The 144,179-nt window shown below is 37.5% G+C and overlaps 2 protein-coding genes across 10 annotated transcripts; one reads left to right on the top strand and one right to left on the bottom strand.

The window, feature by feature from the left end:
* The first annotated feature begins 4,164 nt into the window (after nucleotides 1–4,164).
* On the top strand, nucleotides 4,165–26,798 carry LOC310720896 (protein CutA homolog). 2 transcript variants are annotated; one of them, XR_014531841.1, is made up of 7 exons: nucleotides 4,165–4,548; nucleotides 8,303–8,451; nucleotides 17,433–17,492; nucleotides 23,551–23,596; nucleotides 23,713–23,762; nucleotides 23,841–24,332; nucleotides 24,393–26,798. XR_014531841.1 is itself a non-coding variant. In XM_083532045.1 (6 exons), exons 1-6 carry the CDS (start codon nucleotides 4,471–4,473, stop codon nucleotides 23,941–23,943), a joined length of 486 nt encoding a protein of 161 aa, XP_083388171.1. In that variant the 5' UTR covers nucleotides 4,179–4,470; the 3' UTR covers nucleotides 23,944–26,798. The 2 variants fall into 2 exon arrangements, 1 of the variants encoding a protein (XP_083388171.1); XM_083532045.1 differs by having other exon boundaries at nucleotides 4,179–4,548; nucleotides 23,841–26,798.
* Nucleotides 26,799–29,096: 2,298 nt separating this feature from the next.
* On the bottom strand, nucleotides 29,097–117,927 carry garnl3 (GTPase activating Rap/RanGAP domain like 3). Of its 8 annotated transcripts, none has more exons than XM_083531774.1 (31): nucleotides 117,478–117,927; nucleotides 83,222–83,291; nucleotides 65,705–65,779; nucleotides 59,925–60,024; nucleotides 58,875–58,993; nucleotides 58,420–58,484; nucleotides 55,539–55,602; nucleotides 55,400–55,426; nucleotides 54,718–54,793; nucleotides 54,486–54,584; nucleotides 54,252–54,355; nucleotides 46,833–46,941; nucleotides 46,649–46,694; nucleotides 45,741–45,847; nucleotides 45,337–45,452; nucleotides 44,322–44,426; nucleotides 44,068–44,142; nucleotides 43,160–43,274; nucleotides 42,850–42,876; nucleotides 42,493–42,597; nucleotides 41,362–41,478; nucleotides 40,876–41,051; nucleotides 39,264–39,422; nucleotides 39,106–39,172; nucleotides 38,319–38,426; nucleotides 37,767–37,885; nucleotides 37,307–37,442; nucleotides 37,003–37,062; nucleotides 33,294–33,512; nucleotides 32,996–33,113; nucleotides 29,097–31,710 (listed from the first exon to the last, which is right to left on the bottom strand). In XM_083531774.1, exons 1-31 carry the CDS (start codon nucleotides 117,576–117,578, stop codon nucleotides 31,560–31,562), a joined length of 3,135 nt encoding a protein of 1,044 aa, XP_083387900.1. In that variant the 5' UTR covers nucleotides 117,579–117,927; the 3' UTR covers nucleotides 29,097–31,559. The 8 variants fall into 8 exon arrangements, with proteins under 8 accessions (XP_083387900.1, XP_083387899.1, XP_083387902.1 ...); XM_083531773.1 differs by having other exon boundaries at nucleotides 44,322–44,444; nucleotides 117,478–117,884; XM_083531776.1 differs by lacking the exon at nucleotides 117,478–117,927 and adding an exon at nucleotides 94,478–95,045.
* Between the last annotated feature and the right edge of the window lie 26,252 nt (nucleotides 117,928–144,179).

A 144,179-nucleotide genomic window follows, 5' to 3' on the forward strand; every position in this document is an offset into this window, starting at 1 on the left:
ATAAATCAATAAATTCTGATATATCTCGAAATTTTTTAATTAATAAATTGATAAAGACATAATAAGATGTGGCAGCATAATAAAGTCAGCACTCACACAGTGAAAGCACAGCCAGATTCTCTTTTTGACTTTCAGGCATTAATTATCATCAAGATTTGGACTCAACCTCTGGATGATAAGGTCTTACCTTTTAAAATATTATCTAGAAAAATGGAGTAATGAGGTGATGTGGACAGGATACAAAAGTAACACAAGTAGCTTATATACAGTATATATATATATATATATATATATATATATATATATATATATATATATATATATATATATATATATATATATATATATATATATATATATATATATATATATATTACAAATAGATGTGGCAGCAGGTAAAGAGATTGTGGCGAAAGCCAAGGCAAAGGCATACGAGGAGCTGTATAAGAAGTTGAACACTAAGGAAGGAGAAAAGGATTTGTCAGAGGCAGAGGGACCGAGCTGGGAAGGATGTGCTGTAAGTAAGAGCAATAAAGGATGGAGATGGAAATGTGACTAGTGAGGAGAGTGTGTTGAGAAGATGGAGGGAGTATTTTTAGCAGCTGATGAACGAGCAAAATGAGAGAGAGAGGGTTGGATGGTGTGGAGTTGGTGAAGCAGGAAGGGATAGGATAAGTAAGGAGGAAGTGAGAGCAGCGATTAAGAGGATGGAGAATGGAAAGTCAGTTGGACCAGATGACATACCGGTAGAAGCATGGAGATGTTTAGGAGAGATGGCAGTGGAGTTTTTAACCAGATTGTTTAACAGGATTTTGGAAGGTCAGAGGATGCCTGAGGAATGGAGAAGGAGTTTACTGGTACAGATCTTTAAGAGCTTTGAGAATGTTGATGGAGAAGTATAGAGAAGGTCAGAAGGAGTTGCATTGTGTGTTTGTGGATTTAGAGAAGCTGGTATGCCAAGAGAGGAGTTGTGGTACTGTAAGAGGAAGTTAGATGTGTCAGAGAAGTATGTGCGTGTGGTGCAGGACATGTATGAGGACAGTGTGACAGCAGTGAAGTGTGCATTAGGAACGACAGACTAGTTCAAGGTGGAGGTTGGACTGCATCAAGGATCCGCTCTGAGCCCTTTCCTGTTTGCAGTGGTGATGGACAGGTTGACAGATGAGGTCAGACAGGAGTCTCTATGGACGATGATGTTTGCAGATGATATTGTTATTTGTGGTAAGAGTAGGGAGCAGGTGGAGAAGAGCCTGGAGAGGTGGAGGTGTGTGCTGGAGAGAAGGGGAATGAAAGTCAGTAGGAGTAAGACAGAGGAGTTCAGGTACCTTGGGTCAAAAATGCAAAGTAATGGAGAGTGTGTTAGAGAAGTGAAGAAAAGAGTGCAGGCAGGGTGGAGTGGGTGGAGAAGAGTGACAGGAGTGATTTGTGATAGTAGAGTATCTGCTAGAGTGAAAGGGAAAGTTTATAGGACTGTGTTGAGACCTGCGATGTTGTATGGATTAGAGACAGTGGCATTGAGTAAAAGACAGGAGGTGGAGTTGGAGGTTGAAGAGCTGAAGATGTTAAGGTTTTTGTTGGGAGTGACGACGAAAGACAGGGTTAGAAATGAGTTTATTATAGGGACAGCGCATGTAGGACATTTTGGAGACAAGGTGATGGAGGTGTAATTGAGATGGTTTGGAAATGTGGTTTATGGATGTGGCGAGGGAAGACATGCAGGTAGTTGGGTTAAAAAAAAAAAAAAAAAATATATATATATATATATATATATATTTTTTTTTTTTTTTTTTTTTTTTCCCATCATTAAATGTTTAGAGACTCACTTCCCAGCTAGCTATTGGATGTCCCCAGGCCTCCAATCTCCCCAGGACAACCAGCTTTAATAGGCATTGCCTATTCATACTGTTTTTTGACAACCCAGTAAAGGGTCTGGGGCATCATGGCCTGAAGGCATGATATGGCTGGAATATGGATGATTTGTGAGTACAGTTCAGACCACATTAAAGAACATAGCAACCAAGAGCATTAAGCAGGTTTGTGCCCTGATCTCCATTGAATACACCAACCTCATCACCATGGGACTGGCTGTAAATGCACAAGGGAACAGTCTGCCTCTACTGTTTGTTTTCCTCCACAAATAATTGATACAGCCAATGAAGAACCTTCTGGGTGCATGTGATAAAGTAAGTACTTTTAAATTAATACTGGGTTTCATCTGAATGAATCCCAGTAATAATCCAGTGAAAGGTTGCTGTCACTGCTCTGCTCCACTGACAGACTGGGGAAGTTGTTCCTTTCCCATGCCGTACAGCAAATTTTTCTCTTCAGGGGGGGACCTTCCTTACTGTTTTCAACTTCCTTAGCTGTTCTGAACTGGACTACACCCTGTACACTATGCACATTAACACTCCAGTTTGAACATAACTCTTCAAAACGCTTCGGGTCACACAGGACTCAAAAAAACACTGACTCTTTGCAAAGACACTTAACTTGCACAGATTCAACAAACACTCAGTGTTTATTTAATTTTTTTGCACAGACTCTTTTCTATAACGTTCCTTTACGGTTTTTTGTATCTGCTGGAAGCTGTACATTTCCTATTGGGATGAATAAAGTATCTATCTACATCTACTATCATCTACTGAATGCCAAATATGGTAAGCATATTTACTAATTTTCTTTTTATCAAATAAGGTACACAGAAAACTACAAACCTTTCACTAAAAATGACCATATTACCATGTGTAATATCATTAAACAATGTATGCTCTGTCTATATTATTTCTGCTCCTAGTATAACAGACCAGTATGGAAGCAGCACCAAGCAAGACAGGCAAGTTTCCATAAGGGTGAGAGTTTAGGTGAGTGTATCATACTCATTGATCTCCCTAAACTACAGTACAGTATATCCACAGCAAGCAGTGCTGGACCAAGGCCAAGAAGATAGTGAAAAGGACCTTAGCCATCTAAACAATGGACTCTTCTCTGTTGCAGTCAGGGAAGCACTTCTACTCCCTAAATGCCAACAAAGAAGGAATAAGGAGCAGCTTCTTCCTACAGTGTATTCAGAAACCCTTAAACAGAAGATCACTAGTCCTAGTGATTTTATAATGTGTCTTTAAAAGATCTCAGTTAATGAGGAAAAAAAAAGAAACAAATAGATAAATAACTTACTATGAGATCACTCAACACATGTTGAATGATTTGAACTTTGAATATGGTTCATATGTTCAACAAACAGTTCACTTAAACAAAAGTAAAGGAGTGTGTGTGTGTGTGTGTGTGTGTGTGTGTGTGTGTGTGTGTGTGTGTGTGATGTGTGTGTGTGTGTGTGTGTGTGTGTGTGTGTGATGTGTGTGTGTGTGTGTGTGTGTATGTATATATGTATATATATATATATATATATATATATATATATATATATATATATATATATATATATATATATATATATATATATTATAATAAACTACAGCGAAATCTTAAATCAAGCACCAAAATCTGCCACAGCGCTCAGGACCTCAGTCTGGGCTGAAGGTCCACGTTCCTACAACAACCCTATTCAGTCAGACACGGAGTGGCTTAGGGACAACTGTGTAAATGTCCTATAGCCCTGACTTAAATCCACATCTCTGGAGAGACCCAAAAGTGGCTGTCCAAGGACGGTCCCCATCCAACCTGACCAAGCTTGAGAGGAAATCCACCAATACATGTGTGCAAAGCTTGTTGCATCATACTCAAAAAGACTTGAGATAAAGGTGCTTCAAATAAGTAAGTAGTAAGTACTGAGTAAAGGCTCTGAATACTTATGTACATGTGATATTTCAGTTTTTGTCATTAAAAAAGGACATTTGTTCTTTTAATGTAAGATCATTTAATATGCATGAGACATATCTTTTTCACATGCTTGTCACACACACACACACACACACACACACACACACACACACACACACACACACACACACACACACACACCTCAAGGTCAAAGTCACAAAGATCAGATTACTCTGTCATTGTGATGAGAATAATAGATTAAACCCTTGAGGTTTATCTTCATGACTTTATATAAGGCTACACGTGTTCTTAATAGAGTCGCACTCCAACAAATCCGTCAGACACGACTGACACTAGAACCTCTGTCCGAATGTTGATCGCTTGATTTGACACACTAAAGTGGCTCAGACACGTGTGTTTGGTCTGCAGAAATTAAGGTTATAGTCAGGGAGTAAACCACTCGGCTGAGCTTTTGTGATTTGAAAAGTGCTGCGCTTTAACTTCCGGCTTTTGCCCGCGATCCAATCAGCTTCGACTCGCCTCTGGTCCACCTGGGAGTCAGTGCGGGACTGTCAACTCCTGAACGTGTCTCTGTTTCAGTAGTGAACATCTGGTGCCAGACTGTTTATATAAAGTTTAATCCGCAGTTGGAGGGTTAACAGGTTCCTCGGACGTGTCGCTAAAGAGCTCGGAATGGACTGGTTTCATTCGCGGTGTCACCCAGATCATGTTTCACGCGGCATGAACAGACATCGATTTGTCATATTCTGGGTAAGTGACTTTCAGAAACATTCATCATGCAGGATTGAATAGAGTCTGAGAGACTGTTAGGTCCTGTGCAGTTCTGTTCAGAGATGATGATGAAGATGATGATTATGATGATGATCATGGTTGTTATTAATATATAGAGAGATTTATTATTATTAATATTATTATTATTATTATTGTATCATGTCATATATAAACAATATATTTGAGTAAACAATGTAATTGTTAGTATCTGCTCTCAAGAATGTATGACATTATAATTATGTTATTATGATTATAAAAAAAAAAGGAAGGGAAACCGTTCAAGGTCAACTGATGCCATTATGATTAAAAAGTCAAAAGTCAGGCTTGATAAAAGATAACGATGGCGAGTGATTAAAAAATGTGTTAATAAAAAAAGAAAAATAAACTAGGCCTATGGAGACCAAGGCATGTCTTGAAAATGTAACCGAATTATAACAGCATATAGCGATGTAAATACACTGTATGGCCAAGCGTTTGTGAACACCTCATTGTCATGTTGAATATTCTCTTTAAGATTCAGCCCCCATTTTGCTGTTTAATATTATTTTGTGAGATGAAAATATATACTGTAATCCCCTGCTTTACTGCGGGTCGAATTTTGCGGAATTGCATTTTCCACTCATTTGTTTCGCTGATTTTCATTTAATTTCATTTTCATTTCCCTAATTTCTTTCGCTCTCGCGGATAGCACGATAGACCAAAAAACATATAGTAAATTGTTTTTATGGATTTTTATGTTGAAATAATTATATTTATTATTTTAAATATAACCATTAATTACAGTATTGTATACATAAAATAGCATTTTGGGGTGGTGTCTGTTTATCGTGGGAGGTTTTGAAACATAGTCAAAGACCTGTTAGTCTGCCTTTAAAATGTCAACCTCCACTACATTTATTATCCTAAATTAGATGCACCTGTTTGAGGTTGTTAGCTGCATAAAGACACCTGTCCACCCCATACAATCAGTAAGAATCCAACTACTAACATGGCCAAGACCAAAGAGCTGTCCAAAGACACTAGAGACAAAATTGTAAACCTCCACAAGGCTGGAAAGGGCTACGGGGAAATTGCCAAGCAGCTTGGTGAAAAAAGGTCCACTGTTGGAGCAATCATTAGAAAATGGAAGAAGCCAAACATGACTGTCAATCTCCCTCAGACTGGGGCTCCATGCAAGATCTCACCTCTTGGGGTCTCAATGATCCTAAGGAAGGTGAGAAATCATCCCAGAACTACACAGGAGGAGCTGGTCAAGGACCTGAAAAGAGCATCGAAGATGGGTCGAGGCTGGGTCTTCCAACATGACAATGACCCAAAGCACACAGCCAGGATAACCAAGGAGTGGCTCTGTAAGAAGCATATCAAGGTTCTGGTGTGGCCTAGCCAGTCTCCAGACCTAAACCCAATAGAGAGTCTTTGGAGGGAGCTCAAACTCCGTGTTTCTCAGCAACAGGCCAGAAACCTGACTGATCTAGAGAAGATCTGTGTGGAGGAGTGGGCCAAAATCCCTCCTGCAGTGTGTGCAAACCTGGTGAAAAACTACAGGAAACGTTTGACCTCTGTAATTGCAAACAAAGGCTACTGTACAAAATATTAACATTGACTTTCTCAGGTGTTCAAATACTTATTTGCAGCTGTATCATACAAATAAATAGTTTAAAAATCATATATTGTGATTTCTGGATTTTTTTATATGATAGCAGGGTGTTCAAATACTTATTTTCCTCACTGTATATATATATATATATCATTCTTCTTCCTGTACTATATATATAGTACTATATATATATGTACTATTTCCTGTACTATATATATATAGTACAGACCAAAAGTTTGGACACACCTTCTCATTCAAAGACTTTTCCTTATTTTCATGACTATGAAAATTGTAGATTCACACTGAAGGCATCAAAACTATGAATTAACACATGTGGAATTATATATGGAATTATATACATAACAAAAAAGTGTGAAACAACTGAAAAATGTCATATTGTAGGTTGTAGCTAGAGGCTATGCATGATGGCACTAAGTCATTTGTGCATTCATGAGTAGATTTTTATGAAGTTTAATTCTTTGGGTGGTCTGCACCACTTCCTCTTACAAGTGTCATGTTTTGTGGTGAGCTTGCCAGTTCTCTTGTTAAAGTTTACTGCAACCTTTCCAAATGCAGCCATGAGTTCCATACATTCTTGTTTTTTTTTTTGTTTTTTTTTTTGTCAAAGGCATTAAAGTCTTAAGTATGAACAAATTTGGAAGACATATGGCTAAGAAAGATTTTAATTTCTCATACCTCAGCATACCTGATAGCACCTTAACCTAGAACATAGAAACCTTGTGACTGTATTTGTCTTAAGTCGCATTTTTTACCCATATGCAAACATTTGACTGAAGTGGTCCTTTTAATCATTTCATTTCAATACAATCCCTATTACCTATGATTTAATTAACAGTCTGGTGTAAGTCTGAAAGTATGATCAGGTGTGAGAACCTTTTTTTTGTGACTATAATGATCAGCTGATCACCTTGTGGCTTGAGAAAGAGGACCAGCTTGATTGAAAATTTTTATAGAGATTAGTGAGATTCTTTATCATGGGTACTTTTAATGATTTTAATGAAATTATGCATATTTATTTAAGCCATAATTGGTTACCTAATAGAATTAGTACATCTTGAATCTTTTTTGTACACTTTTCTGGCCACAACTTACAGAATATATATATATATATATATATATATATATATATATATATATATATATATATATATATATATATATATATATATATATATATTATAATATAATATTATATTATATTATATTATAATATAATATAATAATATTATATTATAATCATATTATATTATTATATTATATTATATTATTATATTACAATTATATAAATTATATCAATTTGCCCGCACATGAAATCAGTTTTCCATATTGAAAATACTTAAAATGGCATTAATCCGTTCCAACCCCTTAAAATGCCACCCCATTTTTATGTTTCATGTTATTAAATCAGAAAAAAAGATTTCTAAATAACAAATCTTGTATAAAATCATAATAGAAAGAGTAGGTAAAAATATAACAAGGTTTTACGCAGTGTATTTTACCTTGGAGATGAGACGATAAGCGGAGGCGGAGGGAAAACTAGTTTTTTACTATCACTCCTGTACACTACGTATCCCTAAACTTTTTTTTTTTACTTTTTTGTCTTTGCTTATTTAAATTTTTATCACAATCTTTGCTTTCTTGCTTCGCTTCGCCATCTAGCAGCGGCGTCTCGAGCTCGTAACTCAAATTTTTGCTCGACGAACAAAGCAAAAAATCGACAGAGTGACCATTCGTACCTCGGAAAACTCGTACATTAATGCACTCATGGGTCAAGGTACCACTGTACTTTCTAATAATAATATTAAGAAGGAGAAAGATTATCATTATTACTATTCTTTTACTTATTTTTACTGTAAGAATTAATACTTTACTGTGTGGACAATTTATGTTTGTTTGTTATTTGCCATTCATAAAGTATCTACAGTAAACATATAATCCCCCCGTATACACATAATAGCAGGAAACACAAGAGATATTACCCCTATGTTTTTATAATAAACAAAAGCCCTCAACAACCGCAAAAACCGGTCACTGAAATTATTGTAAGATGTTTTGATAAATTACTAACCTGCTAACCTAAGTTACTTGATAACCTTTGGGTGTAATTTGTTTTAGAGTGTGATCCTGAGCATGTTGCTGTACCCAGTGATATCGATGTTGGTGGTTCAGCTGTACACAGAGCTGAGTGGCAGTTATGCTGCTGGACATCATTCTGTATTGCTCATTAACTGTCCCACTGAGCAGACTGCTAGAGATGTTGCCAGGTACACACACACACACACACACACACACACACACACACACACACACACACACACACACACACACACACACACACACACACACACACACACACCATATGTCACCCATATGAGGATGGGTTCCCCTTTGAGTCTGGTTCCTCTCAAGGTTTCTTCCTCATATCATCTAAGGGAGTTTTTCCTTGCCACTGTCGCCACGGCTTGCTCATCAGGGACAAACGCACACCATTCACCTTCACTGTTGTTTTCTGTAAAGCTGCTTTGAGACAATGTCTGTTGTGAAAAGCGCTATACAAATAAACTTGACTTGACACACACACACACACACACACACACAGATACACACACTCATCTTCACATGTATATGACCTTTACCAAATACTGACACACTTTATATACAGTGTCATGTTAACTTTATTAACTTTATTCATAAACAAAAATCAAACATTTTCTGTACTTATCAAAACTGCTTGTTCAGCCTCCACATCCTGTAGTCACTTCAGTGCACATCATGAGCGCATTTTTTGTTGCTTTCAACAAATCACCAAATGCTTTGGTACATTCATTTAATTGATTGTGTACAATTGTCTGCTGTTTCCCACCTCATCAATTGTTTGTCATGTTGACCAAAATAGATTATGCAGGTTCTCACCTGATCAGTCTTAACCCCCCAAAACATCTAGGTATTACTTTATTGCATAAGTCATTGAATGCAAAATGTTAAACCAGTTGTCATAATGTGTGAAGATAGATATATATATATATATATATATATATATATATATATATATATATATATATATATATATATATATATATATATTTTTTTTTTCTTCTTCTTCTTTTTCCGGCTTCTCTCACTACGGGTCGCCACAGCGGATCATCCGTCTCCATACTTCTCTGTCCTCTACATCTGCCTCTTTCACACCAACTACCTGCATGTCTTCACCACATCCATAAACCTTCTCCTTGGCCTTCCTCTATACCTCCTTCCTGGTAGCTCCATCCTCAGCATTCTCTTACCGATATACCCCATGTCGCTCCTCTGCACATGTCCAAACCATCTCAATCACACCTCCCACTGTCCTATAAACTTTCCCTTTCACTCTCGCAGATACTCTCCTATCACAAATCACTCCTGTAACTCTTCTCCACCCACTCCATCCTGCCTGCACTCTTTTCTTATCTTTTCTAACACTGTCTCCATTACTTAACATTCTTAATAAATTACATGATTATATAAAAACAAAGTGGTGGATGGAGGTTTGCAAGTTTCTAATGCTCCTTTGTATGAAACTAAGGAGCAAGGTATCACCTTGTCTCCGTCTCCTGCTGTGTTATTGACCATTTACCTATGATTTAAGCGATGATGTTAGTGAATGCCAAATCTAAGGTGGGAACCTTTCGGTATTTTTATGATAATTATCTAGTCTGAGAAAGAAATAGTTATCAGAGTCGAAACAGCTGCTTCCCTTGAATGTTTTGTTTAAATTTTTTTTTACCTCAGTGCTTTGTTCTCCTTCGGAGGGACTGCCCCCTCCAAATTGTGTATAAAACCACAATGCTAAGTTCACTCTGACGCGCAATCTCATCTGCAATAAAGACTACTGCTGTAAGATACCCGAGTCTCCTGGAAAAAAAGTTTACAACAAGACAAACACTAGTACAGTGCAATAGAAGTGTAAATTTCAAACCGTCGTTTACATCAGGAAATACTGAAACTGTGCACCGTCATATTGACCACATTGCTAAACACTTTGACTGTTTTGTTTGTTAACAATGACAAAAAGCACTTGAAATGAAAGTACAGGCTTTTGCAAGCAATCCATTGTGTTTAGCTGTTTGTACTACTGTAATTTCCGGACTATTAAGCGCACCCAAATATAAGCCGCACCCACTGAAATTTGACAAAGATTTTTATTTTGAACATAAATAAGCCGCACCTGTCTATAAGCCTGTCTACATTGAAACTAATGAACTTTACACAGGTTTTACACAGTGTCTGTTACACGGCTTGTATCTAAACAGTAGCCTACCAAGAAAGTCATTGTTCACTGTCTTCCTCCTTCCTTTCACAACAATTTCTCTCTCGTTTTTCTTTTGGCATCGTTGTGCGTTTAAAATCACCATCGGTGAAGCTTTTCTCCCGATGCCGTGCAGCTCAGAACACAGGTGAAGTGCGGTTTTTCATGCCCGGTTGTTTTCAGCGTGACGAATGATTCGCATTTCCTGTAGACAGTCCGAGTGAGCGGCAGGTCAAACGTCAGAGGAACCTCATCCATATTTATGATGTGGTGCGGGACGATTCAGTGGGAGCGCATCTGATTTAATATAAAGAGTTTCATTTGTTTACCTGAACCCGTTCCGCAATTTTATTGGTCTAATGTTATGGGGCTCAGTTTTTTGGCATGGAGTTTGTAAAACCGGAAAAAAACCCGGAAAAATCCATTAATTAGCCGCTTCGTGGCTTGCACATCAGGGATAAATACACATCGTTCACCTTAACTCTTAAATTCTATAAAGCTGCTTTGAGGCAATGTCTATTGTGAAAAACGCTATAGAATTAACAAACTGACTTTTATTTCCACTGAAGCATGACAAGGTCAGATTAACTTTGTTGTATTTTTGCCATTGTCATTTATAAAATTGAGATTTTATGCTACAAGAACAAAATAACTTTCAGAACATTAAATTTTAGAACAGTAAAAAATTAAAATTGAGATTCTATTACCTACTTTTTTTTTTCTTTTTTTTTTACTATTTCTAGATAGTGATGATCTCATTTTGGTGCAGCTTGATTATTTTTTTTACTATTCACCAATGGTAAAAAGATTCACAATTCACAATTATCACACAAACTGCTACAATACAATATTTGCAACTGTAACTACAGTAAATGCCAAGGGCATTCAAGGGCAAATGAGCAGGAAAAATATCTTACTTCAGTGAAATTTGAGGATAAAATATAAACTGATACTGTGTATGCAGATACATGCAAATTGCGGATTTTGAATTGGTACTTTGCTAGCTTTAGTCACTGCTAAATTTAAATACAGTCCTGACTAAAACACCAAACAACACAAATTCAACAAATCTTGATCAGGTATATGCATCCAAATGTATTTAGGTTGTGTAAATGAGTAACCAAAAAAAACCCAGTTCTTTTATATATTTTTAGTCGTTTTCAGATATTTTTATTTGATGCCACCGTAATTTTTCACTTTCACTTAACTGATCACCATTTTGATGCCATGCAAGCATTATCTTTTGACTTTCTCTTCACTGGGCTTCCTTTCTTTCTTCCTTCCTTCCTTCTTTTGCCCTAGATAACTGCATAATAGCAGTGCAAGAGCAGCTCAGTTGTTTATTTAAACATTCCTTTTGCCATTTGTAACTAACACACATTTTTTTTTTATAATGCTATGATTTAACTATAATATAAAAAAATACACATCGTTCAGAATGTTATAATACGGTATAAATATAATACAGTATAACCAAGTGTATAAAATGTAATGGTGTAAATTTTACACACATTTTACATAATTCTGTAATATACCTATAATATACCTAAACTCATATGTCATAATGCTGTAATATTACTATAATTAAACTACACATCTTCATAAAGTTATAATTGAACTATAATATAACTAACACACCATGCATAATGTCATAATAACTTATGAATTACTAATTTATGTTATTGCTATTATCTAACTAACACATCCTTGTGTATGTAAAGTACATACTGACTTCAAGCAACCCACATTTTTTCAGACTGAAAACCACAGGAATAGAAATGAAATTTTACACGAGAACACAATCCGGCATTGTTTTGGTAAAAAAAATTCTCATTAGTGCAGTGTGTCGTGTGCAAAGGTGCATAGGAATGTACACATCATGATTCTAATGATATGTGACTGCAGTTTTTTCTCATTATTGGTGGTTTGGGTTAATCTAATAAATTCTTTTATTATTTGAGTGAGGCTAGACAATGATATATGGTTTAGAATGTTGTTGGTAGAGGTTTATTTGAATATAATTTAATTTTTAGATAGCACAGCTGTATTCGAAGGAGGGTGTGAGTAAGTGTGATAGGAATGTGTGAGAGAGAGAGAGAGAGAGAGAGAGAGAGAGAGAGAGAGAGAGAGAGAGAGAGAGAGAGAGAGAGAGAGAGAGAACACTGATGTCTTTGAGTAGATATGCAGTTGTATGCCAATACTCAGAATTTTTGAAATGGCTCAACTCAGCACTACAAGTGATTACAGGGTTTTACTAAATACTGTCTGAATATTTTATTCTGATTGGATAGAGGGTGTGTGTTCAAACAGGCTCTGGCCAGTTAAATCACCATTTTGGATGAATGTGCTGCCTTACAAATAGCTTTAACCATAGTAACATACAGTCATACACTCCCTCTCTTTCTTTCTCTCTCTCTCTCTCTCTCTCTCTCTCTCTCTCTCTCTCTCTCTCTCTCTCTCTCTCTCTCTCTCTCTCTCTCGCAGGCGCGCTCTCTTTCTTGCTTTATTAACTCTATATTATAATTCAATTATTGCACTGCTTTATTTCTGTACATGAAATTTGATTTAGAGAAGCAGAATTCCAGCTCTAATGACAAATGTACAAAATAATTATTGAGAATGAGCCCATTTTTATCCCCCATTCAGTCAGTTTTGCAAACTCTAAAGCACTCCGCTTTGCCTCGTCTATTCACTTCCTCATAGTGGTTAAAAAAAATCCTGTAACACACACACCAATCCGTGGATTATTCCCCCAGTATAAACCAGTTTATAACAACATGAGTGTTACACCTCGTTTTACTTGCAAATGTGTGAAATGGTCAATCAAAACATGGTCAGTTCAGAAGTGAGGTTCCTGCAGTGGACATTTTTCTAAATGTAGGGTAAACGCATCAATTCGGTGCACTTACGGACAAAATGAAGAGACTGAATTTGTGTAGCATTTATAAAGAATGTTGTGCTCAAGTAGTAATTTTATCATCAAGACAATACGAGCAAATGCAGGAAACAAAATGAAATTGACTTGAGCATACATTTGAGCCATGAAAGTAATTAAGCATAAGTGGTTACGTTTGATTAAGTGGTTTATTTATGGGTTTTTTTTTATGAAAAATGATTTACAGTCAGACCCCGATGTATAACATATGGACTTGCGAATTTTCGGAGATACGACAGTCACGGCAAAAAAAAAAAAAAAAATGGAAGAACATCAAAATTCAGCCAAGAAAAACGTTTAAATCTGCACGCGATCAGTAGATTAACACGGTAAACAGTGGGGAAGAAAGGGTGTCTGGCAGTCATGCGTTCGTGGACCCGCAAAGCTTTGTCGCTAGCGTGTCGTCCTCTGGTTAAGGAGTGTTCAGTGTTCTCATGCGTTCTCGTGTTTCTCGTTGTAAATTTTACTGTTCGCTACTATCTTACCATGGCTGAAAAACGCCAGAGTAGCACTTCTTCTCTGTCGTAAGTAGAGGCCCACCTGTATAATATTGGAGGAGCAGGATATGATGTTTAACAACTTTTAATGCATATCTATTGGTGAACATGGCACTTTAAAGTTAAACTTAATTGTTTTGGAGAAAAAAGCATTTCCAATGCTCCTTTCAGCCTTTTATGACAGTCTAATTTTACTTGGAATAAAAAAAAAAAGTACAAATATCCACATGAATGAATATAATATAATATAATATAATATATGTTTGATGCACACTGTTCAGGCTTTCCTCTTAGCTAAGAAGAATCCAGAGGTATACAAGTGCAGACTCCTAAATGACTAGATTTAAGAACATAGATTAGTGACATAGATAAGTTAACGGACTAACTAATTAGTTAGCGGACCGTCAGGGCCCAGCAAAGAGTTCTCTGCTTCTCTAATAATCAGAATCTCTGACTTACATTTTAATATATTTTAATTAATAAATATGTATAAAATGATTCCCAATAGTCTGTATACGAGTTTCTATCCAGTCAGAGTTCATCTGTCAAATTATGTGTTGCCGTAAAAAAGCCAGCACCGTGAGCACCTGCAGTCTTTTTCTTTTTTTTACCATAAAATCTATGTTGCCTGAAGCTGTTGCTTTAATTAATCTGATTGCGATCCCATTTTCACGTTTTATTTTTACATTCCACAATTTTGATTATAATTGATTTGGCCACAGATACATGTTTATAAGACCAAAACAGTTAAAACAGTTGTTTAATATTTTCATAAAATGTATTTGTGTTTTCTTTCCTGTAGAATAAGCACAAAAACACACAATTTAAAAAAAATGCACAGAAAACCCAGAGTCATATTATGAGGTTAATGTTGAAGGTTCTGATAGAGATGATGTATGCGGGCAGTGCAGTTGTGGCTGCAGTGAAAGGAGACTTGTTGTATTGTGTTCATTGAGATTCTTGCTTTGGTAATGGCATTTATTCTCACCGTATGAGATTCCTGTCTGTGATATAACACTCTGTTATACTGCGTTTCTCTATAATATTGATGGTTTTTATAGCTGTGGTGTCATATTGATGATATTAAGAGGTGGATTGGCTCAGGTAGGACCACAGACATTGTAATATGCACGGCCATGCAGGTTAAATGACATCTGCATCTCAGCAACTTCAGTACAACTGCCTTCTGTTTTCTGGATTAACCTTCTCTGTTTGCTTTCTGATAATGAAGAAATTGTGTCCAATCTAATGGATTAAATAGGGGATACTGTAACACATCTGCTTTTCATGACATTCACAAAATCACATTGGTAGTGCTCATGAGTCCTTCTGACGACACAGATAACCAAAATCTGTTAAGCTGACTTACTGAAATGCAGTTTAATTTTTAGGATTCAAAATTACGCAGACTTTGAACATATAATGAGGCAGAAGTACCGCAATTTCCGGACTATAAAGCGCAACCATATATAAGCCGCACCCACTGAATTTTACAAATATTTTTATTTTTAACATAAATAAGCCGCACCTGTCTATAAGCCGCAGGTGTCTACACTAATGTACTTTACACAGGCTTTAACGAAAGACACGTTACACACGGTGTAACGGGTGAAATATGTTGCGCTTCCTTTAGAAGCATAGTGGTATTTTGGGAATAACATGCCAGAAGCGAGCTATCACTTCACCCAGACTCAACACGTTACAATGGCTTGTATTTAAACAGTAGCCGACCAAGAAAGTCATTGTTTACCGTTTTCCTCCTTCCTTTCACAACTACTGTATTTCTCTCTGGAGTTTATCTTTTGGCATCGTCGTGCGTTTAAAAATCACCCGATGGAAGTTTTTTCTCCCGATGCCGTGCAGCTCAGAACACAGGTGAGGTGCGTTTTTTCTGTTTCCGTTCGGAAATTTCATTGGTCTAATGTTATGGGGTTCAGTTTTTTGGCTTGAAGTTTGTGAAACCGGGAAAAAACCCAGGAAAAATTCATAAATTAGCCGCTTCATTGTTTAAGCCGCGGGGTTCAAAACGTGGGAAAAAAGTAGCGGCTTATAGTCCGAAAAATACGGTATTTTGTGTGTGCCTTCTATAGGTCACCCAGGCACCTGCTTAGCATATCTCATATACTATAAACACCCTTTATTCTTTTACAATAAAGTGCATGGCCCAAGAAATTATTTTTCCCCAAATCTCATGAGACATGGAAATATATTGGTGTAATCATAAATTCTTTTGCCTTCCTGGACAAAGAGAGAATTTGAAAGCTTATATGGGTTTATTCATCATGAGGAAGGGGAGGTGGGAATTATGAACACATTGCGAAATATGATTGATCTGGAGCAGTCGTTTGTCTTTGTGTCATAGACGTTATGCTAAAGAAATGTGGCGTGAACATGTGGGAATTTATCAATATTCCTCAAAATATTCCTCAAAGTGTTTGGATAATCAAAAGCCTTAATGGATCTTGTGTGTCATTTTTTTCACTTCCAAATAATTACGTATGATTTTGCATGTTTGATGTGAATTCTTGGCTGAAATAGAGCAATTACTGTCACTGTAAAAGTTTCTATCACATAAATAAGTCAATTATTAAAGCTTGAGGCTCAGACTGACTTGGAGTGAGACAGTGAGAGAGGCTTTGCTAACATAATGGCACAAATCAGAGATCTTTCGTTATCATGAGAAATATGTTTTATCTGTTATAATACCATAATAGGACAAATTATACTGTGTATTCATTTGAAACACTGACCTGAATGCTTCATGATGGGACAGGGTGACAACATTAAACACGGTTAATTTATTAACCTACAAGAGGTGAGGGTCCAAACTAGAAAATGTGTAACTCTTAAATCAGTCACTGCAGAAACAAGGCTTAGAAACACATTAGATCCGACTTGGCAATAAAACAATGAAGCAGCCTTCTTTATATACACAGTATATTTACATTTACATTTATGGCATTTGCCAGATGCTGTTATCCAGAGCATCTTACAACTGAGCAAATGAAGGTAAAGGGTCTAGCAGTGGCAGCTTGGTGGTGCTGGGATTTGAACTTGTGCAGTTGAGTCCAGTGACTTAACACTGGGATAACACAGTATGCACAAACAAGTAATCACTGAGCAGAAACATAGCAACTGAATACAAAAGAGAAACGAAACAATAAACAGGGCATAGATGGTTTGGACATGTGCAGAGGAGGGACATGGGGTATATCGGTAGGAGAATGCTGTGGATGGAGCCACCAGGAAGGAGGAAAAGAGAAAGACCATTGATGGTTTTTGGATGTGGTGAAGGAAGACATGCAGGAAGTTGAGTTGAAAGAGGCAGATGTAGAGGACAGGGGGATATGGAGACGGATGATCCGCTGTGGCAACCCCTAATGGGAGAGGCCAAAAGAAGAAGGAGAAGGTGATGAAGACAGGACCAAAACACATGGCAGCCCCCACTGAGCTGAACAAGACTTGTCAGGGATCAGGGTTAGAATGGTTGAGTTGAGGAAATAAATAATAAAAATGTTTCTCTTTCAGATACATCATGGAGAAAAGGATGGCAGCATGTGTGAATATTCTTCCCCGTACATCCACCATGTAAGAACACACTGACTTTATTTTCTACAATCCTACAGAATACAATACATTTACTTTTCAACAATCTTCGCAAAGCCTTTTCGTACATTTTCTTTTTCATACTTTTTCTATTATAAAGTCAAGTCAAATAATCTTCATTGTCATTTCACCCATATACAGCGGGAATGAGCAACTTTCAAAGTGATGCGTATGCTAGATTATTTTGCTTTTAACCTGTAACAGGTTTAGAACAGACTTAAAACCAAATTGTTTCAAATTTTGTATTAGGGGAGTTGGTTGTGTTTGCTGAGAGAATTTCAAGTTGTGAACTCAGCTATTGATTTTTTTTTTTTTTTTTACATCTGTGCATGAGCAATATTTTTGCCGAGCGTAATTATTCCATTGGAAATCAAGCTTGTCACTGCATGCAATAATGGAAAGACGTTGCACCTTTTATCTGGCATAATTACACGTGGAATTTTTTATATATATGTTTTTCTTTTTTACATATAATAGAAGGAAGGAGATTACAAGTAGGAACAGTTAGTCAGCAGGAAGAGTTATTCAGCAGAAACATTCTGAAGTTTCCTGTTTGGCACTGCTCGTACTGGGTGTAAAATAATTTTACAATTGTTTTCCAGCAAGCTGTTTGTTTTATTTGCAGGATTTATTGAGCATAGCGTGTTTTATGCAACAACAAAGAAATTCAAACACATTTAATGCAGACTGAGTTATAAGGTATAATGCTTTAGAATGAGGTTCTCCAGTAATACGACATGAATAGGTTGAATAATCCCTTCCCCTCGTCTACAATATATATATATATATATATATATTATAATTTTATCATCTACTTTAAATGATTTCCTGTTACGCAATTTGGATTATTTAGATGTATGAAGGTTTTTTGGAGAAGCTAAACAGATAACTAAGCTGTTATTGTTTAATGAACGTACAAGTTACACAAAAATTGAGTTTGAACAAATTTTATGTTTGTGGATTTTTTTGTTTACTTTTGTTTATTTATACTAAAAAGGTGTTCAGGTTTTTGGTCTTTAGGGGAAGCATCGCATGAGGTCAGTGCACAAGTAAATGTGAAGTGTGTGTGTGTGTGTGTGTGTGTGTGTGTGTGTGTGTGTGTGTGTGTGTGTGTGTGTGTGCGTGCGTGCATGCGTAAAAGAGATCCGCTATAGAAAGAGAAAGATAGAGAGACACACAGAAAGTAAGAGAGAGAGAAATGTATTCTCCTCTAGAAAGAGTGTGAAAATTTGAGAATTTTTATCACATCTCACTTATTACAATATGATTATTACAATATTACAATCATCATACATTTTACTTACTATAATTATATAATTTATATATTATAGTATACATTGTGTGTGTGTGTGTGTGTGTGTGTGTGTGTGTGTGTGTGTGTGTGTGTGTGTGTGTGTGTGTGTGTAAAGTATATGTATATATACTATGAAAGTGTTAAATGATATTGCACATGATATATATATTCTCTCTCTCTCTCTCTCTCTCTCTCTCTCTATATATATATATATATATATATATATATATATATATACACAGTATATACAGTGAGAAAAATAAGTATTTGAACACCCTGCTATTTTGCAAGTTCTCCCACTTAGAAATCATGGAGGGGTCTGAAATTGTCATCGTAGGTGCACGTCCACTGTGAGAGGCATAATCTAAAAAAAAAAAATCGAGAAATCACAATATATGATATTTAAACTATTTATTTGTATGATACAGCTGCAAATAAGTATTTGAACACCTGTCTATCAGCTAGAATCCTGATCCTTAAAGACCTGTTAGTCTGCCTTTAAAATGTCCACCTCCACTACATTTATTATCCTAAATTAGATGCACCTGTTTGAGGTTGTTAGCTGCATAAAGACACCTGTCCACCCCATACAATCAGTAAGAATCCAACTACTAACATGGCCAAGACCAAAGAGCTGTCCAAAGACACCAGGGACAAAATTTTACACCTCCACAAGGCTGGAAAGGGCTACGGGGAAATTGCCAAGCAGCTTGGTGAAAAAAGGTCCACTGTTGGAGCAATCATTAGAAAATAGAAGAAGCTAAACATGACTATCAATCTCCCTCGGACTGGGGCTCCATGCAAGATCTCACCTCGTGCGGTCTCAATGATCCTAAGGAAGGTGAGAAAAGAGCTGGGACCACCGTTTCCAAGGTTACTGTTGGTAATACACTAAGACTTCATGGTTTGAAATCATGCATGGCACGGAAGGTTCCCCTGCTTAAACCAGCACATGTCCAGGCACGTCTTAAGTTTGCCAATGACCATTTGGATGATCCAGATGAGTCATGGGAGAAAGTCATGTGGTCAGATGAGACCAAAATACAACTTTTGGGTCATAATTCCACTAAACGTGTTTGGAGGAAGAAGAATGATGAGTACCATCCCAAGAACACCATCCCTACTGTGAAGCATGGGGGTGGTAGCATCATGCTTTGGGGGTGTTTTTCTGCACATGGGACAGGGCAACTGCACTGTATTAGGGAGAGGATGACCGGGGCCATGTATTGCAAGATTTTGGGGAACAACCTTCTTCCCTCAGTTAGAGCATTGAAGATGGGTCGAGGCTGGGTCTTCCAACATGACAATGACCTGAAGCACACAGCCAGGATAACCAAGGAGTGGCTCTGTAAGAAGCATATCAAGGTTCTGGCGTGGCCCAGCCAGTCTCCAGACCTAAACCCAATAGAATCTTTGGAGGGAGCTCAAACTCTGTGTTTCTCAGCGACAGGCCAGAAACCTGACTGATCTAGAGAAGATCTGTGTGGATGAGTGGGCCAAAATCCCACCTGCAGTGTGTGCAAACCTGGTGAAAAACTACAGGAAACTTTCTTTCGGCTTCTTCCATCAGGGGTTGCCACAGCGGACCATCCGCATGTTTGATTTGGCACATGTTTTTACGCTGGATGCTCTTCCTAACGCAACCCTCCCCATTTATCCCTGACCAGGGATCGGACCCGGGCCGCAGCGGTGAGAGTGCCGCATCCTAACCACTAGACCACTAGGGGACCTAATTTATATATATTTCTTCTTCTTCTGCCTGCTCTTGATTTAGATATGCGCACATAATACTGTATGTGCACGTAGTCAAAATTGCAAGAAATAATTTTTTTTTTCCTTACATTTGCGTTCATATCTCGCTATTCTCGCAAGTTCACATGCACTCACCAATGTGTTAACCATCTCTTCATTTCTTAAAATTGCAAAATCGCTGACTCACTCATTCTGCCTAAAGTACAAGATGGCAGCTGTGCCTTGATGACGTCAGGTTTAATTTAATATATTCAGAATCCATTCAATATATTTAGACTTTTTATTCAATATACACAGAATCCATTCAATATATTAAGTCTTTTCAATTTCCACCTCACTGTCCTCCCAGCTGCTTTTTAAAAGCATCGCTGGGCTTAAAGACAGTGAGGGGCCGCCACTCCAATTGGGCTCCGGCTGTGTCTTGTAAGGACGCCACGCCTCCTCATTTGCTGCGATGGTCACGCTTGCCCCTTTTGGTACCTGAGGTGGAGGCGTGTCATCACAATACATACTTAATTACTTAATTACTTACTTACTGATTATTAATTACGTGTAATTATTTTAACCCTTACTTTTGACACTTTGCAGTTTTAGCACTGTTCTTATTCTGTCTTATTATTTTTTATTTGTGTGTACAGTATTTGGATTTATTATTATTATTATTATTACTATTATTATTTTGGCAATATTTAATAAAAAATTTAAAGTTCTTTGGGGGTGGGGAAGAAAGAGAAAGACTTGTCTCTTTTTTTTTTTTTTACTTTTTGTTAGTTCTATGTCTTTGACTTATCAGTGGTCATCAAAAATGTAGAGCCAACAGAAAAGTTTGGCACTTTAAGGACAATGGTCTGAGGTCGTTTTTCAGGGTTTGAACTAGACACATTAGTTTCAGTTAAGGGTAATTTTATGCTTCTAACATTGTGGCAAAACTTTAAATTGTAGCACTTCACGTTCATGAAACAGGATGTTAAACATAAACGATAGGTGAAGCCATATCCTTGGCCTCATGGTGTATATTCAATAAACTGCATTTCCTGTAGGTTCTTCATTACACAAATACAGTATTCATTTAATGCTCATATCAGACATCCGATTTAGAAACATTTATGGCATTTAACAAAAGCTCTTAACTTTCAGGATATTTCGGCTTTGTGGCGCAATCTTCTGGGTTCGCACCCTCCCGCTACAGGCTACACTCAGTAGATGGCCATCTTCTAATTTTTCACATATGCAGCAAGATATTTATATGAATAAATCCATCCGGTGTCAGATTATCTTTCTCGTCGATTCTGGCCTTGCCCCTGCCCTTCCCCTGACTGTTCTCTGACAGTATAGTCTGGCTCTGCCCTCTACTGACTGAAAAATCTGGCCAGTCATCGACCGAGTGGACCTGCAATCTAGCCTAACCTATTTAGGTCAGCTGCTGCCTCTTGCTAGCAACAGCTCTTGCTCATGCAGCGAAAATGATTGTCATTAGTAAAGCAAGAGACCCAATGAAAACAATTCGACAAGTCATCATTGATTGTAGCCACAACTGCACCACCTGCATACATCGTCTCTAGTAGAAGCATCAATATAGATCTCATGAAATGACCCCTGGTTTTTCCGTGTATTTTTGTGCATTTATTTTGTGCATTATGGTTTTCTTAGGGATTTGAAATTAAGGCAAATTGTGTGTTTTTGTGCAAATTCTACAGGAAAGAAAACGCTGTGTTTGGTTCATGGGAAACCTAAACTGTTTTAAATTTTCCTCTGTTGTCTTTGCACTGTTTGCACACGATGCACTTTATGTGGCGAGGACACTTACTAGTCCTTAGCCTTGTGTTTTCTGTGATTCTTGTTGTATGTAGCACCAGGGTTCAGGAGGAATGTTGTTTCATTTCACTGTGTAATGCGTCAGCTATATATGGTTGAACTGATAATAAAAGCTTCTTGACTTGACTTGACTTGACTTTATGATGTCCACCTTTTTCATAAAAAACAGCTAATAAATTCATACAAATATATTTGAGCTTGTGCTGTTTGCTACAGACGAGGCTTGCGAGCTCAGACTAGTGCGTCCTCCCACCATCTGATACAGTTTAGGCCAGCAGAGAAGGCCTTACTGGCCCTGATGGCCCACTACTGGTTTACACAGAATGTTAGAAAATTGAAAAACCTTCAGTATTTCAGTAGTTGGAAATGCAGGTGATGAGAGAGATCATGAACAAAGACGAGGCTAGGTGGAGCTAAGATTTAGGCTATGGTAAAGAAAATAACCAAATAGCCACTGCTAATCAGTGGATGTCTTAGATTATTTTACTCCAGTCTCTCCTTTAGAGCTTGTTGTATGTGAAAATCTCAGAAGGAGATTGGGACATTTTGTCTATATCTTTTTTGCGGTCCAAATATACGTAACCTTTAGAACCTAATATAACCGGTTTGCAGTTTTAAACCAGTAGTGGAGCTCAAACGTTTTTTTTTCCAAATACAAAAGAGGAGCTTCAAAAAAATAAAACCAGAAACACTGAAAATACTGAAAAACTCAATGCCTCACTGTTAGCACAGAGGGTTAATTAGGCTCCAATAGATTTTCTCAGCCTCAGCTACAGTATATTACTCATGTTCATAATTATAACCTTCAAAGATACAGACATAAAGTATGTGGTCGAACTTTGTTGTTTTTTCAGGTGGTAACTGACTAAATGTTTGGGATTTTTAAGTTGTTACCATTAAGTTTAAGACGTTTGCACTTTTTAAACACATTTATGAAAGAAAAATATTCTTGAAATATTTTCATGGTTTTTTTTACTTTGTTTGATTGGGAATCCTGCAAGTATCTGTGTTTTCACTTTTATTTCATCATTTCATTTTCTTCCGCTTATCCGTAATTCGGGTCGCGGGGGCAGCAGTCTAAGCAGATTCCCCAGACAATTCTCCGTGTCCAGTATAAGTCTGTATACTGATTGACTGGGACTGTGTTATATATTATATTGACATATATTTGTTTATAAGATATTACTGGAAAGGTGAGATTCAAGATTCTTCCGAAATCCTGCTGGTGTGTAAAAATTTTTTTTTTAAGTTCTACTACTTTAATGATGTAAAGCAAAATAGTTTACAATTATTTCAAAATTGAAAAAATCTAACAAACATATCTACATTTACATTTTTTAGCTGGTGAGGACTAGAACTTCTATGATTCATCGACTCACTGATTTAATAAAGTAAGTGATATTCCTTTATTTAAAACACATAAGTAATGTAATTTCGATTTTCTAATGCCAGTCTGTGTGTTTCTCTAGAACCGTACATCCATACCAAACTCCAGAAATCCTCAGTTTACCCATTCAAGATGGAAGTCTCTCCTACATGAAATGGATAGATGATGCAGTTCCTAATGTATGACCCTTATCATCGCCCTGTTTTCAAATAAGAGCGCGTTCCTATTGGCTACAGAACATTTATATTTTTATTTGTTATAGATGGTGCTATATCATGGAATATTTGTCAAGGGGACATGGACTGGTTGTATTTCATTGATGAATAAAAACTAGGGCTGTCAAAAAACTTTAATGCTAATTAATTTAAACAGAAATTATTGACCATTTTTCTTCAAAATATTAATAAATAAGTCAAAAAGAGGCAAAATTAAAACCGTCAACACAACACACATTTATTCCTGACATCCTTTCTTTACTCAGATATTAAAAAAAAGCATAAAAATCCGCCATGATCTTCTTTTATTCTTCTTTATTGGCTGTTCACATTCTTAGTAGAGCATTGCTATTGACTATGTTAATGGATCATAGACTTATATTCCTATTCCCCAAACCAAAATCCGGCATGATGCACAGGTCCGGCATTTAAAACAATCCGTGTGAAAAACAACCCAAATTCCCGATTTCTCTCCTGATGATTTACTTATTTTAAAACATCATATTTACAAGAATATTTTGTCTTCATGCTCTGTGTTGCGTCTGGTTTCACTAATAATAAACATACATTTGCATAAAGCATCCATATTTCTGTATGCCCATGTTGATTAGAGTAATAAAAACTTAAGAAGTATTAATTTAACGTACGTTTGAAACAGTTTAAAAAATAGTGAGATTAAGTGGCGATTCGTCACGAGTCAACTTATGACGATCATGCGATTAATCACAATTTAATATTTGTATCTATTGACAGCCCTAATTAAAACATCACCAAATGGATGCAGATTAGTGCTGATATTTGTAAGATCACAGGTTTAAATGTTCGCATTTTCAGCTGCCCAGTGGCTTGGCATGAACAGCCATTTGAAAGGACATGTCTTAAAGGAAGACAGGTCAGGACATTGTTGGATTTCTGTATGTAGAGTATCATGAACTTTGTTTAGCTGTTGGTCAGGTGGGGTTTAAGAAAAAAAAGAGTTAAATGGCACAGGATCTTAATGAGACGGTTTTTTGCTTCAATTACCTAAGTTTATATAGACAAAATACACCTGCCTTTGCTCAAAGTGACCTTTTAACAATAAGAGATAAGTGTGTGATCAGTCATTTTTTTTTACACTGAATTAACAAAATCTATACTGGGAAACACTTATAATGTAACTAACTTCCCACTTTATTCAGCTATAGTTATCTTGACAAGAGTTTTTATAGAGAACAAATAAATGTCTTACCTGTCCAGCAAGAATAGCGATAAAACTTCCTTATTTTAGTCCTTATATGAACTTTATCTCTGATTTTCAGAGACTACAAAACAGCTTGTGACTATGGTCAGAGATACAAGGGTAGGCCAACACTTTTATAGACTAATAGCTGTGTGGCAATGTTCTTGCTATTATGCTGTGTAAAAAAAAGGCTACTTATGAACAGATCCATGAAGTTAGAGAGAACTTACTGAAAGCACCATGAACCATGTCTCCTACAATAACATAGGACTACAGTCCCCATGAAATGTTATTGCATCCATGCATTAATCAGTGAACAGTGTTTCAGCGTTTCATGCATATTCTTGCAACTACAGGGTTGCAGTTCAAAAGGTTCAGCTTGTGCCCCCAGCCAGGAACCTTGTGAAATAACCACATCTCTTGCACACTTTGAAACCTCATGGTGAACAGAAAGAGAAGTTCCTGAGACAGGTTGCACAGTAAAAATGCTACCATGAAACCAACTATAGGAGTATAGGAATTCTGATGAGTAAATCGCAGTGATGTCAACTTTTTTAGGCATTTCAGTCTTCAGCTCTGCTGAAGGTACAATGATTAGAGCAGTGGATTCTGCTGAACATGATTCCGGAAAGACAGTGGTCTTTTTAAGCCTTTTCTTTGTTATTAAATCATATTAGGGGTCAATGCAATGTGCCTGTTTATGGACTCTTCACTCAGGAACATCACTGCTTTTGAGGACTGATATTCCAAACTATTGTCTTTGCTTGGGCAGAGGGTTTAGACAAACATCTATGGCCATACTTCTGATCAGAGGAGACAATAGGATGCACCACAGGGTAGCTCGATTCAATGGGGCTAAATGTCACCCTGCAGATATTATAGTGCCTTAACAGCTAAGAAGTCTGCTATGGGTGGCTCCAGTTGCTTTTTATAAAGCATGGGATTTATAAATGTTCATATTTATTTGTGAATAATTGTTAATCATTGTACCAATCTGATTTACCTTTCTGTTTTCTTTATTTTCTGTCGTTGTTTTTTTTTCTGTTGTATTGGTACTACAAGTTCCTAATGGCAAGATATTGCACACACGTTAATCCTCGGACTGTAGCAAAACATCTTTTATGTAATACAAATCTGCATACTTTGTATTTAAACATACCCAAGTTTCTGGCTTGTATAACACAATACAAAAATACATCAGATTTACATTTAGATTTACATTTGTGGCATTTAGCAGACGCCTTTGTCCAGAGCGACGTACAAAAGTGCTTTGAGTCTCTAGTAATGAATAAATCTACACTGGTATGCCAGATTATACATTTAAGATAAATCAGACTACAACAAACTTGGAAAGTGGTAATTTAAGTGTTTTAGGAAGAGGTAGGAAGAGGTCTTCAACTGTCAGATATAGAACACAGTTGAAATGACCATGAGCTTTAAAAGCAATATACTGTACAGGCTGGAAACTGGTATGTTTAACCATATTGTCAATTACAGGAAAATATGGGTTGAATATAATGTGTAATATGTAAACACAACTGCATACAAATGCCGTTCATCCTGTGTCTTTTTGTTAACGTTATTATAACTATTCTGTTCTGTTGGTCTCTTCTGAATTTCTTGCATCATCAGGTCACCTGACATTTGGGTGTTGTGGTCTAGCAGTCTTTGGGAAACCTTTGGGAAGCCACTAGTGCAGCTCGGCCTCACGGCATTTCGAGATTATAGTCACAACATGTTCTCTATTGATTCGTGCTCATAGACACGAATTTCTCTCGCTTTCTGTTTTCGGCGTCTACGCCAAAGTTTTCTTTTTGCCCCTGGATACCACAGATGCAGTATTGTTTTTGTTTTCCATTTTTTATAGATTTTTTTTTATAAACTTCATGCACCATTACTCAACATTTAAGCAGGAGATTTTATCCTTGTTTTTATTGCTTTATATTCAGTAAGCTCCAGTCAAAATACAGTAAATAGATTCTCCTGGTTGATTAAGGAGACTGTGCTAAATAGAGACACACAGTTATTACAGTACAACCCTTAACCTAACCCTAACTGTATATTTTCTGACTTATTCTCTGATAAAAATAGAGGGGAAAAGATTACCTTGCATTTCTGTAAGCATTTACCTAGAAGTCTTTGGCGTCGCTTCGGAGACGGAGCCAGAAGAAGGCGGCCGTGCTGAGTGACACGAAAAAGAAGAGGGAACTACGTGTCCATGGAGACGAATCAATAGATTGAAGTTCAGCACTATATCACGAAAAACCGGGAGACTCTGTTGGCTAGTGGGTGCCTGCAACTAAATATCTCCAGAAAAGATATAGTGCAGTTGTTGCTAATTATTCTGTCTCCTATGTTTCTTTATCTGTTGGCTTTAGAATTTGTTGCCACTTTTCCTACATTTAAACAATAAATATACACACCTAGCTCCACAATTACTAGTAATGAAGAAAATACAGTAGATGTAATAGATGTAAATTTTGGTAGACGTTCCAAAGTTCTAACCATGACCTAAGTTTGAGCTTGTTGGCAGAGAGAGAGATAGAGTTAAATCTCCTGATACTCCATGCTATTTATTCTAACAATGTGACAATTCTTATTAAATAAAAAAAGAAAATACACGCCCACATTACAGATTCTCAACCCAAACATAAAATTTTTTCTGTATATCCATCCTTCATTTTACTGCCAACGACTTCAGTACTGAGCTCTACTTATTTACATATTTGCTCACAGAAGTTCCAGTAGCATTTAACAGTTGCTTATAGTTTAATAGGGAAAAAAAATGCTTTCAACCCTGCATGCCTTCATAGAGGTGGCATCTAATTGTAGTTACAACATTGGAAGCTCAGAGAGAAGGATTAAAGATCCATCTGTACTTCTGTTTAGTTCACTTGCATGGAAAGGGCATCAACCAATGGTTGGATTATGGCAGCAATTTTTGGCTAACGATCTCTAAATCGAAATTAGATTTAGAGATGGTTAATCAAAAATTGCTGCCATAATCCAACCATTGGTTGTAAAATACTTTCATCTTCTACCAGCCAGGTTCATTACAGCTCCGTTGGTGGTTCTTACATATTGCCTTTCAGATTTGGAGCTATTTGTTTTTATTCTCATTCATAAATTCACTCATAATCGATATAAACGCAGACCTGATGATGGGTATAATAGGGAAAGATTTAAAAACAGTTAAACAAATAAACATTTCATTACAATTCTTTCTAACAACCTTTTGGTCAAAATTATTGTTTATTTGTTTGTTTTTGTTTTCATGTACAGTACAGACCAAAAGTTTGGACACACCTTCTCATTCAAAGAGTTTTCTTTATTTTCATGACTATGAAAATTGTAGTCACACTGAAGGCATTAAAACTATGAATTAACACGTGGAATTATATATGGAATTATATACATAACAAAAAAGTGAACTGAAAATATGTCATATTGTAGGTTCTTCAAATTAGGCATCAAGAGAATGCCAAGAGTGTGCAAAGCAGTAATCAAAGCAAAAGGTGGCTACTTTGAAGAACCTACAATATGACATTTTTCAGTTGTTTCACACATTTTTGTTATGTATATAATTCCATATATAATTCCACGTGTTAATTCATAGTTTTGATGCCTTCAGTGTGACTACAATTTTCATAGTCATGAAAATAAAGAAAAATCTTTGAATGAGAAGGTGTGTCCAATCTTTTGGTGTGTACTGTGTATATATATATATATATATATATATATATATATATATATATATATATATATATATATATATATATATATATATAACACACACACACAGACACACATAAAAGCAGGTAAACGTTAACCAAACCTGATACTACATGCAATTATACATTATGCCGGTTCAGTGGGATAAAACCTAAAAAATTATTCTGACCAGTGAAATTTCATAAATATTTATTTAATATCAATGAACAATACGAACTACAGCAGTGATCTACAGCACTTGCTCAAATGATCATAATAATATTAATAATAATAATAATAATAATAGATTTGTTTGAGGCCACATCTTAAACACAACCATTTACAAGTAGTACTTGGCATTAAAAACAATGGCAATACAATTTTTAAGACACTTGGTGTTTTTTTTCTTTGTTTTTGTTTTTTTTCTTAGTTTTTTTTTGTTGGTGTTTTTTTTTCAATTTCAATATTAGCAACAGTTTCAGCGACAGTCTAAACAGTTAATATTGATTCGAATACAAAAATCCACTGCGGAATACAACGAGGAACGAGCCGACAGAGGGACGGGAGGCAAACAAGAACAAAAATGTAAAATTGGAAACATCGTCTGTCAGTCGCCACACCGTCCACTCCGTTCCACGGGGAGCATTAAAACTGCAGTGCAAATATAATACACTGAAGATCAAAATTTGCAAAAAAAAATTTCCAATTTTGCTTTTCAGTCACGCTGCTACTAGTGTTGGATAATGGTTGTTGAAGCATATACAGAATTAGAAAGAAAGAATTGGTTCGAGGGCATGCATTTTGCGTAAGATGATGCCAGTCTCCCCCTATCTTACATGCCCATGTTTCCATCTCCCTTCTCATTGTGTGAGATAGGACATAAACATGTAGATTATTATTTCATGATTACTTTAATCCTTCTTTGGCCTATTTAAGTAGAACGTAATCTGCAGTGTGAATTCAAACCTTTGTCTGACATTATTCCCTTTTTTTAATGTAAACTGTCTTGTGAAGATATCAAATCCTAATTCTAGTGTTTCAGTGTACAAAATCCCTTTTTTAGTTTTTAATATGATTCAAGGGAGGCATGCAGGTGTTCAGGAGCCCTTTTAATCCTTTTTTTTTTAAAGAGTGCACTTACATAGTATTATATTAGAGCCGGCAACAAGAGCCGAGGAGCGTGTGCTAATGAAACAAAGCTTGTGTCCACTTAATAAAACAGCCATAGGTAGTTGTTTTTTTTTATAAGTGTTTCTAACTACTTGCCTCATGGGAATTATGATCCATGTCCTGTCTGATTTAATGCAGTTTGCAGGGAGTTGCAAAAAAATGGCACTTGTGGGAGACTTCTGCCCTGTTTGCCAAGATTGTTAGATTGAGTGTTTCATAACATTAAATATACCTATATACTTTATTTTCAAGTTTCATCATTAAATATGTTTACACACACCGATCAGGCATAACATTATGACCACCTGCCTAATATTGTGTTGGTCCCCCTTTTGCTGCCAGAACAGTCCTGTGCATCAACAGCATTAACTTCTTCAGCAGTCTGAGCTACAGGAGCTCGTATGTTGGATCGGACCAGCCTTCACTCTGCACGTGCATCAATGAGCCTCGGCTGCTTATGACCCTGTCGCCAGTTTACCACTGTCCCTTCTTTGGACCACTTAAGATTGATACTGACCACTACAAAACTGCAGTTTTGGAGAAGTTCTGACCCAGACGTCTAGCCGTCACAATTTGTCAAACTCGCTTAAATCCTTACGCTCGCCCATTTTTCCTGCTTCTAACATTTCAACTTTAAGGACAAAATGTTTACTTGCTGCCCAATAAATAAATCCACCCACTAACAGGTGCCATGACGAGAGATAATCAGTGTTATTCACTTTACCAGTCATAATGTTATAATGTCATAATGTTATGCCTGATCGGTGTATATACAGTATATATAATATAATGTGTTTATCTTCATGTGTGCAGATGTATAGATACTTTATTTTTGTTTAACTCTTTAAAATAATTACAGTGTGCAATTGACAGATAAATCACAACATGATTTACATTTTAATCGATAATCTGACTTAGATGCTTAAGATTTACATTCAGGCTTGGTTGCGATGCGATGCGATACTATGCTATGCTATGCTTTGGATCATATCTTTTGACCTGGAAATTTGTTATGACCCCAAGTCTTCCATGGCTACATTATCATTAAGTGTATCTGACAAGTTCTGTGTCATCAAAACCTGATTGAGGCCCTGCGATTTACTTCATACAGGAGGAAGCCCTCTTTTTTTCTCTCGCATTTTTATCCCACAGCTCATTTACTTTTTCTTTTCCTTACAGCATATTTGATATTATTATGACTGTTGCCAAGTTCAGCTTGAGTCTCAATGAAAAGACAGAAACACACATACACACGCACGCGCACACAAACAAGCGCACACAAACAAGTGCATTTTAACCTTCATATCACACTGGTTATTGTAAACTCACTCAGGTGCAAAGCTTTGTGAAGCTCCATTTCTACATCACCTAGTGTAGATGTGGACGGATACAAAAGTAAAAAAAATCCAAAAGAAAAAAGAACTAAACACATAGAGCGCATGTAGCATTGAGGAGGGGTGGCAAGAGACACATTACGGGATTGTCATCACTTCAGGTCCAGGATGTCCTCATCGAAGGATGTAGAGAGTGTTAAAGTGCTGGTCAGGGGTGGGCTGCCCTCAGGAGGCTCCGCCTCTGAACCGGAGGAACAATGTCGTTGAATGTCAATATCCCCATCAATACACTCCAACCCGACTCTGGAGGATTAAACATATATTGTTAAGAACAATTCGAATATGTAGACAGCTGCATGCTTCTACTCCCATTACATGCTCCTCGTTTTATACACAGAGTCTTCTATACATCACACACACTAAAAGTAGCAGCACATAACATGCTTGCACTGATTTGCAGAAGGTCTCCCCAACTTCTTCATCTTTCACAGCGGATCATCCGTCTCCACACCCCCTGTCCTCTACATCTGTCTCTTTCAAACCAACTACCTGCATGTCTTCCTTCACCACATCCAAAAACCTCCTGCTTGGTCTTCCACTTTTCCTCCTTCCTGATGGCTCTATCCTCAGCATTCTTCTATCGATATGCCCCATGTCCCTCCTCTGCACATGTCCAAACCATCTCAATCTCGCCTCCCTCATTTTGTCCTCAAAACCTCCCACAAGCGCCGTCCCTCAGAATGTCTCCGCAACTAATATATTAAAAAGACATATGACTGTTTTTTTTTTATATTATTGATAAGAGCATTTAGAGAAGATGTTTTATAAAACATCCAGGAAGAGATTTAAATAAAGGGGACACTTGATTCACACACAGGCGGATTCCAACTTCTCAGGCCAAATCCATTTGCAAGACGCTTTTGTTTAGGACAGGAAAATAAGTTTACCTCCTCAGACAACTGTTGCGTTTACAGCGTGGGAAGAAAGCATCAGATCTACGGGTCTTTGATGCGCATGCGTTATTATTGTCCCAAATAAACACTGAGCTGCGTCCAAACTATGTCTCTGCTTGTCCACATTAGTACATAGCTTTTGGTTACAGTCATGTGAAAAAGAAAGTACAACCCTTTAAATTCCATGGGTTTAACAATGACAATCAAAATCAGCTGGTCCTTGTTAGGTCTTAAAATTTGGGTAAACGCAACCTCGGATGAACACCACCACATATTACACTGTCATTATTTGTTTTTACAAAAATCAAGCCAAATGATCATCTGCATATGTGACCACCTCTATAAGTTTTAGCAGTTTGCTGGTCTGAAGTGTTGTGTTTTCAAACTATTTAAAACGCATCATTCTATATCCACAAGTTAAAAAACATTTAAACAACTGCCGCTTTTCCCAGGAGAGGACGTCCCAGCTAATTTACCACAAGGTCAGACCATGCAATGCTCAATTTTGTGTGCATGGGGTCGATTGGGGCGGCTCACTGACAAAAAAAAAAAAAGATTGAACTCCATCCTTTTAACCATTGGAGACAAATCATATGTAATGGATTCATCAATGATCAAGGGATCAAGTAACTTACTGCTCAGTGCTTGCGATCACTGCTGGTCGCCTTTTCTCCTCCTCCTTTGTTTTTCTGCTTGTCTTCCTCTGTTTCATGGAGCCACTGTCTGACTTGCTACTGGGTTCTTCAGCTAAACCTGGAACAAGAAGCCCAAAACAATCTGAGTACCCAGTCAGAACCACATGCAGCATGTATTGATCATGTATTCTCCCAACTCAAGCATTTCATTGCTTATTTATAAGATCAAATGCATAATTGGCTGTCTGTTAAAAAAAAAAATTCTGGCTGTTAAACACACACATGCACACGCATTTACCCAGCAGTTCTTTCCTTGTTCGGCTGGCGATCTCTTTGATCTCCATGCGAGACAGTGAGAGAGAGGGAGTGGTGGAGATCATGGAGGTGGGACCTATCACACCAGGCGCTGCACCCATGAGCATCTTACTGACTAATGGCGATTTAAGTGGCCTCTCTATGCTTCGCCCTACTAGGTTACAGAGTGGGATCTTATAGATGTGTTTGAAGGGAGCTTCGCCTGGAATAAAACGAGAGCAACACAGTTAAACTTTCATTCGAGGAGACAAAAAATCAGATATTGCATTTTCCTTTTATTGGTACTTCAACAAAAAACATTGAAACAAAAAGTTTAACTGTAGGAAGTGAACTGCATTCCCTTCAAGGTGCCTTTTTTAGGGTTTCTGCACATTTTTAATTAAAAAATTTTAGCCTCAAATATCGTATAAGATTTTTAAGACCATATTTAACTATAATATACTATAATAATACTATAATGATAATAATATATAATAAACTATAATATACGTTACGTTACAATCAGTCAGAATCAGACTGTCAGGGATCCCCCCTGCCACGCCCCCCTCGGTAGCTGTCAGGGATTCACTCTGCCACGCCCCCCTCGATAGCAGTCACGCTGCTTTCCTTGATTACTGACAGCTGTGGCTCATTAAAGATCAGACTACTTAAACTCACGTTCTTGAGTCACAGGCTGTCGGTCCTTATATTGTCATGCCGGTGAATCGCGTGGCTGCTCATCCGCCGGCATTCACCGCTGGCTCTCTTGCCGAACTCCGTTTCCGTATTAGGATTACTCTTCGCTTTTGCCGCTTTTATTTAAGTTTAAGACTCTGAGTTTCATGGGTGGATTACTCGTCTCGAGCGGATATCCTTATTTGTTTTCTATCCTCGGCCTATGAGTGTTTTTTGGTTTTGAACTATCTTAATAAAGACAATGATAGGATTATATCTGCTTCCGCGTCATCAGCCTGACACAAAACATGTTTAGTCGCACAGTTGGGGGCGCTGTACTGTTAAGTGCAACTGTTGCCTCACAACGTAACAACCAATCACGTTTGAAAACACATATTTTACGTTTAATACGATCATAAACACATATTTTTCTCTCCAGTTTGGCCTTCCGTCCACACCAAGACGGCGTTTTCAGTCAACAAAAACAGCTTTTCGAAAACGCTCTCCAAAGTAAATCAATTTAAAACGAACGTTTTGTGAGCGTTTTCAGACTGTGGATGAGCGTCAGTGCTTCAGTGTGGAATGAACTTTTAGGAAACGATTGGAAGCGAAAGTGTTTAGACAAAAATGCCATTTTCAAATGTATCTGGATTAGTGTAGAAGTAGCCTTTGTGTAATAAAATAATATTGAATACTACTTAATTTTATATTTTAGAAAACTGAATAGAGCAATAGTATGGAAACAAATATTTTTTCCATAATAATCCGGACCTGGAAATCACTCAAATCAAATCCCATACTTTTTCATACTTTTCCAAAATGCATAGGAACCCTGTTTCTTCTGCAAGCCTTTATCCAGGTCTTTCTCTATAAGGTCTTTACCCAGCACATAATTCGCCATCAGTCTGCTACATTAACACTGCATAAACACTACACCCCAAATAAAAAATTTTTTTATCCTGTTGTACAAAAGATCAGAATAAAATGACACTGTTTACCACTAGAGGTCACTACTACTATGTCGTTTTAGGAAGTTAAATAAATATTTAGCTACTAACTTTGTAACTGAACCCCAAGTATAAAAACCTAAAAAAAAACCAAAAATGAATCAATGTATACCACATTAGCAGAAAAGGTAAAACAGCTTGACCTGCAGTACTGTAACAGTGTTGTCATATAGTGACATCATTTTGCAAGTTAAAAGAAATATAAGCATGCAAAGGTGCATGTGTTTATGGAACCACCACACACAAAAAGAAAAAAACAACAACACACATATATAAAGGGCTTCATCCTAAAGTGGTGGGGGAAAAAATGGTCAGGAAAAGATCATGACCTTGAACATTTCTCCAGAATCATTAGCTCCAGAACTTCTTTTGAAAAAAACCTTTGAGCAGTAAAGAATGATTTTTGGTTCGACTGGGGTATGTATAGTATATGAGGTGGCACAAAGCCAAAGTTTTGTTAATCATTTATCATAATGGGGAGAATTAGGGAATATACACATGAAAATAGACTAAAGTTAACTAAAGGTTAAACTGACCTTAGAAAATGCCCATACTCACTGTTAAACAATAATTAAAACGTTTAAAATAGCCAGAGCCGAACCTGCCTGAAAAAGTGTATTTTATTATCTCCTAGTAAAGAGAATAGACCAATATTTCTCCAAGGCTCATGGATAGTACTTTATGGTACTTTCCATGGCTCATGGAAGTATTTAATGCCACAATACTCTGAATGCTACCCCAGTCTACCAGCAGAGGTCGCCATCACCTCAGTACTAGTTTAGTTGCCTCAAAAAAAACTTTACATTTGTTCCTGATTCTGATTCATGAGTGCATTCATGCATTTTATTTAGTAGTTGCAAATATAAGGACATTTTACAAAGGTGCCACTGATTCTGGAGTTGACTGTAGGTTCTAGATGACTTATTGAGCATCGACGTTTCAAGATCTGTGCATTTCTGGACAAATATTCTTTTAAACTATGAAAGGAACATTTGAGGTGCTGAATTCTTCAATATTCCATTTAGAACCTGAGAATATCAAGGTCATGTGGCAATGTCTGTTTTCACAACGCATGCACAGGCGAAGAAAAATCCCTCCTAAGGTAAAACATTAGGGACCTCCAAAAATATCACACATATCAGGACAGGGTTGATACGAAATACAAACCATAACATGTTAGGACAGGGCCAATACTAAAAAAGTTTTTATTTTAAACATTTTTAACCAGTCAATCAATTAATCAATCGAATTTGGCCAGAGAGACATATTTATCCTACCATTTAATAAATTGTGGTTTGTTACATGTATATATAGTGAATATATAGAAAATGTTTTCAGTTTATTGACCCAATTCCTATCGGAAGACATATGTTGTAGATAATATACTATATATACAACATATTCCTCTTGTATTTCTGCATCATGAACCAGGAAAAATGTATTTTATAATGCTGTATAAGTAAAATGTGAACAGCAAATGCTATACAATTTTGTCCCATGATGCAGAGATGTCAGCTGCATGTGGCTGATAAAAGTGCCAGGATGTACTTTTGTTACAGCCCCCAAATATGTCTCGAATACTGAGACAGTTAGAGACAGAGGTTTAGAGAGAGAGAAAAAGAGAGAGAGAGAGAGAGAGAGAGAGAGAGAGAGAGAGAGAGAGAGAGAGAGAGAGAGAGAGAGGCGTTGACAAAAGTATCCATGGTAACAAAACAATCTGTTAGTCATGCAGTGGCAAATGTAGCCTTCTTTTATCCAGAGGTGACCCTTCCCTGCCACCAAACACCTTAATATTTCTCTCTCTCTTTCTCTCTCTCTCTCTCTCTCTCTCTCTCTCTCTCTCTCTCTCTCTCTCTCTCTTCCAAAAGAAGGGATGGCCACATTGTGTTTACTGAAGAGCTGCTTAAAGCCCAGTCAGCATGTGTCTGTGAATAATGAGAGCAGTACAACGGCACACTTCCACGGAAGTGTGTGTGGGTGTTAGTGAGGCATTATGGGTATGGCAGGCAAAAGCAGGAGTCCCTTCAGTACCTTCAGAATCTTTAGACATGTAGAGGGAAAGCTTGGTGCCGTAGGGGATCCGAATACAATCTGGACCAGGGGACGGAAAGAAAACGTTACACCAACCCATCCCACACAGATTAAAAACTCAGAAAGAACACACCATTTTAATACACGCAAACACACACTGGTCACCACAAAGCAGACATGGGTACATAAAGAACATACTGTCCAATTAATCAAAACATAAGAACATGAAAATTCATGTATAAAAAAATAAAAAAAAGTTCCTGTGATTTAGTGAACAGAAGGAAAAAATTCAAATGAGACATACCATCACCGAGGGGTGAGGGGAAAATAGGCATCTCATAGCCTGTCGGAGTTTGAGGTGAACTCTGGGAACTGGTGTCTCTGGAGCTACAGTTGGAGGCAGAGTTGACTGGAGCTGATGATATGAAGTAAATGTCAGACTAAAGGAGCAAAACAAGAAAAGGAAACGGCATCAATAAAGCAGCATTTGAAAATGTTGGCATTAGCAACTAACCTCATCACCTCTCTAAATAAACCATTTATTTCACCAAAGGTAATGCAAACCAAACATTTTAACAAATCTATTTATTTAAATATCTAGAATATAGTCAAAATGTATGTACTTTTTTTGTTTTTAGAAAATTGCAGAAAACCAAATATACGATCATAAAACCTATTTTAAGACATTTCGATTTTCTCAGGTTTTTTTTTTTTTTCATTTTCAATAAATCACATATTTTAACTTACATTAACATGATACTCACCCTAGATGCAACCAGATAAAGCTCTGGGACCACAGCAGTGTAAACCAGGTTTCCGTTTACCACCAGTCGGATCTCTATAGAGTCGGTGGTGAAGGCCAGAATGTAGGGGAATGCGCACACTGTAACACAGGAAGTGACGTAACAAAGAGATCACCAAATAATTATGATTAATGCGTCCTGAAGGAAGTAAGGCGACTTTGCACTGATTAAGAAAGTATCATCATTGTATCGCATGACACAAAGCACAAAAGTATAATCTGTATTACACAGAATTTAACACGCAACACAAATCTTACTTAAAGCACTAGTACACTCGGTCTTATTAAAGTGCATGTTAAATAAACTTAGGATAAAGAAATCCCAAAACTATATGGACACACTATATACTGAATATAAAAGCTTACCAGGTACAAGTACAAACACACAGGCTTGCCAAGCCTCACTACACATTTACATAATAAATCTACACAAATACTAAAGAACAACATACAGCGGGGAAAAAAGCACGGACCTGGTATAATTGTACAATTCTAATAAAACCCAGTCACTTACCAATACCATTAGGCATTTGATTCCAGCTGAAGTGAAAATCAGAAGAGTTTGGCTGAATCATGGGTGTGGCCCCATTAAACGGACACACCTTCTTGTAGGCGCAGAGATCTACAAGCAAACAATTTGCAGGTATCTTAAAGGACATTAAAACCTCAAAATGAATTTACTGAGTCACTTACAGGTCCAGGTGATGTAAGTTCAAATGTTTTGTCGATATCGATACAGTAATTTGTACGTTTTTTTTATTGGGTTACAGATTTAAAAATAATCAAGTGATCTTTTTTTTTTTCAAATGTTCATTACTTAAATAATATTTTAATGAATTGTCCTCCAAACGGGTCTGAATACATAGAATGAAGAATTTTAGTTTTGGATTTGTAATACATTTGTAAATGTTTTGGGATAATAATCAGCTTGAAGACAAAATTAAATACAATTTCATTACAAATCAAAAAAATATATGTGTGCAAAAAAGTTCTGAATACCTCAAGAGTAATTACGTCAATTTTACACGTTACATGGCTGTAGTTTACACGTTTTTTTCTTGACTGATAGTGTCCACCCTTAATAACTATCAGCTTTAAAAACGTATTATAATGCAACATAAAATTTTAATCCAATTCAAAAATGTAAATACTATGACTGATATAATGATAAATGAATAAAGAAGACGGCAAAAATTAAGTGCCAAATGTCAGATTTATTTGGATATTACTGCATTTTTTATTATTAATTATTATTGTTGTTGTTATTGTTATTATTTTGATACATTTTTACAGACACTTACTGTTATAGCAGAGCAGTAACCCGGCCTCGCCATCTTCATACACGTCTATAGCCGCTACAAAATTGACCTGCAAAAACAAACCCACGAATACCGACAATCAGCTGGTTGCGAATCGACGTGCTAGACATAATCTATGAGTATCTACGTGTGCTGCTGACCCGGTTGGAGTCCACATGGTGCAGTCGGTAGGCGTCCCCTGTGCTCTCATTGATCAGGTCAAACTGGTGTTTGTATGCCACGCAGATCATGTGATCATTCTCTCCTGTCGGCCCATCGACCAATGCCATGACAACTGGAGAATCACACAGGCAGATCTCCTGTGTGGCGTATACAGACAGGGATCAAGGACAATGGTTCCCTGCGATTCCTGCACAGCCTGTCGTATTGTGTTCAGCTTCGCCAAATGTAAGGATTTGCTCTAACAAAAGTCGATGTTTGCTTTACACTTCATGAAAGCAGCAGAGACAGAAATACAGCACACAAGCAGAATCTTGCTACCTGAGTCAATATCATGTGCAAGTTGTTAGAAGATGATAACAGTCAATAGTGACTTTTGACTTGCAGACAATTTTTTTTAATATGTATTCATCCCTTAGTGGCTAAGCCAGTAAGTGACTTTAAGTGGGATTGTGTAGTGCTCCCTAGCCATAACCGCATAACGCTTTCACTAGCGAGTCTGCTATGTTAGCTGTACTCCACTAACATGTGATATTGGTGCCATAATTGAACTTTCCTCTCAGACCTTTGCCTACATAGAGCTTGAGTTAAATAATGCTTCATTGTAAGACACTGTTTGCAGTTTATTCTGTGAAACCAGCTGAATAATACATAGCTAGGCCTGGAACACCTGTATTAGGACACCTGACTTTCCCATCCATATGTGTTTCTTTCCCAAACTTTAAAGGCACACAATTGTACAGGACATCTTTGGATGCAGTAGCTTAAAATTTTCCCTTTGCTTGAACTGGAAGATCCAAACCTGTTCCAGCATGACAATGCCCCTAGATATGCTTTACACAAGTTGGAGTGAAAGATCTCCTGCTATAGAGCTCTGACCTCAATCCTATTAAACACCTTTGTGATGAAATGGAACGCTGACTGCACCCCAGGCTGCTGCACCTCACCTACATCAGTATCTGACTTTACTAACACCCTTTAGTCTGAATAAGCACAAGGCCACTCCAAAATCTATTGGAACATCTTCCCAGAAGGGAATTATTAGAGCAAATTGGGACTAAATGTGGAAATCGCTGCTCAAAAAGCACATACCATACTTGTGACCAGGTGTCCGCAAAAAACCTGTTGAAGTGTCCTATGATGTCAAAAATGAGGCTGAGTTAAAGATACACGTCAACGCATTCTTTACTTTTATTGGCTGAATCTGGTGACGTATTTCTTTTACTCCGCCTTTTTTATGTCAGAGGACACATCAACCAATAAACAAGCTACTGTAATGCTATTGATTTCTTATAGTATGTGCTTTGCTGTACTGTATTTACATTTGACTTCCTTTTATAATTAATAATTATATTTTTAGCAATGAATTTCAATATTTTAACATAAAACTCCATAAAAAGAATTCCATAAAAGTGTTTTGGTCTATGGTGCTATCCGAGAGAGACCGGGGAAAATCAGCCAAACAAATTAGTTATGTGTCAAATGCAATTACGCGATAAACCGGGGGCGTGAGATTCGAACCGTGCTAAATCGGTGATTACTGCAATTCAGTATAAGCAAATCTTATCAGTATACTTTCTCATCCTCTCCTACCCGGATGTACTGGAACTCCTCAACAGGGGAGTCACTCGCACCGATGCTTGTGCTGACACAGCTGAGGCAGTCGAGACGCGGGTGTTTCCTTGTTATAAGGAGGAGCTTGTTCCTGATCGCCGCCACAATGCGAAGCTCCACACCATGGTGTGTGTTTATGGAATACAAATGGCAGCCTAAATTGACAACATAAACCAAATAAAAAATGATGTATTGTTTTACCCCTTTGCCCCAACCCCAATTTTTTTTGGTATCAATTGTATGGCCAATAAAATATTAAAAATATCCTCCTCTCTTGCCATCCTACAGTATAAACACATGGGTATTGGTCATACAATTACAAACATGGGTATGACAAATAAAAATGTTCTTAATAATAAATACTATATTTGTAGCCATTGCAGTGATTATTTGGCATAATATGAAATAAATTGCAGAATAAGTCCAAGTTTACATATCAGTGTGTACAGTTAAAATCTTTTATACCTTTGGTTTTCTCCAGTTTGTTCTCTCTGCTGTCACATTTGGTGCGCACCAGCTGCCTCTCCTCGATCCCGCGCTTAAGAGCGCTCAGTTTATACACGTACAGTCGGGCGTCTTTCCCTGAAATACAAGCGAAAACACATATGTGACACTGATATGAGAAATAGAAGGCAGATTATAATATTTTATCTTGCATCAATTTCGCAACATGCTGTTTTTGTGTTAATTTGATGTTGATTGTAGGAAAGACACTGCTGTCATGTTATGAGTCCAACACAGCCAGGCGATAAATCAAGCACAGCAGTTCCTCATTACAGAAAGCCGAATTGATTTTCTTCTATTTGTCAAGCAGGCCTGTTGATTATGAGTTAATAACATGCCAAAACAATTATTCAACCCTTTTCACTGCTATTTTTGCTTTCTTGATGTGTTCGCTTCTTAAGTAAACGTATAGCACTTATACACACTAAAGGAAGTCCAACAGACTTCTTATACTATAAGACTTCTTATATTTCCTATTTGCTGGCTATTAAATTGCCGTAACTATACAGAGATCGTCTAGAACTAGAACCAGAAACTCTGAAAGACAGTGTTTTGTATAGGTGTCTGCTATTTCCACTCGTGTCTCTCTAATGAGCTTTGAATATAGATAACAGTAAAACCTAAGACTCACACTAACTCTGTATGTGTGTCTGTGAGTGTTTATAGGAAAGTGCTGTTTCCACAGGTGTTACAGAGCTCATTAGGACCCAAGATACTGTTTTGCACACATTCTTTGCATTCTGTCGTCCTTATTACTTTCATTATTTCGTCTGGTCTGTTTATTTTGGTTGTCAGGTCTATGCTAATAAGGATAAAAAAAAGCAACGTACAGCAAATCCTTGGAAAAACTGAGATTCGTATAGAAACTCACTAAATAAGACAGTAACCTCGGCTCACCGAGTTAGTTTCACTAGTGTGATTTCACTCAGTTGTATTGCAAAAAGGGATCAGAAACATGCTCACAGTAATTAATACAAGTAAAGCTTTCCCCGAATAGATAAACACTTTGACCGGAATTTCTACTTTCTTTGTACTAATCATTTCTAAGCGAAAAGCAGACGTTCAAACGAACACTTTCTCACAAACACAAACCTTTATCAGCCCTCATAATAAGAAGATCCTGAGGTTCAAGTACATGCATCTGTTTAACTGCCAAAGTCTTGTCGATCACTTGAACCGGAGGCAGAGATGGAGAGTCTGATAAGGAATGAAAAATAACAGTAAACAGTTATTTAGCAAATAAATAGATAAATATACATATAAAAAAATTATATATGTAACATAAACCTGTAACTACTTTGTATTAGAAGTTGTCTCGGCTTTATTATCATCATGTGCAGTGTATATTTTTAGAGTATGACATAATCTGTTATTTACTACTACAGGTACTACAATTAATTAGAAATTAAATATGTAGCATTTGATCCACCTGTACTGATTATATCTTACCTGCACTAGAAAGCAAGGGATCCGAGGCTACAAAAACAAAGCAAGAACAGATTTGATCCAATAATATATGAATTATTTTTATTGCAATGTATGTCTTCCTATATACATTTTTGAGACGGGCTTCAAAATTTGACAATGTACAGAAATTCACATATTTATGTATGAAAAACTATATTTGAAGAAATACTATATTTGAAGTTACAGTTATAGCTTTAACAGAGCTTGTGAAAAAAAAAGAAAAAGAAAAAAAAGTGTTACATGTTATTTTCAGCATGTGAACCGCTGGTGGTTGATAATGTGATATTCTTACCCTCTAACAACACGACCCCAGCTGAGTCTGTGGCTACCAATAACGATTGCCCCCAGGAATCTCCACAGACGATTTCATGTGCAAAGCTACTGTAAAAAGACTGCGACTCCCATGGCTGCAAAATTAGATATAAAGCTAGCAACAATTCTTTGCAGTTTTTTTAAATGGGTGCTGAAATGCAATAATACACCATTAGACAATAATACTACAAATGCTGTTTCATATTATTTTGTGTGCACATGCACACTTTCTAGAAGTATGCCCTTTTTTAAATTGCTAATCATGAATAAACATAACATAATTAATATCTATTTAAATTAAGGACTGTATATGATGTTTATCATATACGATGCATAACACTTAAATCAACTGTATGCCTAAAGTCTGTAGTGTACATACTGTATATGGTTTACACAATACTTTACTACATATATCTACTGTATATCATGTTAATTCCAGAGTAGTTTTAACAGTATGATCAACACAATATAAAATAAACTCAATTTTGGCAGGACACTACTGTATATGCAGTAGTACATGCTTTGCCAAAGAAGTTAAACATCTCATAGCATTCAGAAGAGTCTCAAATATACAGAAAATAGAGATTATAAGTGTGGTAATAATATATCCTTAAAAATATGACATTTTTTGTATTCCTAAAAATCTATTAATATGGTTTTGGTAGGTAGTTGGTGCAGGAGCAGATATATTGCTTGTGCAACAAAAATAGTCATGTTCATTATTCATCCTTAATAACTGCTTTATTAGCATCACCGGGTATGAAATTACCAATGTAATTGCAGTTTGGGAAAGGAATCTAACCAAGTTTGTTAAATCAATATCGTCTATCACAAACTAGTGAACAGGACATAAATGTTCCTCGCAAGTTCTCTAAAAGTTATTCTCACCTCTTTCCTGCAAAGACCAGTGTTGACTAGACTAGTAGGTGCATCCCCTCTAACTATGGTCTTCAATTTCAATGCCTGGGACAACAAACACATAAGTACATTCCATGAAAGTCTGCTACAAGGGTACCCCCTTTTTAAATGGTTTCTGTGTTGGATTAAACGATGCATATTTCAAAACATTTATTTGGGAAAATGCAGGATAAAGCCCTGTGATGCACATATTGTTTTTAGTGTGTGTACAGAGTGTCCAATACCTGCCCTATCCGGACAAACTCTGCCTGGCGTGCCTCCTCCTTCTTGCGGGCTGACTTGGGTGATTCAGGCAGCACGTCACTAAAGGACCGACGGTTTAACATGTTCTGTGGAGAAAAGGGAACCTACAGGAGCAGTAACACAAAAAAACACACACACACAAAAACATACACGGGTCTTAGAGAAGGACCCAGGGGGGGAAAAAATGCAGAAATCCAGAACAGGGAAATAGAAGGTAGCCAAAAGGCATCAGAGCAGGCACTGGGTAAGAACTTGTTGTTAAGAAACAGTATTAGAAGCTTAGCAATAATAAAACTCATAAATCTAGGGCAAGGGAGGTTGAGGCTAAAACCTTGGGGTGCAGTGCTAAAGGTTTTGATCATTTCAGCTAGAATCAGCCATAATAATATGAAAACTAGGCATCTGATATAGATCTATATAAAAATACAAGGAATGTGATTTGGAAACAAGAATATGTAAAAAAATATATATGAAAAATATAAAGAAATTAATAAGAAAAGAAGAAAAGTGTTATGGTATGTAGGTAGGGTAGTAACTACGGACATGTAGTTAAAAAACGAATAAAAAACTATAGTTGTATATATTACTACTACTACTATTAATAATATTAATAATAATAATAACAATAATAATAATAATAATAATAATAATAATAATAATAATGATAATAATAATAATGACTAAACCTTTTGATTCTCTTTTCCCCCACAAATGACTTTATTTATTGATACAAACAAAAATCTAACCAATTCCTAATTTCTACTAAGAATTTAGTGTGTTAGCCATTGACACAGTCGGAATTGTAAAATTAGAAGGAGTGAGAGCATGATTACACACTGAAAGGTGACAGAGAAAGGGTGAGAGAAAGGCGAGTTTCTTCAGACTAAGAGGCAAGATAATGAGGGGGTATAAACACCGAAATGAGGCTGCTGTGCCATAAGAACAGGATGCAGGCAATGAGAAAAGTGTTAATTAGTTGATAATTAGTGTAGGTACCTTGTGCAGGTCTGGCATGAGGTCCTGAAACAGAGTTCTGATCAGCATATCAAGAGTCCGCTGACGTTTCTGAGCAAACGTGGGGGTCTCAAGAGTGGCTTTCTCTCCATTTATTACTGCGAGATGGAGAGTAAGCCAAGAGAGAGAGAGAGAGAGAGAGAGAGAGAGAGAGAGAGAGAGAGAGAGAGAAAGAGAGAGAGAGAGAGAAATACCAAGAGACAGATGTGACAGACATTAATGAGGAACATTCACACTGAAATAACTAAATATGAAGAAAAGTTTGTCAGGTGCTTAATGATTCTAGTGTTAACACGATTTGCTGCACATTCTTTAATAGCTAGTGACAATAATTAAGATTTCAAAAAAATTATATTTAATTACAAAAAAAAAAAGAGCAGACTAACATTTGACTAGTAAAAAGTCCCTGAACTCCTGGTGGTCTGTAAATACTGGTGGTGAAGGAAGGGGTGGTCCGAACAACGGTACACTCTCTTCTGAGAAAATCTTCAACCTGAAACAAAGTTTTACATTATATCATATTCATTATCACCATGGCTTTACAACCTTTCAACACTATGTGGGATCGTCTATGCTACAACTTTCATATATAGCTCTAAGCAGACAGTCTTTATCCTTAGATACTACTGGAATATTTTTTTTTTTCCAAACTTGCCTAAATGTTATGAATTTAGAACGTTTTCATTACTTTGCCGCACCTCTTTTAAAGCTGATCACATCCATTACGTCCCCATATACTGTACATGCATATGTGTGATTTCACATCAAATGATTCATAACAGTGCAGTAAACTGTACTAAAACAAGCAGCCATGTATGATCTTGACCTTCTTGACATATAAGTTATTTGTGATGTGTTGTTTGAACTATATATTTTAATAAAAAAGTAAAAATCTGCTCTATCAATATTTGATATCAATAATTGCAAACATAACACAGATTAATTATGTAAAAGAAATGTGATAAATACATGTGTGGTACAATAATCACAACACTTGAATTCAATAGTTTTTACTGTACAATACTGTGCAATCTGAGTATATTCTTGTTGATACTTTTTATTTTCTGCATGTTTTAGTGACTAGGAACAGGAAACTCTTCATTTGTGTAAGTGTGTGTGTGTGTGTGTGTGTGTGTGTGTGTGTGTGTGTGTGTGTGTGTGTGTGTGTGTGTGTGTGTGTGTGTGTGTGTGTTTTTAAAACAAAAATCAAGAATAATAAAAAAATGGCAATAAACAAAACAAAACTCACAAACTAATGATATAAAAATATAACATCATATATATAGAAACATACCTATAGCTGTCATTCTGACTGTTGTATCTAACTAAGGCAAAAATATCTGAAAAGTCAGTTAAGGATACATATATTAATATTATAAGGATTCATTTTATATAATATAATAATTAATATAAAGGAACATAACATAACGATTCAGCTCTAAATTAGTCTTCAGTGTTTAAACTGTGTAAAAAGATACGTGTGAAATGAGATCGAATCATGGAGGGCTTGAAAGACGGGGAGGCATCGTCTCCTTCCTGGAATACGATGGTGACAATGTCATTCCCGATATGTCTCTTTCTCTCCACCTAAATGGCCAGAAAGTACAGACGTTAATATAATAATATTTCATTTATTCGATCTTATCGATTTAATTAAAACAAACACAAAAATATGTTTCGATTTTAATCCAATATGTTTTACTATTTTCAGTCTTGAGTGCTGCTTGTGAAATCTGCCCAGTGACATAAAGCGCAATTACTGATATAGTAAGAGAAATTGGATTCTAAAGACCTGCCCAAGCCTTCTTAAAGTCATTATGTAATAATAAATTACAAAATAAATTAAAACTTTTACATTTGATTATATCTGCAAACACTTCATTCAGACATGGTCCACTTTTTGAAAACTCTACAGTATGACAGTCATGTGATTTCTACAAATGCGAGAAAAATTTCAGTGTAAAATCAGTTTTCTGTAATTTGACTGTAATATTTAAATGGCTTCACTTGTAAGTGATGTATTAAATGACCGAAATGATATCAATATCATTTGTCAAACACCAACTACACATATTCAGAATATTTTTTCTTTTTTGTGCACAATCCCATAATTTACAGTGGAACCTCTATACTTGACTCTATACACGACACTTGCGACCTCGATAGTTCGTGACTTTTCATTTGGAAACGGACAAAGTTTGAAGTAACATCACAAAACTGAGTTTGTACTAATAAATTAAATATTATGAAATGTTTGAAAAACTATTTTATTATTGTATTATTTATTTCAAGTAATTCACAATTTTTGTTGAGTTTAGAGTACCGTACATGTACAATTCCCCTTGAAAAAGAACGCATCAAAAGGAGAGTCAAAACCCAGCGATTTTTTGTTACTTGAACGTAACCCCTACGAGTATCGAGGTTGCACTGTATTACATTTTGTGTGGGAAGCAAGTATTTGGGAAACAGGCAGACAGAAAATGCTAGTATGATCAAAACATAAAAACAGTAAAAACTTAAAACTGCATTTGATCATATGAAACATTTTTTTTTCACTAAAATAAGGATGATATAAATAAAATGTAAGGCAGTGAAAAACGTAATCTAGAAATATTCCTAGTTAATATCATAGGTGCCTCCGATATACTATGCTGCAATCATGTTTGATAATTATCGCGTCTGTGGTGTGTGTGTGTGTGTGTGTGTGTGTGTGTGTGTGTGTGTGTGTGTGTGTGTGTGTGTGTGTGTGTGTGTGTGTGCGTGTGCGTGTGTGTGTGCGTGCGTGAGGGAGAGAGTGATAGAGAGAGAAAATGAAGTATGTGCTCTTTTCACAGGCATCATTGGTAAATGCAGACTGACAGTAAGAGTTCAAGTGGTGCTCAGTAAAGGGGAAGTAAGGCCTTGAGCAAGTGCAGGTGTTTTCAAAAGCTTTCTGTTGGGAACTATGAAAGCTCTGAAAGCTCTGAATAGCTTAAGAGCTGTACTCACACTCAACCTCATGTCTGATAAACACAAAAAAGAATCATGCATAAACTAAAAGCTGGAACTGATAACCAGTTGATATTATCAACAGTAGAAAAAAAAAACTGAATAAAAGTGTTCAGATGTGTAAAAGTGAGATGAATCATCCCTGTGTCACAATCATCATCCTAAATAGGCCATGTTGTGTGTTTTATTTTATTTTTTTAGGTTTTTACTTGTAAAAACCCGAAAGTGTCTGTACACCGTCAATCCCCATCCAACCTGAACCAGCTTGAGAGGATTAGCAATAAAGAATGGAAGAAAATCCCCCAATCCAGGTGTGCTGGTTTCAAACACTCAAGACTGTAAAAGTTGCCAGAGGTGCTTAAACTAAGTAATCTGTAAATTTAGAAAGATTTACAGATGTCTACAATTCTGTTTCCACTTTGTGTATATATACATAAACCTCCTCCTTGGTCTTACTCTTTTACTTCTTCCTGGTGGCTTTATCCTTAGCATTCTCCTACCGATATACCCCATGTCCCTCCTCTGCACATGTCCATCTCAACCATCTCAATCTCGCCTCCTTAATCTTGTCTCCAAAACGTCCCACATGTGCTGTCCCTCTAATAAACTCATTTCTAATCCTGTCCTTTACTCAATGCCACTGTCTCTAAACTATACAACATCTCAGGTCTCACCACAGTCCTATAAACTTTCCCTGTCACTCTCACAGATACTCTTCTATCACAAATCACTCCTGCTATCACTCTTCTCCACCCACTCCACCCTGCCTGCACTCTTTTCTTCACTTCTCTAACACACTCTCTATTACTTTGCACTGTTGAACCCAGGTACCTGAACTCCTCCACCTTCTCCACCTCTTCTCCCTGCAACCGCACCACTCCACTGCCCTCCCTCTCATTCACACACATGTTCTCTGTCTTACTCCTACTGACTTTCATTCCCCTTCTCTCCAGCGCATACCTCCACCTCTCCAGGCTCTTCTCCACCTGCTTACTACTCTCACCACAAATCACAATATCATCAGCAAACATCGTAGTCCACGAAGTGTCCTGTCTGACCTCATCAGTCAACCTGTCTATCACCACTGGAAGAAGGAAAAGGCTCAGAGCCAATCCTTGATGCAGTCCAACCTCCAGATTGAACCAGTCTGTCGTTCCTACTGCACACTTCACTGCTGTCACACTGTCCTCATACATGTCCTGCAGCACCCTCACATACTTCTCTGACACACTTGACTTCCTTATACAATACCACAACTTCTCTCTCCACCCTGTCATACACTTTTTTAAATCCACAAACACACAATGCAACTCCTTCTGACCTTCTGTTTACTTCTCCATCAACATTCTCAAAGTGAATTATGCATCTGTGGCGCTCTTGCTCAGCATGAAACCATACTGTTGCTCACAGATGGTCACCTCTTCTCTCAGCCTGGCTTCCACTACTCTTTCCCATAACTTCATGGTGTGACTGATCAACTTTATTCCCCTGCAGTTACTGCAGGTCTGCACATCTCCCTTATTCTTAAAGATCGGTACCAGCACACTCCTTCTTTATTTCTCAGGCATCCTCTTGCCTTCCAAAATTTTGTTGAACAACCTGGTTAAATATTCCAATGCCATCTCTCCTAAACATCTCCACGCTTCTACCGGTATGTCATCTGGTCCACCCAACTTTCCACTACTCATCCTCTTAATCGCTGCTCTCACTTCCTCCTTACTAATCCTATCCACTTCCTGCTCCACCAACTCCACATCATCCAACCTTCTCTCTCTATCATTTTCCTCATTCATCAGCTGCTCAAAATACTCCCTCCATCTTCTCAACACACTCTCCTCATAGTCAAGACATTTCCCTCTCCATCCCTTATTGCTCTAACTTGCAGTGCATCCTTCCCAGCTCGGTCTCTCTGCCTGGCCAATTGGTACAAATCCTTTTCTCCTTCCTTAGTGTCCAACTTCTCATACAGCTCCTCATATGCCTTTTCCTTGGCTTTCGTCACATCCCTCTTCCCCTGCTGCCGCATCTCCTTGTACTCCTGCCTTCTTTTCTCATCACTCTGTCGATCCCAATTCTGTTTTGCCAACCTCTTTCTCCTTATGCTCTCCTGCACTTCCTCATTCCACCACTACGTCTCTTGTCTTCCTTTATCCAGAATTTACTCTAAGTACCTTTCTAGCCGTCTCCCTTATCATGCATTAGTTGCCCAATCATCCAGCACCTCTTCACCACCACCGAGCCCCTGTCTGACCTCTTCCCTGAATCTCACACTACAGTCTTTCCCCTTCAGTTTGCACCATCTTATTCTTCCTTTAGTCCTTACTCTCCTTCTCTTCTTCTTCACCTCCAAAACAATCCTACAGACCACCATCCGATGCTGTCTAGCTACACTGTCCCCTGCCAACACCTTACAGTCTCCAATCTCCTTCAAGTTGCATCTCCTACATAGAACATAGTCCACCTATGTGCACCTTCCTCCGCTCTTATACGTCACCCGTCTTCTTAAAATACCCATTCACCACTGCTATTTCCATCCTCTTAGCAAATATATATATATATATATATATATATATATATATATATATATATATATATATATATATATATATATATATATATATATATATGTGTGTCTACATACACTTAAATTTTTATGTATATCAGAGATGATCAATTGTAGCTGCCTCATGTGACCATCTATACTGTATACAAAGACTTAGTTTGTAATGTGATTTCCAGTCACTAGAAAGAGATCATTTTGTGAGTATAGCCCTATTCTCCCCAAGCATTAGAAAAAAATGGTACACAAAATTAGTATGTTAAATTAGAAGCAATATAAACAAAGGAAATCTATCAAGTTCACTTTGACTTTTACTGATTTCTTTAAAACTTCATATCTGACTTCCTACAGCTGGAAAACTAGGGTCAGTGTAAATATTTTTCATTATATTATCTTTCCATCAGTAATGTGCATTTTTCTGCCAAAGGATTTAAGCAGGACCTGGTAGATGTCGAAGCATTGTTGAGGTTGTTAAGAAACAAATTTATTTAAAATGATAAAAAAAATAAATAGGAAAAGGGAGTGCTCGCAAAAATTCCTTGTGGTTCAGAAATCATAAAATATACTGTTGTATTAAACCAAGCACAATTACAAATAATGTTCACTAAATGCATTGAAACTGATGACAAACTTTCAATTCTGTCTCAACACAAAATCTCAAGCAAACATTTCCATACCAAAAGCAACCATGCACACACACACTGACATCATCAACCTTTCTGATTAATGATCAGACCTCATACGCTAATGGATTCCGGGAACAGGCTGTGCAAATTATTCTCCTTCTTTTCGCCAGTCCAGTAAAATATTTAATATGACAGTAGATCCTGTGCATTGGCTACATCTGTGAACTTCCTTAGTGATTAGTCTAGACAATGTCGAATACTTACAAATGAAACAGGTGCTGCGGCATCACCAACCGTTAACTTGCTGTTAACTCATAAGTCTGATCTTTGTAAATACCACAAATCTATTGTTGCTGTCATTTCATGTCAAGTTGATAAGGTGCTTCGGTGATTGTGTGTGACTCACTCTGCCATAGACGGCAGAGAGACGTGATGTCCCCACTTTAAGTTATGTACAAAGTGTACAGGATTATTAAGGAGGAGGGAGACACGAAGTTGAAACTGTGAGAGCACTGATTTTGCAATGTCTAACAGAAAATACAAAATGTCCCTAAAGAATGCACAAAAACACAGGCGGAAAAAGTCAGAACAACGGTAGTGATCGTTGTAATGATCACAGCCTCGGCCTTATAACCCATTTAATCTACTCGCTTACGGACTGGCTCATCTTTTGCCGCAAAACCCCCCAATCCCTTTTAAAATGCCCCACCAGTCGCACTGTAGTCATTTATGGAGTACGGGCAGAGTACGTGACCTGTTGATCTAATGTACCTTTTCTGGCACAAACAAGACAAGCACGTGTCCTATTGGATTGGCCAAAATCATGTTTCCACTTTCAGTAAACACCATGGTTTAAGTACTGTAATGTAATCACTAACCTCTAACAAAAGTAGCAATATCCTATTGACAACTAATAATTAAAAAATTTAAATACAAAACTTTAGTAAATTTAGATGGTTTGATTTTGATTTCTATAACAGTAGTTCCTTATACACAAATTAGGCATTAGTTAACATTATGACCAGCTGCCTAATATTGTGTTGGCCCCCCCTTTTGCTGCAAAAACAGTTCTGGCCCTTCGAGCATCAACAGCATTAACTTCTTAAGCAGTTTGAGCTTCAGGAGCTCATCTGTTGGATCGGACCACACGGAGCAGCCTTCGCTCCCCACGTGCATCAATTAGCTTCGGCCGCCCACGACCCTGTCGCTGGTTCACCACTGTTCCTTCCTTGGAGCCCTTTTGATCGATACTGACTACTATAGTCTTGGAACATCCCACAAGAGCTGGAGTTTTGGAGATGCTCCGCCCCAGTCGTCTAGCCGTCACAGATTAGCTTGTCAAACTCGCTCATTGCCCATTTTTTTCTGCAGCTCACACGTCAACTTTGAGGATAAAAGTTTGCTGCTTATATTTCCCACCCACTAACAGGTGCCATGATGAAGAGATAATCAGCATTATTCACTCACTGGTCATAATGTTATAATGTCATTATTTGGGCTACTGTTATCGATTTTAGTAATCGAGTATTCTAATGATTATTCCATTGATTATTCAGGTAAGAAGTACTTTTTCTTTAGAGCGATACTAAAGAGCGATACTAAATTTACAAGAGAAAATAAGACACGTCTCTTAAAATGAACTAATTTGTTCCCTTTTTAGAAAAATAAAAATGTTTATTGCTGAAACTGCACACAAGAATATCTGTGAAAACTAAACCCATTTAATGCATTTAACTGCCATATTACATCAAAACATAAATACAAATATATAAAATAATAATCATAAATGAAAATATAAACAACTATTTTAAATTACTCTAAAAACTGTATGGTGTTTTCTTTATGTTTTAGTTTGAAATGATCTTAAACTATTGAAACTTTCTGTCGTTTTCATTGGCCTGAATCTTCTCCTCTACCCTCGCTGTTTTCTCCCTGTTTCCCCATTTTTCATTCTGCAGCGTATTCTGTGTTTACCTGTGGAAGCCTGTTTTCGCCACATTCAAAAAAGTATGCCTAATTTGTTATGCCTGATCAGTGTATAACCCACATACTGACATTAATTGTGCTTATCATTTCTGTAGTAACAACTTATCCACAGTATGGCAATTCTATCGGTAATCTAAAACAGGGGTCCCCAACATTTTTTGCATCATGGAGCAGTTTCATGCAAGATCATTTTTCCACGGACCAGGGAGGAGGGTGTCACGTGCAATAACGTGCATATTATATCACCATTATACATATTACATACTTTAATTGTTATAGTATTTATTTAATTAATATAGTGAAAATGTTACCTAACTCACCAAAATATGGCTTAATTGACTAAAACATGCGACTGAAACGTGGGAAAAATAGATCTTTTCCTTTATAAAACACTGTGCAAACCACAAAAGTAAAAAAAGCTCATTCTTATTTTCTATTAAAACTATCTGATCAACAAATGTTGAGAATTGTTGAAAGTGAGTATTACAGGATAAATACGTTTTATCTATAAATGGATAAACCGTTCAATATAAAATACATTGTGGAAGTGCTGTTGTAAAAAAAACAATTAACTTTGAAGTAATAACTGTAACTCCTCTGTATCAGCCTGCATCGCACCACCCTACGAATTAAAATCTTCTTATAGCAGGGTGCCCTAAATTGTCTTATTTTTCACATAGAAAATAGAATAGTTTTGTAGAATACTGTATGTAGTTGTAATTTTAAAAAGGTCTCACCTGTTGCTTATTCTCTTTAGAGTAAGGTAACATGGTAGATACGTGAAACATAAGCTCATGACCCTGATATACTGTATATATGGAGTGTATTCCTGTAGTGTCATCTAGGGGGGAAAAAGAAAGCATAATTAATTGTGTAACAACCAGAAAAACATTTGTGTTGGGGAACGTGTGTGAAAATTGATATATGTAAATGGACATGCATTTTGTAAACGTGTTGAGTTCTGAGATTACTTTTAGTGTCCAGTCCTCCTCTATAACCTGCCCAGCCTTGCAGGCAAATTGTGTCACCAAGCAAATTCAAAAACTTGTCAAAGTTCTCACTTCCGGTTTCTAGAAAGATGTAAATGAAATGTATTAGTGACATTCTGAAGACAGACTAAACAGGCATTTATGTCTTACTTTTGCAAAAAACAGATATATACCAAATTATATTAAAGTATCAGGGCTGCAATGCAGCATTTACCATTACTAAACATTTCATCATCTGTCAACTGGCCATCTTTGGCATAGAGGACTCCAAATTTAAAGTTTACGCTGCCCTACAAGAACATACAAACATGATACAAGTTAATATATAGTCAGTGTCATCATTTTCATTATTCTGTTTCTGAAGTATATACAAGGAGGTATCAAAAACGTTCGAGACTAGTTTTGTAACACGCCAACAGATGGCAGCACAAGGCTGCACACACAGTCACAGGGAGCACCGACCTTCATTAATCAGTGTGCCAAAAGACATCATCCTGTGTACATCTGAAGCTGTGCAACTGCTGCCATTCTGACCACGTGTGCATCCTGTCAACAAACTCTCCTCGCCCGGAAACAACACGATCTCAATTCCGCACACACCCTACTCGTCAGGTTTTGTACCTGCGGACTTCACCCTCTGTCCTAAAGATGAAGATGCGGCTCAAAGGTCGCTGGAGATCCAGCGCGAATAGCAGAAGGTGATTCGAAAAGAAGACTTTCAGGACACATTCCAGAAGTGGCAGGAAAATTTGGGAGCGCTGCATTGCTATGCGAGGAGACTATTTTAGAGTTGATAGTGTGTAAACGTGGATAAATGAAGTACTTTCTTGTAAACAGGGCTACTCTCGAAAAGTTTTGATACCACCTCGTAAATATATACTAAAATCCAAATTCACCTCTTGCTCTTCCAGTACCAGAAGATCCTGTGAAAATTAAAAACAGTAACTGAAATGAATTATATGGAAATATCAGTGCAGTGCAACATAAAAATGTAGTCAGACAGAATGAAATGGTTTTGACCGGTGTGGCTCGCACCTTTTGGATCTCTGGATTGAGGATCTCTCTAGGACCCTTCTCAAAGCGCTCCATGTTCATAGCACTGCAGAGACAGAGGGAAAAGTCAAAAACATGTTAGCACTGTGAAATGATGAGCGTCGTTATATAAACAGGCTTCATATCACTCATAAGATTGCATAACAGGGGTAACCTACTTTTCCAAAGAACAAACACAGAAACACCATCTATAAAAAAAATGGAGCTTTGAGCAGACCATAAGCTGTAATACTGCTCATGTCATATCAATCTCACAGCTCTAGGGTCTCCTGAGCTTGGTTTAGTGTCTGCGCAGCGCTTCACGTTTTTCCCAAGGTCACCAGCATTAAGCATCGTCCCCTCTCAACCCCTAACATGGACTTCACTCCCTCCTACGGTCTGGCAGATTGTACTAGAGAATCCATGCTGTGCCAGAATCCAAATACCAGACTCTAAAACAACGTCTTCCCTGCGGCTACTAAACATGCTGCTGTCACTTCACAAACAAACATACTAAACAATAACAAAAACTCAAACAAAGTGCCTATATTTAGCCATTAGATGTCATATCCTTGTTAAATCTCTGGGTGCTCTGACGAGTTGATAAAAGCTGTATTCGGACTGTCATCAGGCTGTGCTCCATTGTGTGCAGCTGTTGCTCGGCGAATCATGTTTCGTTTTGCGTGCAGCACCCGCAGAAGTGAAACGAGAAGGAAGTAAGTGAATAAAAAATGAGAAGATGAACATGTGTCCAAATGTGGGGGGAAAAAATTGTCTTCAATACTTCACACAGGTGCTAAAATCTATCCATGTTATTGTATTATTTTTTTTATAAGAAACAGTAGCTTGAAGACTTTCCTCATAAAGTAGTGAGGAGAGATTATTTTCTGAAAGCTAACAAGAAACAGGCATACGAAATTAATAAGTAGTTTATGTAAAATGCCTGAAAATCACAAACCTGGCAACTGAGTTGACTTTTGTCGCGGACACATCGGGAAACATTGTTGTTCAAACTACAAATAAGAGCACGTGTGTCCCAGGGCATCTCCGCAAGCATTCTGAGTAATGGGATCACGAGATGCACTTGACCCTGCTCAAGCTTGTATTTAGCACTGTTTATTTTAAGACTGTGATTTGCAATTTTACTATTTCGATTCATTTGGAGAATCTAACAGCTTAACAAAAGCTTTCCAATTTCCTTCTGTTTTCTAATTTTGTGTTGATGTAGTTCTATACAATACCAGGACCATGTGAAATCCCCCAATACAGTAACCCCCGCTTTAGCGCGGTTCGAATCTCGCACCACCGGTCTCGATAGTGCGATAGACTAAAAAAACATATTTTTTTTTTTTTTTTTATAAAGTTTTATGTTTAAATAATGAAATTTAATAATACAAATAGAATTATTCATTATAAAATAAAGTCAAATGTTAATAATGTACAGTACATGTACTCGTTATATGATGCACTGTATTTCTACAAATTTGCACAAAATTCATCTCACTATATACTTGCAAATGTTTTGTGTGTGTTTAAAGTGTGTGGGGAAAAAAAAAAAAAAAACAGTTTTTCGTTTATCGCAGGTGGTTTTGGAAGGTAACCACAGCGATAAACGGGGGATTGCTGTACTTTCAATAGCCATTCCAAGTCTACTGTACTTCATGGAAAGCTTTGTACACTGCATGGACACAAGTATTGTGAAACCGACTTTTCCAGTCATATGTGGTTCTTCCCCAAACCTCTTGAAACACTCCTACAAAGTGAAAGGCATACAACTGTTTAGGATTTTTCTTCTGTTGAACTAGGAGACCCAAACCTGTCCCAGCATGACAATGCCCCTGTGCACAAAGCCAGCTCTGTGAGATATAGTTTATTAGGTTTGGAAAGGAAGATCTCCTGCTGTAGAGCTCTGAACTCAACCCTACTGAAAGCCTTTGGGATGAATGTGAATGCTGATTGCACCCCAGGCCTCCTCACCTCACCTACATCAGAACCTGACTGTACTAACACCCTTGCGTCTGAATAAACACAAATCTCTACAAGCAAAATCTAGTGCAGAGGTCCTACAAAATGTTCATGTCAAAATGTCCATACTTTCCCAAACTCGAATATGCCGATTTCCCTGAAGTTCTTTAAGCCTATAACATCTGAATTAATGATGTATGACAGAGTCACAATCTCTGATGTACTGTATGCTAGTATAGTACCAAATAATTGGCGGAAGTTTGTAGCTACTGAAGCTCATACAAATTAGTACCACACTATTTACCCAGAAACTACAAAACAGAACTTAAGTCCATTAACAAAAACACCTTTTCTTCATGTCGAATGTGGACTGTGAAATTGGAGGCTTTTAAAAACAATTACATGTTTTTAGTCGACGTTTCAAAAAGCAAATAAACGGCAGGCGGAAACGCTGTGGGTCGGGGCGTCTTACGTTTTGCTCGTGCTCGGTACAGGGACGTAAGCGTTTTCATATGTTTCGGTTTGGATGAGCAACTTTTGGGAAACGCTTGAAAACAAAAATGTGAACGCCTAGCGTTTTTTGTCCAAAACTCCTTTTTTCAAATTTACCCAGATTCGCCTTTGTTTTTTTTGTTTTTTTTTACAAATTTTATATTTTAGAAAAATGATTTGGGCAATAGTGTGGAAACACAAGCATTTTTCAATACTCTTTTTTCCACTGACTCTTTTTACTGATCCAGACCTGGAAATCAAACTCAAATCAAATTTTATGCTTTTTCATACTTTTTTTTCATACAAAAATACGTATTAACCCTGCTAGTGGAACATCTATATAGTGTGTGTAAAACAGGTGTGTTAGAGACAGTGTGACATGGCACACAGGTAACCTTAGCGTGGATTAATATGGAGTACCGCTTACCTTAATATGGATTTGACTGATAGAGTTTTCGTAGGGCTGTAAGGAAGGCTAATCTTAAGAGTGCCCTGCAAAACAACAAATTGCGGCACACAGACAGACAGTAATTAGGCTGATATTCGGATTTAATAATACTGAAATTTCTGCAGAGATAAATGAAAAAATTGACACAGCAGAAAAACAATGTTATCTGGTATGCAGCAGTGCATGTACTTCATTAATCTGACCTTTCCTAATAATCACTGGTGGAATAGATTTGTGTAATTATTGATTTATTTGGTGGATGAGGGAATGTGTGTATACAGTAGTAACCCCCCCTCACACACAAAATAAATCAGCCTCTATAATGATATCAACTAATTAGCTCTCCTGCACTCTTTTCTGAGTGGCTAAGCAGGATGACTGGAAACAGGTAGATAATATGATTCACTGATCATTAGAGCCACGTTCTCTCTTACCGTTTTGCGCCAAAGGATGGCTCGGTACTGAGGAACCCTCTGGTTGTTCTGGTCTGACAAGACCACAGATAAGTAGAATGGGTTCTTCTCTGCGTCCACACCAACATAGTTCTGATGGACTGGAGGCAAAATGTAGAATGAGTGACCTTAGAGATGAAAAAGAGCGTGCATACCTATAAAAACACGCATACGCACTTATAGTATACACGCGATTTCAAATGACTTTGGAAAAGCTCGAACATTCGTTAAAGCTGGTCTGCGCAAATGCGCAGGGGTGGTTAGGAGACAGAAGATAAATGAATAAAGCCTGAAATGCAATTACAGGATGAGGATCTGTTCTGTTTCACTGTCCCCACCCTGCCTGTGTCACATTTTCGTTCTCTCTCTTCATCTCGCTCCATCTCTCTCCCTCTGGATCCCTCCCTCCCATTCAGTAAAAAAAGTAAGTGCACTGCTTTAAACGAATTAAGAAGACATAATGTAGGCATCTGCTTTCTGGGCATGCAGTGGAGATGTGTGTGCATTGTGGAGTTAAGTAAGTGTGTGTGTGTGTGTGTGTGTGTGTGTGTGTGTGTGTGTGTGTGTGTGTGTGTGTGTGTGTGTGTGTGTGTGTGTGTGTTGTGTGTGTTTAAGAAAGAGAATAAGAAAATATTGATGCTAGGATATTGGTCCGCACACTTTGTATTGACAATGTTATTACACAGAGCAAGTCGTTTTATTTTTGTCTCAAGTGAGTGTGTGTCTGAAATTGTGTCTCTGTGAATCTCTAAAGTGTTAGTATCTGGGTTTATTGCATAATTAGGGTAAAAAGAATTAAGAATTCCTATATCATTCAGGTATCTTGTGTACATTTTCGCATCATAGTGGAATATATTTATTTTAAAAAGTAACCTGTATGCTAATGTGGCTTTCATTATTGCCAAATCCTATTAGTAAGGTCAGCTATGATCCGCATTATTGATCGGTTTTGGGTAAATAACAACAAAACGACCTGAAGAATGATGGAGGGAAAAGGGAATACTCTATCACTGCTGGAAGCTTAACTCCCACCTTTTCCAAGGAAGTACTTGAAGAACCATCTGGTGTGGTACTCTGGGTTCTCCAGATGGACATCGGTTCTCCTCCAAGTTCCTGGTGTGTAGTCTATATTCTACCAAAGAAAAATAAAACAATAACAGTATTATTTGTTGTGTGAATTTTAATTGTTTTCCCTTTTTTTAAAACAAACAAAAGACCCAGTCTGAGGTCAGTAATAAGTGTGCTTGAATCTTACTTTCATTAGAAAGTATTTAGTTCACATTTATCAAGTGAAAACCGGACAGGTTAGGAAGAATATTGATTACTAAAAGGCTGAGAACCGAATAAACAATCACAGTAATAAAACTAGCGGCAGGAAACAAATTCGTTTTTTCTTGGACGAAGAACTGACTCATTCCCATCCCCCCCTGTAGCCCACACGTGAATTTGTATGACCCAATCAATTTGTGTGAATGGTGACTTGTCTCGAGGAGGAATATTAGCTGTATATGTCTAGTTCAGGCAGAGAAGGAGAAATAATAAAAAATAGAGGTAATACAACAACATGACAAAAGTACCCTATTAATAAACAATAGTCACAAGAGAAGAGGCGAGTAATTTTATTGGTTGTATTATCTGTTGATAGTCACCGTGCTTGGGTGATATAATGATTAAATAATTTCTGAATGGTATTCCTCTGCCATGATCGAGTGTCTACTCTACTCTAATTATACTTTACTTATATAACTCTAATTATATTACTTTATATTATTTGGGAAGTGGTAGCTGTGTAATTAAGGCTCTGGTTTGTTTTAGAGGGTCAGATGTTCAAGCCCCTGTATCTATCGCCAAGCTCCCACTCTTGGGGCCTTCAGCAAGGCTCTTGACCCTCTGTGCTCCAGAGGTGCTGTATCATTTCTGCTTCCTGCTTCCTCATCGCTGGGATACACAAAGAAAGAATTTCACTGTGCTGTATACTTCGTGACAAGTATAAAAAATAAATAAATAAATAAAAAAAAAAAAAAAAGCACCCATATACCACCAAAACTGGTAAAATACATTTTGGAGTACACTAGTATGGGTTATTAAAAACGAATGAGAAAAAAATGTCTGTACCTGTCAAATCTTCCAATTTATAAATAATGTGAATGGTCATAATAATTATTAAAGTTATTAAATCTTTTTGGATGGAGCTCAAACACTTGAAAATGTCATTTGTGTAATCACAAGGCAACCGATTTGCGATCGCCTGAGAATCCTTCACCCAGTTTTGTTTTCACGAATGCCACAGTTTCACTGCACAGCTGATAATATTACTATGCCATACCCTACTCTCTTTAAACCTGAAACAGTCAAATTAGTCGTCTTTCCTTTTTTAGGCTTTTGTGATTTCTAAAGCAAGTCTCCAAAACCACTTCGCTACACTAATTTTGCTGAGCTTGATATGAATTCCTAATTATTTCATTTAACAATAACAGGCACAAGCTCCAACATACAATGATCAGGCATAACATTATGACATTATAACATTATGACTGGTGAAGTGAATAACACTGATTATCTCTTCACCATGGCACCTGTTAGTGGATGGGAAATATTATGCAAGTGATCAATTTTGTCCTCAAAGTTAATGTGTTAAAAGCAGGAAAAGTGGGCAAGTGTAAGGACTTGAGTGATTTTGACAAGAGCAAAATTGTGACGACTAGACGTCTGGGTCAGAGCATCTCCAAAACTGCAGCTCTTGTGGGATGTTTCCAGTCTGCAGAGTTCAGTATCTAAAAGTAGTCAAGGACGGAACAGTAGTGAACCGGCGACATGGTCATGGGCTTATTGGGGCTCACTGATGCACATGAGGAAAGAAGGCTGTGTTGTCCAATCCAACAGGTGAGCTCCTGTGGCTCTGAAGAAGTTAATGCTCGAAGGGACAGAACTGTTTTAGCAGCAAAAAGGAGACCAACACAATATTAGGCAGGTGTTCATAATGTTATTCGTGGCAGCATCACTGACTTTTTTGTAATCCAAAGTTGCTCAGATAACAGGAAAACCCTCCGTGATGTTCTCGGATAGGATAAATCTCACGTGAAAATGGTTTAATTCCATATTTCTGCATTGATGTGATGTTTTGAACAACGACACCAGAGAGTGAGCATGTTGAAGGGTTGAACTGTTTTCCATGACCACCCAATAGCATTTAAGATTTGCCACACTACCTACTGGATCTAAAAAAATAAATAAATCATCAAAGAAGCTAAGGGATTAAAGACAGCTTGTTTTCAACTGTGCCAATTTCCTCACACTTGTGTTTTTGTGAAGGATTTCAACCACTGCCTCTATGATTGCTAGTGTGGGTTGTTTGTTACAGCAATATGGCACCAGGGCAATTGGGCTGCGAGGTAAAAGACTGCCATTGAGCACAAGTAAATGAAATATAGGCGTATTGAAAACAGCTTTCTGGACAAGCAAAATACACACACACACACACACACACACACACACACAAACACACACACACACACACACACACACACACACACACACACACACACACACACACACACACACACACACACACACACTCACACATGCACTAACATGTTATAATAATTGAAAAAGTTCACTTTGTCATACACACAATAGCTATAAATATTAGCTGTGGTCCCGTCTGCATTTTTTTCAGGGGGGTATGTGCCTGATGCTTTCATAAAAAGTGACTTTGAACTGAGAAAGGATAAAACTGAGCAGTTAAAGGTTAAAAATCTTGCTCAAACATGCAACCATGACAGCTTGCCATTTTTGGTTTCAAAATAAGGTGATGACCTTCTAATGCATAACCCAAAGCCCCAACCACTAAACCAGCACTTCGCCACTTGTCACTTCACCGAGATATTTCATGTTAGATATTTTCTCCTGTAATGTGTACGGTTGCAAAGGTGTGTAAAAATTTCCGTTACATTTACAGAAGCTTTCTATGAGAACTTCATCTGGGGAATTTTGGAAATATTCCAAGTTGGAAACTTACAAGGAATTTATGGGAATTTGTGGCAAGGAATTAAAAATGTAAGGAAATTTTATATTATAAAATCATATACAAAAATAAATATGAACAATTTGGTTGATAGGTTGACATGCACGCAAAAGGAAACCGCTTTTTAAAAAATGCCTTTTTTTTTTACTTTGATTTAATTGTTGATCTTATTGATATAATTTTGTTGCACAATACATCACGCACAGTTTACAGACGTTTCGAAAATACATTTATGTGATATTTATGCAATTTGTGTGAATACTTAACAAAATGCACGTTTTTGACATTCTTTTTTGAGCAGGATTCAAGAAAGTATCTGTTATGGAGGAATGCACAGTGTGATTGATGAATGTACAGGGTGGAAATTTAGCTAAAATCGCATTCAATCTGGTTGTTTCAACCAAGATTATCCTGCGGAATATTTTTTTCAACAACCTTTAAGTTCCCTGATATAGGCTAACCTGCAATTTTGTAACTTCCCAGTTTAATCTCAGTAATTCCTGGAAAGTTTCCAGTTTTGAAAATTCCTGGATTTTTGCAACCCTACTAACAGGGTATTCCACTATACTGACTATTATAGTGACATTAGTTCAAAAAGCAGAAATGTTCTAGACCCATAGCATTAATCTGGCAAAAGGAATTTCCTGCTCACCATTATAGCTCACTTCACAAGTGTTTAAAGGGATTTTAATACAATGTCTCACTTAACAATTCTAAAAGCTTTGATTGTCTTCTACTGAAATCACAGCTTACTGCTTTAAATCACTTGTGCTGGAAAGGGAAATATGATGATCTGGAGGTATTGTGCTAAAATAGACTGGTTTTGTTTGCTTCACTGTGGTTAGGGTGTTCTTTGAGTAATACGCTGTCTTTATTTTGTGCCAAACATATGTTTTAGAACTATGCACATAACATTCCAGCTCGTTCATCAGAAAATAACACATTTCTCCACCTGGTTTGGGGTGGTAAACCTGGTTTTACCCTTCTGGTAAACCCTATGTAATTGCCCAGAAACTGTGTTACTGTGTGTTAACCAGTACATAATATTGTATGTAAACTCCAAAGATCTTTTAAACTCACAGGGGATTGTTTGGAATAGGAATAATGGTAGGAAGACAAATCATAACAATACACAAGCGTCAAGTTTGCTGCTATCTAGATCCTACTGTGTCCCAATACATCTGAACCAGTTTAAGTCATAAATGTATTTTTTTTACCAAGAGAATAACAATAATAAAACGGATGAAAAAGTCTGTCTTTTTAAAAAAAAAGTCTGTCAGTTTTTAAATAGGTGATCCTGAAACTATCGGCTATTGGTAAAAATCCAAACCGATAGTTTTTCCGGCTTGTGTCTGTTGCTGGGGTGGCTGAGAAGATCTGCTGTCATTACGAGAAACGCCTCTAGAGGCGAATCACCGATGCCACGTGCTGTTTGTTTTTACACGCGAGTCTTCGTGCTGCACAGAGAGCGTTATATTATATTTATAAATTTTTTTGTTCATTTATTATACAATTATATTTATTTATTAATATATTCAGATTTATTTTATTTAGAACATTTTCATAAATCAGTGCTGTTTTTTTTTTTGTTAGAAAGTTCAGTACTATTTTACATGGAGTGTTAGGTTTGTTTTTTTTATCCACTATCCATATAATTATGTAGAACTGCCAGTGCTGCATACTGATGAACATTCTTTACCCTCCCACCCCTCTACAAGCTTCACTCTGTAATCAAGCCTATCTAATTTTTCTGAAAATGCAAATAGGTGTTAAAGGGTTAATAAGCCATAATGCACACATTTAGACTTGGTCTCCAGTCTAGAAGCATGTTTAGATGTGCTAGCTTTGACATTTTGTCAGTCTAGTTTTTTTCATATGAGATATTAGTGAAAAAAAAAAAAAAGAGAAGAAGGAAAAACAGAGCTTCGTGTCTGATTAGTAGGTTTTAAACAACGAATCACTTGACTTGGATTAGTGAGCTTGTTGGTCCATCGATGCATCGTCTGAATTCTGATCAGCGCCTCCGTACAGCTTGGGCTCAATGAACCAGCAATTGTTTCGCTGTATCTGCAAGCATGCTGCAGTGTCTGCTTCATAAGCCAGTATTGGCATGTGGTTGTTATTATGCCGCATCAATGTACATACAGTACCCGTGAACCTCGAGCCACTGTGCCAAATATACAGTGGATTTAGGCCACACTTCCTATGTTGTCAGATGTTGTATGACTGCCTTACCTCGGAAAAAAAAATTTTGTGTATCTTTATTTCTATTGCACTGTAGCATCATGGAGGATATTCCACCATTGTTAACGAATATTATTTAAAACAAATGAACGCTAAAAGCAAGCGGGATTAAGACACACTTCCTGTTTGTGTGTGTGTGTATATATATATATATATATATATATATATATATATATAGCTACAGGAGCTCGTCTGTTGGATCGGACTACACGGACCAGCCTTCACTCCCCACATGCATCAATGAGCCTCAGGTGCCCACGACTCTGTCGCCGGTTGACCACTGTTCCTTCCTTGGAGCACTTTTGATGGATACTGACCACAGGAGCTGCAGTTTTGGAGATACTCTGACCCAGTCGTCTAGCTGTCACAATTAGAAGAAGTAAATCCTGCAACCTCTCCCAAACCACAAAATCTAATAACTCCTTGTTAAGCAGAATAGAGATAATTGTAATAAAGATAAGAAAAGAAGAATAACTGATTTTGAAGATGGTTTTACTGGTACAATATGCTGTACATTTGTTTGTTTTTTTAGTACATTCCTCACCTCATCTAAGGAACCGTTCTCCACCCTGAACCGTCCGGCTCTTTGTATGGCTCCGTCTGCATCGCTGGAGATCAGCTGTAAAAAGACAAAACAGTTCATCATTATTTCACAATGTCAAGCTTTAGGACCTTAAATCCGGTGACAATCCCAGGTTCTCTACACATTCGAGACATTTTGAACACCCCACCTACAATATGGCAATAGTTTATGCAATATCTTACACTTTTCTACAAAGTAAAACTAAAAACCCGATCTTTTCATTTATTGTTACATTTAGAGTTAATTAAAAATCTTTCTTCTTCTAATTAAAAAAATAATAAAATAAAAACTTTGCCGCTGTCCATTTGCATTGCTTTCCATTTGAGGTAAAAATTCCATGTAAAAAGTGCATCAGGATATAAAAATGTTTTTATTTTTGACTTGTGAAAAACGCTGCAGAATTTCCTTTTTGGGGCATACAAACCCTTTGGCCTTGATGTCATTAAAAAGAAATGTGTAAAATATGACTGTTTCTGCAAGTCGACATAAAACAAATAAAAACCTTTTACAAACCTGAGCACTTCCTTAAAAATCTGAATGTTACAACTCAACATGGAGCAGTTTAAAAATAATATAAATGTTTTTAATAGAATCTCATTATGAAGGAAAAGAGAACTTAAAGAGAAATCCCATCCCACATCCTTTTTTCACCTTTTCTCTCCCACTACCCTTTTTTTTATCACGTACTGAGTCCCCACTTTATTTTTTTCCTGAAGTGACTCAGCTGGAGTTAGATGAGTTTGTGTTGGAGGTGAGAAATAAAACATGATTATGAAATTGATGGCAAGATGGAGACAGAGGGGAAAGTGGGAAAATGTGAGTGAGGCCACGGTGGTGCAAACTCTGCTATCAACACCAAATAATCGGCATGCAGATGCCCCCTCCCACCCCCAACACACACACACACACACACACACACACACACACACACACACACATTTGTTTACATGAAAGCTCTTTGGTGACAATGGAGAACCAGCTGCACACACAATTCAAAACTAATTACGTGTATGTGTGTGTGTGTGTGTGTGTGTGTGTGTGTGGGTGTGTGTGTGTGTGTGTGTGTGTGAATGGGAAAAGCAATAGAGATTGTGTATTTCAGTTGCTTTTCTATGTTCACTACAACCAATAAATGGCTCTTGATAATTTATGAAGCGCATTCTAGTGCGTGCGTGTGTGTGTGTTTCGGTGTGTGTGTGTGTGTGTGTGTGTGTGTGTGTGTGTGTGTGTGTGTGTGTGTGTGTGTGTGTGTGCGCATCTCAATCCCCTTTGACACAATGTAATCTCTTTTGCACTGGGAAATTGTGACATCCTCCAGACGGAACGACGTTGGTTGCTAAGCAACAGACGGCAGAACCTCACCCATCCCCTCTCCTCTCCTCTCTGCGCCCACTCTCTCGTTCCCCCTTTTACTTTCATCCACCTGTTGGTCAGCACACACTTTTCATCTCTCGCTGTGTGCATGGATATCGTGCTATGATTTATGGGTGTAAATAAATATATACAGTACATATATTATACCATGTACATGATTTTTAGAATCAGGAAAAATCCACATGCAATCCTAATCGTAGCATGGCTACATGTTGTACGTGTTGTACGTTACTGGTACTGAGCATCATTAATTGAGCTAATGAGCTTCCTAGTACAGCCATAACGCACACTAAAATAATTAGCTTGTCCCAGCGGCAAAAATACAATGATTTTGTCTTATCAGTCACTGTTGATGAGTGAATAGCACACTGGAAGTGAGAAAGGACAAGCAAATTTCCTGAAATGGTGATCAGTGAATAGAGGTGATAGAAAACGTATTCAAATTCAATCAACTTTTAACATGTGCCAAAGCAAATAACTCCGGTATTTCTGAATTACACTCATCACATCGTCTGCCTTGTACTGGGCAAGTCCTCGGGCTGATCGCACTTGCACATATGCCCTGGAGCACACATTACGCTAGCATTTGCGCAATTACACACGTGCTAATGTTCGATCGAGGCGAGCTGTTAACGTGTTAAACATGTGCGAGATGAGCTCACGAAAAGCGTGCGCCTGAAATGCAAATCAAGCAGAAAAAAATTGCTTATGCAGGGTTTCTCTAGGTTTCACCGAGACCTTTTTCATTTAGACCTTCTAAAACCATTTTAAATTAAACTTAAAATTTATATCGCAACATACTTTTTTCAAGTATCGCTAAACTTCCCCATAGCTGAAAAATAAAATCCGTTTTAAGTCAAAGGTTACAATCCATGAGAGATTCGCACCAATAAAAGAAAGCTGTTGCATGTTGGTCTCATTTGTAGTCGTAATTATATTTGGACTAGCGAAAGAAAGAACACCAACACGGAAACTAACAAACAAACAAAAACGATTTTAAAGTGCTGCATGAGCATTTCAATTAGCAGCATCACATGGACATTGGAAAATTAAGACCTGTTTAAAATGTTTGAGAAATAATTGACTAAAACAGAACAAAACATGGATTTTGGATTTTTATTTGTCACAAATTATATTCGGAATGCAACTTGTAGTGAAATGTAAACCCGATCGGCCGCTCAGAAATTGTGAATTAAGTAAAAGGGTATTTAAGTATAAAATACAAAGCAATATAAGAAAATAAAAGAAGAAACAGAAAATATATTACATAACGATACGGTGGTATTTAAAAAAAATTAACACTTAGCTGGGTATAAGTGTCGCCCTTGACAAGTAACCATCCGATAGGGACTTAACACGTGCATAATAAATAAATAATAATTCATAAAAAAACAACACAAGACTGCATGGTATGGCGGTATGGCGTGTGCCAGGGGGTTTTGTAGTAATAACGCGGTCTAAGAAAATGGATTAGCATCATGTGTGTAGCTATGAAAATCTGATAGCCTGTTTTCTGCCCCAGTGGCAGCGTATACAAAGGAAAACCAACTGGGGTTTTACCGTATGGAAAGGGGTTTTAAAAAAGAAACATGGAGGGAATGCGGAAGAAAATGTAAAAATTCAGGACTTTAGGGTTTGCCTCTTGGCTCTAAGGCTTCTATTAACATTCAACAGAAAACACAGAAACTAGGAGCAATCTATTCAGCGAGAGGCATGTAGCTGTCAAGTGAGCTAGTTTGCATTTGAACGCTGATGGTGGAGAGACTCCAAAAAAAAGGAGTGGAGACTGATAGTCGATCGATGTGGTAAGTATTCTAATGAATTTACACGTGTCTGCACACACTTACAATCTGCTCTCTCTTGATCATGACCTGAGTTAATGTGCACATGACCAAGAGAGAAATGAAACCCATGGTAAAAAAGCTAGAAGATTAATGTGGGTATTGTTTGAAAAGCTTTCTTTTTTATTCATGTTTTGTTTTTACAAGGCACAAAAACTAAACAAAAAAACGGTGAGAACGGAAAGCTGGAGGGGTAATAAATCGGTGCTGTTGTGATTGCGAATATATAATTGATCTCATCAGAGAACCTATGAATGCGTTATCACGCCTCACACGCAGCAGAGTTTGGAAAGCAATGGGAGAGAGAAGAAAAGAAAGAAGAGGTGGGAGACGAGGGAAAGAATGCATGCAGAGAGAATATAGACAGAATGAAATGTAAGGCATGACATCGAAAACAGACACTAATACGTTGTTAGCAACTTGCTTTGACCAAGCCCAAAATTAATTTTCTTTGCCATTTCTTTGCCCTTAACTAAAAAACTAAATCAGTTTTACGTCTGTGGTACGATCAAGAGAGAGTCGCACCGATATCAGAAAGCTGATTGGCTGTTGCATGTTGGTCTCATTTGTAGTCGTAATACAATTAAATCTATTTGGACTAGCGAAAGAAAGAAAGAACTACAACAGGGAGGGAAAAAAAAGTGATGGGGGAGCATTTCAATGAGCCTTAGAGGTAGCGTATCTATCTATCTATCTATCTATCTATCTATCTATCTATCTATCTATCTATCTATCTATCTATCTATCTATCTATCTAAGGACATTAAAAAATTTAAACTAATTAATTATTTAGGACAAAGAACAGTGCATTTAAGAAAAATTAGGATTTTAAGAACCCTGAGGAAACCCTGAAAAATTCTATCTTAAACATTTTGGAGTGGATTTTACACATTACAATTATAACAAGTAACAAGTGTTTTCAAATTTGATGATTGAAACAGAAAGTCAGGTTATGAATCTCACTGTCGTTTCAGCCTAAATTTAGCAGATTCCCAACACCACGTATCATACCATTTAGTCTGGAGCTACAGTATATAAAGAGGAAAGACAAAAGAGCACACAAAAAAATTGATTAATATCCGAGCACCTTCATGGGCTCTTTTTATGCGCAGCATCATTTTGTGTAAAAGGTCGATAGTGCAGAGGTCACACGGTGAGATTGGATAGGTGACCTTTTCTCCGGGTCGTTATCACACCCAGAGAAAGGCTCCAGGTCCTTTGACTGTCTTCTGATTTATCTCTCTCTCCCTCTGTCTTTCTCTCTCTCTCTCTCTCCCCCCCATTCATTTACACACAACAAACTGTGTTGCAAGAAAAACAGGAATCATACAAGTGTTGCTTTTATTTGAACTTTCACAACTGTAATACTAAAACTATCTCTCTCAGAAGTTAATATGTAATTACACACCGACGTGTTCAGTGTTTTATAGTTGGAGGTTGAATAGTGTTCACCTGTGCGCTTTCTTATTCATTCTGTAAAACATACAGCCTCCAAGACAAAAGACAGTAGTATGACAAGACTTCTACTTACGAGGTGGTATCAAAAGGTTTTCGAGACGGTACTAACGGTACTAACTGGTGCTATTCTGACCACGCGAGTTACCGCGTCTCGTCACAGACAGCAAGCTAGAACAAATAGCGAACGTGAAATTCTGCCCCAGAGACGTTTGTGCAACGAGTCATTACAGTCAGCGGAAGAACATCACTAGCAGACGAAAAAAAGATCCGGAAAGACCTTTTTTCGTCTCAACCACCGAAACCTCAACCACCGAAAATGGTGAAATTGTTCGCCAATTCAGAGAATCTCACTTCCGCACCCACCCAGATTTTAATTCAATTCAATTTATTTTTATTTGTATAATGAACATTGTTTTAAAGCAGCTTTACACAGATAATGTGGTGATAAAAAATGAAGATGTTCTTTATAAGTGTAATTTTGTCCCTAATGAGCGAACCGGTGGCGACTGTGTCAAGGAAAAACTCCCAGAAAGGGCATAAGGAAGAAACCTTGAGATGAACCAGACTCAAGAGAGAACCCATCCTCATCTGGGTTGCACCAAACGTCTATTTATTACAGATATACGATGTTGCAGCGTACAGTGATGGTGATCAGAAGCAAACTGTAGTCCTGAGTCAGTGTAGCAGACTGTTGACATTAACTACAGTCCAAATCCATCCTCAAAGCTCCCGTTCTTACTCCGGGATTTCATGGAACCACCCAAGGCGTGAGATTTGGCTCCTGCGGACTTCGCCCTTTCATTCATTCATTCATTTTCTCCCGCTTATCCGTAATTCGGGTCGCGGGGGCAGCAGTCTAAGCAGCCCTTCGACCGCTGCCCAATCCTCACAGCACCATCCCTTACGGTCCCTCCTGCAGGTGGTGAGCCCACGGGAAGGGACTTCGCCCTGTTCCTGAAAAGTGAACACCATTGCAGAGATCCAGCAGCAGAAGGTGCTTAATATGCTCCAGAAGTGGCAGGAACGGTGTGTAAACTGTTTTTTGATACCACCTTGTACTTCTTCTTTCATTGGTCATTCGAGTTTTGATTCTCACATGCCCACTGCAGACACTGCAGACAACTGTCTGTGGAGCACTATTGGTACAGTAAGTACACTCTATAAGTATTTGGACATATCATTTATTGTAATAGTATGGCAGATTGTTGTGTATTTGTATATATTTATTAACGTTTGTGTGTGTGTGTGTGTGTGTGTGTGTGTGTGTCTGTCTGTCTGTCTGTCTGTCTGTCTGTCTGTCTGTCTGTCCGTCTATATATCTATCTATCGGAAGTGTCAAGCACTGTTTTTGTGAATGGTGGAATTAAGTTCTGTGAAAGGTGAACAGGATAAAAATGGGAAAGATGACAGCCATGAGAGAGAGAGAGAGAGAGAGAGAGAGAGAGAGAGAGAGAGAGAGAGAGAGAGAGAGAGAGAGAGAGAGAGAGAGAGAGAGATGAACAACACATGGTTTGGTGTGACTAGTGAGATAAAACTGGAAGGAAAATCACCCAGAAAAATAAAGAGCCTGCCTACTGTTTCCTCATATCCATGTGGACCTGTCAGAGTGTCACCTATAATATCTATCTATCTATCTATCTATCTATCTATCTATCTATCTATCTATCTATCTATCTATCTATCTATCTATATATATATATATATATAGTGCAAACTAAAGCCTTCTCTAATGCATCAGGACTGATACATGACGCCTACATCCACGTACATACACCCACCTGCACCTCCTGTAAAACAGCACACTGTATTAAAGGCTTACAGGAGTATTTAGAAAAAAAAACTTGTCTACTGTCTTGGCCCTATCACATGTGAGTCATGCCAGGACACATCTCACGATATGATGTCTTGCCAGGTTGCTTATTTTTATACAAGTCACAATAAGCTCTGTCTCTGCTTAGCATATGCATGTAGGGTTTACACACATCAACATCATTCTTTCATTGCTAAAAATAAAATTAAAAGTGCACAGAAAAAAGAATCCGAAGCTCAACGCTGAACTAAAAGGCTTACAATGAGTTTGCAATCAAAATATTAGGTTTTCTGTCCTTTCCATTTATTATTTATTTAACTAAAATACTAAGCAGAATAGTTACATTGAATACTCTAGCAAGTAAAAAATGTGCTCTAGCTCATCATACATATGATCTGTAAAATGATCCTTTAGATCCTTTTCAAAACGGGCAAAAAAAGCAATACCCAGCACTTGCATCACTGTCTGTGGTGATCGCAGAATGAACTTGGTATCATGGAGGAGATACTCAGCAAAGTCTATTTCCTTGAGAAGTGTTTTGGCATGGAGGGAAAAACATGGCACAGGATACACTCTCACCAGAATTAAGCATCACTCTGTGTTCATCTGTAGTAACTCCTATGTGTAAAAAACAGGCTTAAAACAGCTGTGATTAAATTACTATCAAGTGCTGCCACTAGAATCTGCGATTGCGGTCAATTAATATCAAGTGACAATATTTCATCTATTCCTGTGATCTCCTCCTGCAGCAGTTTGATACTATTTAAGCCCAGTGTATAACATCTGATGGAAATCTAAGTTTGGATGAAATATTTCATCCAAATAATGTATCCAAATATATAATATTTTCTGTTATATTTTCGCCCTCTTCACAAAGATGAAGATCCGGCTCAAAGGTCGTCGTTTTGACACCATTGCGCCGATCCATATAGCGAATAGCAGAAGGTGCTTCGAAAAGAAGACTTCCAGGACACATCCCAGAAGTGGCAGGAGCGTATGGCTGTGCGGGGGGACTATTTTGAAGGTGATAGTGTAGATAAACACTAGTACTTTCTTGGTAAAAGAGCGAGTCTCCAAACTTTTTGATGCCACCTTGTAGACATGGTGCACAGCATGGTGCACTTTTTTCCCAAATGCATTCCAAAAATCATGCTTTTTCGTGTTTTTTTCTAAAGGATATATATTTCTGAACACTATAAAAAAAAAGACCTTATAACTCAGATTTTGACAAAACTGTATACCAGCAGCACCTCTACAGCGCTATAGTTTACATTATATACATTATATTACGCAATGAGCATTCATTTATGCAACATGCAAATATGTATTGGCTGTCTGATTCTATTCTATTCTATTCTATTCTATTCTATTCTATTCTATTCTAAATATGCTCTGCCGCCATAATAATCTGTGGTAATCTGATAACATTTTTACTCCTAATCTCAATGGTCTAATTATTTATTTATTTTTTGCAGTAAACATCTTAGGCCTGTTTACATCACGATTTGATAATAAATGAACCAGAAACCTACAAGTTGTGGCCTTGCAATTGTTTTGGTTTTAATTAACAAGAATTAAATGTGATCTCAGGATCGCAGATAAATACACACAAACACAGATTGTGCTTTTGCTACAGTCTGAAGCTGGCAATTGATGAAACCCACGTGAGTGGGTTAAAAAAAAGCAAAAGAACAATTAAATCGACCTCTGCTTAAAAAAGACTAATGTGGAATCAAACTTTAATCCATGAGCTCCTGATTGCAACAAGAGTTTCGGAACGAGCTGTTTAAGTTCTGAACATTTACTAAATGTTCACACTTTTGTTCATTCATTACTCTGAGAATATATAACTATATAACACTTGATACATAAACCTGTTCTAATTGCAGGTACATCACACAACATAGAGCTACATCACACTACACAGAGTTACATCACATAACACAGAGCTACATCACACTACACAGAGCTACATCACACAACTACATCACACTACACAGAGCTACATCACAAAACTACATCACACTACACAGAGCTACATCACACAACACAAAGCTACATTACACAACACAGAGCTACATCACACAACACAGAGCTACATCACACAACACTAAGCTACATTACACAACACAGAGCTACATCACACAACACAAAGCTACATTACACAACACAGAGCTACATCACACAACACAAAGCTACATTACACAACACAGAGCTACATCACACAACATAGACCTACACCACACAACATAGAGCTACATCACACAACACAGAGCTACATCACACTAAACAGAGCTACAACACACAACATAGAGCTACGTCACACAACAGAGCTACAACACAGAGCTACATCACACAACACAGAGCTACATCACACTACACAGAGCTACATCACACAACACAGAGCTATATCACACAACATAGAGCTACATCACACAACACAGAGCTACATCACACAACACAGAGCTACACCACACTACACAGAGCTACATCACACAACACTGAGCTATATCACACAACATAGAGCTACACCACACAACATAGAGCTACATCACACAACACAGAGCTACATCACACAACATAGAGCTACATCAGACTACACAGAGCTACATCACACTACACAGAGCTACATCACACAACATAGAGCTACATCACACAACATAGAGCTACATCACACTACACAGAGCTACATCACACTACACAGAGCTACATCACACTACATAGAGCTTCATCACACTACATAGAGCTACATCACACAACATAGAGCTACATCACACAACACAGAGCTACATCACACAACACAGAGCTACATCACACTACACAGAGCTACATCACACTACACAGAGCTACATCACACTACATAGAGCTTCATCACACTACATAGAGCTACATCACACAACATAGAGCTACATCACACAACACAGAGCTACATCACACAACACAGAGCTACATCACACTACACAGAGCTACATCACACAACACTGAGCTATATCACACAACATAGAGCTACATCACACAACACAGAGCTACATCACACTACACAGAGCTACATCACACAACATAGAGCTACATCAGACTACACAGAGCTACATCACACTACACAGAGCTACATCACACAACATAGAGCTACATCACACAACATAGAGCTACATCACACTACACAGAGCTACATCACACTACATAGAGCTTCATCACACTACATAGAGCTACATCACACAACATAGAGCTACATCACACAAAACAGAGCTACATCACACTGCACAGAGCTACATCACACAACATAGAGCTACATCACACAACACAAAGCTACATCACACTACACAGAGCTACATCACACAACATAGAGCTACATCACACAACACAGAGCTACATCACACAACACAAAGCTACATCACACAACTTAGAGCTACATCACACAACATAGAGCTACATCACACAACACAGAGCTACATCACACAACACTAAGCTACATTACACAACACAGAGCTACATCACACAACACAAAGCTACATTACACAACACAGAGCTACATCACACAACACAAAGCTACATTACACAACACAGAGCTACATCACACAACATAGACCTACATCACACAACATGGAGCTACATCACACAACACAGAGCTACATCACACTACACAGAGCTACAACACACAACATAGAGCTACGTCACACAACAGAGCTACAACACAGAGCTACATCACACAACACAGAGCTACATCACACTACACAGAGCTACATCACACAACACTGAGCTATATCACACAACATAGAGCTACATCACACAACACAGAGCTACATCACACAACACAGAGCTACATCACACTACACAGAGCTACATCACACAACACAGAGCTACATCACACTACACAGAGCTACATCACACAACATAGAGCTACATCAGACTACACAGAGCTACATCACACTACACAGAGCTACATCACACAACATAGAGCTACATCACACAACATAGAGCTACATCACACTACACAGAGCTACATCACACTACATAGAGCTTCATCACACTACATAGAGCTACATCACACAACATAGAGCTACATCACACAAAACAGAGCTACATCACACTGCACAGAGCTACATCACACAACATAGAGCTACATCACACAACACAAAGCTACATCACACTACACAGAGCTACATCACACAACATAGAGCTACATCACACAACACAGAGCTACATCACACAACACAAAGCTACATCACACAACTTAGAGCTACATCACACAACATAGAGCTACATCACACAACACAGAGCTACATCACACAACACAAAGCTACATCACACAACATAGAGCTACATCACACAACATAGAGCTACATCACACTACATAGAGCTACATCACACAACATAGAGCTACATCACACAACACAAAGCTACATCACACAACACAAAGCTACATTACACAACACAAAGCTACATCACACAACACAGAGCTACATCACACAACACTAAGCTACATTACACAACACAGAGCTACATCACACAACACAAAGCTACATTACACAACACAGAGCTACATCACACAACACAAAGCTACATTACACAACACAGAGCTACATCACACAACACAAAGCTACATTACACAACACAGAGCTACATCACACAACATAGACCTACATCACACAACATAGAGCTACATCACACAACACAGAGCTACATCACACTACACAGAGCTACAACACACAACATAGAGCTACGTCACACAACATAGAGCTACAACACAGAGCTACATCACACAACACAGAGCTACATCACACTACACAGAGCTACATCACACAACACTGAGCTATATCACACAACATAGAGCTACATCACACAACACAGAGCTACATCACACTACACAGAGCTACATCACACAACATAGAGCTACATCAGACTACACAGAGCTACATCACACTACACAGAGCTACATCACACAACACAGAGCTACATCACACAACATAGAGCTACATCACACAACATAGAGCTACATCACACTACACAGAGCTACATCACACTACATAGAGCTACATCACACATCATAGAGCTACATCACACAAAACAGAGCTACATCACACTGCACAGAGCTACATCACACAACATAGAGCTACATCACACAACACAAAGCTACATCACACTACACAGAGCTACATCACACAACATAGAGCTACATCACACAACACAGAGCTACATCACACAACACAAAGCTACATCACACAACTTAGAGCTACATCACACAACATAGAGCTACATCACACACCACGAGCTACATCACACAACACAAAGCTACATCACACAACATAGAGCTACATCACACAACATAGAGCTACATCACACTACATAGAGCTACATCACACAACATAGAGCTACATCACACTACATAGAGCTACATCACACAACATAGAGCTACATCACACAACACAAAGCTACATCACACAACATAGAGCTACATCACACAACACAGAGCTACATCACACTACACAGAGTTACATCATACAACATAGAGCTACATCACACAACACAGGGCTACATAACAGAACACAAAGCTAAGGACTAAAGTAAGTTGTCCTCGCTACATAAAAGGCATCGTGTGCAACAGAGTGCAAACAGTGCAAGACATAAGACACCAGACAATACAAGACAGTGTAGGACAGATAGACAAAACACATAGCGCTGACCAGTAAACCGACTGTATAATACTCCGTATTAATATTTGTATGAATATTTGCCAAGATGGACATTTTTCGATGTGTAGGATTAAAGAAATTATCCCTTATTTTATGAAGTGTGCATGTGATTGATGAATGTGCAGCGTAGAAATTCAACTAAAATTGCATTAAATCTGGTTGTTTTAAACAAAAATATCCCGCAAAATAACAGACTTGCAAAATTGTATATTCCCAGTTTATTCCTTTTACTTCCAGGTTAATTCGCAGATATTCCCTTTAATTCCCATGGAAACTTTCCAGCCTTACAAGCTCTTTGTATTTTGCAACCCTAATTGTGGCAAACAAGTCCAGAGTAAAAACCACTCAGTGTTTAAAAAGTAAATTCTTGATTTTACTGCAGCTGGCTACATATTTTATATTTAGATAATCAGATATTTCAGATGGAAATATAGACCCAGATGTGTACAATCCTATTAAGCAGCAGCATCTTATTGAGGTGCATTTGCTGCCTTTCAGAAATCCGGAAGCTTCAGAAATGAAAATGGCATTTACGCCTTAAGTTTCATGGAAATGGCAAAGAAATGCATTGAGAACAATTAAGTACAATATCCAATTATTTCTACTTCTGCACTGCATACTGTCGCTTTTGAAAGTTTCTAGGCCTTGAACATGCTTCATAAAATACAGAATTTAAAAAGTGCACTTATTATGATGCAGGAGGAACACAGAAAGCATTTCAGTCCCCATGGTTTTTAGGTTTCCCCAAAGGATTGCAGGCAAGGCAGTTAACCTCATCTGAATTTTTAATCATTTCAAGCCCCATTAGATCATGCATGTTTTTATAGACTAGCAAAAATACAAATGTTAGATATTAATAAAAGTGTGCTGTGGTTGCATCGTACTTAACCCTAGAAGAATGAAGCTATAAACGTTTTGTTCATATTCTCAAAGAATTGTGCGTTTTCACTGGTTTTCTGCTGATGATAATTCAGTAATTCTTTAAAAGTGGCTAGTAATGAAAACAAGCTTATCTTTCATTTCATGTGCTGCTATCGAGTCACAATAACAAACAGCACCATGTTAGCATTTTCGCTTACTCTTGCAGGAAAAACAATCATGATCTCCAGAGCTCTGAAGAAATATTTGTTCTCCTATAGCAGCAATGTCTTTCATTTATTTCGCCATGCACTGTGTTTTTTAGGCAATTCATGGTCGTATTTACTGTTGTCTCTCAGTTCACATGTCCAGTTTGACTGGCCTGATGTTCCTTTTTACATTTAAAAAAAACAAGCTGAAACTTTTGTTTGGCAAAAATCAATAGGAGGTAAGGTTTGTTTTCTTTCTCTAGTTGTTGAATCTACTTATATGTCAGGAAACTACAAATAAAAAGGACCGACATAAAATCTGCTTATTCCAGACTACTTATTCGTTCTGCTTTTTTTTTTCCCTCGAGTGAGTGTATCTCGTTCATGAAAAAAAAAAATGAAAAAAAAACTGAAAAAAATGTCAAAAAAACAATTTTTATTTTACATTGCAGCAAAATGTACGCATGTAACAAAATCATACAAAATCGTGTCAAAATGTATCTAAAAAAACAGCGTAGCTAATTTGGTCTTCATAGAGATTGTCACACGAAATCATATACTCGTTCATTTCTAGCTCATCGTATGCTACTATTTTACGCTATCGGCCACTGTTTAGCCTGAAGTTTCTGGGCAACCAAAACACACAACTGAGCACCACACTGGAGCTTCCGCTTGCCTGCTGAGCTCACTAATGAATTTATAATTTGCATTGTCATCGATTTACTATAATGAAGCTTGGCAAAGAATTCCAGTTGCTTCAAACATGATTTACTATACAAATGGATGCCTAAAGGAGGTATCTAAACTCTTTTCCTGGTAGAGAAAAAGCAAGAGAAGGTTTAATCTTCCATATCCAACTGTCTGGGTGTTGGCATATAGATAAATGCCATAAATTAAAGTAAAGAGAGAAATATGATTGATCTACAGTAGATTATGATATCGATATCATATTAATGGAAACCCAAAACATATTTTGAACTGATCTACACAGTGGTCTTTTTCCTGTTTTGGTTCAATTTTTACATACATTGTTGTTGATTTTTTTTTTTTTCTGTTACATGATAATTTTTTTACAGTCTGTTCTATTTTAGTCTTTTCCCCTATTTGTATTTACTGCTGCTTTCATGGGCAGAGTTTCTAAGTAAATTACAGTTCTGTCACTGAATGTAAATTCGCTGCTGCAGTGATGACAAGCAATTTTTTTTTCTCCTTATTTCAAGTACTGGATCCAATAGGATCGTCCAGAGGGGAGTCTGTTAGAAGTTTGCCTGATTGCCTAATTTTTTTCTGAATCATTTATGCAGCCATCTATGTGTTTTTGCATGTTTACCCTCTCTCATAAAGCACAGGATTACTGACTAATACATGGCCTCATACTAACATGGGACCTTTAGTTATGCTTCAAATAATAGGATGCTACACATTAATGCCTTTATTTGCATTTGTTTCCATTTATTCCACACTCAGGCACTCAGATGCATAATTAACCTTGCTGGCAGAGCATTAGAGCTGGTCATAGATCAAAATCAATTAGCATTACAGAGTCATGGAAATGAAAACTCACACTACAGCCAGCTAATCCCAAACAAAACAAGAGAGAGGCACATAATCGAATTATCAAAGTTAATTAAAGTGATAATTAAATGACAGAAAGTGCACTTTATCTCACTAAGGGACAGCGGTATTAAAGGCATGAACCTGTGTGTAAGCAGCCATCAGACAAGTCATTGAAATGAAGGACTGGCAGGAAACTATAAAAAAAAAAAAATAGCACAGATATTAGCTTTGCAACTGTCATATAACTAGTACAGCCTAAAACCCATCACACATTGCATCATACCATCCAGTAATGCATCACACCGGCTTTATGGTAGATTGCTATCACTGTTGAAACACACATGACTGTGAAACTGAAAATACTACGCAAAAAATAGCTACGTGTTTTTTGTGTCTCCTTTAATCTGATTGTTTCCATCAGAACTGCCATCAAATTTGTCATATATACGTACTCAGTGATCGCAATGACAAACGAATTTAAAAGGGGATTGTATATTTCACTAAAAGACATGCAATTATTTATATTATATTTAACTAATAAAATGTTTCTTTACTATTTTTTCATTTTCAGAATAATATACATTTTCATTATATAAAAAAAAAGATGTGAAATGTTTTTCCAGCCAAACACACATATTTCCCCAACGGCTGATCTCGATAGCAAGAATGTGGTTTTGTCACCCAGCCCTATCTGACACAAAGTCGCCCATCTCGCACTACCCACAAGGTTCTTAGTTAACTTCGCGAAGGAAACAACACTAAGTGTGGTCTTTGGCCACTTCCTGTGTGTAGCATTTATCGTGTTATTGCAGACTTCAATAAAGGGATTACAGAAATGGGGACACGTAAACGCTCTACTTTTTGTCGTTAAAATACAATGTATAGCACAGGACCTGCTTCTCAGTTAAAGAAATAGGTAACGTGCCTTAATGCGTAACACTACCCATTCTCTCCCTCCTGGTATTTCTATTCAAAAACATCAAGGTGGCTTGCTATTATTGTCATATAATAATATATAGTTTCAAATACAGTCTTTTGGCTGACATTTCTAGAATATCCTGCTGCAAGCTGTATTCTCTCAACAAGATGTCACAGAGAAATTCTCTGCTGACTAAAAATGTTCAGAGATGTAAAAAACACAAAGGATTCTTTCGTTACGTAATGCTTAGCTGAATTGCATTCAAGCAGCCCATTCACCACAGTGGTGTGACAAACACTGGAATGATCTTAGACTAATAGGATGTGAAATATTTGTTTTCTTAACATTATTTTATATAGACAGGTATACCAAGACTTATAGTAGTCTTACCTAGTACTTCTCGGTCACACAATCAAATCATTAGGTACCATGTCTTACAACACCTATTATCTCCCTTAAGGCATTTATATCATGTAATGTCATTTAGCTGCTGCAATATAATGACTGTAATAACTGTCATTTAAAATTCAGTGGGTCAGTCATCTGTATCATGACTGTTATAGACTGTAACAAATGTCAAAGCTAGCTAGGTACTGCTTGTTCAAATTCCTTGTCCTACAAAGACAATAATTTGATACCCATGCTGACACCCTTATTGAAAACAAAAGAAATAAAGAAACTCATGTAATGACTTTTTATAACCACAGTAAGCATTAAAGCATCTCTTACAACACATTCAACAACAAAACACCAAACTGGGCTTCACTCCTCTGAGCCAAAAATAGGACTTTGGGCCTACAATGAGCATGGGCTCAACGATTCTGGTCAGTTGAAGGAAAAAGATGAATTGGTGTTTTTCTCTGATCTTCAAATGCACAGTATCAGTTACCTACCTATATTTTTCCCAAAAAACTGGCCACTCACAGGATGTTTTTTTGTATGAGTTCTACATCAAAACTCTAGAGACTGGTGTAAAAAACTCCTGGAGATCTGCAGTTTCTGAGAGTTCTCAAAGCATTCTGTCTGGCACCAGAAACCCTGCTATGATCAAAGTCTTTTTTATTCTTTTGATATTTGATGTGAATATTAATTAAAGCTCTTGATCTGTATCTGCATGATTGTTATGTTTTAAGCATTTGTTATGTGATTGGCTGCTCGTATAATTCGAAGAAAAGTGGGAGCATGTGTATAGACTGTATTATAGACTATATGAGGGAATGTGTATAGAATATATAATAAATTATATGAGGGGATGTGTATGAGGGGATGTGTATGAGGGGAATGCCAGACTATATGAGGGCATGTTTATAGACTATGATAGACTATATAAGAGGCATGCCAGACCTTATAAGGGCATTTGTATAGACTATGGTGGACTATTTGAAGGCATGACAGAATATATAAGGCATGCCAGTGAGGGAATGTGTATAGACTATATGATAGTCTATATAAGGACATGCCAGTGAGGGAATGTGTATAGACTATATGATTCCCATTACAAAGATACCATGATACCAATTTGTTGCATTATAATGACTAAAAGTTCTAGTCAGAGAGATCATTCTAATTACTGACACATTGAAACAATGAAAAAAGAAACTTTAAAACAACCACAACAACATATTTCGCTTATTGAAATAAAACATTTCTAATTTCATTCATAAAGAGCAAAAACAGCCCAATAGTTAATATTTGGCAAACGTTTCTGAGAGCACATAAACTGTATCTTTGTAATATAAGAAAAATGATAGCTGACACTTACCAGTTCTACTGATCCATAGTGCTTCCTACTGAACTCTCCCCTTCTGCAGCCCAGGTCTTCAGAAGCAGAGCTGAAACACACAACACACAACACACAAAACTGATCACAAGGGCTTCGTAAACGTAAAATATTGTTCCATATGCACTTTATACACAATCGTGTAAAAAAGAAAGTACATTATTTACATACAGTACATTAAGTAAATAAAATTTCTAATGAACAACAAAACATTACATATTTCACTGTCATTATTTAATTTGCAAAAATTAATCAAGCCGAAATGGAGAAACCATGTGTGAAAAACTAAGTACACCTTGTAATTCAATAGTTTGTAGAATCGTGTTTATTATGTATGACTTTATTGGTATCTCACATTGTAATGTTATTGTTTTGGCTCACTCTTCTTAACATCATTGCTTCAGTTCATTAATGTTTGAGGGCATTTGTTTATGGACAGCTCTTCTATGTTATGGCATTTCAGTCAGGTTGAGATCTAAGATTATGCTGTAGATTCGCTGGTGTGCTTGGGATCATTGTCCTGTTGTGTGATACAATTTAGGGCAAAGCTTTAGCTGTCAGACAGATGGCCTCATATTTAACTCTACCATATATTGGTATACAGAGGAGTTTATGGTCAACTCAGTGACTGCAAGTTGCCCAGGTCCTTCATCAGCATGCTTGACAGTTGGTATGAGGTGTTTGTGCTGATATGCTGTGTTTGGATTTTTGTGCATTATGGATTTGCTGTGCATTATGCCCAAACATCTCCACTATAGTTGTATATGCTTTAAGGACATTGTTACAGAAGTGTTGCAGTTCGCCCAGATGCAACTATACAATCCTAAGCCATGCTGCTATGTTCTTTTTTTTAGAGAGAAAATGCTTTTTCTTCCAAATAATCCATACTTGTCCATTCTTTTTCAAATGTCAACAAATTTTACAGACACTAATTGAGGCCTGTACAGTCTGAGATGTAACTTTTGTGTTTTTTATTGTTGTTTTCTCTGAGCACTGTCTGACCTTGAGGTGAATTTGCTGGGATGTTCACTCCTAGAAAGAATGGCAACTGTTGTGAATGTTTTTCCACTTTTGTGTTGGGCTTAAAATTGCTTAAAAATGGCCTTATAACCCTTCCCAATCTGATGAACAACAGCAACCTGAATGCTTTAGACCACCAAACTGCTAAATCTTGGGCTTTTAGAGGTGAGCACATTCGTTAATGATCATTTAATTGTCAATTTAATTAGCAGGGCCTTGCGGCTATTTAACCTCTTAAATCCTCTTAAAACTGTAAAGCTGTACTTAATTTTAATGCATGGCCTTTTTATTTTGGTATTTATTTTTGTAAGAATAAATGATGACGGTGTGTTGTTCATCAGAAGTTGTATTTGCATAATTGTAAGAACTGATAAGGACCCAATGCCTTTTATTATATCCTGAAAGGTAAAACCCTATCATTCAAAAATGGCGTACATTTTCACATACATACAGATAAACATGTAAATGAGAACTGGATATTGTCTACAGTAGGTACACTAGATACTGGCTCTAGCCTTAACATTTCAATTCTCAATATAGACCCTTGGGCTAATAGCATTTTCATATGCATTTGTAGTTTGTTTAATTTATACCACAGGGGGGCTGATTTGAGGAAGTACATTCCTACAGTTGCCATAATCAAATTATGCCTCATACTGTTAATGGCAGTAAGTAAACAAGAGTTGGCATAGTGTGCATGTGCGTCTGCATCTGTGTTTGCACATACGGGGGCAAGAGACTGGGTTTCTCCTGCTCTAGGGGAAAAGGGTTATCTTTATGCTCCTATTAGTACTTTACATTGCAAAAAATTTTATAATTTCTGCTCATAGAAAAAGCTGACATTGTCTTGAGGGCAGTTTAGTAAATATATATCTTATTTTGTGACTATGAAGGTAGACGTATGAGTGTTTTTTCCCCTCTTAGAATAGGACAGAATCTAAATGGTGAAGATTTTGCCTTCGGCCTGATACAGTTCTTATTTACATCTTTTGTTCTTCCATAACAAAGTTGTGAATGTTAACAGAGGAAACAGGTTCATTGTGTCAAAATGTCATAAACATCTATTTTTACTGATAACTGAAACTAAAAGAAAAGAAAAAAATAAAACTAAAATAAAAAGTGGGCTTCATAAATTATCATCTGCCTGAATAAATCTTTTAATTGTAGATGACGAGGTGACAAGCCATCAACAAATCCCCTGCGGATGAAAAAAAATGTTTTATGTAATGAAGGAGGTTGAGTTCATATTGATTGAACAAGCTGTTCTTTCCTCCTGGTAACAGGTACACATAACACCCCTTCTTGTAAACAGATTTCAGAAGTTTTCTGAGACATTTCTGTTTTCCAAGATAGAGACGCTGAATATTTTATTCGAAACATTTGTACATCTGCACTTATTCACTAGTCGAATTATTCACATGGCAATGAGCAATGCACCCAATCAACTCGCATCACACAGAATGAGAATGTGGAAAAGGCTGATCTCTGTGACTTTAGGGCATGACATAGTTGTTGTTGTGAGATGGGTGTTTCAGACAATGCTGATCAGGAATCTGATGGTACTTTGGGTGAAGACTCAAAAAAACATTTCATCCATTTTATTTTTCTTAGGTTTCTCATCAATTAGCCATTTCTGCCCAAGAATCTCTCACTGAATGTCCACACTGTAAACTCCAGAGACTGCAGTGCATTTTAATGCACAACACACCCATGTCAATGTCAAAGGTCACACTGTGAACATGACCTGAATGAATCTGCAAGTTGGTAAGCATTTTTGCTGCTGCCACATGATCAGCTGATCATAGCTCTCATGTGATATGAAATTCAACGACACTGCACTCAGAATTAGAATATCCCTAGAATTATCTGCTTATACTTCATCAAGCAATTCCCATCCTGATCGGTTTGCAGAGGAAAAACTTTTTTTTTCTTACATCTTAGAGCAGACCTGGGCCCGCGTGACCGGCCCGCATGAGTAAAGGTGTAACAGCGACACCTATTAACTTGTTCTAGGTGCACAAAATACAATTATGTGGCTTTTATTCATGTCAAAAAGAAAAATTTACGCAGAATGTAGAGACATCCAAATCCAGATCCAGATCCAGATCCTCTCTTGGTGATAATCATTTTCATCATATGCACTTCACATATTCACCTCAGATATTCAGGCTGACTTCAGTGCACTTGTTTAAGCCCAAAACAGGCCTGAACACTAAAAAAAAAAACGTGGGTAAACCAACCAAAAAAAAAACACTGGGTGCAGTTATTTCCTTTTTTTGCTAATGTGATGTTGGTCTTTGAAAAAACTAGTTAATAAAGTTATGATGCTATTTTTAAAATTCTATAAAAAAAGCACATTTTCTAAATTGTTTTTATAAATGTTCCTTAAATAGTGCAATAATTCTGAGCACCACCCATGTTTGATGTACTGTTTGATTGACTGTGTGACATATTTGGCTCACTGTTACTTTATCAGTGTGAGTTGATGCTGCTATTTCACGTTAAGTTATGATGCTAGGTTTTTAAACATTGCAAAAGTTGACATTTTCTAAACTGTTTTTGTGATTATTTATTGAATAAATAAATATATATATAATTATATCTTCCATATTTTCTTACTGTAATGTTTCCTTTACTGTTTCTAGTGGGATATCGTATATATTGGAACTTACTTAAGTATGTTATAAGCAATGAGTATAAATTAAACACAGGGTAATTCAAAAAGAATGAACCGTTTTCATTACTCAATATTTTATTAAGGAAAAGGAATACAAAACTCCAGCCAAGTCATAAGTATTATACACACTGATTGACTGATTATCAGTATTATACGTATTATTATAATATATATTATATGTATTGTATATTCCAGACCTCTGATCCATCCCAATTTCTCATGTGGCCCTTTTCGAAAAAGAATTGCCCCCCCCCCCCCCCCCCCCCCCCCGGCCTAGACAAAGGTCGTCTTGTGGTACCAATTAGCGTTATTGAGCAGAACATCCCACACCATGACTTCCATTACTATCGATACAGTATTCACAGAACGGTGTGTCTCGAGCATTCAATTACTCCTTAGCCACTTGGACACGAAGTCTCATCTTAAACTAACTGAACGTGCTGCAGTTACTGTCACTTAATAATGTATATAGTACATTCAGTGCAGGTCAATGCTAGATCCTTTTAGTTTTCATGGAAACCTCTAAATTCATCCAACTGCAACAAGAAAAACACAGCTACAGTAATTATAGATAATCATTGATTTGTATTACATTTATTTAGCTCTGTAGTTCTAAAATCAAACCTTATGATGCTTTTGAAAAAAACACTTGATTATAATACTTAAATATGGTAATACTTAAAATCTTGTTTTTTTATTTGTTAAACTGTTTATCTGTCAATAAGCTATTTTAATTTTATTTTCCATGCTATGTGCATAGTGCATACTGCTATTAAGCCATTCTCCATTTCCAACTCTCACCTAAACGATTAATGCTCTGTCCAGACTTATGAAATGACAGTTCCATGTGCTACAGCTGTAAACTTTAATTATGTCTGTCATATTAGCAGCCGTGAAATGGCTGCATAAGGAGACATGACGTGGAGCTAATTTGAAATACTCTAAATTGCACATTCGACGACCGCAACACTTCAATCGAGTTGACCATTACGTGAAATTGAGAAAGAAAGTGTGCAAATGTCAAATCCATGCCGAGCAGATCTAGAGAGATTTTTTTGTACATTGCAAAAACACACCGTCATACACAGAAATCTTGAAGGGCCACGCTTGCCAAATTCATCACTGTGATGCTATGTCCTTGAAATCCTACATGTGGGAACACCCAGAACAGCTCATAGTAAGCCAAAATCATACACTACATTGCCAAAAGTATCGGGTCACCTGGTCATAAGTACGGAATGTATTTTTGAGCATTGTATTCCACATTTAGTCACAATGTGCTCTTATCATTCCCTTCACTCTTCTGGGAAGATGTTACACTAAATTTTGGAGTGTGCTTATAGATATTTGTGTTAATCAGCCACAAGGGTATTACGAAAATCAGGTACTGATGAAGGTGAGGAGACCTGGGGTGCAGTCAGTATTTCAATTCATCCCAAAGGTGTTCAGTAGGGATAAGATCAGAGCTCTATAGCAAGCAACTCAAGATCTTCCTCTCCAAAGCATGTAAACCAGATCTTCAAGGAGCTCATATTGTGCACAGGGGCATTGCCGTGCTGAAACAGGTTTGGGTTTCCAAGTTCAAGTGAATACAAAATGTTATTATAGCCCTATACAATTTATTATAGTCCTATTCAATAGAGTGCCTCCGGCTTTGTGGTAACAGTTTGGAAAAGAAGCACATATAGCAGGAAAGGTCAGGTGTCCCAATACTTTTGGTAATATAGTGTATGTGGTAAATGTATGTATATGCCAAATCATATTTGATCATTAAACCTAATACACTGCATATGGATTATTAGTAACCTTTCATTTAGATGCTCTTCAACAGGTCAGGCTTTGCACAGATGTTCATGAAAAGACCAAAAACATATCTACAACACCCACACATTATCATTATCATTTGTAATGATATTTTGGTGTATAGGAGTCTCTCTGACTCCCCAATACAACAAAATATCATTACAAATTTTAACCAAACAGCTGTTTAAAATGATGAAAAGTTCTGCACAAAACTGATGCAGATTCTTATAAATTTACTACTGAAAATATTCTCTTAGTTGCAGGTTTGGAAATCCTTGAACATGCTGTGTTCCTGCTAAACAAACCGCAGGCTGTAACTGAGATTACAATGATATGATAGTTTTATTTAACAGGTTGTGACCACTTCCCTTTTTTTTTGATGACTACTACACCCATACTGTACACATCCAAAAGCGGCTGGTCATCCTTCTGTCTCAAAACCCCAACTGATACAATGATCATATAATTATACTAATATTCAAGTTTGTTGCATTCAAGCACAAGCGATTTCTGAAATCTGAAATGGTTGAATATATAATTATAAATATTTAGGTCATTCGAGGAATATGGTTGGCTGCGTCATGTGCTGCTGTTTAATCACAGCTGGCACAGTTTCAATTTGGTGCCAGTGTACGACAAAATGAAATCTAACAAAACAAATCGAATGTTGAAATATGTCTTAGTAACCAGTATTAAAATGCATCAAAAGTGGAATGGGCCACCAGGGTTGGGGGAAGAAGTCTTCCAATGAGTTTGTCCATACTGTTTATTGATTAAATTATCTCCAGTATTCTGGTCAGGGTTAAAATGGATCCTATTCTTAACCCAGGAACAATGATTGGACATCAGGACTCTGCAAGGCAACCAAGCAGAAACAAAGCAAATAGCACTGCCAATCCACCATCGGAATTTTCTTTTGTAGGTGGAAGGAACCCTGGAGATCCCAGAGCGAATCCACACAGACACGAGGAAAACATGTGAAAGTCGGCACCGATGGTAATCCGAGCTCAGGCTCAAACAGAGGAACCTGGCGCCACAGTGCTACCTCGTATTATTCACTGCTGGTGAAATCTAATTCTCATGAGCATTAAAACACGTTAATGCCTGCATAAATTGGCAGTTTTGCCGAAAGGCAACTCAAATACTCATTTAAGGACAACATTGTGTTCCGTTGTGCTTTTTTTAAAGCCAAATAGGCTAATATCACTGCGTTTACCACTTGTTATATATGACGCAGAACTGAGCAAGTAGTGAATGTCTAAAAAATAATAATGATGAAAACATTATAATGTTATATAATTATAACGTATGGGAAGTGGCAGCTCAACAGTTCTGCCCCAACCAAGTGGCCACTGTTGGGCCCTTAAACAAGGCCCTTAACCCTCTCTGATCCAGGAAAGTTGTATCATGGCTGACCCTGCACACTGACCCCAGTTTCCTAATAAGCTGGTTTATGTGCAGAAAGAATTCCACTGTGATATAAATGCATCTACTATTATATTATAACATTTAACTAATGTTGACTAGCTGATAACTCTCAAATAGTGTGTTGCCTGCACAAAGGTGAACTATTCCCTGCCCACAACAAAAATAAATCAGGTTCGCAAACATTGTTCAAACTTGTAGTAGTGGTAACACAGTGGTTAAGGTATTGGACTTCTGGTAATGTGTGAGTTTAACCCCTGTCACCAATTAAGCTGCCATGCTGGGCCCTTGGGCACGGCCCTTAACCCTCAACTGCTCAGTAGGGTAATTGTGTGTGTGTTGGGCAAATGTCATAAATGTAAATGATAAAAATATTCATTAATTTAAAGCATATTTATGATTTGTTATAAGCGATGCAAAGTTCATTAAATGTACTTAATTGAAAATGTAGCCATCAAGTCTACATAACACAAATTGAACGTAATTTGTTTTCGTAAATCTGACATGATTTGATTACGTACTTTCAAGCCCTGAAGAAAATGCATTCTTTCATGCAAACTAAGCATTAAACTATTATTAAACCACTCAAGTGTTAAGATAATTATTAAGTACAGTGGAACCCAGTTATGTCGACGGCGTAGGGGTGTACCAAAAAGCATCGAGATAACCGATGATCGAGATAAACAAAAACCAATATGGTGGCAATATAATAACGTGCTTGAAATTTCTTTATGTACATGATGTGCCTTAATAAATGAGATTGTACATGCACGTGCTTTTGGAGGTTTTTTTACACAACAGCGTTGCCGCGATTTGTTTGATGAAGGCATGCTATAAAAATGTACATACATGTTTGTTAACAACAAAAGGCATATGTGCACCAACTAACAGCAGAGATTTACCAGTATACAATACAAACCACCGTCGATTCTCAAAACAAACCTTTATTATATTCTCTAACATTGCAAACACAAAGATTGCTCACAAAATCACAAAAATCATGCGGGGTATAGTTCATTTTTACAAAAAGCTAACCAGTGTCAAAATTAAATTCTCAAGTCATTTCACACTGACACACAGCTCTGAAAAGTATCCTACACCTGTAGCATCTGTAAGGCTTGATTTTTCCACCACTTTCGTGAGTTCTTCTGTGGCTGCACAGTGCCGTCTCACTACCGTATTTTTGCGTATATAAGATGCACCCCGGGTGAGGGGTATGTAAAACTTTCTATAGGACGTGTCTTATATACGCAAAAATACCGTAGTGAGATAGTGACGTGGAAAAGCCGGCGATTGGTCATGCCGATCGAGATAACCGACGTTAAGTGGCAAATTTGCCCCCCCTTATGCTCAAGATATCAGGGTTCGTCGACATAAAAAAATCAACATAACCGATTAAAAATGCTAAGACAAAGCGAGAATTTGCCGATTCCACTTCAAAAACGTCGACTTAATAGGGTTGGCGAGTTCGAGATAAGTGGGTTCGACTGTAATTTTGTCACTTCTTTCTGCTTGTGCCGACAGCCTTCTGAGCTTCTATCTAGCAATAGGAAATACGGTGTTAGCAAGTATTAGCCTCATTAAATGTAGCCTAATGCGATGTTACCAAATCAATGTTTTTTAATTGCACATTGTCGGATGTCCGCGATCTGGCTGCTGTAACATTTTAACTTTATTTTGGAATGAATAACATACACACTCTATCTATCTATCTATCTATCTATCTATCTATCTATCTATCTATCTATCTATCTATCTATCTATCTATCTATTTTATTAGTGGGTCTGTGTATATATATATATATATATATATATATATATATATATATATATATATATATATATATATATATATATATACATACAGTACAGACCAAAAGTTTGGACACACCTTCTCATTCAAAGAGTTTTCTTTATTTTCATGACTATGAAAGTTGTAGAGTCACACTGAAGGCATCAAGGGCTATTTGACCAAGAAGGAGAGTGATGGGGTGCTGCGCCAGATGACCTGGCCTCCACAGTCACCGGACCTGAACCCAATCGAGATGGTTTAGGGGTGAGCTGGACCGCAGAGTGGAGGCAAAAGGGCCAACAAGTGCCAAGCATCTCTCGGGGAACTCTGTTGGAAGACCATTTCAGGTGACTACCTCTTGAAGCTCATCAAGAGAATGCCAAGAGTGTGCAAAGCAGTAATCAAAGCAAAAGGTGGCTACTTTGAAGAACCTACAATATGACATTTTTCAGTTGTTTCACACATTTTTGTTATGTATATAATTCCATATATAATTCCACGTGTTAATTCATAGTTTTGATGCCTTCAGTGTGAATCTACAATTTTCATAGTCATGAAAATAAAGAAAACTCTTTGAATGAGAAGGTGTGTCCAAACTTTTGGTCTGTACTGTATATATACCGTATTTTTCAGACTATTAGCCGCTACTTTTTTCCCACGAGGCGGCTCACCTGGGTTCTGAGCTGCACGGCTTCTGGAGAAAAAAACTTCCATCGGGTGATTTTTAAACGCACAACGATGCCAAAAGATAAACTCCCGAGAGAAATAGTTGTAAAAGGAAGGAGGAAGACAGTGAACGATGACTTTCTTGGTCGGCTACTGTTTAGATACAAGCCGTTGTAGCGCATTGAGTCTGGGTGAAGGGAGAGCTCGCTAACTCCAGTTGCAACAGAAATCATATAAGCACAGACAGGTTTCCGAAACCCGTGCTTTTTATTTTTCTTTGCAACAGCGTTACGGGTTAGTCAAAGAAACTTAGAAATGAGCATCAGTAAATAATAAGGGCATATTCCTCAGTCTTACACACATGCAGTAATAGCGGAAAAATGCGGCGCCAGGCTATTCCCAAAATACCGCTATGCTCCTAAGGGAAGCGCAACATATTTCATATTTCTTTCGTTAAAGCCTGTGTGGAGTACTTTAGTGTAGACGGCTTATGGACAGGTGCGGCTTATTTATGTTAAAAATAAAAATATTTGTAAAATTCAGTGGGTGCGTCTTATATATGGGTGCGCTTGTTAGGCCGGAAGGTACGGTGTATATATATATATTAGAATAAATGAACAAATGCATTAGGGGGAGTGGTGGCTCCAGCGGTTAAGGCGCTGGGTTACCGATCGGAAGGTCGGGGGTTCAAGCCCCGGTATCGCCAAGCTGCCACTCTTGGGCCCTTGAGTAAGGCCCTTAACCCTCTATGCTCCAGGGGATCCTTACGAGAAAAATAAACCAAGGACCGTGACGTCGGAGCGACGTGGGGCCGCCTTCCCGTGGGCTCACCACCTGCAGGAGGGACCATAAGGGACCGGTGCTGAGAGGATTGGGCAGCAGTCGAAGGCAGGGGCCTTGACAGCCCGATCCCTGGACACGGAGAAGTGTCTGGGGAATCTGCTTAGACTGCTGCCCCCGCGGAAGAAAATAAATGAATAAGCAAAAAAAAATTTTTTAGATGTATGGCTGGGTGCATAAACAAATTGATGAATAGATGTATGGGTGGGTGAATAAACAAATGAATGAAGGATTGAATGAATAAACGAATGAGTGAATGAAAGAACAAACGAGCGAATGGATGAATGAACAAATGAATAGATGATGTAGGACTCTTGAGTAGTTATTAATCTAATACAGATCACCATGTGAACATAACCAGATGCTGAAAAAGTCTTATAGCCGGTAATAGACTGTAATCAGCGCGTTTATTAATGTCTCCTATTACCGTAATGTCAAAAATAGACTTCAACAGAAAAATTTTTTTAATCCTAAATACGTGTGTGTGTGTGTGTGTGTGTGTGTGTGTGTGTGTGTGTGTGTATGTGTGTGTGTGTGTGTGTGTTATTACAGTTGCTGTGTTGTGTTGTCCCGTCCCCCCCCCCCAGAGCATTATATTGAATTATTAACACTTTTTCCATGTTTCTCCCACACACATCACACGACACGCGTTTTTACGGTTATTTAAACACATTAAAACACCAATTCGTGTTAATTCGTGTACAACTTGTATTTTTTCTTCTGGAGAGGTTTATAAATCTGTATAAAGGTTATTTGGAGTCTGGTGTTTATTTATGTTTTTTTTTTTCAGCTAAATAAAAAATGAACTACAGCAGGGTTGAAGGTATGAATATCAAAACGACCGCATCGATTTGGCACAGAAATCCCCAATCCTGCAGCAGTAACACATCAGCACTGCTGTTTTAAAGCCTGGGAATGACATATTTGTATCTCTGATATGATCTATTTGTATGTATATTTGTAGCTGGTGATAAATGGGATGGGAGGAAAGGTGGGAAGTGTGTAACCCGCTCACCGTTGGGTTAAGTTCAACAGTTTGGTGGCTGCCGTGTCCGCGCCGCTCATGGCCCCCATGCGACGGTGAAGGGTTTTCCTCCGCCCGGGCTTTTCGCTCGCTCTGCTTCTCTTCTTTTACTGAAGAAAACAGGTCACCATGTTTTTCTTTCCTTTCCTAACCCCCACCCACCCTCACAAGACACCTTTCTACTTCTTTCTGTCTCTCTGTCTGTCTGTCTGTCAGTCCGTGTGTCGCGCTCGGCTCTCAGTCCCGCATCGTTGTCCGTGTGGCGGAGTGTCTCTGGTCTGCGCGCTCGTGATGGAGGAGCTTCATACAGACGCAGCGCTGAAGGGAGAAAAAAAGCGCGGAAAAACAAACGAGGCGCGAGCGTACCGGATTCCCGCCGTCTATCCTTTGACACGCGCACGGGCGCGAGCGTGCGTGCGTGTGTATGGGTTGCAGGTGTGTGGGATCTAGCGGACTGCAGACACTTCACTCTGCTGCCCCTTTTCCGTTTCCCTCTCTCTCTCTCTCTCTCTCTCTCTCTCTCTCTCTCTCTCTTACACACACACACACACACACACACACTGAATAGGCGTTGGTGTTGTTCTGCATTCACACTCTGAAGAAAAAGTGACTGTGGGAAACCCAAACAGGAACATAATGTCCCTCAAATACACAGTTAAGTGCAATGCCTTCTCAATCGACATATGGAATAATGGTGTGTGAGACACATGGATATTTTATTACAGACTCAAACAAACACACAGAGAGAATCAGTTCCCAAGTTTACCTCGGGCCACGAGACAGGAACTTGAGCTAGATGGTATTTCTGTCAATCCATCTACCAGCACCTTTTGTAAAAGGAGGAAACCAGAGAACCCAGAGGAAACCCACGTGCAGAAATGGAGAACGTGCACACAGAAACCAAAGTGCTGCTTCAAGAGTTCAGAGCTGGAAGGCAGCAACATGTACCTGTTGCATCCACCCCATCCTAACACACACACACACACACACACACACACACACACACATACATACACACACACTGAATGGGTGTTGTTCTGCATTCACACTAAAAAAGTGACTGCGGAAAACCCCCCCAAAAAATGAAATGTTCCTCGAGTACACTGTAAGTTCAATGCCTTCTTAATCAACATATGAAACACTGGTGTGTATGACACATGGATAATTTCTTACACACTCAAACCAAAACACACACACACACACACAAACACACAGAGATTTAGTTGCTGTGAATCCCGGGCCATGAAACAGTAACACTTGCGCTAGACGGGATTTCTGTCTATCCAACTGCAAACACTTTATATAAAGGAGGAAACCAGAAAACCAATAGGACCCAAGTGCCACTTCAAGAGCCCAGAGCTGTGAGTCGTCACTATGCACCTGCTGCAAACCATGCGCACACACACACACACACACACACACACACAAACTAAATGGGCATTGGTGTTGTTCTTCATTCACACTCTATGAAAGTGACTGAAGTAAACCAAACAGAAACATAAAGTCCTTCAAATGCACCATAAGTGCCATGCTGTGTGCGCCAGATGGATGTTCGCTTACAGACCCAAACCAAAACACACACACACACACACACACACACACACACACACACACACACACACACACACACACACACACACACAGAAATAGGGTGCTGTTGCTGCATTCATTACTCAGAAGGAGTCTTTATATCCCATATTTTGTCAATGACCAAGGCTGAAGAGTTTCATTAATCATTCATTCATCAGTTTAGTTCACTAATTATTCTTTATTTCTCTCTCTGTAAATATTCTATACTGGCCAGGGTTTTTCCCATGGCCACGAGAACAAAAACACTTAATCTAGATAGGATTTCAGTCAATCTATTTACCAGTACTTTTTTTTTTTTACAAAGGAAACCAGAGAACTCAGAGGAAACCCACTTGCGCCCAGGGAAAACAACCCAAGTAGTAATAGTAACCCAAGCTCTGCATCAAGAGTCCAGAGCTGTGAGGAAACACAGTGCTTACCTGCTGCACAATTGTGCTGCCCACACCAGTATTCAAATACGGAAAGGAGGCAAGTTCAAGACGGGCACAAGGACATTTCAGGAGAGTGCTGGTTTTCACTTGGGTAAGAGTGAAAGTGGGTGGACAGGAAGCTCAAAAGTTTACAATTTTCAGCAACATCTAATTTAACTCAATATAAACTGAAAAAAGACACAAATCAGGTACCACAGGATTGCATCTGTATTATAGTACGTGTTACTCCTGAAGTGGTGGCAGACGTGGTTAGATACTTTTCACTTAGTGGCGGGCGGTTTGGGCCCGCAAAGCCTTCTCTGCTGGTCTAAACACTATCGGTATATATAATATTTGTTCCATGAAATTGTATTAATATATTCCCAACAGTTTATTTTCTCCATTTTGTAGTGTTTCTCTTGGCTGCACTGCTTCCAGTACGTGTATGTGGATGTTAGATTTTTTTGTCCAATCAGATTTCAGCCTGTATGTGCTGCAATGTTAATCTAATCTGCCCAGGGCCTTCAAAGTCAGTACTGCTGGCCCTTTAAGCTTTGAGAATATTACCAACGGGTCTGTTTCCTTAACCAATCAGATTTCAAATTTGCTTTACAAGCATTTTTCCGTCCTCTAAATTGGTTGGTCAGAGGGAATCACAAGAGTTTTCACTTTATATTGGTTCTGTTTGTTTTTTTTTATTTCTGTTCATGATTTCTTTGCTATATGTGCTCCACAATGGACAGGAAGCATGTTCCATTGCAGGAGAAAATGATACAATGATACCATTATAAGCAGAGCAAGCGTGTGACTGTATACCTAGAAAGGTGTCAGGTGGAGCTACATTGTTGGTGTCACTGCTGAAATGGAACATATGATGCTCCAATTGCTATAACTAGTACCATATTAGGTGTGTCTGATTAAGTAGCTCATTTAAAAAGAATCGGAAATTATTGGTGCTTGACAGAGATGTTAACTCCATTGTGAACATGTACATTATACAGTACAATTATACTTTGCAGAATGAATAAGTAAAGAAACAGTGGTTAAGGCATTGGAATTTGGATTCACAGGATGTGATTTGAAATCCCACAGCCATACCAAGCTGCCACTCCTGGGCCCCTGAGGAAGGCATTTAAACCCATTGCTGCTCAGTTGTATGAATGAGATAAATTTAAGTCTTGATTCCTGGAAAAGGGCATCTGCCAAATGCTATAAATATAAACATCTCATGTCTTTAAACCACACTCTTGTAATCCTCTTTTGAACATAAGTTTGCTGTGCTTAGCGTTGTTGTTGTTACTATGGTTACCACCTGCTATAGCAAATATTGTGCTAAGCAGAGCGTGTGATTTTTTAAATACTTTTTTAAAGTGATATCTAACAGATATAGGTAACAAATATAATCAGTACATGATCAAATTACTTTGCCAGGTATGGTGAGAGTGGTACACCTAACAATATATGACAGATGCATTCTGGTACTGGAGCAGGCCTAACACAGAAATACATACAGTATATATATATATATATATATATATATATATATATATATATATATATATATATATATATATATATATTCATTCATTTTCTCCCGCTTATCCGTAATTCGGGTCGCGGGGGCAGCAGTCCAAGCAGGCCCCCGCCTTCGACTGCTGCCCAATCCTCACAGCACCGTCCCTTACGGTCCCTCCTGCAGGTGGTGAGCCCACGGGAAGGCGGCCCCACGTCACTCCGACGTCACGGACCTTGATATTTCCCTCGTAAGGAACCCCCGGAGCATAAAGGGTTAAGGGCCTTGCTCAAGGGCCCAAGAGTGGCAGCTTGGCTTAAACCCCAGACCTTCCGATCGGCAACCCAGCGCCTTAACCGCTGGAGCCACCACTCCCCCTATATATATATATAGATGCTCCTCACTTTACGAACATTCACTTTACGAACTTCAGTGGATACGATCAAACATGTCCCCAAAGTGAATTTTGTTCGGAGTTGGAAAAATTCAAAACGAAGGATAGCCGCCGCTAGCTAGTCATCGACCATGACGAGTCTACATGATGTGCACTGGACTAGTCTTGTCATTTAACAATAATGCTTTAATAAATTTTTTCATGATACCAAAATGTACCAAAAAAAAAACTGCTTTGTTGCCGTTATCATTGGCAATTTTAATATGTATCTTTCACCTGTATATGTATAAATAGTCTGATTTTAGAATAGCGACGCAAACAGATCATAACCACCTTTAAAAGCAATCATTTAAAGGTATCCTTCAACTAAATGTCCAGGTGAACGCTTAAACCAAAAACCACAAAAGATATATTCTTGAGGTTACTAACTTAGTGAAAAAAAACAGTACAGTTTTTATACCCATTTATTTTGAAAATGTCTAAGCAACCACCAAAAAAGACATAAGTAAATAAATTTTTTTACACATGACCTACAGTAGCAGTAACACTTGCTACTCTAATATGCTGGTGTTATACCTAAACACCCGACAGCACTTTATAAACATTGCTTCTTAATGACATGGCTGTGAATACATGGCTGTAAGTAAATATCACACTTACTCAGTCAGTGTACAACAAACAAATATGAATGACCACTCAAAGCCTTGTTTCAAAGTAAGCCAGGATACAGAATATTATATACTTTATGTACAGTAATATGGTAATAAAATTGCCTGTAAGATTTACATTTGCATAGATTACTCACAATCTTGCAAAAAAAAACGACAGCTTAGGTTTTTTTCATATTACTGATATACCCACTAATATTGGCACCCTTATTGGCACAAATATGAACACAGAAAGCTGTGAAAAATGTTCTATATTTTTTTGTTTAACCATTTGAGCTTTTGTATAAAATTCTCATGGATATAAAAACAGAAGCAAAAATATATATATATTTATATATATGTAATATTCCTTGGTCTTAACCCTTTGTGATGAATGACGGGAGTCATTGTGTTGCTCTATGTGTTGATTTATATTTATACCTTTGTGGAGAAGCTAGTCATGGCTAAACAAGATTTTGCTCCTAGTCACCTAGGTGTACTTATAAAATGTTAATTAGCAACAGGAATATTTTTTATATTTTACTCATAAGTATTCGCAAGTGTGCCAATAATTGTGAGAAATATTTAATTGATTAATATAATACATTTTATATATAAATATTATGGCTGTCAAAACGTGTTAATAACGAGATGAAAACCTTCAACGCAACAAAATGTATTCACGACATCCTTTGTAAACTCAGATATAAAAAAAAGAAATAAATAAACTCCACCGATCAATAATTTGAATCACTAAACATTTGTTTTGCTGATGCGTCAAGTTTCAAACCAAGCACCAAATTCCGCCATAAGTACACATCCGGCAATTAAAACCGTCCGTGTGGAAACATAGCAAAAGTTCCGCTTGGTCTCCTGGTGATTTCGGTAGTTTGAAAACACTATAATTACTTTAAAACATTTACAAGAATATTTTGTCTTCTATGTTGAGTTTAGTTTCACTAATAATAAACATACATTTGCATTAAACATCGATATTTGTCCAAGCCCATGTTGATTAAATTATTAAAAACTTGAACATTATTATTTAAAGGTACATTCAGAACAGATAAAAATGTGCGATTAAGTTGTTATTAATCATCAGTTAACTCACAACAATCGTGCAATTAATAGTGATTAAATATTTTAATCGATTGACAGCCCTAATAATCATAAAAAAAGATTTTTTTGTGTGATATCTATGAAAGCAGAGTATTCTTGTGAAATATTTTGAAAACAATCAAAAGTTTAAACAATAAAAACTAATTTTCACAGCTTTCCTTGCTCATATTTATCAAGGGTACTAATCTTGGTGGAGGGCAAAAGTGCATCACTTTAATACTGTTTAATGTACCCACAAAGAAAACCCTCTATAGTAAAGTTTAAGATGTGAGCTCAAAGGACAAGAAACTATTTTTTTTATTTACCAGCACAGCTACAGCAATGCATCGAAATTGATATCTATAGTTACATGCGTGTTATATGTGTGGGTGTGGTATGTGTATTCTTTAAACTACATTCTGAATGGGGTCTTGTCTCCTTTTTCCAAGTGCACTGCTGCTTAATGACCACTAATAACCATCATTTTGTGCATGCGTGTGTAACATTGTTCGTTCACAACCCCATAACAATCGCTCTTACCTACTGTCACATGATTACCCATAATCCCCCTAGTTGTAGGAATTAAGGGACAGGATGAAGGCACATTTAGTTTATACATTAACATTTATAAAGTACTAATGCTTGACATCAAAGTGTCTGTGTTTTATTATAAGTGTCACTGTTTTTATTATTTTACTGTGTCTTTATTAGGCTGCATTGTGGAATATGTTTTTGAAAGGCCACTTAATATTACTCATCTCATCCACACACTCATATACACACACACACACCCACACACACACACTCATGTCCAAAAAAAAAAAAAAAAAAAAAAGTAACATGAACTCATGATATTCAACTCCCTAACAGACTGCTGGAATGATAGAGCTCATCAATATTTTATGACATCATGGGTAACTGCACCAGTGAAACATAGTAAGACATAGTAAAATACACTGAAAACATGGTCTAATTAGTAAAAATGTGTGTTACTAGCAAAATGAGTAGCAGCTATACAGAAAGTGTAGTGTGTGTGTGTGTGTGTGTGTGTGTGTGTGTGTGTGTGTGTGTGTGTGTGTGTGTGTGTGTGTGTTGAATCCTAGGCTTTTGAGTGTTAAAGCTTATGGGCAAGACAGCACCTAATGAAATGTAAGCCTGAACAGCTCAGTGTCAGCATGGGTTTTCAGGTTACAGCCAAAACAATGACACGCACACACACACACACACACACATACACACACACTCACCCCCACATACCATAGCACTGTGAAAGCATTATGTCTCTGTGATGGAAAAACCTACCTGCGCACACACATTTTACCTAAACAGCAAAGATTATAAACACGCAACACACCTAGCTAGCTAATGTCAGTTGTATCCAAATTTACCAAGTAATGTAAGAATTTTACACTGGCTTGAGTAATGGCTTGAGTGGTTTGAGTAATAACATGGCTTCTACTTCTACTACATGACTAATACCACTAACACTAAAGCCAGATGCTCAGCAGGTACCTCAGCATGCGCAGGAAATACATACTACAGTCTATTAAAAGTTGTGCTTTTGATATTGTTGGCACTAAACATAAACAGTATATAGGAAATTACAGATAAAATGGTAGTTGTACACATTTATTTTTACACAAGGAGATCCTATAATTCCACCAGTTATCCTCTTCTCTCATGCAAGTACTTACACATCCAAATACACACAAACACACACATTGGGGAGTAGCGTTCGAATGAACCTGAAATCCCATGAACATATTGTGTGTTTGCCTGCCAAGATGAGTCTCAGCAAGCTATTTTCCCACACGGATCAGTCTAGTTCTTAAAAGCGCTTATTGACCTCAGCTTTAACACAACCACTACCTGACATAAACAATACCACTTTATCTACGCTGCTGCAACCAAATGCTAATCTCACATCTCACTGTGCATTTCCAAAGAAGACATATCAAATAAACATGTATATAATAAAGAAAGTACAAAGTACAAAGACAAAATGCTTCATTTCTATATTTTTATTGGATGAAACATTTATACTGGCTCTCTAGCAAGCTTGTGACATTAATTCACCATGTTCTAGTCACTATTTTCGAACCCGCTTTACAGTTTTTTCAACAACTAATGTACGATTATTATACTGTATAAGTATGATTTTGTTCTAATCAGTCACAGTACCTGAGTGAACTTTAGTTAAATTATGATCCACTACACCTACTTCAATCAAAAGTTGCAGGCTATTTGTTAGTTCGTTAAATAATCAGCAGAGGGCAGATCTTTTTCTTACAAAACCCCATGGTTATGAAACAGCCTTCTATTTAGGGTTCGGAAATCAGGCACATTCTCAGTGTTGGCTGAAAACACATATGTGTTTAAATCGGTGTTTAGACAGAGTGTCTTAAAAGTTCCTGTTTATTTGTAGAACCATTTTAGTTTATATGGTTTTTATTCCAAAGCACATCTGTAGGCTTCATTCTGGTTGGTTAGTTTTGTATGATTTTCTCCCAACTCAAAACAAGGTTCCCATTCATGCAGCCATTCAAATTGATCATTTATAAAACGTAAAGATTTGCACTATGTATGTTGAAGACATAATTGTCATTATGGTAAATATTTCAATAAAGAGACTTTTATGTGCAATATTAAACAGGTAACAGGTAGAAATGTCATTAGGTATATCAAAACAGCTTTGTGTTACCAAGGGCACGCATTTTTAATACCTTTTATAATCAAATGCACTGCTTTAGAGCTTGTCTTTCCATTAAAACCCTGGATTACGGTTTACTATGTAGCTGTACTGCCATTATACCTAAACTTCATTTAAAGCCTTTTGTGTGGGGTGTGAGTATGCATGTATTATTTGCATTCTAAATGGCAAAGTGTGGTATAAGGCTGTATAAATCGACTGATTTTCTATATCCAGACACATGTATGCAGACTGGATTCAGTTAAAAGGTTAAGCTCTTTAATTATGTCAAAGTGAAGGGTCATCCTTTATGGCTCTGTTGAACACAGTGACATTTCTTCAGGCGATTGTGTGGCTCATTGGCATTTTAAACGTTTTAGCTTTCACTCAAGCTTGGGCCACATGGAATATCACCCCCAAGGATGGCCAACTCCTGAGGGGGCATGTTTAAAATCAAAAACTATCAGCCAATCATGATGCAGCAGCACAATGCAACCAATCCTGCAGACACGGATAAAGCATATCAGTTCATATTCATATCAATCTGTCAAAATGGAGGTAATATATAAGTGAGCTCAGTGATTTCACTGTGGTTTTGTTTCTGGTGTCAAGATATGCTGGTCTGTGTATTGCTGATCTCCTGGGAATTTGTACAAAATGGTACATTAAAGCATCTTGCGAACGAAAGATATGCAGGTGGAAATGCTTTGTTGAAAGAAAAAGAATAGACAGACCGGTTCAGGGTGACAGGAGAACAGAAAAGCATGTCAGAATGGGAACTTGAGGCGGATGAGCTACAACAGCAGAAAACTACAACAGGTTCCAAACTGTTCAGACAAGACCAAGATTCAGATGCTATATTGGTTGCAGTCTTACTGAAAACATCACCTAGTCTAATGATGTACTTTAAAATATTTGTAATTAGCAGCATGGTGATTTCATAGTGACCTCACCAGTCAATATCAAAATAATCATTAAAAATAACAACAAAAAACGAACCACAACACAATGTCCTGTTAAACAATTGACTTGAACATTAAATATAGGAAATATCTGATAGGGGTGATTGTTTGTATTTAGATAGCATTTTAATCAAATATTGTGCGACATTCAAATGTAAATTTTTTGTATAACTTACAATGGCAAGTGAAAAGACGAGTCAAGCATAAATTAATGCAAAAATAGTGATTTCACTTTCAAGGTAAGGGGTATTTATATAATCACACGGCAGGCAAACAGGACACATTATTGCGTTTTATATAATTGTCCTTTAGTTGTACTTTACTATATACTTACTATATAACACAGTAAAAATAAATAATCCCATAGGAAAAATCAGATCATAATGATCATGAACCAGCCAATCTTTGGCTTGATAAGATGCTGAATAAAGTGGGAGGAAAAAACATAAATAAATTTTAATAAACTGCTTATTAGTGTGTGTGTATGTGTGTGTATGTGTGTGAGCTGTAAGCAATGGATTCTAGTATTATTTTAAATAATAATTGTAAATAAGAAATGTTTAGAATTAATTACAGGTTCGGCTAATTGTTGGATAGTAGTGCAACACGTAGTACAAAAGAAAATCACTTAATATCCTTATTATTATACAGTATAAGTATTTTATTTAACTATTCTACGATGGCTCTCGAGTAAATCTCGCATCTCGGAAAAAAAAAAATACTACTTACGTATAAAGCACTGAATCATCTCACACACAGTATCTGAGCAAATTTAACATTAATTATTCACCACCTCTACAAAAGATGCAGGCTATTTGTTGGTACCTGGAACAGCGTTTTTGTTCAGCAGGCAACAGATCTTTCTTTTACAAAGCCTTTACAGTTATGGAACAGCTTTCTTTTTAGTGTTCAGGGCTCAGACACAGTCTCACTGTACACTTCTAAGCTAAAAACACATTAGTTTGGTCAATCCTATTGCCAGTAGCTTTTTCTTAGGTGAAAAAGCAGATATGGAGGGATCATGGATATACAGTGCAGTGTTGTGGTGAACTGGGATATTTGGATGCTGTTGTCCCCCCTCTCTCGAGTTCTCACAAGTTCATTCAGGTTTGTTTTCTGTGGTGTCTTATCCCTGAGATTCCTCATGTCTGAGTTACCTTTTGGCTCTCCCTTTTTAGTTATGCTGCCATAGTCTTGCCGGAGTCCCTACTTACACCGTGATCACACTGTACAGTCTACTTAATGTAACAATGAGAATGCTTAACAATCTTCGACTCTTTTTCCCTGAATATTTTTCCATTTAAGCGCCTTCTACTAAACAGTACACCTTAACAACGATGGAACTATAATGAATGAACATTCGGTGTCACCCAGATGAGGATGGGTTCTGTTTTGAGTCTGGTTCCTCTCAAGGTTTCTTCCTCATACCATCTCAGGAAGTTTATGCTTGCCACATTTGCCACTTGTTTGCTTATTGGGGGTAAACTTACAGTGAACACACATACAGTACTGTATAGGCACTAAACATATTAATTATTTTTTACAATGTTATAACCACTTTATAAAGCGCAATACAAATAAAGCTGAAATACATTGAATTGAAAATGATTTGGATTTTTTTTGGTTGGTATGTTTCAATAATTATTTTTCATGCAATGCGCTTTGTGTCCTGCCATCTGTGTGAAACATTTCAAAGCAGCAAACGTGATCCTAAAATTAAGTGAAAATAAAAAGAAAATAGGCTTCTTGAACTTTCTTTTATTAAACCACTCTGCCCTCTGGCGGTCACTTATGCCTTTGCATGAAAAGGTTTTATATTTTCATTTCTAGCATGATGTTGACCATGAACAGAAGAGCTCTGTTCCCTGAAAAAAGATTCAACTCTCTATTTCCTCAAAAGGAATTCTGGAATTCTCCAGTTCCTTAACGAGATTACATAAATCAAAAAATAACTAAATCTCCATATTCCATCTGAATTTTTTTTGTCAGGAAAATTAGTTTCCCCAAAAGGATTCCACAACTCTTAGGACACAAAAAGTTATTTATAGTTATTATTTTTTTTATTAAAATTATTATTATTGAAGCATCGCAAATACACAATTTTCTTAAATGCTCATGCGTGCAAGTTCCAAAACATTCCCTACATATTCAGATTGAAAATGATGTGCTTAATCTGTAAACATTTAACTTCTGCATTTGGAATAAAATAAACTCAGTTTCAACAAATAACTGATGACAGACATCCCACTGATGGCCACAAATTATATGTAAAATCTGGAAATCATTTTTATTTTTCAAGAATTGATAGAATAGAGCAAATAACAAGAAAATGACCCATCAGTTTCCTTTGTGGGTTAGCTTTTCTCTCTCTCTCTCTCTCTCTCTCTCTCTCTCTCTCTCTCTCTCTCTCTCTCTCTCTCTCTCTCTCTCTCGCTCTCATTCTCTTTTAAATTTTGCTTTCATGACAGCTTTGCACTTGAAATGGTTTTCCACCTTTTTTTTTTTTTAGAAATTCCCAGAGTTGAGTGCTTATTGGCTGCTTTTCCTTCACTGGCCAGTCCAACTCATTCGAAACCATCTCAACTGGATTTAGATGTGGTGATTGTGGAAGCCAGGTCATCTGATGCAGCACCCAATCACTCTCCTTCTTGGACAAATAGCTCTTACATAACCTATGTTGTGTGTTTGGGTCACTGTCTTGTTGCAAAACAAATGATGGTCGCACTAAATGCTAAATTCTGTGGTAGTCATGCTGGTTAAGTGTGATTTGGAGGTGTAAAATTTGGACTCATCAAACCAAAGGACAGTTTTCCACTGATCTAATGTGCTTTCCTTGTGTTTCTCAGCCCATCCAAGTCTCTTCTGCTTGTTGTTCTTCTGAAATTATATATATATATATATATATATATATATATATATATATATATATATATATATATATATATATATATATATATATATATATATTTATATATATATGTATTTTTTTTTTTTTTTTTGTGAACTTCGAACACAAAGGCCTGACTTATGCAGTCTCCTCTGAACAGTGGATGTTGAAATATTTCTGCCATTAGAAATCTGAGAAACATTTATGCAAATCAGGGTTTTCTGTGGGTGGTAATTTAATAAACTAAATAAACGTATCCTCTGCAGCAGAGGTAGCTTTTAGTCTTTTCCTTTCCTGGGATGTACTCATGAGAAACTGTTTTATCATAGCGTTTAATAGTTTCGAAGACTGCACATGGAATTTATTTACTGCACATTAAAGTTATTGAGGTTTTTCAGACTGACCGACATTTCTTAAAGTAACAATAAGCAGTCTTTTCTCTTTACTGAGAAAAAAATAAGTGAAAATAAGTTTTTGCCATAATATGGATTTGTACAGTAATTGTAGTAGCATTAATTTGGATATTAACTCTGTATGCACCTTTTTCTCTGCACACAACAACAAATTAAAAAGGCAAGAAATGCCACAAATGAAGTCTTGACACACCTGTCAGATAAAAAACATTCCAGGTGACCACCTCAAGAATCTGAGGTACAGAGAATGACATGTCATCAAAGCTAAATGTAACTACTTTGAAAAATCTAAAATATGAAACATATTCTGATTTAACACTTTTTTGTTTACTTTGTTGCTCTTTCTGTGTGTTTTTCTTATGAACCACTAACCACATGAGACAGTCCTTAAATTATGTGATATGGCTGCCAAAAATTAAGCCTTCCAATGATGTCTTTCTATTTCTGAAAGACAGGGGGCTCTGCTAGCACACTGACACCAGCTGCTACGGTTCCACAGTAGTAGTAAACAAGTGAATTTCGATCATCAATCCTAAAAGAATATTAAACCATGTGATTTGAAATATAACACACACACACACACACACACACACACACACACACACACACACACACACACACACACACACACACACACAGTTATATAAGGACTCTCTCTGCCAATACGTCCATGTTTACACTGCTCAGTCCTCCAGTGAATGCATCATGTGTTAACAAGCCAAATACAGGCATTTTAAACAGCAAACCCCCTTCTCCTCATCCAGCCTGGTAACAACAAGTAAAGTTTTTTTCTTTTCCCCTTCCTGGAGAGAAATAATAATAAAAAACATTAATGTGTAGGTATGCGTCTTTCAGCCTTAAATGGAAGCAGATGTGGCAAGAAGAGCTCTGAGTTTACACAGAGCTGTAATCAGAGCAATTCTCATTCTTTTATTCCACCCCACACACACACACACACACACACACACACACACACACACACACACACACACACACATGAGAAGAAGAATGTAGGCCGCACAGCTGAAAGTGATTAGTGTTACCAATAGTGTTCGGATTTATCTTAAGGTCAGAGGGTTGGAGATAGAAAGAATGCAGAGTAATTCTCTGGCTCTCTTTATCTCTTGCAGGCCATAATTTGAAAAAAGGAATGAAGGTAGTTTTGTGAAAAATACACTGGTTGTGGCATAACCTCTCAGTGAAAAATGCTGGCAAGACATTGGGGAGGGACATGTTTAAACACACTTGCACTTGACCGAGCAACACATGCGTGTTATGAATCACATGAAGTGTCTGGCAGGCCTGGGAGTGTCAGCATGATGAGTCTCTTGCTCTGCCTATGTTTATACACCGCTTTCTCTGGCTGGAAATGTAGGACTGCACAATTTCACTACATGCAGTGTGGTCCAAATGTTTGCGCTCGCTACCAACCCATAATCTTTGGTCTATTTATCAAGCCAAATATATGAGTCACCAATATAATTTTAACAAACCGTATTGACTGAAGGCAATAGCCACAATATCATTGTACATTGTACTGTGTTAGGAACGGCAGTGTTTACTGCATGGAAATGAAACAGTTTTCCAAACTAATGCACAAACAACTCAAAATTATATCGACAGTGATGTCGAATCCTGACTTTTGATTTGGTCAAATGGTTTTCTTCCGACAAAGTGACAGAATTTTTCAGACATAGATCTATCTAAAGTGTTATACACTTAAAATAAATTCAATTACTGCAAGATGCTTTTTAGTAAAACAGGTAATATCTTCTCACCTTGCTGCTGATATTCCTACAACAACACACTCCAGCATGCTTTCTTGCTTACATATTGCATTTTTATGTATGTAAATTCCTTGGCTTAGGGCTCTGTTTTAAACTTGATTAACAAGGCAGCTGTGTACAATTTATAAAAATAATAAAAATAATAATAATAAAAAAAAGTTCCTGGTAATGGTGTAAGGGATTTTGCACTCTGCAGTAGTTTTCTAATGAATCCTCTGAGAGCACAGTGCCACATAACAAACTAAAAAGCGTGCCTCAGGTCCCATGTGCAAAAGTTTATTCTTCGACGAAGACTGCCAACTTTAAATTACAATCCAAACAGTGATGCGATTCAGCACGCAGACATTTACAGGAATGAAGAAGCTATCCAAAAAGTCAAAGCAAACAAAGGTAAGCAATGATCAGAGCACAGCCAATCAGACAAACAGCCGGTATAACAGCTCTCAGAAGTCACTAAATGGTGCAAGACTTCACAAAGTGTGGAGGCTAAAGGACTTTTTGCACATGGCGAGCAGGTGTGAGTGATAGACCTTGAGTTCTGGGTCGATATTTAGGTGAAGTCTGTGAACTATTGCAGAGATGGCAAATTTATGTTTCTGGAGGTCCAGCTACAAAAAATCCCTAACTAAATGATTGAATTTACAGTATGTATTTTCCATCACTTAAACTGACTGCATCCGATCACTTGAGTTGAGCATCCAACTGAGTGCATCACTGTGGAAATATCATTCCAATTTGTCTACTGTCTCCTGTTGCCTTGTCATGTCAGAAGGAAATAAATCAAACCGTCATTTTAAATCAGTTTTTAATATTTTAACAGTTCATGGTTTAGTTTTTGTTTTTGTGATAGCACTATAAACACTCTGACTAGCACTACATACATTTTAACACCACAGACACTTTGATTAGCATTAAATAAAACTTTGATTAGCATCACACACAATTTGACTGGCACTACATTCAGTTTGAGTACCACTACGTACACAATGATTAGCGCCACACACACAATTTGACTAACAACGTAAAAAACTTTAGCGCTACATATTAATTTGTCTAGTGATCACACACTTAGACTAGTCCTACATACACTTTGACTAGCATCAAATAAAACTTTAATTAGCATTACATACATTTTGACTAGCACTACATTCACTCCACCACTACACACGCATTGACTAACGCCACACATGCTCTGACTAGCACTACAATGAATTTGACTAGCGCCACGAACCTTTTAATTAGCGGCACACACATTTTGACAGGTGGATTTGCTATAAAATTAAAACAAACAAACCCAGGTTTGCTTAACTGGACAGTTTTTCTTTTTTTTAGTGTTGATTGTATATTTATATAATATACATATACTATTTTATATGTACAGCTCACTGTGGGGCATTTAAAATGAGTCTGCCTCAGAATTGGCTGAAAATGTCTGACACAAACATTTCAGTGATTGATGGTTTTACATGGCTACAGGATGGTTTTTACAGGACTTGCTGAAGGGTAAAAGAGTTAGTTTGCAAGCTGTCCAAAGGCCTCTGAGTTTTATGAGACATCTGGCTCAAGGACTAGCCCCTGCTGAAGGAGATCGGCTCTTCTCTATAATAATGATTGTGTCTTGTGTCTTTTTTGTGTCTATTCTGTCTTGTGTCTTCTGGGCCTTGTTTTTCAAGTTGGTTACAAGCAGATGTATTTGTAAAGCGTTTACACAAGATATGTAATATTCATGAAAATTCCACCATTTATGAAAAATATTCTTGTTTTTCTCGTGTTCTTGAATGTGTGGAAATGTAAGCATAAGAAGGCTTGCTATTATTATCAGCTGTAATCATTTGCATACAATATATCCTCCTTTTATCCTATAGATAAAGGCTACTGCCATTAGAGTATAATGTGATGGCATCATTGCACTTTGTTCAACACCTGTTAAATGTTAGGTCCTATATAAATAAAGATTGATTGATTGATTGATTGATTGATTGATTGATTGATTGATTGATTGATTGATTGATTGATTGATCATTGTCATGAAGGAGTGTACTCAGTCTGCAACTATGTTTACTTAAGCGGTACGTTTCAAAATAACTTTGCAATCCACATGAAGTTAAAGAAATTAACCCCATGATGTGAGATGTATTTAAGCTGGCATATGTGAACATATTGTGAACACTAGTGTATTACACTTATATGTTATTTTATACAACTTAATAACCGCTTTATCTCTGTAAAGCTGCTTTAAGAAAATGGTTAATTGTTAAAAGCTCTCTACAAATAAAAATACATATGAAAAACTTCAGACAATCTGAATCCGACAGCTGACTATAAATTATTATAAATAGTAACACAAAGCTCCCAGTGTGTGGACTCAATAATTGTCTTTATTTCTATACACTTTAAGCATACGTTGATATTTATTACTGACACACCAAACACCAGTTCAAATGCCAGCTGCAGAGCTTACGGATGGCATCAATGGCACCGATGGCTAAGAGATTGGCCTACAGCTATAAAAATGCACCATTTTCTTGAATTATTGATGTCAAACATTAAATTCCCATTAAAGAAGCTTTGCCAGGGAACTTTGGCAGCAAGTCTTAAAAAAGACTAAGTTATTGTGAGTGAGAAAAAGAAAGTTCAACAAAAAGGGGTCTGTGTCAACGTATGTTTTGTGTGTGTGTGTGTGTGTGTGTGTGTGTGTGTGTGTGTGTGTGTGTGTGTGTGTGTTTGTGTGTGTGTGTGTGAGTGTGTGTGTGTGTGTGTTTGTGTGTGTGCACATATGTGAAAGAAATTGCTTTAACAGACATGCCGGCAGATCTTCAGAATGGATTTGGCAACTACGGCCATTTCACATCCATATGAAAATATTGCATATCACATATGTGTGCATGTTCACAAAATTGTGTGTATGTATTTCTTAAATGCATTCATTCATTACAGTGTACCTCGTTTTTTTCAATATGACCACGGCAGAATATCATGAGACCCAAAGTGTTTTTTTTTTATCTATTTATGTAGAGTCTGCACCAAAAGTCTCTGTGTTTATAAGTTAAGTTGTTACTATAGAAACAATGGGCCTCAGTTATCAAGCTGGATATACATGGATATATATATATATATATATATATATATATATATATATATATATATATATATATATATATATATATATATATATATATATATATATATATATAAAATTCATACACACCTTTACACAAGAAATTATTTGTAAAGTATTTATGAAAACTTTTTTCTGAAAAACAACATGATTCCTATAGTGCTCCAGATAAATGTGAATGTAGATCAGCAATTTCTATGAATGGAAACAACAACTAAAAAAAATATTAAATACTAATTAAATATAATAATAAAAAATACACAACCAGTACAAGGTAAATCCATAAAATATTATCAGTGTGACATGAAGACAAAAAACAAAAGTTATTCAATTATGAAGAGGAAACGCTGCACGCTGCACTCGCTCAGATATTGTGTAAGCTGATGTCACTTGCCATGACATCATCTTTTAATTTTGCACAATAATTTATTGCAACCGATAAGTGACCGGTCTGGTAAACCTCAAACTGCAACGTGCCTTGTGCTTTTTCAAGTTGCCACTCTTGGGCCCTTGAGCAAGGCTCTACTCCGATTATATGATTATAGCTGTCTGTGCTAAAATATAAAATTTGACAAGTGAAAAACCAAAAGGCACTCTGCTTCAAATAAAATAAATGATAGCAGCTTCCCTATGTGATAGTGTATAGTATGTAGCAGATATGAATATGTATTTGTTTATGTCCTAGCATGATTTTTCTTTTTTATATACATTCACTATACAGTATTTATTTATTTATTTTTTGCCATGATTTCCATATGCCTTCCACCTTTCCACATGCTAGAATGAGTGCATTAATATAAACCTTGTAATCAACACTATTGTCAAAGCTGCTGTCACTTAAACTTAATAGACACCTTCAGAATCTACAATATCCAACAGATTTCTGATAGAAGCCAAAAACAGCACATCACTTTCTCATCTAATCACACTTTTTTAATCATCATGCTCTACTACTTTGAAATACATATCCCCTGACACACATATTGTATTTTATACATTAATCTGTAGTAAAATAAATTACAATTCCAAGCATAATATGCACATTAAACCAGATGCTTGATTTACGATAACAGACGACGATCATAAATATACGCTCTGTGTTGGTGGATATCCCATTGAAAATATCCATTTTATCCATGGAGCAATCTTGATTCAATAAATTCCTCTTTTCTTCAGCCTGTTTCCCCTTCAATCTTAAATTTACCTCTTTATATAACTCCAACATAAACAATGAATGAAAACAGTCGGTGCATAGCAAAAAAAATTATCTGCTGTACAGGATTGTGTAAAAAAAAACATGTACCACCTCAATGTTCTTGGAAATAAGTCAATTTGCTCTTTTTTTGTAAACAATTAGTTCATTGTTCAGTATCAAGCTTCAGACTATAATTAGATGTGTCCATTATATTGTTTACATAATCTAGTTACAAAATACCATTTTTTTATGTTACACCCTTATTATAATTTGCCCTAAAAAGGCAAAAATGTTTCCTGTTATGTAAAAAAACACTATAACTCGCTCATTACAACACAAAAACTCAGCTTTATCCATATCCTACATTATTTTAATGAGAATACATTCTACAACTATATTACAGTAAACTACAACCTTTTATCACCCTGGACAACTAGCAATTTTACTGACCATTTTTCACCCCAACCCAATATATATTTTTTCCTCGTATAATGTTTTTTGCTTTAAGACTGTACAATGATGTATAACAGTGTTATCCACCAGTGTGTTAATCTAAGGGCTTTGCCATCTCACTTCTGTCGACCAACATGTGCAATATTACTTATTTACACAATGTGCATTGTTATTTATTTACTTTCATTTACTTACTTAATATATATCTATATTTTTTTTTTAAGTCTAATTGTGTATTCAATTTCATTGCAATGTACCTGTGCAAATGCAAATAAACATGTTTATTATACCATTCTATATTATAGTTTTATATTATTATATTACATATGTTACATGTAACATATAGTATTACATATATTATATAGTCCATATATATATATATATAGGCATCTGAAACCAAAACATCATTGTGGGGGGCCTCCGGGAACAAGTATATTCGGATTCGGAAGTGTAAAAACGTACCTAGAGTGAAAAGCACTTTAGTCAAGTGATGAAATCTTTTTACAAGTTCATCATTTAGTAAGAAAACACAGACTACTTGCAGTACCATCACATCCCACAGGAAGGCTGCAACACACAGGGTGAAAACCACAGATACACTGACACAACATCTGATTTAACATTTGACTCAACATCTGCCACATCTGCTAAGGCGAGGATTTGTGTTATACTTTTACTATTATTACCACTAAATAATGACTTTACAGATCCTTATGAGGCTATATTGTAGCTGCTTTGACATGTGACCTTTTCCTGTGAATTTAATTGCACCTCTTGTAGTTGGATTGTACCTAATTATTCACCAGTTTTAAAGCTGCTGGAAGTGTTACTTTATAGGAAGCAGCAAATTTATCTTTAAAAGTGATTTCAGTGTAAACACAACACATAAGGGCTTAGTCCTAATTTACATGAATATACAACAGTGACCTGGCGATTGAGTTTTTATTTTATTTATTTATTAAGTAGGCACACAATACTTTCTTACAAGAAAACTTTACTAGAGACTTCTTAGTTTTCTGGAAAATTTGAAAATTAGATTGCTGAAAAAAGTCCAGCAGTGATGGCTGGTAAAAGGACAGGCAAAAATCTATTAATAGATTGACAATTAAGCTATTAGGGTTGCGTAAGGCATTATATCATGAAATGTTATCGATTACATAAGAACACACACACACACACACACACACACACACACACACACACACACACACACACACACAAATAACAAATGCAGCTGCCTGTTTGCCTTTTTGAGTGTTTGTGTGCATGTATGTGTATGTGTGTGTTTGTATATATTCATATGTAATAAATTCCCCCACATCATTCTTCTTATGTATTTGATGAAAGCTCATGATATAATGCACTGTGCAGCCCTAATTGTTTCACTCTGAAGCTATTAAAAGCCGAACACCAAACACGGTAAACAGTTGCGGTTCTTTTAAACCAATAAACTCCAACTTTAACCTCTAATCTTTTCTCAAGTAATTCGATCCATTTATTTTTAGTTTCTGAAAACATTATTAAATCAACTTTGTCCGACGGTGGCAAGGAAACACTCCTTGAGATGGCATGAGGAAAATATCTCAAAAAGAAAATCACAAGAAAATCTATCCTCATCTGGATGACACCAGATAGTGTGAATATAAATAACTTTGACTTGAGATTTTTTTTTATATATTGTGTATTGCTGCCTTTGATTTTTGATAAGTTCTACCTCCTGCTTTCAGGTCCACGAAAGTCCAAAACAATCCACCTCAGGACATCTAAGGTGTACGGTATCTGATGCGGATTTCAAAAACTAAACCATACAGACATCTTTTTATTTTTAAATGATCAGGGCAGAGGCTTAGCCAAACAACCTTACACACCACAAAGTAATATCTTCACGTCAACATTTCCTTACGTTCCTCTTACAATCTCGATCTCAGCGGTCACATTTGTGTTTTTGTTTCTGACAGGGTGGGTTTTCAGGGTTGGGTTGCCTTATTTTTTTTTATTAAACTGTGGTAAATAAATTAGTGTACTGTGCCTATTTTTTTCAAGAAATGTCTCCTCTTTATGCTGTTTATTCTCAAAGCTTTATTAGATCAAATATTTACTTTCTACTCAGGAAGTTGCATCATCCTTTGGTGGAAGAGTCCTGCATTTAGTCATGGATTATTTTTTTTTTGTATTGCTATTGTTGCTAGATTTCTCTCTACATTAGCTTTTCTATAGATGTTTTCATATGGTGACAGAAGCTGATGTTTTCATGTTTGGAGGAAATTTTTATTACAAATTATTTTTTAATATATGTAATTTTTCTCGAAGAAAACAAAAGGGAAAAACAAATCAAATGAGTGAGCAGCTCTTGCGAATTTCTCAAGTTGTCAGAATTTCACCTGTTTTAAGTTGAAAGAGACCTGCTGCAAAATAATTGGTGCTCTAATGCACCATACTCTAAAGCATCCTGTAGTTCTTCCTGCTTTAATTGTTGGTTGATGGCAATCATGGTAGTTGCTGCAACACATTCGCCTCAATGATGTTCGAACTTCGTCACGTCCCCGGATTCATCAACATAGACAGATGCTTGGCTCTGGTCAGCAGTTGCCATGTTGTTCTGTGCGATTATGATATCTGTAGTGTTCGATACAATGTTTGAGGTAAGCAATGTTTACAGCAGCTGTGGATTGCACAGTCACAGGGTTTTCAGAACAGTCACGTGCCTGTGTTGAGAAACAGAGGTTGCTGAAGTCAACAGTGAGGTAACTCCTTAATCACACCATGACTAACCCTGAAACTGTACAGCCCTACTCACCACGTTTACTTCTTATACGTTACAACATGCCTAGTGTGAATCAGTTATTGTGAAGTTTTTCTCTTTTTCTTTCCACAAAAATGCATGCCTCAGCAAACAGTCCTCCAGACTACTCATCAGAAGGTTGCGGGTTCGAATCCCAGTGCTTCCAAGCTGCCAGCGTTGCCTTTATTACCCTTCGCTGCTCAGTTGTTTGGAATAAAAGTTCCTGCCAGATGATTGAACCTAAATGCGAAGGACAACATGAATATAATTGCTCACAGCTGCCCTTTTGAAGCATGACGGACTCCATGAGTAATCTATATGGCATTTGAGAGCTCGCTCTTGATCTGTTGCAGATGAGTTTTACTTTTATGGCTTGGAAGCTTGCAGTTTCTTCACCTACCTGCTCACAACGACAACACACACGTACACACACACACACACCTGATTCAGGAGCTTCTGCTGGACTAGAGCCATACAGGTTATACTTTGGGCTGCCTGTGTACTGGAAGCATTCAGTCAAACTGACATCCGCATGCACACTAACACACAGCCCACTGGTGCAGCCCCCCCCCCAACACACACACACACACGGTACCGATGCGGCACGGCGACACCCCACAGAAGGCGCATGTGTTTAATGGCATGACCTTTCCCTTGACTCCTGAATGCATTCATCTGGATTGCAGTATTGACATAAATGCACCAAAGTGCAACCGCCGTATCAATATGAATGCGCTTTAGCGCGCGTGCGTGCGCTCGTGCGTTCCGTCCGGTCAATCTGGTGAGCGCGAGCACTTACAGCATGCACTCTCACTTTAGACAGATGACCGTCTGACATCTGAGCATGAACTTTTTTTTTTTCCTACACATTTGTCCCACACAAAAAAAATTGGCTCCGAGCCCAAAGCATACAGTAAAAACCATACACATGAATGCAGGAATATACGCGGTGCAACATGCATGGATGGATGAATGGATGGATAGATGGGGTTGTAATCCAGACCAACAACCGGTGCATATACAAAAAGGCTTTCCCTTGAGCTCTGGACTCACCTCGTGATCTCGAAGCTGCAGCCTTTCCTCAAGAGGAGAGCTCTTTTCCGCATGAGCCCCGCTTTCTCCCGTCCCAGGTACGCGTTAATGTCCGAATTCATCCCGCTTAATATCCACGCGTCCACAGGGATGAAAAGAGGAAACGAGGAAGAGGAAAAAACTGCAGTGATCCCTCCTTCCTTCCTTCCTTCTCTCCTGCTCTATAGCTGTACCAGGGCGAGAGGAAACGGTGGACCAAACAGAGAGAGAGAGCGAGAGAGAGAGAGAGAGAGAGAGAGCGCGCATGAGTTTGCGCGCGCGCGCGCGCACACACACACACACACACACACACACACACACATACAGTACAAACACAAAGTCTGCCTGAAGACTTTCCCAGTCCCAAACGTCTGCTATTACGTATGCACGGTGCACTGGACCTGGTTGCCCTCAAGTTCTTCACGTGCTCCTGACGTCTAACTGCGCGAGCCGCATATAATGGACTTCTGTGGGCTGTCCAAAAAAGAAAAAAGAAAAAAAAAAACATCACAGCAGACCATTGACTAAGTCCTGCGTTCTGTGCATTGCTGAGGGAGTAGGATTATGATGCACAAGAGACTTTTTTTTTGCAAGACAATTAACCCGCTAATAATCCCAATTAATCTCTCTCTCTCTCTCTCTCTCTCTCTCTCTCTCTCTCTCTCTCTCTCTCTCTCTCTCTCTCTCTCTCCAATTCAATTCAATGGACATTGTCCCAAAGCATGTTTATTTAAAGAAAGAGTTAACTTTCCTTCTACTGTACATATCTATATATCACCTGAATATACACTGTGTATTGTCTATTGTACATACAATATCCAAATCTCATATTGTATATTTATATATTCCATATTCCTTCACATATATTTTAGAGAAATCCGACCCGACCAGTTATAAGTATATGACCACCATTCAGACATAACGCTATGACCACCTGCCTAGTATTGTGTTGGTCCCCTTTTGTTGCCAAAACAGTCCTAAACCTGTTGAGCATCAACAGCATTAACGACTTAAGCAGTTTAAGATACAGTAACTCATCCACACCACACGGGCCAGACTTCCTTCCCCAAGTGCATCAATGACCCATGACCGGTTCACCACTGTTCCTACCTTGGACCACTTTTAATAGATACTGACCACTGCAGATGCCACTTTGTATGAAGTTTATCCCTAATAAGCAAGAGAGGTGTGAGAATTTTATACCTCACTTATACTTATTATGTATAAATTAAATTATTTTCATTTCTACAGCGCTTTTAACAATGGACATTGTCCAAAGCAGCTTCACAGAGACAAATATGAATGTGATATATAATAATAGAATAATAATAGAATATAAATATTATATAAATGTATTTGTTAGTAAATATCAGTGGTGGGTTTTCAGGACCAGCAAGGCCTTCTCTGCCATACCATAAAAGGCCTAGGTGTGAAATGCACAATGGTGCGCATAGGTGTAACCCATATCATTTTATCCCTAATGAGCAAACCAGTGGCGAAAGTGACAAGGAAAAACTACCTAGGATGGTATGCGGAAGAAACTTTGGTGACATTAATTGAACAAAGTAATATTTATTCATTATACTTCCACATTGTTGAGGTATGCTGTTCAGTGATGGGTCTTTCAATGCAGAATGGTTTATTTAAACTGTAATCCTAAGCCATTGTTGCAGACTGTTTATATTAATTACAATCCATATAAATCCTCTGTCAGGGTTCACCCTGCTTCTTCTCCGGTGCGCGGCCCGCCCGCCCGGAGCGCTTCGCCATCATACTGATTCCACACACCTGTTCCTCATCACCCTCGAAGCTATTTAAACGCCTCACTCACACCGCTCCGTTGTCCGTTATTGTTTGTGTTTGGACTCTGAGTGTGCTCTATGTTCTCTACGTTTGCTTTTTGTTTAGTGTGCATTAAAGTCTGTTTGCTGTGCCTTCCAGGGGAGAAGCGGACCATCCAGATCCTCCAGACTAAGTACTGGTGGCCCGGCCTGACCCGAGAAGTAAGGCGCCTCGTGGAGGAATGTCCGACCTGCGCAATGTCCAAGGTCCCACGCCACCTGCCGAGGGGAAAGCTGATGCCACTCCCCATCCCTCAGCGTCCCTGGTCGCACCTGGGGATTGACTTCGTGACGGATCTCCCCCGGTCAGAGGGCCACACCTGCATTCTGGTGGTGGTAGATCGCTTCTCTAAGGCCTGCCGATTCATCCCCATGAAGGGGCTCCCCACTGCACTCAAGACAGCGGAGGCTTTGTTCCATCAAGTCTTTCGGAACTTCGGTCTCCCGGAGGAGGTCGTGTCGGACCGGGGCCCACAGTTCAAGTCTCGGGTCTGGAGGGCTTTCTTCCGACTCCTGGGCATCTCGGTAAACCTCACTTCAGGATACCACCCCCAATCCAACGGCCTGGCGGAGCGAAAGATCCAGGAGTTGAGTCGCTACCTGAGAACCTATTGCGGCCAGGATCAAGAGGACTGGAGTAGGTTCCTGCCCTGGGCCGAATACGCCCAGAACTCGCTACGTCAGGACTCCACGGGGCTCACCCCGTTCCAGTGCGTGCTGGGGTTTCAGCCACCCCTGTTCCCTTGGTCGGACGAGCCCAGCAGCGTACCCTCCGTCGACTACTGGTTCCGGGAGAGCAGTCGGATCTGGGAGTCAGCGCACACCCAACTGCGTCGAGCCCTCCGCAACACCCGCCGACACGCTGACGCACGGCGGCTGGACGCCCCCCGCTACCGTCCTGGGGACCTGGTGTGGCTGTCCACCAAGGACCTGAAACTCAAGCTGCCCTGTCGCAAACTGAGCCCCCGGTTCATAGGGCCCTTCCGGATCACCGACCAGATCAGCGCAGTGTCCTACCGGCTCGCACTGCCGCCGAGGTATTGTATCCATCCCACATTCCATGTGTCCCTGTTGAAACCGTGTGCCTCTTCTGTCTCTCGCCCTCCAGGTGGCCCCGTAGCGCCCGACCAGCCGGAGATCGTGGACCAGCCCGGGGTCTACGTGGTCAGAGAGATCCTGGAGTCCAGACGGCGCCGGGGTCGCCTCGAGTATTTGGTGGACTGGGAGGGGTTTGGCCCGGAGGAACGGTCTTGGGTGGCCCGGCAGGACATTCTGGACCTGGCGTTGCTGGCGGAGTTCCACCGCCGGTTCAGGGCGTCTGGTGCCGCCCCTGGGGGAGAGGGTGGTGTCAGGGTTCACCCTGCTTCTTCTCCGGTGCGCGCCCCGCCCGCCCGGAGCGCTTCGCCATCATACTGATTCCACACACCTGTTCCTCATCACCCTCGAAGCTATTTAAACGCCTCACTCACACCGCTCCGTTGTCCGTTATTGTTTGTGTTTGGACTCTGAGTGTGCTCTATGTTCTCTACGTTTGCTTTTTGTTTAGTGTGCATTAAAGTCTGTTTGCTGTGCCTCGGCTTCCGCCTCGCTCACTTACGCCTGACATCCTCATAGTTCTTGAAGGAAATGTCTTTAGGAAATCTCGGACCCTGAGAAAATTGCATAGACAACACAATTCTTTTACCCAATAATTGCTTCATGATATATATTTGCTGTATAATTGCTGAATAGGTCTGCAGTCATTTGAAGATCCAACTGTTTGGACATCTAGACGTTCATTTCACAATCTAGATGTCACAACACAGAAGAGACTTTTTTAAATTAATTTCTTGTACCCTGAGAGATGCTGAGACCAGTTGGTGGTTTGGAGGACTAGAGGAAGGTCAAGAACAAGTCAGTGTGTGTAAATTCTCATCTCTATTTTTTATAATGATGTAATGGCTCAGAAGCATTGCAGACATTTCGAGAGCCGGTATCTGGTTACAAACTGATTTGATTAGGGGTTTTTTCTCTATCTAACTATTTTACATTCTAATAATAGAACACATAGTAAGGTTTTAGGTGTCTTTCAGCAGACTACATTTTATATACTACTGCACTTGTTAAACCAGCTCCTTACTAGATGTGATCGCTGTAGGCACATGACAGGGCAAGGCTCGATATTCTGTACCTGTCAAAAGTTCTTGATCATTTTTGAAAAACAGGCTTTTGTTTATATGCAACAAACTAGGTAATTTAACGGTATGGATAATACACTCTTTGCATCCAGAAGGCTGAAATTAACCTGCATTCATTATTCACCTGAAATACTACTGAAATGTTCACTAGTTGGATATTTCTTTCTGACCTTGTGATCCAGTTCAGGCCATTCCATAATAGATAACATTCCAATAGACTGTTTGCTCTTTAAATAACCTGTAAAGAGCTTGGACATATGTTTCAGGTCATTGTTTTGTTGTATGGTGAAGTGAATTCAAAATACCATATTTTTCAGACTATAAGCTGCTACTTTTTTCCCACGTTTTAAACCCCGCGGCTTAAACAACGAAGCGGTAATTTATAAATTTTTCCTGGGTTTTTCCCGGTTTCACAAACTTCAAGCCAAAAAACTGAACCCCATAACATTAGACCATTGAAATTTCCGAACGGAAACGAAAAAAACGCACCTCAACTGTGTTCTGCACGGCTCCGGGAGAAAAAACTTCCATCGGGTGATTTTTAAACGCACGACGATGCCAAAAGATAAACTCCTGAGAGAAATTGTTGTGAAAGAAAGGAGGAAGACAGTGAACAATGACTTTCTTAGTCTTCTACTGTTTAGATACAAGCTGTTTAACGTGTTGAGTCTGGGTGAAGTGATAGCTCTCTTCTGGCATGCTATTCCCAAAATACCACTATGCTCCTAAAGGAAGCGCAACATATTTCACCCGTTACACCGTGTGTAACGTGTCTTTCATTAAAGTCTGTGTAAAGTACATTAGTGTAGACACCTGCGGCTTATAGACAGGTGTGGCTTATTTATGTTAAAAATAAAAATATTTGTAAAATTCACTGGGTGCGGCTTATATATGGGTGCGCTTTATAGTCCGGAAATTACAATAGCTGTAGTCCAGAAGAAATTGCATTGTGCTGAAGTATGGAACAGTAGTCATGTTGGTTCAGTATTTCTATCACCCAGAATGTCTTAAACCGTCTTTGCTCTAGCACAACCACAAACCATTAAGGCTAACATTTTCTCTACTACTTTGTTACATAGTAATAAAATGAAACATGCGTGTGTCTCAAACACCATAAAAGACTAAGTGTTTCCGAAATTTGACAGGCACAGTAATTCCTATTGATTTCTATTTAGAAAACAGCAACAAGCCCACAATCATGGGAGGGCCAACATGCTGTCTGAAGAAATGTGGGGACCCAGAGGACCTCTCTCTGTGGAATATAGGCTAAATGATCAAAACATTTTATTATAAATTTTATACACAAAATTCTTGTTCCCAAGTATGGGCCTGGTCCTGCTGTTGTAATCATTAAAAGATTCGGTCGAACTGGATCCAGTATTATTACAGAGATAGCTTTCGGCTGCAAATCAGAATTTCAGATACTAATCAGACCAAGTGGGACCCACCTGCAAACTCTCAGCTTTGGAAGTTAAAATATTCATTGCAACCTGCAAGGCTGTGTTTTTTTGTGTAACCCATGCTTACTTTTTGGCATCCTGCCAAACCTTATGTTCTTTCCTGGCACATGCCCCCTAACTTAAGAGTTAACAGCTACCAGCTGGTTGCTGATGGACTAAAGACTTGCCAAAGCTACCTGACTTGTTTCCATTCTCCATGGTCTCAGTGCTCTTTGAAAGATACTTGCATGGCATTTCTGGTGGTTTCTCTGAATGAGTTTCTTTGCTTTAGTCTATACTGCTTAAATGTTAGATATACAGCAGCACACAGTATATGTACATGCTTTCACATTCATTAATGGTATCGAGCCAGCTGGCTCCTTGACATTTTAGTTTATCCTTGTATATACATTCAGAAATACTTCCTTCTTTCAGGAATTTTCTTGAGAATCTTGGCATCTGTATTTTAATTTCCTTTGTCCAAGACTTTTATTGTACTACTCAAGGAGCGTAACTACTGTATAGTACCAGGGCAATTATTAGACTTCGTTTTCTCAACCAAATAGAAAAAGCAACCAATAAAATGTATATGTAATTATACTTTTTATAGGCCTGACCTTCCCATCTTGCCATCAAGGATATCCAGTTCAAAAGGATCTGTTTTGTTTCTGGATCCTAATAAAGATCCTTTTCAGTACATAAATCCTACCCTAAATCTTTGATGATTCATCTCCTAAAGACTCCTAAAATCTGTGCAGTCATCTGGACTCTGTAAAACAGAAGAACATCCCAGTGAATCTCACACATCATTAAAGCCCCAAAGTCACTTTCTACTAACAGATAAGTTTGATTCTCTCCTGGAATTAGGTGTAAAATATATATATTTTTCTGTCTGACTGGAGCTTTTGATCAATACCATGAGATCAATGGTTATAGAAGAAAATCTAGGAGATTACATTTCTAAAGAGTGATAAAGGGTTATTATCTGAACAGCAGCTACTTTAGCCTGCACATCTTTGTGTTCTACAAAGTCTACAAAGTAGAATCCAGTGAAGTCAATAGTTCTACTACAAGCTAAACCCATCTTCACCTCCACCCATTAGGATTATTTATTAAAATGTCATCACTTTGTGCACAGATATATAGGTATGCCAAAACTAATTTTGAACCATCCCTTTGGTTCAACAAATTCAATGCTATAGCATACAAATAAATTCTAGACAATTGTTTGCTTTTAAATGTATTACAACATTTGTGGAATGGGTCATACAGTACAGTATATGGATATAATGATCAAGTTTCCACCTAATTTTAGCCATTGAGTGTACACTACCAATTGTATCAAGTCAAGTCAAGTCAAGTCAAGTTTATTTGTATAGCGCTTTTCACAACAGACATTGTCTCAAAGCAGCTTTACAGAAAACAACAGTGAAGGTGAATGGTGTGCGTTTGTCCCTGATGAGCAGCCGTGGCGACAGTGGCAAGGAAAAACTCCCTTAGATGATATGAGGAAGAAACCTTGAGAGGAACCAGACTCAAAGGGGAACCCATCCTCATATGGGTGACATCAAAAGTTTGGTCATAAATCTTTCAACAATACAGAACAATTTGTGATCATCATAGATCCAGCATCAGCTTCTCCATGCCAGGGCCTTTAAACACTCGGCATCTACTTCTCCATGATCATCCATAGGTCCATAATCTTCACGAGGTGGGACGTGACTGGAGCTGGCCAAACCTCAGGAAGCCTCGGGATGGGGAGAGAAAGAGAAGCAGTGGAGAGGAATTAGCGTAGCTGCTGTTCATGATATTAACAGCACAAGTTGATAATGTGCATGTGATCAGATGTTCTGGAGCACAAGGTTGTGATGTGATGTGTGTGATGTGTGTTATGTGTAGGCTTTGCTAAAAAGATATGTTTTTAATCTGCACTTAAACTGGGAGAGTGTATCTGAACCCCGAACACTGTCAGGAAGACTATTCCAGAGTTTAGGAGCTAAATGTGAAAATGCTCTACCGCCTTTAGTGGACTTTGCTATTCTAGGAACTACTAGAAGCCCAGAGTTTTGAGATCTCAGGGAGCGTGACGGATTGTAGCGTGTTAAAAGACTGGATAGATACATGGGAGCCAAACCATTTAGTGCTTTATAAGTGAGTAGCAGTAGTTTGTAGTCTATTCGAAACTTAATTGGAAGCCAATGTAGGGACGATAAGATTGGGGTTATATGATCGTATTTTCTTGACCTAGTAAGAACTCTTGCTGCGGGATTCTGAACTAACTGAAGCTTGTTTATTAATGATGCAGGACATCCACCTAGTAATGCATTACAGTAGTCTATTCTAGAGGTCATAAACGCATGGACGAGCTTCTCTGCATCAGATATAGATAACATATTTCTTAGCTTAGAAATATTTCTAAGGTGAAAGAAGGCTGTTTTTGTAACTTGATTGATGTGATTTTTAAAAGATAAGTTGCTGTCTAAAATAACTCCCAGGTCTTTTACCGTTGAACTAGTAGTTACAGAACAACCGTCTAAATGCAGGCTGAGATGCTGGAGCTTCTGTGTACTATTTTTTGGGCCGATGAGCAAAATCTCAGTTTTATCAGAATTTAATAGCAGAAAGTTATGGGTCATCCAATCTCTTATTTCTTCAACACACTCAGTTATGCGAGCTAATTGAGCTGTATCGCCTGGTTTGGATGAAATATATAGCTGGGTATCATCAGCATAACAATGGAAGCTAATTCCATGCCTTCTAATAATATTTCCTAATGGAAGCATGTATATTGTAAAAAGCAGGGGTCCCAGAACTGACCCTTGTGGCACGCCATAATTTACTAGCATTATCCTGGATAGCTCTCCATTTAAATCTACGAAATGGTAACGATTGGACAGGTAGGATTTAAACCAGCTTAATGCCTGTCCCTGAATACCGATGTAATTCTGTAAGCGATCGAGGAGAAGATCATGATCTATAGTGTCGAACGCAGCACTAAGATCTAGTAAAACTAATAGGGAGATGTAGCCTTGGTCTGAAGCTAAAAACAGGTCGTTAGTGATTTTAACTAGAGCAGTTTCTGTGCTATGATGGGGCCTAAAACCTGACTGAAACTCTTCAAAGATATTGTTCTCCTGCAAGTGGTTACATAGCTGGGCAGCGACAATCTTTTCTAAAATCTTAGACATAAATGGGAGATTTGAAATTGGTCTGTAATTCGATAGCGTGTTTGGATCCAGATTAGGTTTTTTAATGAGGGGCTTAATAACTGCTAACTTGAGGGATTTAGGGACATGACCTAACGATAGTGAGGAGTTAATAATATTTAAAAGAGGCTCACCAGCTGTATATAACACTTCCTTCAGTAGTTTAGTGGGAATTGGATCTAACTGACATGTTGTTGATTTAGCTTTCATAATAGCATCATACAGCTCTTCCTGTCCTATACATGTAAAACAGTGTAGTTGTGGGGTTGTAAGTACGATTGTGTCGGGAGATGCTGTCAGAGGTTGAACTGCCACAATTGTTTTTCGAATGTTATCTATTTTTTCAGTGAAGAAATTCATAAAGTCTTCACTACTAAACTGTGATGGAACACATTTTTCAGATCCCTGATTTGTTGTTAATTTAGCGACTGTACTGAAAAGGAACCTGGGGTTGTTTTTGTTATTTTCTATGAGTTTGCTCAGGTGTTTAGCTCTAGCAGCTTTTAGCGCCTGTCTGTAGCTAAGCATACTGTCTTTATACGCAATTCTAAATACCTCCAATTTAGTTTTCCTCCATTTTCTCTCCAGATTACGTGTTGTTCTCTTTAGGGCATGCGTATGACTATTATACCAAGGTGCAGGTGCTTGTTCTCGAACCTTTTTTAACCGGATGGGGGCAACAGTGTCTAAAGTGCTAGTGAGGATAAGGTCTATGTTGTTCGCCATCTCATCAAGATGATCAGCAGTTATGGGTTTAATATGAAACTGAGATAAATCAGGCAGGTTATTTATGAATCTGTCCTTAGTGGTTGGAATAATAGTCCTACCAAGTCGATACCGTGGTGAAACACGGTTAATCTGCTCTACCGGTAGTGTGTACAGTAGGAGATAATGGTCTGTGATGTCATCATTCTGGGGTAAAATATTTATATCAGTGACGTCTGCTCCGTGGGATATTATTAAGTCTAGTGTGTGGTTAAAACGGTGGGTTGGTCTGGTGACGTTTTGTTTAACTCCAAAAGAGTTTAGTAAATCGACAAATGATAATCCTAGGGCATCGTTTTCATCATCTACATGAATATTAAAATCTCCTACAAGCAGCACTTTATCAAAGCTGATCAGGAGGTCTGAGAGAAAACAAGCAAACTCATGAAGAAAATCAGCGTAGGGTCCTGGGGGTCTGTACACGGTGACCAGAGCGAGTTTTCTATGCATCTCTGAAAGTGCAATTTTAAGAACGATCACATTGAAAAGGTTTCTAGAAGAACCTAAACCCAGACATTGTGTGTGTTTTCCCACTGTTATGAATAGTCAGGAATAAACTAATCAATATGGTGTCTAATTAGAGCTTTTTTGAAAGACCACCAATCATGACATGTGTCCATTTCTAAGTTCTGCAAATCAGCAACCAGCAAAGCTATTTCGAAATAAGTCTCATTAACCCATAATTAGAAAAATTATTACTCTTGCTCCCCAAATGGTTGCATGATGGTAGAAAAACGTTAACCACCTATTACAAAGCCAGTCACATTGTAATTTACATAAACAAACATACGGACTTTTGCTCATTCAGTTGAAATGACTCTCCTAAGGCTGCATTGAATTGCATTTCCTAATCAGATTTTCATCGTATCTCTCGGGTGATCTATAACAATGTCTGGAAAAATGGCAAAATCAATTAAGGGAAATCTAATGATCTGATTTAGATTTTATCCCACAGAAATGTTTGTTTATAAAGTAAGGGCTAATTGCACCACGTTCGATGAACTTTTTCACTTACGATGTTGTCATCCAGTTGATTGGAAATATAAAGTGATGGAAGTATTTTGAACTCATCAAAATAAAGTAACCCCTCAAAACTGAACTGAGTTCAGAGGGTACAATTCCTTCGAAATTAGATTGTGTAAATGCCTGTTTGATGTCCTGGCTGTTGCTCAAGATCCACCACTAAACTGAGTATAAGTGGTAGGCTAGTAAGTTTTTAATTAGAAAAGATCAAATTAAAAACAAAAAGACTGAGTTTTCATTTCCCACCACAACAAACTCAAAACATTGAAACACAGCTATGGGTGACACATGCCCTGATATAAACTCAGACCTCTTTCCTAACTTCCTATGTGCTAGCAGATATTTATTTTGTGGTGCAAGTTTCCCCCAACATGCAAGAACATAGCCTACATGTTTAGTTTGAATACTGGAAGTTTCTGTGAGCACTGGAGGATGTGGCCACCTTTTATTCACCCCAGAAGATCAGCATCTACTAATGCATATCCTGCCATGCAGAGAATAGTTTAATAGCAATGTGCAGGCAGATTTTAGAGTAGTTCATAACCTCACATACAGAAAACATCATTACATTCTGAATTACATGAATCAACTACATGAACAACATGGCGTTACCGTGCCATCACAGTGAAAAGACTTCTTCAAGAAATCTTGAGCGGCTGAGATCTGAGATCTTCTACGCAACAAACATTTGCAATACCAGATGTTTAAGTATCTCATGAATGCATATTTCTTAGATGCGTACAAACACACTTTTGTCCTTTACTAATGGAGCACATGTGCTCACAGCATCATGGTATCATTAGCCTAATTTTGCAGATCTACTACTTTCGAAATGTAGAGAAAAACATACATGGACACGTCTTGAAGTAATAATACAGGGAATGTTTTTTTGGAAGTAATAGTGGAAAATGTTTTCAGTAGGCGGAAAGTTGGACAACAGTATTACACAATTATTAGCAGTATTTAAAGGTTTTATCAATTAAACCTGTAGTTTTATGTGTAAAATGGGAAAAACGGTGAAGTAAAAAAATAGACAGTATATAGCACTTTAGGTATACGGTATGAATGCTGTAATATTGGAACAATATTGTAAACAATATTATTACATCATAAAAAAAGAAAAATATAACAAGTATCTCAAATAGCATAGACACACATTATTGTTTTCTAACACCAAAGACATGAAACAAAAGTTTTACTCAAAAAGCAAAAGATTACCTTCAAATCATTTATCACTTGCCACAAAGTTTAGACAGAAATCTTTTTTCTGCACCTATAATACAAGTTTAGTTGTAATTATTAGTTGGTGAATGTTAATAAAGTAATTCTTGTGAATTTTGTATTATAATCCAGAGCCTTTCTGAATGCAATGTCTTCAATTACTGTCTGGCTTTCTAATTAAAAGATTTTGACTAATTACTGCAATAAAAATTTCCATGTGTACAGACTTAATGTTCTAATTGCATCACCAGGGAACAGCACAAAAAAAAGCTTATTAAGCACATTACTGCAAGACATTAGTGCATGTTTCTGCGTACAAGCTTTATTCTTCAATTACACTTACTAATTTCTTTATGCTTAATCAGAAGTGTTAATTTAAACATTTCATGCGTTGATTATCAACATCTTGCTTTCAAAAACCAACTTTGGTGCTTATAAAAACATTGTCATTGCATCCTTTTTATTTAAAACCATATTGCTGAGCTTGTTTTCAGTTTCTTCTTGTCTGAGGAATGATTAATGTTTATTACAGTTTAACCACATCAAATCAAATACATCTTTAATTTATTCATCATTGACCAGTTTTGACTTTGGATGTGTTTGGGAGCCCAAACAAATCCAAAGGACCCAAAGAAGAACCACACAGAAGTAGAAGGAACATTCAAAACTCCACACGTACAGTATCTCGACCTCAGAATCACACCAGAGACCTTGTGAAGCAGAAATATACCTGATGTATATTAAAAAAAAATTTATATTGAAAAAGCATACAAAAGTTACAGTTCATAATCTTCAGTTAATGTTCAAATCAAAGAGCAGAATTGGTCGAGGTGCAGTGACGTTGACCTTGGCATGGTTGTGGCGGCAGATGGACTGGTTTGAGTAGTTCAGAAACTGTCCTTCTGGGAGTTCTTGTTAGGCCAGAAGGAAACCGAAGTTCCGCAGAATGAAAGTTTAATATAAATGAAGCAAAAAAAGGGAAAAAACGGAAGAGATAACAAAGTACTTAAAGTTCCAGTGAATCCAGGGAGATCCTTAGAAAGGTAAAGTCTCTAGAATACACAATCCACAGGGTAAGGTTGTAATCCACAGCAGTATGTTAAGTCCGTAGCAAAACGTAGTCCTACAATGTTCTTCAGTCTAAGTTGTAGAACGGACGGAGATTCGATGGAAGCGCCGGCATTAAATAGGAGCTTATCCGATGAGTGTCAGGTGCGGGTAGTTAGTAGGATGGAGATCTGCTAGGAGTGATAGGTGGTTCTGGGGAAGGTGTGGCTGGTGGATCCCTGACAGTTCTGCATGCAGCAGTCTGTAGAGTGCAAATAAAAACAAGAAGACATTAAATGGGAAAAATTTCAGAAGATGGAAATGCCTTGTTGATCCATGCAACAGGGCCACAGCTGATAGGAAGGCTCCAGAAACTCCTTGCAACCATGATGAGCGAAAAAAAATCTCACAACACACCAAACTATGAAGCCAATGAGCTATAACAGAAGAGAAATCATACTGGTTTCCACAATAGCTTTTAAGAATCTGAGGCACAGTCTCAGTGAAGCCTGACAATAGAAGATTGGAAAACAATGTTGTGATGTTTTTGATGCAATTTCATGACATTTTATGAAAGCTGTCTTTACATTTTTACATTTAATTTGTCATGTAAATTTAGTTCGTCTATGTAAAGATAATTGCACACATATAAATGTTTATTTTTTTAAGCTTTTTAATAATATATTGTATAAAATTCCTAAAGTTTTGCGTATCGGTCAATAGAAGGATCAGGTGGTACATTTTAGTATCGGCAGGATCTAAGAACACATAAAACTTTGAGTCATTTAGCTAAGTAGCAAAAGATTTCTTTAGTTGATGGAATCCAACATCTTTCTCTGGTGGTTCTGCCGTTTATTAAAAATACTAATAAAAAAGAAAGTCTGACAGAGATATGACCTCCTTCCTTTCCTTCTAATTTTTCTGCATTGGCCAGATGGTTACATTGTGTACATTTGAAGCTCACTGTGTGCGTATGCACCTAAATGTGACAAATCTGGCAGACCAGCAGCATGTGTAGTCACTCGTCTGTATGGCAACAGCAGGAAACAAGAGAACAGAGGGATGGAGGAGGGGATTCCTTCTCACATAATCCTTTTTTTTTACCCCCTTTTTGTATATCCCAGTCTCACTCCGCCTGCCTCATTCTTTCTTTTTTTTGCTCTTGCTTTATTGCGCCTTATTTCATGGTGAAAAAAGAAACAAACAAGAAAGAAAAAATGTGTAAACGATGTTTAAGCCAGACTGAGAAAATGAATTTGAATCTAATAGTCTCTTGTATTATGATCGCCTGTAAAAAACATTCATGTCATTGCATCCAGCAGGATTTAGTTCAGCCATTATACAGTCATATTCGCCTGCAGAGGTATAACACATTTGTGCAAATTATGACTCTTATGGGTGTAATGGATTCAACTTCTCACACTAGATTACATCCTAAGAATGCAATATGTACAATTTTTAACATGGAAATGTCAGTAAATTTTATTTGTAGCTTTAATCATGTGTATCAAAAGATTAACACCAGACGAAAAAAACACTTGTTTCTATTTTCAGAATAAAATGTTTCTTTCTTGCTTGCTTGCATGGAGGCTTCACACTTTGGATTGACATTTTTACCTAAAACCAAAAACTCCTTTTAAATCCGAAGCTTTTATTGAGTTGCTCTAATTTTTTGCAGCTTCTTGTTGTAAATGTTTAACCACCAGTCACCTTTCGGTGGAAACCGTACAATTTGAACTAACAATTTGAATCCGACTCTAAGAAATGAGGTAAAACTCTGTGACCGATCCATGAAAGACCGTGGCTTACGAATTGCGCAATAAGTTGCGCAATCTTTTTTAGGGTAAATAGTGATTCTCTTGAAGAGATCTGAATCTTAACAGAAAATCTCAAACATGAACACAAATCCACTCATTGATTAAACTCAGGTCAAGTTGGCTTTTATTGTCACTTCAGCCATACAGTATATAGTACAGTGCACTGTGAAATGAAGCAACATTCCCCCAGGTCCATGGTGCTACATAAAGCGACATAAACACAAGATAAGGAAACACAAAAGTAACTAAACAGTGCACACATTTGTGCAAACCTCATGAGAAAATGAATACATTGACATTGCGGCACCGATCAGTACAGTAGATGTGTGACAGTGCAAGTAAATTGTCCATATAATTATAAATGTAAACATTCTGATTCTTTAACAGGAGTTTGCACAAATAGCTTCCTATTAAAAGTGTTATTTTTTCTTCTCTGGATTTTAAACAACTACTCTGCAATTTTAATTCCTTTATTATATCTTGATTTTCAGCTTGCTAATGCTTGTTTAACGATCATTTATGCTCCATTTAACAGCAGGATCTCATGTTTTTTTTTTTCTGCTACTTGTGTTTATTGTTGTTTGTTGTAGCGTGTGCCGAAATGATCCCGATTTCAACCCATGACAAATAAAACAGCTAACTGCCATCGGATTCAACAAGAACACATAAATGATTGAGGTACAACAAAAGCACCAGCATCCACTTTGCCCGAATATCCACAAGCTCCTGCAGTGCGAAGTCGATTAAAGCCGGAGTTCAGTCGATCAAAGAGCTGATGAATAGAGCCATAATCCGTTTAAACAAGGATATATTCATGCCAAGTGCCAGAGTGTTTGACACCATTTTGGGCCTCAACTTCCTTCTGATCTATTTTCCCTCCAGGTTTTCTTGATTGCTTCTTAATCTTTCTCCAAAGACTTAATAGATTAAAGAGATTGTCTCTTTTCCCTGCTCTTTTTTTTTTTTTTTTGCATTGCTGCATTTTGCCAAGGATGAAGTTACCTCATCATCAACTCTTTGAACGTAAATGATTTATTTACGTAGAGCAACAGTGAGTGTTGTGTAATTAATGTCAAAAATGTTATTATAAGAAAGAAAAAGCTTTTACTTGTCACATATGCATTACAGCACAAGTTCTTCCTTCACATATCCTAATCAGTTAGTAAGCTTGGATCAGAGCACAAGGTCAGCCGTGATACAATGCCTCTGGAGCAGAAAGGGTTAAGGGGTCTCACTCAACGGCTCAAAAATGCTAAGGCTTGAATCCCCAACCTTCCGATCAGTAACCCCCCGGCTTTAACCTCTTCTTCATGTATTACTATTTACTCTTTTTTTTTTTTCTTATAACATTTAGATTTTGAGTTTGAACCCTTTTTTACCCCAAGAGTATATTCACTGTAAATGTTTTTGGCTCATCCACATTTATATCATAGAACACATTTTATAGTGTGAATAATTAAATGCTTAATGTGGCAAAAAATGTCAGAAATCCTGATTAATGGTAAGTACACACTGTCTGCTCGCTTCCTCTTGTTGTGGTACAGTACATCTGAACATCTTGGTTTAACTAGAAATAGCACTGGAGACATTTAAATGAAGAAACTGTAATGCTTTTAAATACACACTGTTATTATTGATTAACTGTGTAATAATACTACCTGTGTGCAATATTACCTGCAATACGCGCAATATTACCTGCATTACGTGCAATACCACCTGTGTGAAATATTACCTGCAATACGTGCGTAACCAATTACTAGTATTTTTTTTTTCTTATTTGTATTTATACATTGTGTTGTGTATATACTGTATACTATAGTATGTGCCTATTCTTTTATATATTTGCATTTATTTTTTCTTTGCTGCTGTAACAGAGAAATTTCCTCACTGTGGGTATATAAAGGTATATCTTATCTTATCTTATCTTATCTTATCTTATCTTATCTTATCTTATCTTATCTTATCTTATCTTATCTTATCTTATCTTATCTTATCTAAGGGATGAGTTAAGATAAGTATTGATCACAATCTAATTTTTAGATGTATGCATATATAATGACCAACTGGTGTACAGTGGTTAATGTATTAATTGGCAAATAGGTGTAACATAGGTGTAAAATTGGCTAGTTAAAAAAAGCTACACAGCTAAGTAACATTAGATTGTTTGTTAGCTAGGAATGTGGTTTTTCAAATTTTTACTGATGGTAAACTGATTCATATTATTTGGTCATTTGTGGAAGAATGCACAACAGCACCAGTTTTTGCATGGTTTAAAGAGTTTTTGCTTGGGATAATTGCATTCTAGCCCAATTCTAGGGTCAGCGGGATAATTAAAAAAAAGATAATATAAAAAAGTATTGAAATGAGAATTCAATTAGCTCAATTCTTTTTCCAGCCAGAAAAGAAAATCTAATACAAATACATTTAACATTGAAAGAAAAGTGTGTGTGTTTGTCTGTAATAATTGGCTGGATGTGTGGACGTGGCTGTGTGTAAGCTGAGAAGAGAGTAATTAAAGAAAGCCTCATTACAGACACAGTGCTGAGAAGAGGCGGTGATTGCATTATGCAGGGTGAGGGGGTGGGGGTATGCCTGCATATATTTGGTAAGGTAACCGAGGGGCTACTGCGGCAGGTGTCGGCATCTCCTGTACTGTGGAAACAGAAGTGAGAACTGGCATTAAATGCTGCCAGAACAGCTAATCGCCAAGCACTCACAGACAAACAACAGCTACATTGCTCGGTGGAAACTTGAAGGAGTTAGTACAAATCCTTTGGGAACGTTTAGATTAAAACAAAGCCATTTAGACTTAAGAAGCAAAACAACAAGCAGCATGAAGAAGGCAGTTTAATTTCCCTCCCACAGAGAGTACTAATTTTTTTTGTGATTCTAACAGCAGGCATTACAAAATGTCCGGAGCTGACTTAGTTATAAATAACTAGATCTGACTGCTTTTGCAATTATACTGTAATAGACCACGTTTTCCATGTACAGTATGGAGAAATCATTTCAGACACTTTTGTTTTTGCTATGTGATACACTTCCTGTGCACCTGAAAAAATATCCTTCAATCAAGTTTCCTTCACTTAGCGTCTGCAAAGAAGCAGCCCCATATTATATTTCCACTCCTGTGCTTCACTCTACAGCAAGTATGGCGTTTTTAGGATTAAACACACACCTCTTCCATCTCCAAAAACATGATGAGCTGATTTGTTGCACTGATTTGTCAGAATGCATTTAAATAAGCATTTAAGGAGGTTTGCCTGAGGTGTAGGACAGGAAAAACTGAGGTGTGGTATAGTGCTAATTGTTGTCTGAAAATCTGCTGCTTTCGGGTTATCCTGCAACTCTTTTCGTGTGACTGCCGGCTTCTCTCTTTCCTTCCTTATCTTCTATTTGAGAGTTTTAAAATCTTGGGTGGCATACCTGGTTAATTGTGGTTAGTTGTTATTCCATTTTCCACACTCTATGTACAGCTGTTGTGACAGGGATGTTTCTTTTGATATGGCTCTGCAAATTTCTCCATTAAAGCGGGTAAAAAAAAAAATTATTCCCTCAAAAAATCATGAGTGGAACATTATGCATAAACTCTTCCCAACCAATAACAATGCCTAATACTGGATACAGCCTCAGAACAGCATTAGTTTTTCATGACATTGATTTTACAAACTGTAAACATACCTTTAAGATTTTGTTCCGTGATGACAACATGGAACTGCTGCACATAATCTGTCAGATATTTGCCACACCATTGCACCACACAGAAACCCATCCACCTCAAGGTGAACGTGATGTGCATTGCGATTTGCTTTTCTACTCACCATGGTTGTAATGGGTGGTAATGTTTTGTGACCCTAGCCTTCCTATCAGCTAAAACCAACCCCCAGACTGAACTGTTGATAGAAGGCACCTTTTCAGCCTGTAGCTTCAAGCTGCTGAAGCAGAAATCTAAATTCACTGGATTTAACCACACTTTTACAATCTGTGCAGTGTTAACATGTCTGTTTCTAAATGATAAGATTCCTGCTGACAAGAGTGAAACCTATCCATGGTTCAACATGTGCATTCTGAGATGCTAATTTGATTTATCCTGACTTACCTGTCAGCTGGAACCAGCCTGGTTATGCTTCTCTAACCTTTCTTGTCAACAATATTTTTCCACTGTAAACTCTAGACACTGGTGGTTGACTTGTTTTGGCATGAATGTGCAAAAGTATGGGGATCCCTCAGAAATATTGATGTGTGTCAGAACTGTTTCATCTTAGTGATAACTAAATGTCATTCATTTAGTTTATTAGTCGTGTTCATTCAGTGTTTATCAGAACATGTTTCATGTTAGTGTTAAAAGCTATTAAATAAATGTAGCCCATGCTGTAAATGCCATATACAATCTATATATTGAAAGATACGGTATATCCAGGTCTTGAAATAATTTGACTCTATTTATGTTGGTATTCATGGTCTATGATGTTGATCTGACAGAACCTTAGAGATCAACAGGAACAACACTATCTTCAAATTTAGGGGACAGAGGAGAGGCATACAGCGGATACGTACTGTTAATTGGGTAGAATCTGATTAGGCCATTATGGAGTGCAGCTCTGAAGAAAGGAGACACTCATAGAGATTCTGCTCTCAACTTCCAATTAACTATAATAGATATGTCAGGCCACTGGCAATGGGATAATCTTCTTGTTATGACTAATGTATAAAGATGAACAGATCTGGCCTAAAAATAGTCTCTAAAACAGACGCCTTGCTTCTAACTACTGGAAATTTTTAGATGGTAATGAACAGAAAGGTATCTGGTTGATCTCAATCCTTCCTGTTGCTTATCTATTAGTAGAATAGCTTAAACATGATGAATGGATTCTCATACAAGTCCCTATAGCAAGTAGTTGTTACTGTTTTGGTTGATTTTTAGGTTAAAGTTTGGACAACCTACTGTACAGTAACAGGAAGCTATATTCAATACAAACTTTAAAACATCACTCTATAATAAAACATATTACAGTTATGATTATAAATAAACCATAATTTTTCTTTTATGTATTTGGTCTTCTTATTTTTACTGAAATGTGCCCATATGTAGCTATTAATAGTGACCTACCACAAGTCACTAATGAAAAATTGCTATTTAGCCTGAATTGTTAAGCAAGTGGTGGAGAGAAATGTACAAACAATGATATTGACTTTTACAGCATATAAACCAGAATGTGTTTGATGTCAATATTTTATGAGTTTATTTTAAGTTAAATCAGCTAAGAAAAACCTGTTGCCAGACATGCCATCATTACTGACATTATTAAAAATTATTTTAAGAATTCATGTTAAAGCAGTGCAGCTATATGACATAAATATTATGGTCATGTAATACATAATAAAAATTTTGTATTCATTTACATAAGCATGTAAAACTTGGCTTTGATAAGCCAGTTGTTTTTTTATTTTGCTCCTGCAGTAAAGGCTTGGCAAAGCAAAGAGAAGATTTATTTTGTGATGTCTATGGGTTATTCAAGTAATGTAGATTTGCATTTAGGTATTAAAAATTATTTTTTGATTAATAATTATTTTGTCCAATTACCTTTGATTCTTTGGCAATCGACGGACTATATAAAAAAGGCCTGTAATGTTTTATTGAATCCATTGTGTTGGACATATGAAAATTGTGTCACTGTGTAGCTACTTCTAGATCTGACTATATGTCAAGACAGCCTTAGGATCAAAATGGTAAAAGAGTGTTTGGGTTATTTGGGTTATTACAGCAAATAAGTTGTCACTTTTACGGCAAAATCAAAGTTTTTGTTTCTACTATAAAAATACAGTATACTGTAGTATATACAGTGCCTGGCAAAAGATTGGAAACTTGCCAGTGACTTGTTTTATAGGGAAGTCAGTTCTAATTAGCCAATTGCATGGTGGTGAAGTATGTAATAGGAGTCAACCTTCCCTGTTCCAAAACCTCAAACCATTAAGCTTCCACCTCCATGATTGACTGTATATGTAAGGCAGTCTGTTTTTGCACACTGTGCTGTGTAACATATTATACAGTGGGTTTACTGGTTGGCGCTATTGTGTTTTTTGTATCTGTCCCACACTGTCTTTTATTGTCTTTTGTCCTGCACTGTTTGTATTCAGTTGCACACAATGCACTTTATGTAGCTGAACTTATTTTATTCCTTACAGTATCTCTATGTTCTGTATGTAGCTCTGTGTTGTGTGATGTAGCTCTATGTTGTTTATGTAGCACAAGGGTTTTAGAGGAATGTTGTCTCATTTCACTGTGTAATGCATCAGCTTTATATATATGACTTGCTAACATCTTTCCTGTTCTCCATCTTACATAAGTGTTTCTGTTTGAGCCAAAATTGTCAGAACTCCTTTCTCTACAAATCTTTTTTCTAGTCATCCACTGTCCAATTCTTGTAATATTGTGCCTTATTCCTATATTGTTGCATATAAAGAATGGTAACATGAATGTGTCTCAAAAACATCAGGCAGTTTGACAGGCACTGCATATTAAAAAGCACATTCAACATCAAACCAATAAAACACAATCAAGTATTATGACTTTCATCTCTCCAGTGCTTTTAGTAATGATTTGCTTGATTTAAGTTACAAAATATCTACAAACAGTTTTCTTGTCCCTAAAAGCTTGTCAGCCCACAACACTGCAACTGAAATTAATCTGCAAAGCTCTCAATGTCCTCTAGACTATTCATCTTCTTTTTTCAAGGTAATCGTCATCAATTATTATTAATATTTCTCCTTAATGGCATGTTCTGTCATGTTCTATACCTTACATACACTTGTATTGTGATATTATGTATTCTAGGATCAGTGTGCTTTCATATATAATGCTCACGGAGGACCCTACAAAATGGCTACAACATTTTTATCAATATTAAATACTAACTTTTGTCTGCAAGCATTGGAAAGCAAACCTGCATAGCTTTTAATATTGCAGGATCTTTTTCTTTATGTTTTGACTAAGAAGCTGTTGAATATGTATTGATCATTTCATTAGCACTTCGTTTTCACTTGGTGTGGCTTCAATTGCCTAGAAAGAAATTCCCAGTTTTTCTTTTGCAATGGTACTTGATTTGTTATCGCAATCAGTTGTATTCAGTTTTTGTAGTACTTACAATGCTGTGAAATTTTACTTCATACATCTCAATAGAAAAACCTCTACTTTCTATATTCACTGCTTTTTATAAAATGCATTAATTCTTTGCATTTCCCAGGTTGTTAGGAATTTGAGTTCAGCTATGATATAGCACTCCTGGAGCAGAATGAGTTAAGGAGAGTTAGGTGTGAAACATTCAACTACCAACTAGTTTTCCCACATGATATGTTGCCACTGGGGCAGATGGGGTTAATTGCTTTGCTCATAGGCAGTGGCAGACCTTTCCATCAGTAATCTAAAGGTGAACCATTAAACCACCAGTGTCCTCGTGATATATCAGGGCTGAAAAATTGACCTATTTGCATTCAAGCAATTTGTATAGACTACTGTATTATGCTAACTAGCATATGGAGAATGTTGATGCTGTTGTCAGTTAGCTTTAGCCATTGTTTTCCTACATTCCTTGTCTATAAGTTTAAATCATTGACATGCAGTAAGTGGATGAATCAAAGCAGGTTTTCATGTCCATTTAATTTCATTCCTGAGGTAAATTTTGTGAGGTTATACATTTTTACTTACATCGGAGTGAAGAATTTGAAACTGCAGGATTTGTCAGGGTTTACAAAAAAATATTAAGATGATTCATTCCTTTTCAACGCTTTTTAATCGTTAATTTATTGCTATTGTTGCTACAATACAAGACTGCGTTTCGTTTTGTAAAGTTTTAATTTTTTTGTTAATAATTTCTGGTATTTTAAAGGTTAAAATGGCAAGTTACAAAAAAAAAAAAAATACACATCACCCCTGTAGAATTTTCCACAGGCATTAGTTAAGTGTGTTTTGATGTTCTACCCCAGTGTGGATCTATGGTCAGATGCTCTTGAGGATAATCCTCCTCCTCCCACACACACACACACACACACACACACACACACAGACACACACACACACACACACACACACACACACACACACACACACACACACACACACACACACACACACACACAGAGACACAGAGTGTGGAGGAGAGAGTAAACGAGAGGGAACACTTTGTCCTTGAGCTAAAGAAAAAATATAATAATCAGAGTTTAATTTCACTTGGTTAAATAAGCCATTAGCACACACACAGACACACATACCTTTTTCGCCGTCGAATCTTAACCTCGATGATCTTAAAAGTACACCCTACACATTTCGGTTTGCTGAATAAATCTTATCATCGTTATAAGCAAGTCAGCGAACAACACACGATACCCTCACTAAAAATATATCGTGTCTTGCCCACTCCATTTCATTCTTGACTTCCCAAACCCTCCTCCGTGTCTGCATAATCGTTAGGCTGAACTCTTTCTTCATCAGCCCCTCATTTCTTTTAATCAGTCGACCTCCTAGTCGACGCGACCTCCACAACAGCACCGGCATGCAAAAATCATTGATAGTCACCATTAGAACAAGAAGCACTTTTCAGTCTTTGATCACTTTGAGGGCCGCATACATATGTATTAGCTGTAATTGCAGCATACAAAGTGGCTCGAGATGTGGACTGGGAAGGACACTTACTAACGAGAAACAAAAAAAAACGCTTTGAGGAATATAATCAGTCTAAACCCTTGGTGATTAAAATGGAAAATGACTTATAATATTGTTATGCTTTGTATTGTTTTATCTAAGATTTAGTATACTTTGTAGTTAGCGATTTAATGTGGTGTTGTGCTAATCAGATAATAAATACTGAACAGTGTGGCTGGGTGATTGCTGCTGCTATACTAAATTAATCCCAATTTGGAAACCACTTTTAATATCACAGAAAATTATTTTGTTTCTTTCAGGATAACATTCTACATCCATGTGCATCAGCAGCTCCTTCGTGCTGAGGAGGCTGGGGTCCTTCAACATCTGTAGGATGTTTCATGAGACTATTGTGGCCAGTGCTCTCCTGTATGCTGGGGCATGCTGGGGACGCAGGTTAAGAGTGGCAAACACAAAAAGACTCCGCAAAACACGACATGTTATTGGGGAGAAGCTGGACTTTCTGACCATAGTGTCTGAAAAGAGGATGCTGTAAAAAGTACATTCCATCTTGAACAACTCCTCCCACCCTCTACATAAAACACTGGTCAGACTGAGCACATTCAGTGACAGACTCCACAATGTACCAAAGAGAAGTAACACACGATGTGCCACAGTGTGCCACAGGAAATAATTTATGCCTGTGACCATTTGACTCCTCAAGTCAAGTCAAGTCAAGTTTATTTCTTTAGCGCTTTTCACAACAGACATTGTCTCAAAGCAGCTTTACAGAAATCAACAGTCAAGGTGAATGGTTTGTGTTTATCCCTGATGAGCAGCCGTGGCGACTGTGGCAAGGAAAAACTCCCTTAGATGTAATGAGGAAGAAACCTTGAGAGGAACCAGACTCAAAAGGGGAACCCATTCTCATTTGGGTGACATCAAGAGTGTGATCATAAGAGTGTGACTCCTCCTTCTGAGTGTTAAACTGCTGGTCCAAGATATAGATATAGACGATATAGATATAGTTATAGTTCCAGATTTTAATGTCACACTTATATAATGTTTTTTCCTTGGGCAATTATATATAACTGTATCATTGTTGTGCCATCTTCTTTACTGCTGCTACAGATTTAATACAGTTTATTTTAATAAGATTTGAAATGCATTGTTTGGACAGCATCCATACATAATATCTAACTTAATATGTTTATTGTATTTTAAATTTCTTATATTTGATTTTTCTTAAATTTTACTGTGAGCAACTATTTTCCTATTGGATAAATTAAGTATTTTGATTCTGTTTCTGATACATAAAATGTTAATACAAGGATATAATCTGTTTATGAGGCTGCCACATACACAGTTATCATGTCATGTGCTGTCAAGTCGTTGCCAAATCTATGGATGTTTGGACATCTGCACAATACTTTATTATGGCAAGGTTGACCAACATTAGGAACATTTATCAAAAGGGTTGCTTGTGGAGGGTGAAAGGTATTATCCAGGACATATTTTATCAGGAAAACTCCACAGATGTTTTCACTGGTTTTTTCCTTCACCCAATACTAAAGCTAAACTCAGACTGAATCATGACTAAAATCCTAACTGCCAGCCTCCACCCAATAACTATAAACTTGCACTTAATTGCAATTATCTGTTTTATTTCCTCCCCACAACATTTATATGAGACTGTTATATGCACATTATTGCCATCTGCACATCTGCATCTGTTGCCTTGTATTGCATTCATTATAATACTCGCTCTACCTTAACCTTCAGCACCATAATTCTGTTTTAAACTTAATGCCATTTGCACTTCAGATACACACCATAATGTTTACATTTACCTGTACAGTGTTACACAACTAATATAGTTGCTTTCTGTGATACTGGTTGGATGCTAACTGCATTTTATTGTCTCTGTTTTCATACTCGAATAGTTATAGTTAATAGTTAGCATATACACAACACAATGTATAAATACAAGGAAGAAAAAAGAGACCACGATTAAGTAGCTATGCTAACAGACATATTGCATACAGGTTGGTTTTAAAATTTCTGTTATTGAAGATGTGTTGTTTAAAATACATTGGTATTGTTGTTATTGCAGTTAAACAGTAATAACAGTGTATATTTTGGTGACTGGTGACAGACTGAGCAGCTCTGATTGTAAAGTCTAATAGGAGCAGAGAGAAAAGACCGTCTGTATCGACCTTTAGACACTTAGGATGTAACAGTCTGTCACTGAAGGAGCTGCTCAGAGATGTTTCATACAGGGGGTGAGAGACGTTCTCCAGCAATGATGATAGTTTAGCTACCATCCTCCTTTCTCCCACCTCCTGTACAATGTCTAGAGGAATCCCCAGGACTGAGCTGGCCTTCCTGATCAGCTTGTTCAATCTCTTCCTTTCTGCATTAAAGATGCTGCTGTACCAGCAGACCACACCATAGAATATGGCTATCACAGAGTCAAAAAAGGTCTTCAGTAGCTCTCCCTGTACTCCAAAAGACCAGAAAGAGTCTGGTATGTCCTTTCCTATAGATTGCGTCAGTGTTGTCTGTCCAGTCCAGTTTGCTGTTCAGATAAACACCCAGGTGTTTGTATGAGTCCACTCTCACAATGCCCCTCCCCTGGATGTTCATTGGTGGTAATGAAGTTTGTTTGTGCCTACGGAAATCCACCACCAGTTCGTTGGTTGGAATAAATTAGTTACAATTAAAGCTAACGAAGTTAAAATCTAATGAACTATCCTAACCATAGAGTTTTCAGAGCAGAATATGGAAGAAAATTTCAATGCATTTTTTTCCACACAGCTTGTGGTTGCTCATGTTACTTGTGATAATCTGCCATCAGCATCTGGACATGGGCCCAAACGGAGTTAAAAATTTCCCATGCTCTATACCTAAGCTAGCCAGGCCAGATAGAAATATTCAGTATTTAATCTCACCGTTTCCACTTACAATAGCTGCCTTAATAGTTGTACTGAAAAACAACAACAAAAAAATCAATCGGACATTATTTTACAAATGTCAGCCCTGAGTTTGACGTCTATTCTTGAATACAAACGTAATCTTGAAGTACAGAACACATCAATAAACCTTAAGAAAGCTTCCAATTATTTCCTAAGGCCACATTTGGCTTGGATTGCAAATGATCAGCGCTCGTTTCACACTGTAAAATATGGACCAGGATAACAGAAGGTCTCATACAATCGTGAGAGACGATCAGTGCTTCCTAATACGATAGAAAGTGATTTAAATGGATCCTTATAGAGGTAATGATTCGTTCCTGTGAGCCGGTGAAAGAATAAAGCTGGGCGCCTTATAGAAGCTACAGTAGCCTTATTGTGTGTGCAAAATACATTACCAAATCAAATACTAGGGAACATGGCAAAAGGAGTAATCTCCTGATGTTAAACATTCAAAAGTTTAAACATTCTTCACTATAATAAGTTATGGAGTAATTGAAAAGTCTTTTTTTTCTTGAAATAGTCACTGGCAAGCAAA

The sequence above is a fragment of the Silurus aristotelis genome (genome assembly GCF_946808225.1).
Source record: "Silurus aristotelis genome assembly, chromosome: 26".
In the NCBI taxonomy this organism is placed as follows: Eukaryota; Metazoa; Chordata; class Actinopteri; order Siluriformes; family Siluridae; genus Silurus; species Silurus aristotelis.

What these genes read in the sequence shown, in the direction of transcription:
- LOC310720896 (XM_083532045.1), top strand. Translation starts at nt 4,471, where the DNA reads ATGGACTGGTTTCATTCGCGGTGTCACCCAGATCATGTTTCACGCGGC. An exon ending in CTTCCCCGTACATCCACCAT is followed by an intron (nt 17,493 to 23,550) that starts GTAAGAACACAC and finishes TTTGTTTATAAG; the next exon opens with ATATTACTGGAAAGGTGAGA. An exon ending in CGACTCACTGATTTAATAAA is followed by an intron (nt 23,763 to 23,840) that starts GTAAGTGATATT and finishes GTGTTTCTCTAG; the next exon opens with AACCGTACATCCATACCAAA.
- garnl3 (XM_083531773.1), bottom strand. Translation starts at nt 117,578, where the DNA reads ATGAATTCGGACATTAACGCGTACCTGGGACGGGAGAAAGCGGGGCTC. An exon ending in TGATGAAATGTTTAGTAATG is followed by an intron (nt 54,585 to 54,717) that starts GTAAATGCTGCA and finishes ACATCTTTCTAG; the next exon opens with AAACCGGAAGTGAGAACTTT. An exon ending in AGTCAGAATGACAGCTATAG is followed by an intron (nt 45,848 to 46,648) that starts GTATGTTTCTAT and finishes ACTTTGTTTCAG; the next exon opens with GTTGAAGATTTTCTCAGAAG.